Source organism: Garra rufa, chromosome 1, assembly GCF_049309525.1.
Source record: "Garra rufa chromosome 1, GarRuf1.0, whole genome shotgun sequence".
NCBI lineage: Eukaryota > Metazoa > Chordata > Actinopteri > Cypriniformes > Cyprinidae > Garra > Garra rufa.
In genome coordinates, this window is record NC_133361.1 from 44,765,421 (window position 1) to 44,903,331 (window position 137,911).

General features: G+C 36.9%; 1 protein-coding gene across 1 annotated transcript; it reads left to right on the plus strand.

Moving 5' to 3' along the window:
• The first annotated feature begins 21,607 nt into the window (after positions 1 to 21,607).
• On the plus strand, positions 21,608 to 115,850 carry xylt1 (xylosyltransferase I). Its single transcript, XM_073841296.1, has 11 exons — positions 21,608 to 21,874; positions 63,156 to 63,678; positions 73,192 to 73,364; positions 81,090 to 81,292; positions 87,283 to 87,363; positions 87,500 to 87,716; positions 88,912 to 89,088; positions 94,696 to 94,961; positions 99,659 to 99,854; positions 103,284 to 103,617; positions 109,306 to 115,850. The coding sequence occupies exons 1-11, from the start codon at positions 21,608 to 21,610 to the stop codon at positions 109,626 to 109,628; spliced, it is 2,760 nt and encodes a 919-aa protein (XP_073697397.1). The 3' UTR covers positions 109,629 to 115,850.
• The last annotated feature ends 22,061 nt before the right edge of the window (positions 115,851 to 137,911 follow it).

Consider the following 137,911-nt stretch of genomic DNA (forward strand, 5'->3'; position numbering starts at 1 on the left):
ATTAGGAAATGAGACCTGACATATTGTTGCAACAACCATCAATATAAAATTATATATATTTGTCAGTCGACTTTTGTTATGGACACTGCACAGGCAATTGACTTTTTGTCAGAGGTTTAGCACACAAACAGCTCCAGGCATTTCTTAAATCATTAATATTAATTATGTTATTTGACCTTCATCCCAACTCAGGACTTTTCAGACTCCAGGAGGGTTTCTGGAAAATTTGAGAGAGAGAAAAGGATATTATACATACCGGTTGACAATTTAAGGTCAGTAAGATTTTTTTTTCAATTTTTTTGGAAAAAAAAAAAAATCTTTTCCTCACTAAGGCTGCATTTATTCAATTAGAAATGCAATAAATTAAAATATGTATATTTAATATATTAAAATGTCAATTATTTCTTTGATCAAAGCTGGATTTTCAGCGTCATTACTCCAGTCTTTAGTGTCACATGATCCTTTGGAAATCATTCTGATATGCTGCTTTGGTGCTCAGGAAACATTTCTTATTATAATCATTGTTAAACAGTGTGATCATTTTTTCAGGATTTTTGATGAATGGAAAATTAAACAGAACAGCATTTAATGATTTATTTTATTTTTATTTTGCAGCAATGTAAAAGTCTTAACTACTGTACATTTTGTCAGCTTTTTTAAATTAGTCTTAGTTAGTTTTGATCATATTTAATCAACCTTATTCTATTTTATTTTAGTTGAGTTTTAGTTGACTCTTGAAAGCTTGTGTAGTAGAGGCGTGTACAGAAGTCTGCAATAATATTTTCTCCCCTTTTTTTGACCAAAGAATTTTTTCTTTTATAAAAGAATTTAGTCTTGTTTTTTTTTCCAATGAAATTGCATGCTGATGTAGTCATAGTTATCGTAACTTTTTGCTGTCTGATCTTCGTCTCCTTTTAGTCATGGGAAAAAAGCTCATCAAAAAAATTTCTGCATAGTTTTCGTTAACGAAATTAACTGCCACTTTTTATCAATTTGTTGCATGCTTGCTAAATAAAAGTATTCATTTCTTAAAAAAAGAAATCATACTGACTCCAAACTTTTAAAGAGTAGTGTATATTTTGAGGAATTAAAATATAAATTAGTAAATATATTTTTTACAATGTGTTAATATTAGATAAAAAATATTGAGATAAAATTTCTCCTTTATAAACACTGAAATTATTGTGATTATTTCACTCTATTCACAGTTTCACAGTTTTTTTACTTCTTATATATAGCTGCCCTCTATTAATTCCTTGCAAGGGTGCTCATCATATATATGGTTCCTTTGCATAATTTCTTTTTGAAAAGCCCTGCCCTAACTGATTTTTAAAGGAGAATGTAGGGGAATGCATACCATTTTAAAATAGAATGATTATCTCCCAAAAGTGGCGGCCCACAGTTATAACAGTTACACCCATAGGAACAAACAAGGGGACTCAAGTATAATGCCAGTGCCTCCAGGGACATGTAGAGGAAAGGTTTTATGAAGCATGGAAATAATGCTTTATAAATAGAAACCATATTTAGATACAGCTGATTTGTGAAATAAAAGAACTTTAATAGTTCCTTTCCCTAGAAATTCTTTAATCCCACAAATGACATTTAAAATCATGACCAGAGCCTAGCTGATTTGTGCCTGTGAAACACACAAACTCTAGAGAGCTTGTGGTTCGATGATGAGTTGAAAGCATTTCCACCCGATATAAAACGCTGACCGCTGATGGATGTTCTACCTACATAATCAATTAGGCCCGCATGACGCTCTCCACCTCAGCACACTTATGAACCCTTTTCCTTATTTTACACCCAATTTTGCTATCTGATAAGCCATAATATATGGCACACCACACACTGACACAACTCATAAATTGTATCTATGCGATCACAAATTATAAATTGACTTTCAGCCCTTTTTGATAACGCATTTTCCGGTGGAGTAATCAAACTCGCATTACTTGTAAACGTTCTGACAGTGTGCACTCGCTCTCCTCTATTAGGCCGGAGGACATGCCTCATCTTATTGTTTTCTTATGCAGGCTGAAGCTGTTGGGATTCTAGGAGCAGACTGTCATTGAACAGTATCTCAGTGGTGAAGCGGATTGGACAGAGCAGCTGCCCCAGGCCGGAATAAGCGTTGCCGTGAGCGAGCTCTCGCTGGGCTTCCTCTGATTTAGGATTGCTCTTTGAGGAGCTTTATTCACCTCTCTTACTGTGACATAGCTTTGGACACACTGCATAATAAGCATATTAAACAGTTCTACATGGGGCAGAAAATATGTGGCCTTTGCAAATAACCAGAGTGTCAATGAAAAATGCACTGCAGCAGATAAGACAGACCCACTGCGCGGATCCCACAGGGCCATTCTGAATCACCCAGACAGATGCTGAGGAGCCGCTTAACCCAGCTAAGTGCTTGAATATTTCTATATCTAAAGAAAGATGCTTGATACAAGTTTACATCACTGCAAAAGCAGGAATTTCTATTGCTGCTCCAAAATATTACCTGTTACCTTTTAAGCTATCCAGCTAACAAAAATATGTAAAAAAGAACATTTTGCTAATGCTAACATTATGGAAATTCATGTTATTTCTGAATGTTCTCTGAACGTTCAAAACATCCAAAGTCTGTGCACAGCAATATTAACTCACTTTTACATGTTGCTTGAACATAAATGTGTGTTGGAAGTGTATGTACACAACCACCCTATAATGATTTAATAAAAAATCCACCCAGTGGTATTTTTTTTTTAAATCTTTATAAATAATATCCCCTTTTTCAAATCAAGCCATTCTCAGATTCTTGGCTGTGTGACGTCACACAGACCAAGGCCACTCCCACGATACTTGATTGATTGCCGTCTTACCTTAGACCTGGTCTGAGTGAGCTGTGAACAGTCTGACTGCCATTGTTTTGACGCCGAAGTGGGACGTAGACAAAAATGGCTCCTAAGCGATTGAGGTGTTTTGTTGTTAGATATAATAATGATCATTGCAGTCATCATTTACTCCCGACACCTGAGCCCCTGAAGATGCAGACGATTAACATTACTTTCGTTTTTGAGGAAATGCACCCTCCCATCTACCTAAATGCATCTATGTTCGCATAAATCATTCGTGATCCAGCTTCACCTACAGAAGAAGTGAGTATAAGGTTTTTTTTTATCAATCTTTCCTAATAATGTGCTAGTTAGCAAGTTTTGTGGCTAAATGCGACAGCTTGTCACCCCACAGAAGAGAAGGGTGGGGTGAACAAACTAATTATTATTTAAAGGCATAAGTGACAAAACGGGTTGCTGTGAGAAGAGCTGATTTTGACAAGGTAAAAAGATTGTTGTTTTACACTACCATTGGGAAATTTTAACAAAGTATGTTATAGACTTTTCATTAAAAGATAAGTTCACTTCCAGAACATAAGTGTACGGATAATGTACTCACCCCCTTGTCATCCAAGATGTTCATGTCTTTCTTTCTTCAGTCATAAAGAAATTATTTTAGAGGAAAACATGTCAGGATTTTTCTTCATATAGACTTCTATGGTGCCCCAACACTGAATACTGAAGGCTGTAGGTAATGACAGTAACTCACGATTGAGCGGGTGAACCACTAATGCTAATGTGCTCTAGTTATTGTAGTGTTAGTTTAGGCCCATGCTCAGTGGCTCCAGTGTGTCATTAAGACATGATTTCAGCCCACCCAAAAAATCCTGAACACAGAATCTGGTGAGAAGTGAGAATCTGTTTAACGGCCTAACTCCACAATTCAGTACTACATAGTTCACAGTCTTTTTAACGTGTTTCCAGCAATACTTGTAGAACACTTACAGATACCTCCAAGCTATTGGTGTTAATCTGGCACCTAGTGCTAATTTCTTTAATTATATGACAAACCCTATTTAACTGGTAGCATTTCTCTAATTTTCACTCAGATTGCAAGATGGCGGGCCACTCTAAAATGACTGAAACCCTGTGACGAGAGGTTGTCCAGATGAAGGCCAAAGCGATGGCCCTTTCAGCCACTGCAAGAGAAGTTGGTCATTTCAGATCTGTGATATCTCAAATATTGCAAGTTTACAATTAAAATAATTGATTCAAGTCCTCCAAAAAGGCTGGTCGTCCACATACGACAAATGCACGAGAAGACAATAACGCAGAGACTCTCAGTGGGGAATCGGTTCAACACTGCAGCCAGAATTGCTTGCCAGTTCAGTGTTGAACAGGGTAAGGATCTGTCTTGCATGTTTAAGAAAATTTGGACTGAAAGTGCACTCTGCAGTGAACAAGCCTCTCATCTGCATAAAGAATCAAAAGGCAAAGCTCACCTTTGCTGAGGAAAATGTTGTGTGGAGAGAGGAGAACTGGTCCAAAGTTCACTTTAGTGATGAGAGCTAGTTTAATTTATTTTGGTCAGATTGGAAACATTATGTTCATCATCAAACTGAGGAAAGACTGAAGACCCAAGTGCATAAAGAAGTGAACGGTGGAGGAGAACATGCCATGGCTTGGGGGATGTTTTCTGCAGCAGGAGTTGGGCCTCTTGTACAGACCTTGGCAGAGTATAGGAAACTGTTCATTTACAAATCCTTGAAGCTAAGAACACTGATATAATGCAATGGCCGAGCCAGAGTCCTGATATGAGCCCAATTGAAAATCTCTGGAAAATCCTTGGCAATCCTTGGCTATAAAACCTACTACAAGTACCAAACTATAGAAGAGAGTGGACCAAGATCACACCAAAACAGACTGAGAAACGAGTGATATCCTGCGGCCACAGATGTGCTGAAGTCATTCAAAGCAAGGGCCTCTACGCTTCCTACAAATTTCTAACAGCTGTAACCATAATTTTAGTTGTAGCCTTCTTTCATGCTACAGTGTTTAGTGTTTGTGTGTTTTCCACAAAAATGTTTTTGTTGAAATTGTTTTATTTTGTAAAACATGTTAGCAGAATAGTGGTATACCCACAGCTAATATAATTTTGAGTCATAAAGATTTATTTAAGTATTTATTAGACTGTTCTCTAATTTTGATCTCCACTCTATATATAATGCATTATGCATAAAATGCAAATACATTTTTATCTCACATTTGCTTTTGCTCACACTGTCAGTTAGGTTTATTGTACGGTTTAGTGTAGGTGTTACATTATTTTCAAACACGATAACGAATCAACCTATTAGCGTCACTCACCAGATGTTTCATTTCTAAACGTAATGAAACATCACCAGATTCAAGCAGTTTTTTTGGGGCCACTTACCAGACATTTCACTCTGAAAGTATCACTAAACCTGCAAAAAGCTATGTGAAAAAATCTAAGGATTCCTTTCTAATAAGCCTGGGTTGTCTTATAAATTTTGTCAATAAAAATATTGAATGAAATACAAGTTTGTTTATAATACATTTTTCTTTTGTTAACCCTCTTGGAATTTTTTACTGAGCTGAAAGCTCATCGCAGTGCATTGTGGGATATATGCTTTGCTGTTTTAGTGGCCTGAAGGTGTCATAATTAAGTTGCCTTTGATTTAAAATAGTCATGAGAATGCCTTGCTATGCTGACTCTGTAGGCATCTCACTAGTTTTTGGAACAGAACTCATATACACAGGCTTTGAAGAGGAGTCCAAGAGAGCCTCACGGGGGGTCAGACGCAGAGAAGGTGAAGATCATGCACATACCTGTCACACTAGGGTTACACAAAAGTGAAGGAGGAATCTCATAGGCTGCAATACTTGCTTCCTCCAATCCAGCTCTCAAAGTGCCTGGGGCTTCCTTCGCTGTTTCTCTTTTCAGCTGAAAGAGAGAGAGAAAGACTGAGAGAGAGAGACATCCACTTTTACATTATTCAGACTAACCACATAATGGAACAGGCAATTCCCCAAACTCTCCTCTGATGTGTCAGATTTAAAGTGGAATAAAAGATTTAGCATTCTTTGTCTTCTCGTACTTTGAACTGCGGGAGATCTGTGATTCAGCTCTGAGTCGTCTGCTTGGCACTGAATAATCTCAGTTGAATAATTTGTGGTTGTTAACCTACTTGGTAACTAATAGAGTTTTCTGTACAAAAACCAAATGTTACTGTATTTAAAAACAGATTTCATAGCTTATTAAATGAGACACTCATTTCACCCCAAAAAATATATTTAATTCATTATTCATTATTTGTATTGTGATTAATTATTGCCTATCCTAGTTATTATTTTAAACATTCAAATGAAATATTCAGTTTACATTATTGTCTAAGATTATTCCGTTATTTTATACCGTTATTTTGCCTTAAAAGTTTAAGTTGAATCAACTCAAATATCTAAATTGTCACATAGTTCAACTTAACATTTCAGTTTGACTAAACTTTTTTGAGTTGACTGAATTAAAATTTTAAGCCAGGCAGGGAACAAATTATTTGAAGTTGACTCAACAAATAGTTTTTTACAGTGTGGGTAGATTACTTATTTTAGGTAATGTATTCAGGCTACTTTTTGGATTACTTTGGTATGGTATTTTTATACCATACCCTGGACCTAATCAGTCATAAGTAGCACAGGTATATTTGTAGCAACAGCCAACAATACATTGTATGGGTCAAAATGAGCTATTTTTTAATGCCAAAAATCATTAGGATATTAAATAAAGATCATGTTCCATTAAGATATTTTGTACATTTCCTACCGTAAATATATCAAAATCAAATTTTTGATTGGTGATGTGCATTGCTATTGCGCCTTTGAAGGATATTTTCTCAATATTTAGATTTTTTTGCACCCTCAGATACCAGATTTTGAAATAGTTGTATCTCGGCCAAATATTGTCCTACCTAACAAACCATACATCAATGGAAAAGCTTATTTATTCAGCTTTCAGATGATGTATTAATCTCAATTTCTCAAAATTTACCCTTATGACTGGTTTTGTGGTCCAGGGTCACATATGGTATGTTTAACAGTAAGTTTATAACAAAAACTGATTAATAAAATAAAATATTTTATTAAAATTAAATAAAATAACAAAATATAAAATGCAATAACCTTTTTAATTAGCAAGTCAATAAAAATGAATAATTAAATCATAAAAGTGTTTAGTAACCTGCATAATTATTTGTTTCATACATGGTCTAATTGCTTGAGAGGTGCCATTTTCCCTCAAATTCAAAAGCATTATTTGTCTTATTTGTCTTTCCATTGTCTTATTTTTTTTTTTTTTAGAATCATGATTTTAAATCTAAACTACAACCATGATGCCATCTTCCCGCCAGGCTGTGTGGGAGCCGCTCCTTTACAGAAGACACTAAGGGCAACTCACACAACAACTATCCCTTTTTCCTTCCTGTGAACTGCAAATGCTCCCCGAGCGACAAAGCCAAGCCATCGGAGACATTGATCTCCTTCCACAATCACCTCTGTCGAGCATGTCCTGTAAATCTGGCCGCCTAAATCCTGCGCATGCCGCAATTGACTAGTCTCGAAATGGACCCAACACACAGTCTCAACTGGCATTTACCAAGCCCATCGATCTGTGTAGCCCAAATACTCTCGCTTAGATAGGAAATGTAATGACCTCTGCCTGGGGAGAATTAGACGGCCGAGTGCAGTGAAGAGCAACAGAGCTGCGATGACGACGGGGGAAAAACAAAAGCAAACTCTTATCAGTATGTGAAGCATCGTCTTCCTGTCAGAGGTGTAATCCCACAGATGAATGTGTGCGGGGACATCCAACCGTGATTAAACTTTGTGCAACAAGCCATAACATCGCCACATAATACTCGCTCTCCGACCCGCTATCTATCCCTGGCTGCTTTGCTTAACTGGCTCAATAAATTAGCTTATGTTTGAGCCTAAGAAGCCGCTCCATATGAAACATGTTCCATATGAAATCATCTTTTTCTCTTTCGCTTTCTCTCCTGCACTGTGTGAGGTGTGAATGCTAATCAGCGAAAGCAGCTGACGCTTGTTTAATTGGTCTAACCTGCTTTGCTGAACTGTGGCAGTCCTATGAGAGTATCTTGGCTGGCGTGCTAGGTTTTTGTCCCTATCCTATTCGCCATCCATTCTGTTCCATGCTACTATTTTTATTGCTCTAACAAGGTTCCGGGCAGGACGTGCAGCAGGGCTGCAGGTGCATCGAGGGAAATGGATGGCCTCGTCACCACTAGAGCCCCCTGTGGAGCGTGAGGGGTGTTGCCCCAAGGAGCAGTGGCAGCTGTGGAAGGTCAAAGAAGCGTGAGGAGACACAGGTGGCTCACAATGGAAAGGAACTGAGTGACACATCTGACAGACCTGACCTTCACTGCCGCAAACTCAGTATGCAGTTTCTAGTTTTTCTCAATCGCTTTGGCTCAGTTCTCGAATGAGAATTTTTTTTCTTAAAAGAATTAGTTTTCTGAATAATTAGATTCTTGTTCAAAACAGATTTGAATTTCTTGCTCATTTACAGGTTTTTACAATCTCCAGGAACCATTTCTCAATACTTCTTTTTTTTACCTTTTCAAAACTCTTCACACTGCACAATAGCAGTTTATGTGGGCTAATTTGTCTAAAAAAATATATTCAATGACTACATCTGTCAAATTACATTGAGTTCTCTCACTCAGAAACAACCACCACCAAACTCTATGGACCTAAAACTGTTAAACTTAAAGGTTTTTTTAAACAATTTTTAGCACCCATTTGTGACTCTCGTAAGTCCGCAGGTATATTTGTATAGGTCAAAATGATCGATTTTTCTTTTATGCCAAAAATCATTAGGATATTAAATAAAGATCATGTTCCATGAAGATATTTTGTACATTTCCTACCATAAGTGTATCAAAACTTAATTTTTGATTAGTAATATGCATTCCTAAGACTTCAATTTGGACAACTTTAAAGGTGATTTTCTCAATATTTAGATTTTTTTGCACCCTCAGATTCCAGATTTTCAAACAGTTGCATCTCAGCCAAATATTGTCCAACCATAACAAACCATACATCCATGGAAAACCTATTTATATAATGTTTTTGTGGTCCAGGGTCACATTTTTCAATACTTAGGACACCTTTTCAAAACTCCTCACACAATGAACACAAAAACACCAGTGTGTGGGCTAAACTGTGGATCATTTTCTATTTTTTTTTTTTTGTGGCATTAAATACATTCACTGACTACCTTTTTTAAAATTAACCAAAACGTTATGTGCCTACAGTCCAAATTGCACATTTACATAGTTTTTTTTTTTTTTTCAAAACTGTTAAACTTCAAAGTTCAACACCCAACAGTACAATAGTACAATACAATACAATACAATGCAAAACTATCAAAACAGTTAGATTTAGCTGAACACCTACACAGGTGTTAGTGTTTTAATGTACGTTTAGATGTATGTTTATTCATTTAGCTTTTATTCAAAGCAACTTTCAAATGAGGAATACAGCAAGCAATTTATCATAAGGTGGGCAGAAAAGCACAAACTAAAAGGTGTTTTATAACATTAAACCCAAATAAGATTTTTAATTAATCAATGCAAAAGCAGCAACCTGATCTTATAATGAAAACGTATCTGTGGGAACTTTTTGCAAGATGCGAAATACATACTGCCATGTACGTTCGTGACATATTCAGTGTGAAATTTCCACTGAGTGGCTTTATAAGAGTGTTCGTTTTGGTATACATATGGTACGTTTTATGTGACGTTGGTTTTGTACGTGTCTCTGCAGTTCTGACTTGAAATGCCTGTTGAGTGGCACTATAACTCACCATCTGCACTACACCTAAACCTACCCAGTAGTATGAACAAAAGCGAATGTGATGTAAAAAAATGCAATTGCAAGCATGCCATTTTAGTTTGTTTTTCAATCTCTCATCTTTCAGCTCTGTCATCACGAGTCACGAGATTCGTACCCGAATACTTTGCATCCCAAGTCCAATTCTGTACCAGCTAAGCTAATGAACAAGCTTGTTATGTTTGGAAAGCGAAACATATGGAGCTGTAATTATAACTGAGTACGAAAACGATTACAAGTGCTCACCGTTTTACCACCTCTAGAGTTCATTTCTGTTGAAAACTCCAGTGATAAGTACTTATTGGTACGTATTTCGCACGTTAAAAAAAGTTCCCACAGGTACGTTTTCCTCATGAGATGGACCATGTTACATATACAGTACAACAATGAATTCTGAACAGTACACGGATGATTAATTCATTTTTTACAAAAAAAGTATATTGCCTGTTGTTAGGTTTTTTTTAGGTCATTGTTTTACAAGTGTCAACAGTGTTTGTTGGGTGATGGCCTTTTCTATTATTGTGGAAGAATGATTTGATTTGTTTGTGGTAGTTTTAGTGCATTGTGGATGTGAAAGTTACAAATGTTCCAGGCTGAAAACCAGAGGTGTAAAGAGTACCCGAAAACCATACTTGAGTAAAAGTACAGATACCTTACTGTAAAAATTACTCCGTTACAAGTTACAAGTCACCAATTCCAATAAGACTTGAGTAAAAGTCTTAAAGTATCCGATTTTAAAAGAACTTAAGTATTTTACTCGTACTGAACGTAGGCTCAAAGAACACAAAGAAATGTGTAGGCCCTATAACAAGAAACCGTTTATTTGTGAGAATTTATTTAAATCCTAATATAGAAATGAAATTGAACACCTTAATGTTTCAAAATGGCAGAACAAGTCAGTCTCAGTCAAACTCAAAAACTGTTTAAAAATTTAAAAATTAATTTAAAAGCATTTTTAGTGCATTTAAAATTAAGCATATATTCACTTATTCAGTTTAAAATATTTTATCTTAGCATTCCACAAAGTTTCCAAAAAAAGAAAAGAAAAAAGAATTCACATTACTGATAAAAGTATATAAAATATTGCCTAATGCCCCAAATTATATACACAATACTAGAACACATATTATTCCAAATAAATGTTTAAAGTTGTTTAATGTTAAAACCTTGTTTAAAACTATTTAAAGTAACTGATTATAGCAACATATAGATTCTAATTATTTGGGATATAAAAGTTTCATAGGATAAAACAATTTGCATTGATTTGTAATGATTTGCCATCCCTCCTGTTTCACATTTTTGAATGAATAGTAAAAAAAAAAATCCATTATTTCATCTGACAATTCACGATGCCTTGATGGCATAGCCTACAAATATTCACTTTTGCTGATGGAAAAGGGCATAAAGTCTCTGAAAGAAACTTTAAAAGAAAACGCTTAGCATCATTACTGTACATTATAACATTACTCACATGGGGATTTTGAATTCCGCACAGAGATTCCGTTCACGTTCATGTGGAGTAGTCTCATTTAGCACATAGGTAAATAGCATCCAGTACCTTCAGCACCCTGCAGATGGCCATATCGCCTCTTCCGCTCAAGAAATTACCCATAGCAGAAAAAGATGCCGACTTGTCGCGCACAATCACAATGTAATGAGTAACGGTAAGTGTACGTTCAAATGTAGTGGAGTAAAGAGTACATATATTACATAAAAAATGTAGTCGAGTAGAGAGTAAAAGTTGCTTATATTTTTGATACTCAGTACAAGTAAAAAGTAGCCAAAAAAATACTTAAGTACAGTAACGAAGTCCATTTACTCAAATACTTTACACCACTGCTGAAAACAGAGAAAGAAAAACTGACCCAAGTATTGAGAAATACTGTATCTCCTAGCAACAGTAAGTACAATTACGTACTTAGTTTTTGAACAATAAAATTTTAAAAGTAAGTCTCTTCTGCTCACAGAGATTGCATTTATTTGATCCAAAATACAGCAAAACAGTAAAATTTTGAAATATTTGTACTATTTAATATAACTGATTTCTATTTGAATATATTTTTATATAAGTTTTAGCATCATTACTCCAGTCACATGAAGTCATACTGACTCCAAGCTTTTAAAAGGTATATTGTTACAAAAGTTTTTTATTTCAGATAAATTCAGATATTTGGATATTTCTATTCATCTTAGAATCCTTATAACTTGTATTCAACTGTTTTAGATATTGACAATAATAATAAATGTTTCTTGAACTGCAAATCTGCATATTAGAATGATTTCCGAAGGATCATGTGATACTGAAGACTGGAGTAATGATGGAGTAACTTTGCTGTACTTTGGATCAAATAAATGCGTGCTTGGTGAGCAGAAGAGACTTCTTTTAAAAAAAACATTAAAAATTGGACTGTTCAAAACCTTTTGACTGATGTAAATCTGATAATATCTATTACACTGAATGTTTGTGACGTCTGCTATATTGACAAATTAGATGCCATAGTAATGAAATAGGACTTTATACAGCAAAATATAAACTGCAAATCTGTATCTAAAAACATTTGTCGTATAGTACAGTAAGTAATTAAGTAACAAAAATTCAATGTGTATATAACAAACATTTCCAAGGCTAATTGCTATGGTAAAAAAAACATCTAAACATTTTGGCCCATATGGTTCACATGATGACAAAAAACCTTTCATTTTGGTGCTATTTGCATGCAATAGAGTGATAGTGATGTACAATAAACCAGCTGTGATATTTGCACTTACGGTTTTAAGAGTATTAAAACAAAATTAAGCCAAAGCAATTGAGAACTGCAATACAAAAGCATTACTTGCAGGTGCTGAAAACACTGCCGCCTCATAACCCACAATGTCAGAGTGAATGCAAACAAAAACAGAATGAACTCCGGCCTAGTCGTCGCAGGAAACGTGAGCAAGAGAGGAAACAATTTGTCAGGGAAAATTAATGATGATAAATTATTCAGCGAATCGATGAATCGGGATAAAAAAAGATCCCCCGTCCATAAGCACAGGATCCGTATCAGCAGCCTGGGTACTGACAGATGCGAGCGCTGTGACAGATGAGAGCCCGGCGGTGTCTGAGGTCAAGGTCAGTGGTGGGGCCGTGATGGGAAGCACTCTATGACTTCAATCTCCCACTTTCAATGAGCAGTACCATAAATCAAGGCCTGCATGAGAGGAAGGCGCAAAAACAACAGGCTGCGATGGGCCTTTTCCTATGAGAAATTAATTTACTCTTAATTTCTGCATAATATGTCAATTTAACTGCAATCTGAGTAAATGTTGTGCTCGAGTCGGGAGTGCTTATGTGTTTCATGGTTGACTGTGATGAGCATGTCACTGTTTTTTTCCCCTGGGACTGTGCAAGGGGTCAGAGGTTCAACCTGATGATGCGTCACTCGCCTCGGCTCATCCTGATGTGGATCTGATGTATGGAATTAAAACTGCGAATGAGTCAGTCGATGCTAAACCAAAGTGGGAGGATTCTCAGATGTCATACTTGAAATGACGAAACAAAGCCCAGCAGCACTCGCTTAGAGATTCCTCTTATCTAGCCATACTTGAATCTTAGATCTTTTGCTCTTTATGTTTTTTTTCTGATAATGGTGGTGAAAATTAAATGCGATTGATTTAGAATGCAAAACTATTGATGTCCTTTTCAGGGAGGGATTCACTGATCCACGGATTTATTCACAGCGGCGCTCTTATCGGCGTGACCAATTCGAATGCTCTCCACGGTCTTGAGAGAGTGAATGAAGTGGAGGTCTGAGGATGTGCGCTAACTGTGTACATACTGCAGTCCCTCAGAACTCAGAGAATTCAGGGGGGTGCTTCGGTAACCGCTGGTGAAACTGAAACAGATGTGCTTTACAACCCAGCAGGCCAAGATGATCAGGTTTGTCACATCATGTGTTTGTCACTATCGACAAAAGCGTTCAGTTAATGTTGGGCGATATGCTTCCTAGAGGGTTTGCGCTTACGTCACGGTTTGTTCAGTTGCGCGGATACACGGCTATATTGGTGATACTTGGATGTAAACAACAGCATAGATTGCATGGCTAATGTACAACTGAATATGTTGTTCTGCTAATTTATGCTGTCTAAACCACGGAACAAACGTGTGGAAGCTCCTAAATTATAAGGATTTAGTGAGCAGGAAATGGCGCAATATTTTGACAAACTAAAGTTAATTTTTGTTAAAGATACATACGAGCAGTATTTATTAAGATAATAGCCTAATATTTCTCCTACCTGACTGGAAATGATGAGAACAAACACAAATGTCATCAAGATTCTTGCCTTGGAAATCCTGGTTCAGTTTGGCCAACCACAAACGCCTTTTGTTCCTTTTGTTTTTGCACTCTTTTCCTTGATTTGTTATAATTTTTGGCAGTCTATAGTATTCCGAATGTTGTTGTTTTATCGGTCCGACCGATTAGATGACAAGCCCAAAACACAACAACAATTGGCCATTTTCAGCAGCAATAATGAGTAAAATTTGTGAGTTCTGTTTGGTTCAATGGCATAGTTATGTTCATTGCAGCCAAAATGGCCAATGACGCATCATGAAAACAGTAGTCATATCGACCTTTGGTCAGCCTGTGAGACAGCTGATTAACAATATTATCATGCTAATTCATGTAATTACTTACTTCGTTTCGTAGCCAGACAGTGAATCAACTCCAGGGTAGGACTAAATGCAGCCTAATGTTAGTGTAATCTATTAACTACACATTATATCTTTTTAGTCAAGTAGCATTTGTCATGTCATAAATTTGTCATGACTAAATTTGTATTTAACATGATAACAATTTAATAAAAAACATTAAGTTACTTATTATAATGCTTACTTTCCTCAGTTATTCAAACAGCAGCTAAGTTACCCAAATCGAGCTAGGAACATTTACATTATCAAAGAATATCAAAACTGACTTTAGTCTAGCGTGGGTTTATGCACTAAAAACACTCCTGTTATGTGATCAGTGAAGCTGTCTATGACTGTATGATGAATAAATCTGTTCTACTTACATCGCACGTACTTCTGCACTTTGTTGTTTATGAGCAGAATTCAGTCAAGGAGCGTACACTGAACAACAAAACTCCGAAGACTCATCTGAACGACCGTCTCTGATTGACCGTTGAGTTCATAAACTCACCGAAATCGTGTTTGATTGGTTGTAACACGCAACACTGTAAAAACGCGTCGAAAGAAATATAATGGAACAAATAAGCCCTAATATTAATTACATAATAATACTAACCTGCTAATAATAATCAAAGGCATCATCTGCAAGCCATATGTGACCCTGGACCACAAAACCAGTCATAAGTAGCACAGGTATGTTTGGGTCAAAATTATAAATTTTTCTTTTATGCCAAAAATCATTAGGATATTAAGTAAAGATCATGTTCCATGAATATATTTTGTAAATATCCTACCATAAATATATCAAAACTTAATTTTTTATTAGTAATATGCATTGCTAAGAACTTTATTTGGACATTTTAAAGGCGATTTTCTCAGTAAACTCAGTAAACAAATATTGTCCTGTCCTAGCAAAGCATACATCAATGGGAAGTTTATTTTTCAGCTTTCATGTGATGTATAAATCTCAGTTTAAAAAAAAATGTACCCTTATTTTGTGGTCCAGGGTCATTTATCTCTTAATATCTTGGATAGAGTTTATCGACACAATCCTAGTGCACAAAGAAAAGGAGACAGTATTATTTTTAGATCAAGTAAATAATGCTAAATAATCAAAGATTTACGTGATATTGTTTGTTTGTGTGTTTACATTTAGGACCAGGAATAATGCATCTAAATGCTGTTTTTTTTGTTACAATATACATTTGCCCTCTTCCCAGTATGCACAATGCTATAATTAATATGGTGTATTGTTTGGCTGTTTGCTGGTTTTATTTACTATGTTTTTGATCTTGTCACATTCAGTAACTTGTTGTCTTGTCATTTCAGAATGAGTTTGATCCTCTACTCAAAATGATCAGGTAAATGTTAGTCTTGTTGTGTTTCATCTGTACCAAGTCTTGAAGCCTGTGTGGCTGTCATTTCAAAGTATTTCAGTTTTTCATCTTGTGATGAATATTCTTGTGATGTTGTCAGTTGTTTAAGACAGCAAACACTTTGCTCTGCATGCTGTGTAATGAAACACTTTTTTATAACAGTTTGAAACCATGTAAATAAAGGGAATGGGAATAAACTTCCTTTTAAATTGATTCTTAAGAAATCTTCTTACAGGCACATAATTTAAATAGATTATTGTTGCATTCATGGTAGATTGTAAGTCTCGGCAGACTGACAGTTTTACATAAGTACAGTGCCTTGCGAAAGTATTCATACCCTTTCATTGTTTTCATGTTTTGTTATGTTGCTGCCATATGTTAAACTGCTTTAAATTACTTTTTTTTTCCCACATCAACACCCCATACACCATAATGACAAAGCAAAAAACTTATTTGTAACAAATTTGCTAAAAATAAAGCACTGAAATAAGCACATTCCATAAGTATTCATACCCTTAACTCAGAACTTAAGCACCTTTACATCCTCATGATAAGTTTTGCACATCTGCATTTGGCAGTTATCTGCCATTCTTTGCCTCACCTCGTCACCTGTCAAGCATGGATGGTGGCAGACAGACATTTTCAGGTTTCTTCAGAAATTGGGTTCATGCCCAGGCTGTGGCTGGGCCACTCAAGGACATTCACATTCTATAGGCCACTCTTGCTGTGTGCTTAGGGTCATTTCCCCTTTTGGAAGGTGAACGTTCTGCGCAGTCTGAGGTTCTGAATTCTCCGGAATCGGTTTTCATTAAGGCTATCCCAATATTTTGGTGCATTATGCTTTTCTTCTACTCTGACAAGTCCCTCAGTCCCTGCGGCTGAAAAACAGCCCCACAACATGAAGTGTTTTTTCATGTGTCTTCACTGAGGGGGATTGGGTTTGGTCACACCACCATAAAGCCCAGATTGGTGGAGTGTTGCAGTGATGTTTGCCCAAGTTTCTCCCATCTGCATATATGATCATGGAGCTCAACTAGAGTGACCATCAGCTTCTTGGTCACCAGTCTAACCAAAGCCCTTCTCCATCAATTGCTCAGTTTGGCCAGGAGAGTCCTAGAACTTTTTCCATTATGGATAATGGAGGCTACATGCTTCTATGAACCTTCAATGAGGCAGATTTTTTTCTGAACACTTTCCCAGATCTGTGTCTTGACTCAATCCTGTCTCTGAGCTCTACAGGCAGTTCTTTCAACCTCAGAGCTTGTTTTTTCTCTGATATTCTTTTCAGCTGTTTTTGAAAGGTTTGTGCCTTTCCAAATCATACTCATTCGAATGAATTTGCCACAGTTTAACTCCACTCGAAGTTTAGTAACATCTACTGTACAAATAATATGAATGATCATAAGCTACATTTGAACTGTTCCAGATAAGGGTATAAATACTTATGCAATGGAATCATTTCCGTTTTTTATTTCTAATAAATTTGCAAAGTTGTTACAACTTGTCATTATGGTGTATGAAGTGTTAATTGGATATGGGGGGGGGGGGGGAGTAATTTAAAGCATAAGGCTGCAACATAACAAAACGTGAACAAATGAAGGGGTATGAATACTTTTGCAAGGCACTGTATCTTTTTATTTACTTAAAGTTCAATGAAACGAAATGCATTGCAAACTGTTGACACTTGGTTTCACATGTACCTCATTTTTGCAGACGTGAACCTTGGAGCAGAGGAGAATGGTGTTTCATGTCAAGTTTAAGGTTTTTGATGTATGTTTTGTGACAGCATTGCTGCAAAACATTTCTATTTCAAATAAATTATGTTCTTCTGAATTGTCTTCAACATCAATAATAATAATAAGAACAGTTTTTTAAGCAGTAAATCAGCATATTAGAATGATTTCTGAAAGATCATGTGACACTGAAGACTGGAGCCACTGCAAAAAATGCTTTTCTTACTTAGAATTTTTTGACTTGTTTCCAAAATATCTAAAAATTCTTAAATCAAGAAGGATTTTCTAGACAAGTAAAAATTATTTTCTTGTTTTCAGTAAAAAGAAGTCAAAATGAAGTGAGTTTTTGCTTAGAACAAGCAAAATAATCTGCCAATGGGGTAAGAAAATCTTATTTCAAACAGAAAACAAGATTATTTTTCTTACTAGTAATGATGCTAGAAATTCAGCTTTGGCATCTCAGAAGTAAATTACATTTTACAGTTACATACACCATTATTTTAGATTGTAGCTGTTTAAAAATATAAATAAATGCAAAAAACATTTAAAAGAAATCTTACTGACCCCAAACATTTAAAGCCTACTGTAATCTAAATAAGTAAAGGTTACAGTAACGGCAGATTTTAGCCATGTCAACTTGACATTTTAATTTCACCTAAGATATTTAATTAAAAAGCCATGCTAACAGATTCCATCAGTTCTAAGAGCATCTCATTTTGTACAGACTTGAACCTTGGAGCAGAGAAGATTGGTGTCGAGACCGTGAGAAGTTCTTGCAGAGGAGGCATATGGAGAGAATGTCTGCCCAAGGGCACATGTTCCCTGGCTTCTTACTCCAGTTCCCCTTCTGCTAGATCTAACGACCCATACGTGCTTATCCTGACAGTGAATGTCGACATGCGTAGCCCCTTCGTAACTGCACACCTCAGCGTCTGCTGCCCGAGGGAGTTTCTGCCGGTTCTACAGCCATTCTGTGAAGGGAATGAAGTGTGACTGCGCCCTGTGCTTTCTTTCAAATTCATCAAAGCCTTGTGATCTCCATCTCAATGAGAGAGTTGTGAATTATAGAGCAGCAGCATTGGGGTAGCTGATTCAACTTTAATGATGCCAAGAATGCCGTGAACAAACAGCGGTGCTGGTGTAGCCCTGAGATGTCTAGGCAGAATCGCATTCTCCCATATCTCTCTCTCTCTTGAACTTCTAGAGGAACGGAATAGGGACACAGAGGGTATTCCCATGGAAACCGTTTCTCCTCGTCTGTGCTGTGCTATGCGGGATGAAGGATGGTCTCAGTCTTGATTAAAAAACTGTAGGCGATGCTTCACCTGGGTCCATTGTATTGGGAAGTCATCTTGATGGCTCCCCGGGGTTATCTCTCTTTTTCTAAATCTGACAGGTTAACACTATCAATTAGCAGCCATTGATCGGGTGAACAATAATAAAGGCTGGTTGAAAGATGATGTAGCCATTCACCTTCACCCCCCAGGCTATACTCCGCTCATACAGCTGCACACACAACAATGTGAAACAACTCACCAAAAAGGGGAACTCACAGTTTTGAAACTTGCTGATGTTTCACACGGACATTTACAGTGTTTTACATATTCAGAAGTCTCACGAAGATTTATTCTTGAGCAAGCAAGGTTTTTCTTGTCACTTCCGGAAACTAAACATGGGCCATTCCACTAAAAGGGTGCTTTTTGTGTCCTTCCCTGACATGTGTATGCAAAAACAGACTTTTAGTGAATATCTGATGGCAGTAAAATATCTGTTATAATGAATATCTGATGCCAGTCTTTTATTGTGTTATATAAGCATGTTTCATAATACATCTACAAAGATCTAGTAATTTTATTTTTATATGATCTTTCTCTCTCTGTGGAAGCTTGTCCCCACTCATGTCTTTTTTTCTCCTTGCTGTATTAGTAATTGCACTTTTTATTTAACGCAAAATTGGAAATGAAAGCTAGCATTTTTATTTCCTCTCTCTGTATTTTTAAGCTTTAGTAGACAGATTTTAATTAAAACACCAAATTTACATGTATTTAATGCGTCAGCACTGTTATCATCATACCTTCCTCTCTTTAAAATACTGACCATAAAAAATGACCATTAAAAACACCATAAAAACTTAAACTGTTTCATGTTTTATCACTTTATCATACACTCTAAAAATATTCTGGGTTAAAAACAAGCCAGCGATGGGTGAAATATGGATAAACCCTTCTGGGTAGTTTTGTTTATCTTAACTATTGCTTAAAAATGACTACATTTCTTGCTTAAAATGAACCAAAAATAGGTTGTAAATTAACATGTATCAATATGTTCAATAAATGAATATTTATTAATAAGTTGAATAAATAATGATTAAATAATAAACTTTTTTTAATTGCTTACTAATAAATATTCACATTTAGATTATTGCCAATGCCTCTAGTAATTATGTGCCTGATTTTTTATTTACAACCTTAAGTAACACAGTATATTTGAAGCAATAGTCAACAATACATTATATGGGTCAAAATTGATTATGCCAAAAATCATTAGGATATTAAATTATCATGTTCCAATTGAGATATTTTGTAAATGTCCTACCATTAATGTATCAAAACTGTTTTTGATTAATTTGGACCATTTTAAAAGCAATTTTCTCACTTTATTTCATTTTTTTGCACCATTAGATTACATTGTTTTTCAATAATTATATCTCAGCCAGATACTGCCCTATCTTAACAAACCATTCATCAAAGGAAAGCTTATTTATTCAGCTTTCAGATGATATATAAAACCCAATTTCACAAAAATTACCCTTATGACTGGTTTTGTGGTCCAGGGTCACATATAGTAATTTTTAAACAATAGTTGAGTTAAATAAAACTCAGCTATTAAATTGTCTTTCTGTTTTTAATGCAACATATATACAACCTCATCTGTAGGTTACAAATTTGAGGCAAGTATTACAAAACATAAAATAATGCTTAAAAATGAAAGAAAAAAAATACTGTGCTTAAAGTCTTATTATATATATATATTATGTTTTTAGAGAGTTCCCTGTGGTTGATTGATCTGGGTGAGAAGAAAATTACAATAATAATAAATAAATATTAATAAATGTATGTATGTGACCCTGGACCACAAAACCAGTCTTAAGTAGCACAGGTATATTCGGAGCAATAGCCAAAATACATTGTATAGGTCAAAATGACCAATTTATGCCAAAAATCATTAGGATATTATGTAAAGATCGTGTTTCATTAAGATATTTTGTAAACTTCTTACTGTAAATATCAAAACTTAATTTTTGATTAGTAATATGCATTGCTAAGAACTCATTTTGCACAAATGAGAAAAAAAAAGGCAATTTTTTCAATATTTAGATTTTCAGCCTCAGATTCTAGATTTTCAAATAGTTGTATCTCTGCCAAATATTGTCCAATCCTAACAAACCATACATCAGCTTTCAGATGATGTATAAATCTCAATCTCAAAAAATGTACCCTTATGACTGGTTTTGTGGTCCAGGGTCACATATATGCGTTGGCCTCTGTCGGCCACCGTACATATATACATAAAATTTGTAATTTAAACAATATGTATAACATATAGTAGGCTTTATATAAAGAAATAAATAATAAATTATCTTTCTAATAAGCAGCTTGTAGTATCATGACCTTGCCTTGAGCACATGGCTGGTAATGAACTGCAAATTTGTTAACCTTGTTCTCGTCAACCTGTTGCTTTTTTAAAGCCACAGCTATCTCTCAACATATATAAAATGTCTTAATGAACTAAAAAAAACAATTTACTCATTGTTTGCCTAATAAAATGTTTACTAAAGTTAATAAAAATCACCTTTTCAAAATGGAAAAGACGCCCATTTCGTGGAATGACCCCCGTGTAGTTTACATGTGTCACCACGAGGGGGCGCAGACCATATTTCATCCCCACTCGCGTTCTCTCTCTCCTCCAGCGGAGCTCTTGCCAACCGCCCCCTCTCTCCCTCTCCACGCTTCTTTCGCGACGCTGAGCCACAAAGCGGACTGTCGGCGCACGGCAGTGGCACCTCGCCGCTTCAGGGTGAAGATGTTCGGCAGTCTGTGCGCCCGTAAACTGGCTCGCCGATCGCGGTCAGCGCTAATCGCCGCGCTGACAGTGCTGCTGGTTCAAACGCTCATCGTGTGGAACTTCAGCAGTCTGGACACGGGAGAAGACCGAAAAGACAACGGCAGAGAGAAGAGGGACCGAATCGGCATCAACAAAGCCTACAGCGAGTACCCGAAGAGCGGCTTCCAGAAGAGGCATCACCAGCCGCCGCTGGGGAAAGCGTCTAGTCGACATAAACAGCAACCGGTAAGGCGGAATTTCCCCGTTTATCGCGCTCCATTCATTCCTCACGGTGCCCCGCCGTCATAACGGGCCCGTTTCGCGTTCGGAAATGATGCCTGATCCCCAGACCCAGCGTTTCGGGATGTTTCTGCGTTCGTAAACGCAGCCAGGATGTTTTTGTTTGTGATGTGCTGAAATGTAGCCCTTGTTGTCATGACTATATTCCGCAGCTGGGAATGTGACAGTCGAGCGCGGCGCGTAAGATGCAGTTTTGTTGGATACTTTAGCATCTCGTGTGACGGATCGCTGTCCGTTAAAACTCCCATTAAGTTGTTGCCATTGTAATTGTGTATATCGGCGGAATAGGTGGTTTAGCTCTCACTCATTGCTTTCAGATCATGTTCATGTCATATTGTTGGTGATATGCGCTGGGAATGATCTCTTCATGTGAAGAGTGAAAGGATGTGTGATCTATAATCTGGTTTCGTCGCTATGGATATAGTGCAAATGCGTCTGTTTTCGTATTAAATATTTATTTAATTGAATAATTAATGTATTTCTTATGCTCTTGTTGAGCAATTTATAATAACAGCTTTACAAATGTTTTGCCAGGTAGCCTAAATTAAAATGCGTTTTGTGATATAAAATAACTCAAAATATAGACTGAAATAACCTGACTGGGTAATTCTACAGAAACGTCTCAAAATGGATTTCGTTTTTTAAACTTGGGTTACAGTTTATTTTGTGCATTTAAGTGTTGTATTGTTTTTACCCCTTTCTATACTTAATATGTTATTATATAATTGAGTCAATGGATATAAAATCCTTCATATGTGACCCTGGACCACAGAACCAGTCATAGGGGTCAATTTTTTTGGAAATGTACAGACATTTACACATCATCTGAATAAGCTTTCCATTGATGTATGGTTTGTTAGAATAGTACAATATTTGGCTGAGATACAACTATTTGAAAATCCGGAATCTTAGGGTGCAAAAAATCTAAATATTGAGAAAATCGCCTTAGCAATGCATATTACTAATCAAAAATTAAGTTTGGATATTTTTACGGTAGGACATTTGCAAAATATCTTCATTAAACATGATCATTACTTAATGTCCTAATGATTTTTGGCATAAAAGAAAAATCGATAATTTTGACCCATACAATGTATTTTTGGCTATTGCTACAAATATACCCCAGCGACTTATGACTGGTTTTGCGGTCCACGGTCATGTATGTCAAATAAGACTCTTTGATTTCCAAGATTTAAGCAGATTTTCCAAAAAGGAACACAAAAAGCACCAGTCCTCAGTGGCACCTTGGAAAAAAACATTAGTGGCAGTTTAAAATCAACATATTTTACTATTGATTTTGTGGATTCGTAACATCTTCAGTTCAGTTTGTAATGCTGGGCTATCTGTATGGACACGATGCTCCTGCTCTCAGGCTTTGCCTGCGGCTTTGCTGACAGACCCTCCATGCCTTGCGTTTCGGTCAGTGACCCGACTACATTAGGTAACATGAGTAAGAGTAGGGTGAGATCAGTTAAAAATAGCTCTTTATAGTTACGTTTCCACTTTTTACGAAGTATCAGCTTCTAAAAATCAGCTATTTGGGCTGTATGACAGCAAAACCACAGCATACAAAGTGTATGATTGCGTCTTTGGCTTCATGCCTAAAGCATTTTTTAAGTATTGACGTTTATGTTATTCAACATTTATGATGCACATGTCTAGGAATGCCTCCTAGGTAGACATCTCTCAGATTTGGTACATAGCCAGAGTGTATAAAACATTAAAGTGTTTCTAATTAATTCACAGAATACCTTAAACGCCTCACCTCGGTGAGAGCGGCGCACTCCCTCATCAGCCTGCCTCGTTTTTTACAATTAATTGATACTAATTATCATGTATCGTCTCATCAGCATAATTCTCTCAAACATAGGTTTGCCTAATCTAATTAGAAATCTTTCTGTCATCAATAGCTGTGTTTGAACAGCTTTTTCCTCGTTGAAGGAAAAAATCATCCTAATTGTGTTCATGTAAATCTGGATAATGTAAAAACATGGAGGCTGGAACAGATTTTCACTGCAGGCTAATACTAACATCGCCATTTGGCTTCCATGTGGTACGCTTCTTTTTGATTGCAGAGGTGTTAATTTAGCTTCCTAATCCAGGTGTAATGTAAACTACAGCGAGCCTGGAGCGACGTTCCGTCTCATTTAGTCTCTCGCTAATATCCCCGCAGACTTGTTGCTCTATCTGTGTCTAATGTGATAATTCTATTCTTCTGTGGTCGTATTTAAGCCCGCAGCCTAAAGTGCAACGTTATAATCCCTCCAGCACTAATCGAGGACCGAATTCTCAGCAGGACTTGCTTCTCAGACAGTTTTGCCTTCGAGTTGTCGCAGTTTGGCAGGAGTGTTAATGTCCAGTAAATGTGTGCCTGTCAGCAGAATGGCTCCGTGCCATCCTGCCTCGGCAGTGTGAAGTGTGTCCGTCTTTCCGTGTCGTCTGCTCCCAAATGCTCCCTGTAGAGCCATCGTCCTGCTTGAAGCCTGTCCTACACCGCTCGATTCGTTCGAATGTAGCTGGTAGCAATAATAACAGAGGGTGGCTTGACCCCTGCGCCGGTCACCTTTAGTTGATGAGGTGCTCTTGTGTACACGCTCTGCTCTTCCATATCTCTTCTGCTCTCGGATTTGTTTGGGCTGTTTATTCTGGCAAACAGGATTGGCGGAGGATTAAAACGGGCACCTGATTGTTTCAGCTGTTTATCTCAATCCTCGTCCTGAGATGGCGTGGAATCGGTGAGGTGGGAAGTCTGGAGCGAGAGTTAGAAACACGAGTGTTGCATCTGAACCCCCTGAAGGCTTTCGAACCTGACAGGAAATAGATGCCTGTTGGTGCCTTCATCCTAAAGTCACATCTCTATTGGATTTGCTCATGGCTAATTTGTTTGTCTTGCGCCAGTGCAGATGATCAGAGTCTAGTGTGTTTGTGCCTGTCTGAAAAGCAGTGTGAGACTTTGTTGTCTGTTTTTTTGGGGCTGTAGTGCTGCACTCTACCTGGCCTGTGTTGACTCAGAGAGAGCGAAATAGATGGAGGAGTGACTATTCCCTTTTTGTAGTGCACTTTGTGTAACTGCAGAGCGCTCTTTAATACCACAGTCACAACTCTGCCGGCTCAAATTGTCTGCTCTTCAGCCTTTTTGATTAAAGAGATGTGAGACACAGATGACCTCTCACCTCTCGTGGGCCACTGCGCTGCCTTCTTAAACATGGCATTAACCCAAGCCCACACGCAATCTGTGCCCGGCGGAAACTCTGCGGAATTGAAGAAAAATAGAATCTTTTGTTTCTCGCATGTTCGTGTTTTGACTCGATTAACATATTTGACAAAATCTGTTTAGAAAAGTCAGCAGCCTTCGGCTGGTCCCCACCATTTGCATGTTATTTGGTTGTTCACTTCTGGATTTCTAGTTTGGTTTCTTGTGCTTATTCCTTCCTGAAACTAAAACTGGAAGTTCCATTGCTTGTGAAAATGGGGATGTTGGCTGTGCGTAATGGGAAGTGGATTATATCTCAGATAAATGTGGGATTTTCTCTAAATGGCAAAATTGGCTCAGTAAATTTAACTGCAACTTTTTGGGGATACTTTACTGTCATGAATAAATACTTTTGTACCACCTAAGCAAAGAATTTCCAAGGCCAAATGTAAAATCCGCTATTAAAGCTTGGAGCGAAATCAAACTATAAATGCATTAAACTGTACTTTCCCAGGAAAATAACATAAATTGTTTATAAAATAACAAATGTATATATAATGTGTAATAATAATGCATTTATAATATATGTGTACTGTAAAATAATAATATATAATATATGTATAATATATAAATATATTATATAATTCAGTTTTTATATAATTTATAAGAAAAAAATATGTATATATAATATATACAATTGCTTATAAATTAATATGTAATAATAATAATTTAATTAATTATACAAATATATTATATATTGCAGTTTTATGTAGAATTTATAAGAAAAAATATATCATATATATTCTTAATATTTGATTATTATTAGTATTATTATTTATTATATTAATAATTATTATTTTATGTATGTGAATAAAATTGTTTATAAAATAACAAATGTGTGTGTGTGTGTGTGTGTGTGTGTGTGTGTGTGTGTGTAATAAACAAAATTGTTTATAAAATAACATGTGTATATATAATATGTAATAATTATAATTAATACATTACATATAATTATATAATGCAATGTTATATTTATTATATATTTTATAAGAAAAAATATCTATAACAAAAATTGTTTGTAAAATAAAATAGTTTTATACATTTTATACAAATATATTATAGAATTCAGTTTTATATAGAATTTATAAGGGGAAAAAATACACACACACAATATAAAATGTTTATATAATATAATAGTAAATAGTAATATAATTATATAATAGTAAAAATAATATTATATAATGCAATATGTGTGTATATATATATATATATTAGGGGTGGGCATAGATTAATTTTTTTAATCTAGATTAAATCTTGGAATTAATCTAGATTAATCTAGATTAAAATGGCTAATTTGAATTCTGCTGAAGGCATTCAGAATATGCGTGCTACCCAAATAATGACTAAAAGTAAGTCTTTGAGAATGGATCATAAAGCTCATAAAGCTGTTCTATGATAATTTGTTGATGAAAATAAATTATGTTCAATTAGATGTACTTGTGTTTACTAACTAACTAACAATGAAATTATTTTTTCTACCTATTAGATTGTGTTTTTTTAACGTCAACACCTACCCAGCCCATTACATGTTACGCCGTACTTTTATTTTGACAGGTTGCCGTGACGTTTCTGTGTCATACAGTATGTTATGATGCTCGTTTTCTCAAATGAAACGGTAAAAGTGACACTCACAGCAGTTTGGGAGATTAAGTTTATCTGTTCATGTGAGATTAAAAAAAAGCCAAAAATTACCGGGAGCGTCACGTGTGTTTCAGTATGAGTGTAGTAAAAGCTCGTCTCCGCCATGCATACATACAGCTAGGCAAACGGAACATTTCAGATTCATATTAAAACGGTCTTTTTGCATTTCAGGTTTCACATACACTAGTCCATATCGCGATTTGAATTAAGTGACTGACCAACATTAGATTTATGAATCCAAAAAACGACGAATTTACGTGGCATTTCGCTATAGTAGATTCGGTTTTCATGAATGGAGGACGACGCGATCCTGTCTGTGTTTTGGCGGAGGAGACTTAAACGCGTGACCATATTCGGTACACATTAGCGTTAAACTATCAAGGTGAAAGTCATCATAGCTTGCGTAGTTTAGACCCAGCTCCCAACCCAAATATGAGAATAGATTAACGGCGATATTTTTTTTATCGCACGATAAGAGTTTCGCGTTAACGCAGCACGTTAACGCCGATAACGGCCCACCACTAATATATATATATATATATATATATATATAATGTATTTTACACAATATATATTATGTTCTTATTTATATGTAAATATATACTGCAGTAAGATTAGAAGAAAATATTAAATCAGAAGAAAATATTATTACTATATATAGCATGCATGTTTATATTAATTTTATATTTTAATTTGTATTTCAAGTTTTATATAGCATTTTTTCTCTCTCTTCTTTCTGTGCTGAAAGAAAAAAATCGACATAAATTAGTCAACCTCACTAATTGAAAGATTTCTGTGGGCAGATGTAGGGTTGGCTAAAACATGCCAGTGAAAGGCTGTGATGTTGGCGATTAAGTTAATTCCACATGTGCTTGGGGCCTGTGTTAATGCAGCAATAAACGGCACTTCCTTCATTTGCTTTAACACGCTCTTATTAGCCAGATGCCGCTGCGCACCAGGTGAGCGGAACGCCACATTTGTCTTGTTACTGCATGTTCTGATTCTCCTCAGGTCAGCCGGTCCCACATGCTCAAACACCGCTCGGGTCCTGTCGCCGCAGGACGTTTCTGATGCGAGGGGAGTCGGGTTTGATGGTGTTCAATCTCATATGTCGTGCTCAGCATGTGTACTGAATGTGAATGTGCTCGTTATCTGCCGACCGGTCGCCACCTGAATTAGCGGCGGGTTCCCAGTGGGAGGGGCTCTGGGGACCGACGGTGACATAAGTGTCCACATAAACACACGCGCACACACCTGTGGGGCTCTTTCTCACTCACTGTAACATGTGGAGTCATCTTTCCTAGAAGAGCTCCAGAGAGTGCACCCATAGATGACTAGGCAGACAAAGTTTAGGAATAATAAAGCATAGTCCTCACCAGCATCTTTAATGTTGTTTTAACTTTTTCATTTTTTGCCATTTACTGAATATCAACAGCAATCATGGATAAATCCAAATGCTGTCCGTCATTTTAACAAAACAAAAGAAAGAGACAAAACACTGACATTAAGAAAATAGTAAAAATAACACTGTATAAAGTACATGATGTACAAAGTAATGATGTAGCGTAATTACTTTTGTTATCAGTAACACAATAATAAAGCAATTTTATGCATTAATAAATAGAACTGACCAGTTGCACCAGACTGATGCTTATCAGTCAAATTCTGTTAATAATGAGACGTTTTGTGACCCAATTTGACATTTTTTTAATGACATAATTTAATGCAGAGTACCATTTTATTCAAGACAATATTCAGAGGCTTCCTCATTTGCCCCTGCATATTTCCTTCGGTACAAAGTTTAGCTTGTTTTCAAACATTATTATTCACAGAAACTAGGAAAAGATTCATAGTTCATAGATTTAACTGTGAATTTTTAAATTCATAATATTACAAGTTACGCATTTACAGTTGAGCTCCAAAGTTTACATACACCTTGCAGAGTCTGCAAAATGTTAATTATTTAACCAAAATAAGAAAAGTTCACATACACTTGATTCTTAATACCTGTTTTGTTTAGTGATAGTTGTTCATGAGTCCCTTGTTTGTCCTGAACAGTTAAACTGCTCGCTGTTCTTCAGAAAAACCCTTCAGGGTTTTTTTTTGTTTTTTCAGCATTTTTGTGTATTTGAACCCTTTCCAACAATGACTGTATGATTTTGAGATTCATCTTTTCACACTGAGGACAACTGAGGGACTCAAATCCTTCATTACAGAAGGTTCAAACGCTCACTGATGCTTCAGAAGGAAAAACAATGCATTAAGAGCCAGGGGTGTAAACTTTTGAACAGAATGAAGCTGTGTACATTTTTCTTATTTTGCCTAAATTTCATTTTTTTTTATTTTCATCATAGTACTGCCATTTAGAAGCTACAGAACATGCTTACATGTTTCCCAGAAGATAAAATAAGTTAAATTTATCCTGATCTTCAAATTCAAAAAGTTTTCACCCCCTGGCTCTTAATGCATCATGTTTTATAATGTTGTTTAGAGTGTTTTGTGCATTTTTGCTAATTATTTAGACCCCCCCCCCCCCCCAAATCAAAATTCTGTCATTAATTAATCAACCTCATGCTGTTCCAAACCCGTCAGACCTTTGGAACACAAATATTAAGATATTGTTAATGAAATCCGAAGACTGACAGGGAATAAGAAAAGAAATTGTTGAATAAAGTCATTTATTGTTTTCTTTGCACACAAAACGTATTTGTGTATGGACTATTTTAACAATGTCCTTACTAGCTTTCTCGGTCTTGAGCGTGTAAGTTGTGTTGCTGTCTATACAGAGTCAAATGGCTCTCGGATTTCATCAGAAATGTCTTCATTTGTGTTCTGAAGATGAACGAAGGTCTTACAGGTTTGGAACGACATGAGGGTGAGTAATTACTGACAGAATTTTCACTTTTGGATGAACTATTGATTTAATATAACATATTTTAAATGACTTCAGATCATCTTGCATCCCTTGGAAGTTTGCTGAGGCCCTCTATTGGGCCCTGGCCCCTGGTTGAGAACCACTAAGTAGCACACCTTATGCATTAACTAGGTACTTTTTGCTTTAGATAGTTGTTGGTTTACCTGTTTTTTGGCAAAAAATAAATAAATTTCACAACTCTGTCATTCAATATGTTATATAATGATTGTTTGTTATACAACCTCTACACAGTCTATCATGTAACCATTCTAAATAAACACGTACAAATTTTCCCTGGTCTCTGGCCAGCTGTGTTCCTAGTCACGCAACTAATTTTCTTAGCAGAAACTCTGTAGTGGATACATTGTCTTTCTCTCAGTCTTTTCCTGTTATTGAGTTGTTCCATCCTCTCCTCTCCTCGCCGTGCAATGCTGACTCACACTCCGTCAGTATGCCTGAGTGCTTACAGGCCATCCCTCTGTCTCTGTTGCCTCACTCTCTGCATCTCCTCTCTCTCTCTCTCTCTCTCTCTCTCTCTCTCTCTCTCTCTCTCTCTCTCTCTCTCTCTCTCTCTCACTCTCTCTCACTCTCTCTCTCTCTCTCTCTCTCTCACTCTCTCTCACTCTCTCTCTCTCTCTCTCTCTCTCTCTCTCTCTCTCTCTCTCTCTCTCTCTCAACATTTGATCCAGGCTGGTCGTTGTTTTGCTTGATCATCAGAAGTTGCCCCAGGGTGCTCGTTTGCCCCAGCTTCAGTTGGACAGCTGCCCTGTTAGCATTTCCTCCTCTCCATTAGCTCTTAAACAGGGAGGGAAGTATATCTCAGACCTTGTAAAGATTGATGGCGGCGAATCGGGAAAGTTGAGCCAGGTTGTTTTTGCATGGCTCTCGAAGGCCAGAGGCGAAGTGGAATGTTTTTTCATAAGGCTACCTTCGTTCCACAAGAGCAGAAAAGACCAAACAGAGCACTTTCATCTCTCTCTCTGACTGTTACGTAATGAAGCGAGCCAACACCTATTGATTTGTTTCTCTGTGTTAAGCTGATGGTTATCAGAAACAATTCCATGATGTGCTCTCTTAATGAGCGGGCTCGGTCCCGTTGCCTCGCCAATGACTTCATCTAGTAAAAAGAAAGCAAGCGCTCGGGCCGGTTTTATAGTTTACACCGAGCGCCGTGATAAAGACTTTCTTTTCCTGGCGCAGCCACCGTCGTGAAAATGCTTTCAAGCGGCTGAATGTCTATTGTGTTAGGGTAGAATATTTTGCTAGCAGTGCTTTATGTCCTTTGTAAACATGTCCATAAAAAGTGAGCTAATTGTTATGTAAGCTTGACAGCACAATAGTGGCCTGTCACAGATATTGGAAAAACAGCAAATTGGTGCACCGTAATGCTACCATTAACATAACTGTGGTCGGTCGCTATTCATACTTGGCTAAGTACGCTGCTACAGTCCCTTAATTCCATCTCACCCCTGTCATTGTTGCCATCTATTTGTTATCACTCATTGTGTGGAAATGGAAGGGGCGGGGCTTAAGGATGCTTGGTGAGTAGTGGGCGGGGTGATGGAGTAACATTTGTGTAAAGTCTACATTGACTTTCTTTTTTGAAATCTGTGTGGCCATTTTTCGCTGAATTATATGCATAATATTGGGGATGTACTGATATTAAAATGATAGAATGAAGCCAATAATTCGTTTCATGCTGTGACCAAAATAATAATTCTTTAATAATTTGTCTAAATTAATTAAAAATACCCTATAATCACTCATTCGACAAATAAATTAAGGCATCACAACTTTATAATGTACAGTATAAAATATGAAACGTGATGAATTGGTAAATAACTACTGTGTAATTGTTATAAAGATTAACTTTAAAAGGATAGTTAATCCGAAAATGAAAGTTCTGTCATTAATTACTCACCCTCATGTCGTTTCAAACCTGTAAGACCTACATTTATCTTCAGAACACAAAGTACAGTGATGACACACGGGCTATTTTAACAGTGATTCACCCGTAATGTTATTAAGCTTTTTGTGCGCAAAGAGAACAAAAAGAATGACTTTATTCAACAATTTCCACATTAGTCTTCGACGCATGTTCACGAGAGTTAAGTTATTTTTGTGTTCTTTGCGTCCTGGGTCTTAAACGTGTCAGTTGATTTCCTGGCTATGCAGGGTCAGAAAGCTCTCGGAGTTCATCAAAAATGTCTTACTTTGTGTTCTGAAGATGAACAAAGGTCATACGGGTTTGAAATGAATTATGAATTAATGATGGGTGAACTATTCCAATAAGTGAGTGTTATCTGAGTACAGATATAAATGATATGGCCACACATACTATGCATATACAAAATCGACTGATACTAATAGATTAAAAAAATCAATGTGTAATATATGCTGAGAACTAATATGGTACTGCTATGTTATGTATCCCTATAACAAATACTGCTAAGTATATGTGTTACAGATCAATATTTTAATGTTAAATTGATGATTGATGAAAACGGCAGTTGAGCTGGAGTCGTCAAGGCGAGCGGTTGAAGCGTATGAAGAGAGGGGTTGTGTACTCATGTGAATGCGTTCAGTGTGAGCAGTGGAAAGCGTTGGTCAGGGTGTGTGACGGTGAGTGTCAGTGTGACTGGGTAACCATGTGTTAGTCACATGAATGAAGCTTGTGTTGCAGCTACGGCTAAAGGAAAATAAACTCTGGCGTTTACCGACTGCTTTACAACCACCATCCAGACAGGTAGTGTGCAGCCCACCACCCCACTACTTCTGTCCTTGCTTTATTAGCAGAATAAATAATTCTACATTGGTATGGCTAAAGCATTTGCAGCTGAGTGGCATACAGGGAAATATTGCAAAAACAAATATACAAATGTATTCCATTTTGATTAAGCAACATTTCATTATGACTCATTTTTAATTCATCACATTTTACCGATTTATTATAATCTACTTCTGCTCACATTTAGTTTGCACTAAAGCATTTCGCATTGAACTGTTTGAAAGGTTCTGTATGAATAGATTTTGTTTGATTTATTAATTGAAAACAATCTTTTCCCTAGATTTATCATGTAAAACTGTAATTAAACAACACTCTTAAATGTAATATGTAAAATCTCAAAATGAATATCCATTTTGTATTATGTGCATTATAATGCCATGATGCCTAAATTAACTTTTTGGTTGATTTTAAGCTTGAGTTTGTAATGGTTTATTTATTTAAACAATTTTATTGAATTATAGACCGTCTATCAGTATAACATGAAGGTAATTATTGCCTTTTTTTTTTTTTTTTTTTTTCAATTCAGGCAATTCAATTCAGCAATATATAGGTTCGCTGTGGGGATCAAATTAAAGTTTATCATTAGCATGTTGTAGATTTTTGTCATTTTCTTTCTAAGAATGATTTTTAGATTTTTAAAGTTGCACAGTAGTGCTTTAAAACACGTAGCTTTATTTTATGTGTTGACGTAATTTCAACTGAAACAGGAAGACAGGGCAGGACATATCAAGCAGTCCCACCCCCTTTTTTAAATAGCCCATAGCGTTTCATTTGTATCACAGCCTGGGCTGTAAAACTAGGTAAAGCCAAGAGCTTATGACAGCCACAATCTCATCCATATCGCTATAAAATATAGCATTCTGTGTAGATTTTAAATGGATCTGATACATTTTGTGGTCTGCGCCAACTTGTACATATGATCTGCTTCTTGCTATAGAGTTTCTGGACTGTAGCAGACTGTGTGTCCAAACCGCCACAGCGCAAAACCAGACTTAATTTGCCCCAACGGAATGCATATTTGCACTGTCTGAATTTTTCCCTATCCTCTATATAGTGCAATATGTGCCATTCACCATACAGAAAATACAAATTCTGTGAACAATTCTGTGTTGTATCTAGGGCTGTCACGATTGCTCGATTCATTTAGAGTCCTCAATTTGAAAAAATCCTTGATTGTATTTTGCCTGTGTTGAGTAACCGGCAAAATACTGGAAGTGGCAAATTCTACAAAGGAGAATCCATGAAATGCAGTATTGGACCATTTTCCAACCCTGCGTGATATATTAAACCCATTTAAAAATCATAATAAAGCATAATGCCATTGTAATTTCACAAACGCTATGATTCAATTAAATAAATAAATGCAATTCAGGTTTATTATATGCGCTTTAATTATTTACATGCATGTAGGTTATGAACATGCGTCGCATAGCGGCTCCGTTGGCAGTAAATACTGCTTCGCACAAACTAATCATTTACACGTGTGGAGCGTCTCAAACTCCATCTCTACATATTGTTGTGAGTTTGGGTTTACTATAACGATCTGGGAATGGTATTTTGTCAGATTTAAAAGGTAAAGGCCGTTGGCGCCCTCTGCAGTCATTTGTTCTAATGCTTAATGTACATTAGTTCTACTGTTTACAATACATTATGAATTTTAACAGTTTTGTTCAATGAAACCATGATTACTTGCTTTTGATACTTTATTTTATAGCCTCATCGCTATTTTATATGTATTCTAAGCCATTTCAAAGGCTATTGTTTGCTTAGGTTTGTTTTTATTAAAAATTATAATTTTCCAATTACTCTATTAGTCGTCAGAATAATCGACTGATTACTCGATTACCCAAATAATCGTTAGTGACAGCTACTTGTATCTCCTAAATGTAAATTTTGTCACTGTTTTGGAGCACACTAGCTTATAGATAATCTAATGGCTTACATATTCGTAATAAAGCCAAAAAACTTCCATTTTGATTTCATGGGAACTTTAAACACAGCAAATATCAATTTCTTCAATGTGTTTAATCAGTGGAATTAGTCATTTTTAATATCTCTCTCTGTCTCTCTTTCTGCTTCCCATCTCTTTTAAGCCACTTTCACATAGCACTGACTGAACCCAAAAAAATGCCTTAAAATTGCTGGAGTGCCTTCTGTGTGAATGCATACACATCCCGGAATTGATCCTGGGAATGATCCCAACATGTGGACCTAGTAACATTGCCGGGATCAGTCCCCGAACGAGCCCTGTTTGAACAAAAGGCAGGGCCAACACCGTAAAGGGTGTGTCGTAGAGATGCCTCACGTTATCAGGCTCGTTTACCGAATGTTTTAAAGGCAAATCAACACTTACATAAAAACATATGTGGAAATGAAGCAGAGACCAGGGAGCTCCTCACAATCTGCGCCAAAGTAGAGATCTTTCGCCAGCTTAGTGAAACAGTACGCATCACATCCTAATGTCACATGTCGAGATTCACGTGTAAACGCACGCACATTCTGGAAAGTCACTGGCAGGGCGAATGAACCAAAATCAAACGATTCCAGGACAAATCACAGGACAAATTACAATTCTGTGTATTTTTTCCGGAATCTCTATGTGAAAGAGGCTATAGTCTGTCTGTATTTTTCCCAACACTGCCACACCCCCTCAGCAGCACTCCCACATGTCCAAGTACATTCACACACATGGCATTCAAAGATATGCCATCCACACACACACACACACACACTCAACTAGAGAAGATCAGCTTTATTCAAACAGGTTGAAAGGTCTCGGTACACAAGGTCTCCGAGTTTGTTATGTCTGTCCGTCTCTCTCTCTTCCTGTCTCCTCTCTGAATAGGTCTCACGGTCTGTTTCTGTCCGCCGTGTATATTGTGTCCTCTACATTCCTTCACTGAACGTGGGCCAAACCGGCTCGTCCGTGTATCCATCGCCAGCGAGCAGCCACCATAATCCACCCGGCATCAGATAATCACGCTACTCTACAACAACCTCATTACACACGGCCTAATATCAGCCGCGGATTTTAGCAGATACAATAACAAATACTTCAAATCCGTAATCCCAAGAGTAGACAAAAAATCCCATTGGTAAGCATCTTAAACTAGTTTTCCTGTTTGTTTGTTTTTGTCTTATGCAGATAGCGAGAGGCATCCTGGGAATAAGGCCTGGTGTTGTTTTATGCTCGAGTGTGAAATTCAGAGAATTTAAATCACTCCGTGAATTTTCAAGACCTCGTTTGTGGTCGTCTTCTGTTTTGAGAGACCTCTCGTATCTCATTTTCGTTTTGTAAACTCCGTCGACGCCAAAGCTAATGATCCTCTTGTCATTTTTGTTTCTGACGGAGAATCATTCGTGGATGTCTGTGGATGAATTTAACATGGTAAACAAGGAGAATATTATATTATTGTGTTATAATCACAAATAGCACCAGCGCTCCCAAATCGCCACTTTTTTTCAGCCACAAATGCCATTTCACCCATTCCATTATACAATATGCATCCCGCAACGGAGGCCTAATTAAAGTGCGCTGGAAGGGCATAATTCTAGGCAATGCCTGCTGGGGCTTGTGAATCATGTCGGCTGCATGTGACCAAGACGCAGGCTCTTTCACAGCCCCGATCACGTGACTCTTCCGCTCTCTTTTTCAGCGGCGAGCGAGCGAATGCGAGTATATCACACGCTGGTGTGAATTCCCACCGAGCCTCTGAATGTTCTTTAGTCTGCAGGCTAGGTTATGCTAATAAACTCCCTCTGCCACCCACTGTTAGATTCCCCCGACTCATCCCGGCAGAGCAGAGGGTCCCGTTCGCACTCTTTTAGGCGAACCCCCTGTGAATCCCTCTAAACATCTGGTCTGTGGGTTTCTGATCACTGTTTGCACAGGCAGCGGGTGCAAATGCAAAGGTTGCGATTGATTTCTGACAGGGATCTGGAGACCTTCAAGCCCACTGTTGAAGATACAGTCATAGACGGACCAGAGAAGCGTCTCGAGCTTCCAGGCTCAGTCTCCAGCAGTGATTAAATGCAGGCTCTTCATGTTCAAGGAGAACTGCAATTTATGTGTATTTTCTCCTTTTTTAAAAAAAAAAATCTCTTAATCCAGCGTCTACTCAAATCCCTGGCGTAATCCTCAGCAATCCCAGAGGGTTTGAGAATACTTTGTGTGTTGCTAGTGTGTCTTTATTAACTCTTTGTCTGCCTAGACCACTAATACTATAGCTTGTTATCCCATGGTATGATTTCTGCCTAAAACAGTACGTTCAAAGACCACTCGCAGGTTGTTTGCAGATCATCTGATGCATATTTCATACAAACCTAGAAAGCAGCTTTCTCAGTTTGGCAAGATATAATCTGACTGAAGTTAGTTATGCACAATATATGCATAATATAATATTCCATGTTAGTTATTGTCTGCATTTAACAGTATTGCTCCATATTGGATTTTTAGATTTCCTTTGCTGTCTCCAATAATAAAATTTCACAGTATTGCATTTTTTTCTGTATTTATTATTAACTAAATACAGCCTTTATGAGCTTCTTTCAAAAACATTAACATCCCTAACAAATTTCAGAATGAATGTCCATTTTACATTATAAGGTTGTGATGCCTAAACTAGCTTGATTTTAACAAATTAGTATAGCAGTATAGCATTTATCGATATTGGCTACCATACGTAACTTATCCTTTGTAAGTTGGCGGTTCTTATCAAGAACATGGACCAGACCTTTTGTCATTTAGTCAAAGGTCTGGCTGCGATTCGTATAACATGTGGTTGGTAGCTTGGTAAAGCATCCGCCTCTCGGGAGACAGTCTTTTGATTTGAGTGTGATTCGGTGGACAGGTGAATCATCTGATTATGAATCACCCTCCCACACGGTCTGCGCTTCTTCGCTTTAAGCTGCAGAGAAAGAGCCGCTTAATGTCAAGTGTCTGGTGTACGGGGACGGACCAGCCACTGAAGCACGGCTCTCAGTTCGACTTTTTCACTTTGGGGTGCCCTTTTAGAAACTCCAGAGAAGAGAAATGGGGTATCCATTTAAGGCCAAATTCACAACCTGAAAAGGTTGAATAGCTGAATGAAAAGAATACTAATGAAGAGAGGGAATTGGCTTATTCTGACTTTGCTTGTGCCCTCTTCTTCTCCGTAGTTGAGAGCGAATGGATAGCGCCCCTCGAACCAAGAGGTGTCAGTTTATGGTCAATTACAATTTTATGCTGGATTTTTAGTTTTGTCCGCCTGGTAGTCTAGTAGACTACTGTGCAAAGAGTCTATATTTAGATCTGGCGCTGGTCCCTCCATCAGTGAAAATCTATAAGACCTTGTTTTTTGTTTGCAAGTTTTATCATCGATTAAATAAAAAATCTTTTGTTTAATTGCTTTGATCATATACTTATGGAAGTTCGTTTCCACCAAGAAATAAAATTGTGACTTTTTATCTCACAATTGTGAGATATAAACTCACAATTGCAAGTTATAAAGTCAGAATTGTGAGATATAAACAATTCTGAGACATGAAGTCAGAATTGCATGGTATAAACTCACAATTACGAGTTATAAAGCCAGAATTGCGAGATATAATTGCAAATCAGACTTTTTTTTTTACTCAAAATTGCAAGTTAATATCATAATTGTACATTTTTTTTCACAAAATTGTGAAATAAGTCAGAATTGTGAGATATAAACTCGCAATTCTAAGACCATATCCATCTTTTCCCCTCAAAATTGGACTTTAAACTCACAATCGCAAACAAATTTGTGTGATATAGACTCACAAATCTGACTTTTTCTCAGAATTGCGCGTTAATATTGCAATTGTGACTTTTTTTTCTCAAAATTGCGAGTTTATATCTCGCAATTCTGACTTTCTAACACACAATTGAGTCATTCAGTCAGAATTATGAGACATAAACTAGCAAATCTGAGAACATATCCATCTTTTTTCCCCTCAAAATTGGACTTTATATTTCACAATTCTAAGAAAAAAAGTCAGAATTGCGAGATAAAGTTACAATAACCTTTTTTTTATTCAGTGACAGAAATGGGCTTCAATATATAGTATTTCAGTACATTTTCATTTTTATTAATTCATTATAGAAGCAATTTTATCCAGCATGCTGTATAATTTATTTTGATTAGTAGTTTTGTTTTTGTTTTTTGGTTGTTGTTGTTGTTGTTGTTTTTTTAATATATTTCTACTTGCCTTTATTTGTGTTTCAGTTACAGTTTATGTAACTTTAGTACTTGTACTTGTGTTTTGTCCATTGTGCTTTGGAGGTTTCATGCAGTATGAGCGCTTCATACCGCACAGGCCTAGTAATAGCACAAGCACGACCAAGAACATGATGCACATGCTGATCCGCATTTACACTGATGCCTTTGAGTAAGTGCAAGAGCCTCCCAGATGATCTTGAGCTCTCTGAAAAGATCCAATTGAGACACGCCACTGAGTAATGGTGACTGAAAGGCTGCCAAAGCACTGGCTCTAAGAGTCGAGCTTTGCTTCTGTAATCCACCCTTGAGCCAATAGGAGGGGGCAAATAAATGACCGTAATTATCCTGAGAGCTGTTATTTGCATATCTTTGCGTCCTTCTTCTCTGACATTAGTTTTCAGTCACTTTGCCATTTAAGTTTCTATTTAGGTTGATTTAGTGTAAGTGTTGGTTACAGCCTCCATGACATTAAGGCAGCGGCGCTCATAAAAGGACGTCGCCGAGTGTGTAAGTCTCGCTGCTAATCTACCTCAGCCCGCTGTTATTGCTCTTCAACGCCGAGGCGACGTGGAAGGATTGTGCCAACCTGCCACTGTGCCCGCAGTCTGCTGCCTGACTGTGTCAGAACGGCCTGCGAAACATTTCAGGGCAGTTTATGGAGGTATTAAAACACTTCCCCTCCAAACCAGCATAGTTAGTGTAATTAAAGTCTATGGCTGCCTCAAAGTTCCCTAATCATTCTTTTCCCCCTGGTGTGCTTTTTCTCTCTCTCTCTCTCTCTCTCTCTCTCTCTCTCTCACTTACATTCTAATTCTGTCTCTGCCTATATCGCTCATCCTTTCTCTCTCTCTCTCACTCTGTAATGGGAAGGATTTAGTCGTCTGATGAATAGCACTGCACTGGCTAACTGATCCCATAGGGTCTGAAGGGATGCTGATTCTGGCCAAGAGAAAAGGCCACAGCCCTAGAGATCATCTGGTGATGGCGGTCACACACTCCTCCAGCTGCACCACTTCAAGAGAGAAAGAGAGGCTACTTCTCTTTTACAGGTCTTCTGTTCTGCCCTTTGGGCTTCACTGTCGTCAAGTTGCGTCAAAACCCTCCTTTTCGCCACTTTGCTGAAAGCAATTAGAGTTACTTCTGTGCAATTGAACCAATGTTATCTCACAATGCAGGGGTTTTTAGACATTTTAATGCATGTTCATATGATGATCACATGCAAGTGAGGATGTAACATGTTTTATTTTTTAAAATAGCAATTTTTCCACCCCAAGAATATTTTAAATCCATTCAAGTTCAAATTAAATAATAAAAAGTGTGTATTAAAAAGAGAGAAAATGTCAATTCTGTCATTTCTTACTCACCCTCATTTTGTTCTAAACCTGTAAAACCTTGTGTTCATCTTCGGAACACAAATTAAGATATTTTTGATGAATTCCGAGAGATTTTGATTCCTCACATGGATTATTTTATTGATGTCCTTACTACCTTTCTCGGTCTTGAACATATCAGTTGTGTCTCTGTCTATGCAAGGTCAGAAAGCTCTCAGATTTCAGCAAAAATATCTTAACTTGTGTGATTTAATGACAGAATTTTCATTTTTGGGAAAACTATCCCTCTAATTTATCCAGCTTTTTTATGGCACATAAAATAGTGCTGGACAGATAATGAACAAAATGCAGTTTGCAATTGTGTTTGTCTTTTCATTTTCTCTTGCAAAATTAATTTTAACAATAAAAAAATGAAAATGCAAATCTACATTTAATTTTGTGAATAATTTTATATATTTTAGGAAGTGAGTTTATAATGTTTTTTTTTTTACAAAATATTTTTTTTTACAAAGCAATGTTTTCTATTATTGTATTATAGACATTTTTTATTCAATTTAAGTGTGTTTAATTCATTCAAATTATTTCAAAGCATAAAAAATAGAAATGGCAAAATAAATGCATTTTATCAGTAAGAAATAAAAAAATAAGTCATATTTTTGTGAATCATTTGTGACTGTGGACCACAAAACCAGTCATAAGGGTACATTTTTTTGAAATTGAGATTTATACATCATATGAAAGGATAGAACAATATTTGTCTGAGATACAACTATTTGAATATCTGGAATCTGAGAGTGCAAAATATTAATAAATATTGAGAAAATCGCCTTTAAAGTTGTCCAAATGAAGTTCTTAGCAATGCATATTACTAATCAAAAATTAAGTTTTGATATACTTACGGTAGGAAACTTACAGAATGTCTTCATGGAACATGATCTTTACTTAATATCCTAATGATTTTTGGCATAAAAGAAAAATCTATCATTTTGACCCATACAGTGTATTTTTGGCTATTGCTGCAAATATTCCCATGCTATTTAAGACTGTTTTATCCTTTTAGTAAGTTTTTCATCTCTATATTCAACTTAATGAAATAATTCACCCAAAAATGAAAATTTTTGTCATTTACTCACCCTAATGTTATTCAAGACCTGTATAAGTTTCTTTCTTATGTTGAACATAAAGGAAGATATTTTGAAGAATGTTGCTAATCAAACATTTGAATTTCTTTCCCTATTATTGAAGTCAATGGGGACCAACAACTGTTTGGTTCTTCACATTTTTTTTAAAATATCATCAACATAAGAAAGATACTTATACAGGTTTGGAACGAGTAAATAATGACAAAATATTTATTTTTGGGTGAACTATCCCTTTAAGCTTGCTTGCTTCTGATGCAGTGGACGAGGATGTTATTACAAAATCCTATTTCTGCCACTGTTCTGTAATATAATTTCCCCAGTAGAAATGACCTGATGGTACTAAACCTATAACAGATTTTTTTAATATGCCATCCAAACATACCAAACACTGCCATGGAACATGTCCACTTTGCTGCTTTTTAGTACTTTGTTCGCAGTGACAAATCCCTCACGCCAGCAGGGAAAGTGCATTGTGGGATTGCATCTGTAGTCACACTGTCAGACTCATCCATAAACCCCACTGTTCTTTTTTTTTCTCCTTTCTCCCACAAGCACAGTGATGTACAATGCAACCACATTCAGCACATAGCCCTGACCACAGCCACATACTGTAAAGGAAATCAATACTTCATAACAGCTCCCAGGCAGGCAGGGAATCCTGCATCTGTGTCTACAACTTGTAGAGAGAGACAGAGAGACAGAGAAGTTCAGGTGTAACAGGATCAATGGTAGAAACCATCACACACACACACACACACACACACACACACACACACACACACACACACACACACACTCACTCACATATCGATAACTCTCCTGATATGATGCTGACATGACGCTGGCCTGAGTTAGGGTGGAAGTAGACTGGCAGCATGTGGAAGAGCTGTCAGAAGAGCTCAGGAAAAGCTTGATATGAGGTCCAAAGGGTTAGGCTCAGCCCCAATCTGAGAATCCATTTTCTGCTCGAATTCTTCACAGTCATTCGTCACCTCTGCATTCAGAGCTCTCTCTCTCTCCCTTTCTCTCTCGCTTACTGTGAGTAGTAAATGTGGCTTTTTTCCCCTCCTCATACCCTGGCAGTCCCTCTGTGCAGACTGTGTCATGTGAAGAGTTGTTCTAATCTCTTCTTCCAAATTTTGTGAGGCCTTTCCCTCCTTTTATGAGATTCTTTTCAAGTTTTAATAGGCACATGGGCGCATTGAGTCTTTGAAGTGGGGTTCTCCACTCCATGTCCCATCATTGTTTCAAATTAAGGGCTTAAAGATAGCGCCGTTCCCTACATCTCAGCGTTTTCGCACAGCCTTTCTTATTTTTATTATTTTTTTTGCACAGTCAAACTGAAGACCTCTGTGTAAACAGTTTTTAAGATGAGAGTGCCTGAAGAGGCGATAATTATTTTCATGTTATAGCCAATAACTGATGAATGGATATATAAATGCTATAAGTGAAGTTGCTGTAATATTCACAATTATGCATTTGACAATGGCATTTCTTGATCAAGCTGGTTGATTTAATGAAGTCTTGCTAACTGAGATGCCAGGTGGGATATTAGCGTGCGAAACAACATTTGCATATGCATGTAACTGTTCACGGTCTCAGACCAGCGGTGTTAGAGATCAGGATTAGTTGTGCTTGGTTGGATGCGCGTGGGCAAGTGGTGGGCAGGTTTGTATAGGAGCCTCCAGCTACCTTCTACATTTATACAGCTCTAGCTGGGCAGAACAGATATGTAAAGAGAGAAGTCATAACGAACAGTACTTTGGTAACAGGTTGGGCCTTTTTGCTGAAACAGAGAGTGTAAATTAGTGGGTATTGGTCTGGTGATGGTCAATTATATCATAAACTCCCATAAACACCTATTCGCAAAGTAAGCATGCTTGGATATGACTGAAAAATACATCACTGTTTAAAGTTTTTCTAGCAAGGATGTGTAAAATTAAACTAACAACATATATAAAGTTACAAAATATTTAAATTTCGTTAAAAACAATAATGTTATTCTTTTGAACTTTACATTTATCAAAGATTCCTGGACAAAAGGTAGCATGGTTTCTGCAAAAATATTAAACAGTACAACATAGATAATAATTAGAAATGTTGAAAAAATGTTTAAAAAATGTTTTATTTTAAACTGTAATAATATTACCTGTGGAAACCTTTGGAAGCCCGTTTATGCCACTGAATGAAAAATAATTGCGAATTTTTATCTCACAATTCAGACTTTTTTTTCTTGCAATTTCGAGTTTACATCTCGCAATTCTGACTTTTTTTCTCAGAAATGCGTAATATAAACTCGCAACTCTGACTTTTTTGATAAATAATGCACAATTGCTAGATGTAAAGTCAGAATTGCGGGATATAAATGTACAATCGCGAGAAATAAAGTCAGAATTGCGATATAAACTTGCAGTTCAGATTTTTTTCTCACAAGTGTGACTTTGTATCTCGCAGTTCTTCCTATTTTTTTCTCAGAACTGTGAGATATAAACTGGCAATTGCGAGTTATAAAATCCAGTTCTGAGGAGAGGGGAAAAAAACTGATATGGTCACAGAATTGTGAGTTTATATCACGCAATTCTGATTTCATTTCTCAGAATTACTCATAACTCACAATCACAATTACTCATAACTCACAATCGCAAATTATCTCACAATTCTGACTATATTTCTCAGAATTGCATGTTTATATATATATATATTTTTATTTTTTTTATTTATTTTTTTTTATTCAGTGGCGGAAACGGACTTCCATAGAATTGCGTGATACAGACCGAATTATGAGATAACTTGAGATTGCAAATTATAATGTCAGAATTGAAAGATATAAACTCACAATTCGGACTTCTTTCTCAGAAATGTATTGATATAAACTTACAATTCTGACTTTGTTTTTAGAATTGTGTGATATAAACTCCTAACTGTGAAAAAATAAAGTCAGAATTGCAAGATAAAAGCTCACAGTTCTGACCTTTTCCTCACAAATGTAAGTTTGTACCTTGCAATTCCGACTCTTTTTTTCTCAAAATTGTGAGATATAAACTCGTAATTTCAAATTATAAAGTCCAATTCTGCAGGGAAAAAAGACTGATATGATTGTGAGTTTATATCTCACAATTCTGACTTTATTGTTATAACGTCAGAATTGTATAGAACTGTTTATATCTCACAATGAGCTTGAGCTTGTATTTAGTAATTCTGAGAAAAGCGTCAGAACTGTGAGATGTAAACTCACAATTGCAAAAAAAGAAAAATCCGAATTGTAAGATAAAAAGTCGCAAGTACCTTTTTTATTTTTATTTTTTTTATTCAGTGGCTGAAATAATTTTCCATAATTACCATTTTATTGTATTTTTGATCAAATAAATACTGACTTGCAGAGCATGCAAGGCTTCTTTAACCTTTTTTTTTTTTTAAACCAGGTAGATTATTCTTACTTAAAAGAACGGCCTGCCAAGAGGTATTTGGCTTCTTGAGGGAATACTGAGAATTAAACTGCTGAGACCTGAAAGAGATAAATTAAGCAAATGCCAGACTGAGCTTGGATTAAATGCAGATCTGGGACGTCAGCTGTGGATAATATTGTTATTTGGTTCCCAATCTGAGGGCACATTAATGCATGGACAACAGCCATGGGTTAATATCAGAATTGGATATCCACTGATGGAATTGTGCCGTGATGGATGGATGTAAATGAGATCTGTTAAGGGAGATGGAGAAGAGAGGTGATTGGTACTCATTCAGAGCGTGTTTGCAGATTTATTGAGCGCCGTGGTAAAGAAGACTAACCCCAAAAAAAGGAAAATGGAAAGATGGCTTTGTTTCAGACAAACAACAGACCTCAGAACTCTCAATCGGATTGAAAAGTGTGTGAATATTCAAACAGCTTGTTTTGTTTTGCAGTTGCAGCAGAGCAGAGCGAACAGCCAAAGTACTGAGTCATGAACAGAAGGGAAGTGTTTCTAAGCGTCTGCTGGCATTGAATGCAGTTGCAGTGGTCGGCTGCCCGCGAAAGGGCACCCCGATGTTGAACAGGACGGACTGTTGCATCACTATTCTAGCCATTGATTTTCATGTATCGACATCCACTCTGTGTCAAATGATGTAGAGCGCATGCTGCCAATGTTTGTCTAAATTGGTTCCCTCCTCGCACATCCAGTCTATAATTGTCATTAAATATTTTTAGATATAGGCCTACAGTGACTTGTCACGGAGGTGCAGAGAAATTTGGATGTACCTTTTGTTCTCTTTTGCATAACTGCAACAGCTTCTAATTATAATATGGCTTCTTTTTGCTTGTTTTGTATCAACGCATGGTTTTATAAAGTAGCTCCTAATGGGGGATAATTAGGAAATGGTTTGTTTGTATGATTTGTATAGAAACATACTTTATGCAATCAACACAATGACTGCCATTGTTGTGTAATTAGATTTTACAAGGTACTGTAGTTTCCCACATGCTGGTTTCCTCCAGATTAGTGACTATTAAAGTAAAGGAATCGGACTGCTGTTATCAGCTGCCATATATTTTATTCATTTGCTAACAATGTTAATGCAGTTTGATCGCTGTGTTCAGACAAAAGTGCTCTTTCATTGTGAGTCTGTGTGCTAATGCGTTACCAAACTCCACATTTGCAAAGTTAGGGGTGTTAGCATGGCACTGGGATGTGTAGACTGGCTATTACAGTCAACTTCTGGGAGTCTGTTTGATCTTCTTATTCCACCGACAACCGCCTGGACATTTTAGTTCACTCTTGGTCAATGCCTCCCAAATAACAGGCCTGGAAAACTTTTTGTGCTGACCTTGCTGCTGTCATTATGTCCAAATCTGGGTTGTTCCATGCCTATACCTTACTATTAGCAATCAGCGAAGAGATTAGCCCAAAATACACCCCGTTCTAGTGTGCATGTGGCTGAGAGAGCCGAAGGAACCGAGCCAGGGTGGGGCCGTTTTTGGTCCGGGTTCGCGGAAGGGTATTTCTGAGCATGGTGGGTTTCAGCATATTTACACAAGCAGAATGAACGAGCAATCGTTCTTCCTACACAGACCTGCTTTTTACACGTACGCCCCGCGGTCTCGTCGCCCACACAAAGCTGTAGTTCTCCCACGCTTCCCTGACTGAAAGGGGCGGTTATGTAAAGGCATTGGGGGGCCCGAGTCCCAGACCACTTCGTATGCGAGGAGGCCACATATCGAGCAATCTGTCTCACAAGCAGCACCTTGAGCATTCATTAAGAAATCCTCAGGCAAGAGTGGCCGCATCCATTGTGGATTCTCTCTAATTGCGGCGCTGCCTCATTTATATGCCTCTTTAAACACTCTGCCTACAAAGCTTCAGCCCCCTCATTAACAACGGTTTCCTGTCGACGGAAAGGTGGTACTTTGTTTGTTTTGATGTAAGAGGTTTAACTAAAGAAGATGCGTGGAACATGTTGTTCTCTGATACAGATCAGGGGCTGGATTCATGAAAATCTTCTTAAGAAAGAAGAGAAAATATTTTCTTGAAAGACTTTTTTTAGAATTGATAATGTTCCCAAATGCAAATCTTGAAAAGTTTAGTAATATTTTCTTAAAAACATTCAAGAAGAAAATAAGAGGCTTTGGTGTTGCATAATATGTTGGCATTGCGCATGCTCCACTGAGAAGTGATGAACATGCCACTGAGGATTGTAAAGAAAAATGTCGGAGGATTTTGATATAAACCAAGAGGAGACTGGTTTTCCTTTGCTAAAGTAAGGAAACTTTGCTTCCTTTGCTCCTGTAAACAAACAATGGTTTTCACGAGACTCACAGGCGCATTCGCAATGCCGACATCTGCCTGGAGCTGCTTTCGGGTACAACTAGTTGGCGCACGCTAGATTAAAGTGAATTTTATGTTTTAAATATGGATATTTTTCTTACAAAAACGTATTGATTCGCTACAGGACTTTATTCAACCCCCAGAGCCGTGTGAGGTACTTTTTTATTATGGGTGGATGCACTTTATTGGACTTGTTTTGGACTGATGATGAGAAACACCCACCTATGCCATTCTAAAGCTTGGAAGTGCCAGGATAATTTTTTTATATAACACGGATTGGATTCATCTGAAAGAAGGAAGTCGTATACACCTAGGATCAGTGTTGCCAAGTCTGCGGTTTTCCCACAGAATTGAGCTATTTTAATACTGTTGCCATGGGTTGTTTTTCATGTCTGTGGGTTGAAGCATCCCAGTAACATAATATTTAGCCCCTTTAATACTAATTTTACCGGAGGAACCCCACCACAAAACATGTATTTTACCCCCTCAAAACGCAATTGGGCTACATTTGGGCTGGATTTGAGTAGCAATTAGGCAGGTTTTGTTGTGTAAACCTGGCAATCCTGCCTAGAATACCTGGAGGGTGAGTAAATCCTGGGCTAATTTTCATTTTTGGATGAACTATCCCTTTGGGAAAAAGGATAAGAATGTTCTTGGCAATGCAAAAGTCTCAAGAAAATAGCAATGAAGAGAAAAGTTATTCTTAAGAATGTTTTGTGAGTTTTACCTTGGAAAAGCCAAATTATCAAGATAAACTTGGTAAAATGTTGACTTTACAAAGACTTGACTGTACCTTTGTAAAAAAAAAAAAAGTTTAGGCCAGATACCTTTGTTACAATTACGTCGTTCCAAACCCATATGACTTGAGAATATATTTTGAAAAGTATTTTCTTTTGTCCAAACAGTGAAAGTTAATGAGGTTCTTCAAAATATTTTCTTTTGTGTTCTGCAGCAGAAAGAAAAGCATACAGGTTTGCAATGACGTGATTTTTGAATGAACTACCCCTTCAGTAAATTAACTTTTTTTTAACCAGGGTTGAAGGACATTTTTATTTCTCTGAATGCATTGTTTGTGTTAATTTTCTTTGAATTACAGTTCAGTAAACCTCTTTGTTCCATTCAAGTTTAACTTCCTGTGAATCATCCAATTCTATTCAAATTGCAGCTCATGAACTGAAAGCAAGCCATTTCTTCAGTGCAGGATTTTGCCCAGCGCTGCTACAGAAGAACAGAATGTGCAAGACTGACGAGATGTGGGGCTGGCAACTGGAAACCTCCTTAAACGGGCCAGCTTTCACTACTTGAGCTGCGTGACTCTGTATCCCTCAGACTTAGGAAAGCATTTTCTGAGACAGTGCCAGAAATCCCTACCATAATGGATTACTGTTGACCACTTGATACAAAAGCCGAGGCCTTAAACCTTAAAGCAGCGGGCTAAGCCTGGCTTAATGTTTGCTCATTTGCACTGGTGAGAGCTGTGGGCCTTGTGCTTCAGAGAGAAGAGGATGATGCCAATCAGGCCATGTGCCAACAGGTGCTCAGAGAGCTTGGGGCTGCGTTCAATTCAGCGGAGGCTTATGGGGAATCTCAGCGCTCCTCACAGAGAATCCAAAACTGATGATTCTGAGCTTAGTCCACCAGCTGTGAAAGGCAGCTTAGTGCACAAATCACAGACCAGATAGAGGTTCAAATGTAAATCTTCATGCTTGAGGCACTGTTGTTAATGCTCAAACAATTAGCAATCGTGCCCTCGTATTAGTTATGTTAATCTGTTAACGGTCTCTATCTTAGCTTTAAATAGAATTAATGGGTTTTTTTTTCATGAGCTAAACATTATTGTCAGTGCAACAGCATTTCTGTATCTCAAAATGAGCCTTTTATGTAGCTCTGTCTCATAATAAATTCTAAAATAAGGTTAATTTTTGTCAGTTAGTGGAGTTACTTAAGCAAGCGTAGCAAGGAAGTAGGTCAGGGTTCTTTTCAGTGACTATTCAGTATAGCAAGGTAGATTTGTGCTACATACGCGTACTAATGATCAGTCATGTTGTGGCAGGCCGTGATCAAGGACTGATGATCGCCTCTATCTTTACGTGCTGGAAAAGAAAGCTTGTACGTGCTTTCAACTTCAGAAGCTTCATAAACATTGAAGTTGTCATGCAGAGGAGTCGTTTGAACTCCCCTGATCATGTTTCGTAGCTAGTTATCAAAGACTGTTTGAGCTAGTTACGTTCCCCATCCATCATGACTGTTTGTCAGCAGTCTAAATGGGTTGATCTGAGTGCTTTTGGGTGCATAGTGGAAAGTAACTAAGTGACTTTAAATTACAGAGAGTGGAAATACGATGGAAGCTGAGCTAAGTGCTTGTTCTTAGTTATTGTGAACGTTTCATTGTGTGCATTTTTCCAAATAGCAGCGTTTTGTCCTCAATCTTTAATTTGTCCGTAATAACTCGCTCTCCCTTTGAAATGCGGGTAATTGGATAATGTTAACCAATGAGCAAATATAGAGATATAGAGGCACTATTTTAGCAAGCTTTCATTTGGTCTGGCTTCATTCTCTTATGTAGTGGCCACTTTTCATAATTCTGACAATTGCGATAAAAATGTTCAGATTTTTCCACACTGAACATCTTGTTTCACTTCACTTCATGTCTTTTAGAAACTTGTGGAGGTACAAAACCTACATGTTTGCTAGTTTTAATTGACCAGGAACCACAGAAGAAAAAAACTCTCTTCCTCTTGTGCCCATTTTTGTTTCTGTTTGTCATCTTTGCTGCCTCTTCTTGTAAACCTTTTCTTTCTGCCTCATCTGCTTTCTCTTTAAGATAAACTGTCTCCTCTAATGTAATATCCTTGTTCTGGCTTTGCTGTGGTCTCTCTGACTCATGTTGGCTATGTAGAAGAAGGTGTTGTAGCTCTGACAGTCCGCTGAGTGTCTCATGCAGACCTGCTCTTCTCCGCTTGGGGGGCTGAGCTGGGCTTATTTGTCATCTCTAGTGGAAGCGCTTTTCACTATTTTTCCCAGTAGCCCACTCAGAGCTGTGAGCAAGAATGGCTACAGGACCAGCCCCTTCATTAGACTGAATCACACAGGACGAGAACATTGCTCAGAGCAAAACTATGTAAGAGAGGGAGAAAGAGCAGGGCAAAGTGTCTAGGTATGCGAATACTGTACCGCTAGGTTATGTTTTCTTAAGTGTGGTTGCATGCATGCTTGTTGGACTGCACGTCTGGCTCGACAAAACAATTGACGACTTCCTCTGTGGTTTCTGCTGTTCGGAAGAAAGGCCAGGTTATGCGTCAAGTTCTTTCTTTCTGTCTGTCCTTGGTGTTTGTCTCATTACTAGGAACAACTCTTCTGTTTGCAGAGGTGATGAAAGCCCAGAGGCAATTTTCACTCAATCTAGCTAATATCCGAATCAATTTTAATTCAGTTCGGTTTAGCTTGGTCTCCACCTTCAGCGAGAAAGCACAAGCTGATGGAGGGAAGATATAAACACCTTGAGAGTATGGAGGAAATTTTGGTTGGTACCATTGGCCAATATCTAGTGCTTGGCTTTGCTTGGCCAATAGAATTGAGCTTTTTATTATTTCTGTAGTAAATGGCTTGAATACTGTACACAATTTGCAGGTTTTCTGAATGCATAATGACTGATGTTGGGGAAAAGTACACTCTAAAACATGCTGGGTAAAAAACAAATATTGGGACAGAACACATGCTGGGTTAGTTTGACCCAGCTTGTTGGGTTTATACATTAACCCATTTACTGGGTTGTTTTTTGTTTAGCTGTGATGTATATTTAAACACAAAAAGGATAAATGTGAGACTACAGGCATTTTCCTATTTATGCAGTAATAATTTATTAGGAATACAATGTAATACAAACCTTAATTTCATTCAGAGTTTCCTATCTATCACGTTTTCTCTCAGGACAGAACACAAAATGATAGCTGACTAATGTATCCAGTTTTAACCGGTTTGGCACAGACTACCCAACGTTGAGTTACACTGACCCAGTGCTGGGCGGGTGTGTAAGGGGGGGCGGGGCGGGGGGGGGGGGGGGGGTCATCATTTGTATGTCATATTTTCAGAAAAACAACAGAAAAACTACTACGCACCTGGGTAAAAATTGTAAAAAAATAAACCAATAAAATGACCCAACAAGCAGAACCCAGCATTTGGGTTAAAAAAATATAACCCAGCATTTTTTAAAGTACAGAACTACCCAGTACCTGGGTAAAAATGTTTAAAATAACCTATTATGCTGAACCCAGCATTTGGGTTAAAAAAAAACCCCAGCATTTTTAAGTGTATGAATTTAAATTATTTTGGCCACACCCCACTTGAAACTGAATTGCAGTTTAGAAGTAAAATGTAAGAAATGTATCAAATTGCATAAATTCTATTTAGAAATTTATCAGGAAATGGCATTCTAGAAAAAGAAGCATTGTTCCAATCTGATCCATACATTTTTTTTTTAATTAAATTTAAAGTATATTTGTTTAAGAGTTAGAGTTGATTTTTATTCTTTAAGGCCTGTACAACTTTTACAATACAATATAAAATTTAAACATTACACCTTTTTAAACTGCAGACAAGGCTTTTTCCCAAAATTTTGTCCTGACAAACCTTTTTAATGTAGTTAAAAATTACATGTAGTTACATACATTTTCCTCATAAGAGATTCGATAAGTCGATAAGAAATTAAGTTTTTTGAGGAAAACATTCCAGGATTTTTCTCCATGTAGTGGACTTCAATGGAAATCAATGGGTTGAAGGTCCAAATTGCAGTTTCAATGTAGCTTGAAAGGGCTCTACACGATCCTAGCCAAGGAATAAGAATTTGAAGGTCCACTATATGAAGAAAAATCCTGGAATGTTTTCCTCAAAAATCTTAATTTCTTTTCAACAAAAGAAAGACATAAACATCTTGAACGACATAGGGGTGAGTAAATTATCAGGAAATTTTAATTCAATCTTTTAATTCACTTTTTTGTTCCGCCTCCATTCTGCAGCCTATATTCAACCTAATTCAAATTAAATAAAAATTTTGGAATTTGATTAAATTTTTCCTATTCAGTACTGAATGGCACAGTACCCTCATAATGACCTTCTGGATCTCACAATGCAATGTGCTCGATTTTTCCTGTGACTAATATCAACCCTAATTTCCTTTCATGACTCATTATTTGAAAAGACTAGTAAGAGTACTACTGTTTAAACTGTTTATTGTGGCATAGTCTAGATTTCACTGATTTTACTTAAGGTTGGCAGTATTAAGTACATACTGTGCAGCATGTACTACGCTACTATTCCGAACAAAGCCCTAGTGTTCTTTTGTGCTTGTCCAGAGTTTGACCTTTACAAACAGGTCAGCTGTGGCTGTTTTTATTAAGATTCAGACACACACTCTGTGAATGAGGATTCGATGTGGATCGCTGGCATCGGTTCAGTTTGATTGAGTAGCTTGTAGACAGTCACAGTGATTGATGGAGCTGCTCTCTGTGGTGTAGGAAAGGTCAGAGTTGGGTTTCAGCGCCCGTTCCGCATACTATAACCAGCTCGCAGGCTCACCTCCTGTGTCTAGTCTGCCCATGTGACCGTCTCCCCACCCCCCGCTCTCTGTGACCCATTCAGCACTGACCCTGCGCAGCCGCCTAGCCTGAGAGGTCAGCAAGAGTGCAGCCTCTAGGAAGGTGACCCCTGCAACCCTGGGGCACAGGGTGAGGTAAACTTTGCCGACCTTCTGCTGGGGGAATCAAACTGTGAGGTGTTACATATGGTCAAAAATAGCATGAACACTGATTGGAAGTGACTTTTGGATTTGCGGCCTGCATTTCCTAATACAAAGGCCTTATCAGAAAAGCATGCTTATTGCATTAGCAAATTTGTTAGCAATTTTTGGTAAAACAAACTGTGAGTTGTTACATTTGGTCAGAGACTGAGATTATTCATGGAAAGTGACATTTTAGTTCCTGGCCCATTGTCTTGAGTCATAGTGACATAGTTTCTTTGCACGAACGCGTACATCCATATGAGCACCAGCTCACACATCCGTCCCCCATGCATATTTTTTTGCACAATCAAAGCTCATATCTTGTAGCTTTAGGCTGAGTCATGTAATGTTTCCTGACGTCCTTTTGCGTCAGCTTAGCAGAGGACTGAAGTATTTATGACTCTCCTAATAGTTGACTAACAGTGTTTCCATTCAGTCCCAGTGCTATTAGTCCAACAAGCTTCTGCTGAGATGCAGTTCACCCATTTGGATCCAGTCCATTCATGGCCTGCATTTTAGTACTTGCTGTGTGACTTGTGGGAGTTATGAATGTTGTTTCTTTGCATGTTGAATTTGAATGGGTTTTTTAATTATTATTATTCGCAGTAGTGGTGCATTCTAAAAGAAAAGCATCCATATTATTATTCATGCTTGAGGTTAGAGTAGTGGTTTTCAGCCTGTTTGACTCCAGGGTAGGGGTGGGCGGTACACCGGTATCATAGTCAACACCGGTGCAGTGTTGCCAGACGTACGATAATTATCGTATTTGTACCATAATTTTGACCTCTGTACGATGTACGATCAATAAAACCACAATGTACGATAATTTCAGAATTTTGTGACACCATGGTCGTTGTAATTATAGAGCTTCTATTCTCAAAGATCTAGCTGTGTGGATCCTACGTCTACCTTCATGATTGTGAGGAGACGTGAACGTGGCGTTACGCATGTATTTCATCCAATCTTACGTCTTCTCAACCAATATCATCGTGGAGAATGGCTCTCTCTCACGAGCACAAGTTAACGTTCCTGTCGCACTTAGGTCAGTTGTTTCAAAACTGAGGTTGTTAGTTTAACAATAAAGTATAGAAAATGAGTGCTGAAAAGGATAAATAGCTGTAACATCTAGATAAATATCTTTATTTTGAACGTTTGACTCAAATACGATAATTTTCTCCCAAATACGATAATTTTGAGCTTCTGGTACGATACTTGGACATTTCCAATCTGGCAACACTGCACCGGTGTGACATTGCGCCACGACATGGATTTTCTAATACCGTCAATACCGTAATAAATCAATGTTGTGCCTTGAACGGCTGCATTTACATCAATAATAGCTAATTCTAAATAATAAGCTACACCTAAGTTTAATTTGCCTGCGACCGTTTGTCAATTACGTGCGCTCATAGACAGTCGGTGCATTCACACTACACCATGCGCATGGCGTCACTCACTCTAGTTTATCCGCGGGAGGTTTCCCCATCACTCGCGCGAATAACAACACGGCGCGATCGACAATGGCGGAGATAAATACGACTGCTGCTTTGTTCCTGTTGTGCAAGTTCTAAATGCACCGGAAAGCCAAACCCCGACCGACCTGTCTAGGTTCACAGCACAGTAATGTATCACAGACATATCTCACGATTCCTTCTATCAACAAAGTGTGTAGAGAGAGTAAATATGAGATTGATTGCAGTACAGAGAGCGTCTTTGATTAAGATAGAGTTTTGTTATATCGCAAACTAAGATGAGGGACAGCTTTTAATATTTTTATGGGAGTTTGTAAATTAGATATTAATTTACTACAGCCGTTAAATAAACAAGAAGTTATTATTAGGTGACTTACATTACTGAGAATAACACTATACCCGATTTTGCTCAGTTTCATTTTCAAAATTTATTCTGGAATAAGTCACACCGCTGTGTTTAAATGAAGATGCACAGTTCTCCAATCAAACACAGCGGTGTTTCGTTTATAAGTGAACGTGCATTTTTAAACTAATCTAGTGAAATGATTCAATTTCGCATTCATAAAGAGAGTCACTTGAATGAACGTGTTCAAACGAATCAAATGAACAATACGATTCAGTAATTAATTTCATTGTCTTGCCGCCACCTGCTGGCAGATCCTTTCAGTTATTGAAATCTTAAATACTCGTGTATTCCAAATTTTATTTAAAAAAAAAAACACTAATCTCAACATGATTTTATAGATTTGATTGCACTCATGGCACCTCTGAGCCTCATTTTCATGGACAAAACTATACAAATAAAGACAGAAATCTTGCTGATGATTATTACTTGCGGAACTATTGGCACTACCTCACAGGGGGTTCAGTTCAATGAAGCAAATTGACTTGACTGGAGAAGCCATATCTCAGTGGATTCACTCCACCAACTCTTATTTGTCAGCATTGAAGGGCCTGAGTTGGACCTTTTCAATGGCCAAAAGGTAGTTGAAAGATGGCCCTGAGAGTATCGCTCTAGAACAGAGACAATATTTGTGATCTTCTGATCAAGACCAGGAACATAATACCGTGATATTATACCGGCACCGTTCAAAAGATGAAAAATACCGTGATATTAATTTTAGGTCATATCGCCCACCCCTACTCCAGGGTCCCTCTTTGTTCACAACAATAGTCAAAGGCCCCATGACTTTTTTTGTGAGTTTTTCTCTCACAATTTCTTCCCTATAAAATATTTTATGTAATTATGATTGATTAAAAGAAAAATGGCTACCATTTAAAGGGTTAGTTCACCCAAAAATGAAAATTCTGCCATTAATTATTTACCATTATGTCGTTCCAAACCTGTAAGACCTTCGTTCATTTTCAGAACACAATTAAGATATTTCTGATGAAAATTGAGAGCTTTCTGACCCTGTATAGACAGCAACACAACTGACAAGTTCAAGGCCCAGAAAGCTAGTTAGGACATCAGTAAAACAGTCCATGTGACATCAGTGGTTGAACTGTAATTTTATGAAGCAACAAGAATATGTTTTATGCGCAAAGAAAACAACGTCTTTATTCAGCAATTTTTTTACTCTTGAGTGTCAGTCTTTGACTCAGTCTGACTCAGTCTTCAACTTCATGAAATTAAGGTTGAATCACTGATGTCAAATGGGCTATTTTTATGATGTCCTTCCTACCTTTTTGGGTCTTGAATGTGTCAGTTGTGTTGCTGTATATGCAGGCTCAGAAAGTGCTCAGATTTCATCAAAAATATTTTAATTTGTGTTCAGAAGATGAACAAAGGTCTTGCGGGTTTGCAATGACATGACAGTGAGTATTTAATGACGGAATTTGCATTTTTAGGTGAATTTTTTGCTCTTTTTCCTTTTTTCAAACTTTGGATCTAAATTTGATTAATTGTCATAAAAAATATTGCTGCAATGCAAAAAAAAGCCTACTTTTATTTCTTCATTTTTACTTAATTTTTTGAGGTGAAATTATGTTCTTAGGTTTCATGACTTTGACTCCACAGGGCACGGATCGGGAGATGCAATTGGCCTGGATAAGAACAGATCAGATACATAAGTAGTATTTTATTATTCCCATGGTATCTGCGTATTACCTGCTGGACTGGGAAGGCGGAGGAAATTCTTCACGAAAATCAGGACAGATTAAGGGAGTGTTGTTTGGTTTTAGGTTTCATGTGTGCACTCTCCCTCAAACCTTATTCATTCATTTAAACCATTAAGGTGTACAGTTACATATAACTATAGTTGTCAAACAGTCTCTGACGTGAGGCTTTGAGAGAACAGGCAAAGCAGCATTCCAGTGTCGGACCGTTCTTCACCGCCGTGCCAATGACTACAAGGACGTCTTCTCTCAAATATTTAGATATATCAGCAGTCAAAACTACAGAAACGCTGCACTGGAAACTAAAACCAATTCGCTTCTATTGTAATCAATGAAGCTATGAACACTAGAAGTTTCTGTCTGCGACATACAGTACACTGTGCATTCCTGTTTGCTTTCAGATTGTTTTAATTGCGTGGCAGTGTTGACAATATAGTAGAATCTCTGCCGGCTGACACATTTTTACCGTATATACTATCATACCGCCCAGTTTTAGTGTTCGTGTGTGTGTGTGTGTGTGGCCCGTGATGTTCTTCGCCATCAGAGAGGCGGAAAAAGAGCCAGATAAAAGTGTGCTTGATAAACGAGTGTGCGACTCCCACCATTCCTGTGATGGATGATGCAAGAGAGAGGGGAGCCTCCTCCCCTTGAGAGAGAATACAGAAGGCCTGCAACTGCCAGGGTGCTCAGCGGTGCAGAGCAGGGCTCCCAGAGCACCTTGGGAAATGACAGATTTTTGCAAGCGATCGATAGTCTTCTCTCCAGCAGCCTAACTTACCTCCTGTGGTTGCTCAGGCTATTAATCCCAGGCACTGTAATTTCCTCCTGAAAGCTCCTGGTGGAGGAGGAGGAGGAGCAGACGGGAGTAGAGTCTGCTCTAAACGGTAGCCTTTAGAGGGCCAAAGCGAGGGTGACGCGACAGGGATTTGTCTTCGAAAGTTTGCCCTCACACTCTCTGCGAGTTCACAAACAAGCTTTAATAAATGCTTTGTGGACAAATTGCACCATAACGGTAAGGAAATGAGAGTTGCAGCAGTGCTTCGTCTTACTTCCTGTCCTCATCTCCTCCTTTGATTTTTTTTTTCCGTTTTTGTTTGTTTCCATTTCCTCCTATTAATGTGTCTTTTGCTCTCTTCTGTTACTTACAGTACAGCATCCTTTAAGCCTGGTGCGGTAATCGCTGTATGGAATGAGTTGTGGAAAAGTAAGAGCAGTTGACATGATAGAGGAACGTTTTTGAGAAGCCGAGGGACTCTATGCGTGGGGAAGATAGTGAGAACATGTCAAAGAGGTTGTAATGTTAAAACGACCGTTGTCAGAAGTTTTATAAAGCAGAGACATCCAAATTCTCAATATGATGTACTGACCCTTATGTAACCCTGCCTTGAAGTTAAACGAGATCTATTATGCCCCTTTTTACAATATGTAATAAGTCTCAGGTGCCCACAGAATGTGTCTGTGAAGTTTAAGCTCAACTTACCCCACAGATCATTTATTGTATCATTTTGAAAATCCCTGTTTTTAGTGGAACCAGAAACACTGTTTTTGTGCATGTCTCTTCAAATGCAAATGAGTTGCTTCTCCCTGCCCCCTTTTCCAGAATAGTACTGTGCATTTACAGCTCGTACCTCAGATACTCTACTAAAAACATCTGTTTGGTTGTTCTTATCACGTCTATCACACTGAAATCATGCGTTTTAAAGCCATTTTATTTTAAACTTCTGATATATGGTAATCTGAGCGCACACAAAGCAGCTTTCACACGGCATGTGAGTACTAAACCATGTTCTCTTTCATGTCTGATTGCGCTTAAACTGTCAAATACACACAAGTTTATGTTAAAAACACACAGGAGTTACAAAAACAGTTGGTTATGTCTGTGAAGGTAAACAGCTGGGAAAGAAACCACATGTTTGTATTAGATCTGTGTGGCAGCAGTAGGGTTGGGTATCGTTTGAATTTTATCGATTCCGATTCTATCCGATTCCCAGTTTCAGGAATCAACAGCAACAGCAACAAACACAAAAGTCAAACATTAATATATCACACATGTTTATTTTCAGTGCTTGCTTGCAACATTATTTTATTACAGGGGTTCTCAACCTTTTTTATAAAACGGTTAGTTCCATTCCTCAATTCTGATTGGTCAGCAGCTGTGTCGTATTCATGATACGGCACTGCTATGACCGCTTCACTCAACGGTTTTGTGTATCATTGAACCCCCTTAGCAACCACCCTTAGCAACGTAAACACAGCTGCAGCAGTTAGGGACTACTTTTTACAGCGGAAGGCAGTTAATGATTTTACTTTATGAAAACGTACAACTTAATATACATAAATTAATATATATTTTTGATTTTAATATTTTTATTGTGTGGTAACCGTTTTATAAAAGCAATAAGGTACTTGAGGCCGTGCTGTATCATGAATAAATCACGGCTGAAGGGGTTGCAGGCACTCCGCTTCGCGTCGTGCCTAACAACGCCCTTCAGCCGTGATTTATTCATGATACAGCACGGCCTCTCGTACCTTATTGCTTAAATATACCAGGGCCCCCCCCTTCTTTTCGGGTAAATTTTGCAAGGCCCCCATGCCTGACATTTCCCCTAAAGGTGTTTATTTTTTAACCTTTTTTATTAACCAAAACATTTGTTTTGCCTTTTTATTTTTCTCCTGCATGTTATAAAAAAAATCAAACAAACTTTAAATTAAAGCTATACTTTTGAATTTAAAAGAAAACCCTCTGCTCTAACTTTTTAACATGAATATACATACACAGATTTAAAGCACTTAAATTATTTAATTCAGAAATTCTTCACAACTTCAGAGTACTCTTTCTTAAGTGACTGAATATCTACTGTTTGTATTTATTATAAAATAAACATATAAATGGAAAATACAGTAAATACATTCTAAATCTGTTGATGCTGGTGCTCATATGTGCATAAACACCACTGACCCTTACAAGATCCACCTCTATGGGTAAGCATACATTATAAAACACTCACAGGACATTAATTTTGAAAACTATGCAAATATTTTGAAATTTCACGCAAAAATACTATGGATCAGAGCCCCGAAAGCATGAATAGTTTGTGAATCAACAGCGGACTTATGCGTGCCTAATGTACGACTCCGATTTACAAGAATGAATACATTAGGCACGTGCGAGTTCGTTACTATTACTCTGGTCATCTTTGCCTTTACATTAACGGGAGGGTTTGTTTTTATGCAGCCAAGAGATGAAGTAGATACCTGTCTTCCCGCGGGGGTATAAGTTACTTTTATGTAGGCATTTGCGGGACGAAATAACATATATTCCTTCTGGAGCGGGCGGGCGCAGGACTAAAACACCCGTCCCTTGCAGATCTCTAAGATGAAGTTTGCGTGCAGCGGTAGCTTTGTCTTTGGTTTTTTACAAAGCGTAGCCACACTTTTAAACGCTTACCGCGATCCATCTTGTAGACTCTGATGTTTACATTACCACATAAGGTCCTTGCAGATTGCACGCGCGGAAGGTCCTGGCAGATCACTAGATGAAAAAATGCACCCAGGAATCGAAACAAGGAATCGAAATTTTAATTTTAAAACAAGTATCCGATTCTTTATCTTAAGTATCCGATTCCAGAATCGGAATCGATTTTCGATTCCCTACCCTAGGCAGCAGCGTAATATACAGTAAATAAATCAATAAATCCACTGCTCTCTTGTATCTTCTGAGGCTGGAACTCTAAATAGTGTTTTGTGCTTATCAGTGCAGTCAACGACAGAATAGTTAGCATGCTTTGCTCGAACATTTGCCATGGCGTTACAACTGGTACACCATTGTTGTTTGCGAAAACAAAATGGCGCCGTAGGTGGAAACGTGCAGATTAAGGGGCGGTAATATTATAATAAAATCCCCTTACTGGGTTCTTTTTTTACGTTTTCTGAGTTGGTAGATGCACCGGAGACCTAATTATAGCACTTAAATATGGAAAAAGTCATATTGTCATATGTCACCCTTAAAACAACCAAACACACAGTTGTTCATGAGTGTGCATGTTGGTGTCTGAATATTTTGGGGTGGTTTTAGCTGAGGTGTTTTTTTATTACTGTTATACTGTTAATTTAAAATGTATGAAAATGTAGTGTTTGCAAACAGTTATGTTTGACCTTTCCTTATTTGAGTGAATAGGAGTTGTATTTGCATGGCTGAAAGTTAGCATTACCAAAATGACAGCAAACTGAACCGGATTTCAGTAAAGGATTAAGATTTAATCATTATTTTAAAAATATGAACCATAAATGAATGTTACACATTCTAATGAGCTTTATTTTACATTCAGTAACCTGTGAATACCATTGCCAAGAAACTAGCCTATATAAATGAAATTATCATGTCATTATCTTAAATTAGTGCGCTTAAAAAAAATTAATTTATTCCTTTGATGGCAAAGCTGAATTTTCAGCGTCATTACCCCAGTCTTCAGTGTCACATGATCCTCCAGAAATAATTCAAATATGCTGATTTTCTGCTCGAGAAACATTTATTATCAACAGTTGTGCTACTGCAGTGTCACTTTTGATCTATTTAATGCATGCTTGTGGAATAAAAGTATTAATTCTCTAAATAAAAAATAATTTAAAAATCATTTCACAATAATCAGCATCTTTAGTTTCGGTATGAGTCTGAGTTGGCGTTTAACTGTATGTTCAAACTGAAATAGGCGTTTGCCTTGCTAATGGAATCAACAAAAGATATAAAGAGATAAAATAGAAAAAAAAATCTGCACGTTCATTTGCAAAACACTGTAGATAGTCGTCCTGTCATGTCAGAGATCATATCCTCTCCTAAAGCTTTCACAGCTACAGAGATGTCTCCTGCAATCATATCAGCACTCAGGGCATGGCTGCAACCTTCTTCCTGTTGCACACACTGTTACCACTGGAGTATTTCATCAACCGTGACACTTGCTGGAAAATGCAAAATATCAGAAATGACCTGAGGTCATGCTCCCTGTAGTCTCAGCCTCAGTCTGATGCATACGGTACACTTAACTGGAAACACTTCAGGAATGTCAAAGTCGTCATCTGATTAGTTGAATTTGACCGGATTTCCGGGAGACGCGAGTGTCGCGTTTATTTTCGGTCCGCCGGGAAACAAAGCGCAGACTGATTTACTCGGCGTTTTGCTAAAAGGTGCTTATGCAGACGCCATTGTTGTTATACACATTTGCGACGTTCGGGAACAAATTACTGACTTACTGCTTGTTCTCCCTCTTCTTCGTTATCTTTCAATGCTGGTTATTTCAATGACTGACTTGTTGCACGCCAGTCTGTTGTTGTGGGGGCATTTCCACGCACCGAATCATGACGCTAAACGAAACGAACTGTGATTGGTTGTTTGACATGTTGATCAAACGGTCTTATGGGCGGGACTTGGCCAATGAACGCTGCCATGAATTCCAGACCTTCAGCCGTCAGTCTGAAGGTCTGGCTACGCGAGACTATGCTCCCTGTGAATTACAGTGTGGTTAAAGTCTGATAAGGTTACATACTCTTCAGAATAGTTTCACTGTTGCTCAATAATATTAATCATATCACCTGTCTGAATTTGCCTTTTTTAGCACACAAGGAACTAGATGTTTTTCTGAGTTGTGAGAAGTGATGTGGTTGGTTGCCAGGTCATTGGTATGCAGTTGCTAAGGTGTTATGAAAGGCTGCAAGCATATTGATATGCAGTTGCTAGGGTGTTCTATGTGGTTGATAGGAGATTGCTTAGTGACCCAAGTCAAGAGAACCCATCACAAGGTTTCTGATATTCTGTGACTCCTTTAATGTAAAACTATTAGACTTTTATTCACCCGTTATATTGTTCAACCAAAAAATAGTAAGAGAAATTGTATGTCACTCCCTTGTCATCCAAGATGTTCATGTCTTTCTTTATTCAGTTGTAAAGAAATTGTTTTTTGAGGAAAACATTTCAGGATTTCTCTCCCTGTAGTGGGCTTCTATGGTGCCCCTGAGTTTGAACTTCCAAAATGCAGTTTAAATGCAGCTTCAAAAGACACTAAAGGATCCCAGCCAAGGAAGAAGGCTCTTATCTAGCGATATGATCGGTTAATTTCTAAAAACAATTACAATTTATACACTTCTTAACCTCAAATGATCCTCTTGTCTAGCTCTCCGTGAACGCCGTGTATTCCGGTTACAAGACAGTTAGGGTAGGTTGAAAAACTGTCATCTCATTTTCTCCTCCAGTTTCAATATCGACCTACATTGATCGAGAAGTATCGACCCAATGTTTAGAAAGTGAATGTGCAAAGATCATTAAATGCCCTTTACAAAAAAAGAAAAAAAATTAATGTTGGAGGAGAAAATGAGATGGGAGTTTTTCGACCTACCCTAACTGTCTTGTAACCGGAATACACCAAGTTCATGTAGAGCTAGACAAGAGGAGCATTTGAGGTTAAAAAGTATATCAATTGTAATTTTCGTTTATCATTTTGCTAGATAAGACCCTTCCTCCTCAGCTGGGATTGTTTAGAGCCCTTTGAAGCTGCATTTTAGATGTTCAAACTCATGGGCACCATAGAAGTCCACTGTATGGAGAAAAATCCAGAAAAATAATTTCTTTAAGAAGACTGAAGAAAAAAAGACATGAACATCTTGGATTACAAGGGGGTGGGTAAATTGTCTGTACATTTTTGTTCTGGAAGTGAACTTCTCCTTTGATGTTGCATTGGTAGCAGCTACTGATTTCGTCTGTTTTTTTGTTCCTGTTTCAGGATGGCTACTACTCACACCGGCCCAAGGAGAAAGTCCGTGTGGACAGCAACAACGAAAACTCTGTTCCCAAAGACTTTGAGAATATAGACAACAGTAATTTCGGAGCGCGTTCGCAGACTCAGAGACACGCGCCCAGCAAGCACAAACAAGGCCTTCTGGAAAAGGCGCATGTGCAGCAAAGCCTAAGCAAGCATTCCAATGAGGTCATTCAGTATGCACAGAATAAAGGTGGCTTCAATCAGACACGCACTGACCTTCAGCGGAGGGCCAATCCCACCCTCCATCCACAGCAATCCCAGCAGCACCGGCACCACCTTCAGCAGGCCAAGCGGTCGGCCGCGCCCACCGCCGACATCAAGTACGATCAGCCGCCTAAATGCGAGATCAGCGGCAAAGAGGCGATCTCCGCCCTGTCTCGTGCCAAGACCAAGGAGTGCCGGCAGCAGATAGCAGAGGTTTACTGCCGCCACAAAGAACGCCAGCTCATGCCCGAGAAGGTCACCCGTTACTGCCCCGTAGAGGGTGAGTAGTCTCTCTTTACACTGCATACTCAATGCTAACGACCTCGTCAAATCCTCAATGCTAAACACCTTGGATTTTGTGGCTTTTAGTCCGTGTTTATTAGCTTTGAAACCTTTGCTAGTGGACAAATAATCTTCAAGTTCTCATGAAATACAAAATAACAGTTTTTGAAATGCATGTTATTTATATTTATGTAAATTTCCTACCATAGATATATCAAGCCCAAAATTTTGATTAGTAATATGCATTGCTAAGAACCTCATTTGGACAACTTTTTTTTTTTTTAGAATTTTTTTGTTTTGCACCCTCAGGTTACAGATTTTCAAATAGTTGTATCTCAGCCAAATATTGTCCTGTCCAAACCATACCAGCAAACCATACACCAATGGAAAGCTATTTATTATTCAGCTTTCAGATGATGTAAAAATGTAAAAATTGACCCTTATGACTGGTTTTGTGGTCCAGGGTCAGATTTAGTCGGCATAAAACCACAATTCTTCATAATCGACTGCAGCATGCATTCATTTTTTGAGTGCAATTTTTACATCTACAAAATCTAGGGCCCTATTAAAATCTGTTGTTTTTTTGTCAAATTCTTTTTTTTTTCTAAATTAATTTTTTCCTGATTTAATTTTTCAGGATTCCATTTTTTTCTCCGTTTTGACTTTTTCTAGAATCTGTTTTATTAATTATAAAGCATATATAATTATTGCAATCATGAAGCTTATACAATTTAACAGTTTATTAAGAGTTTAAATTTTTTTTTTTACCAGATTCTGTTTTCTCCATTAATTTTCTGGATTCCTTTTAATTCCATTAAATTTTAATAATCAAAAGCATCTCTTTAAAAAAAGCATATAATTTATTATATTTTTATTAATTATAATTTATTTTCTAGTAAATATTCCTTAAAAATAGTTTTAATAATAAATGTATTATTATACTAGTAGTACTATCATTGCATTAAGTAATATATTTCTGTCACAGTTTCTTCAAGTTAAACCCAACTTATATTTTGACGAGTTTAAAAAGACCTCTGTTTGCAAAGACCTCTAGTTTCAGTTTGTATATGATATGATGATGGTTCTTCCCAAAAGAAACAGTAAAATGCTCATTATGACACTCAGTTATAGTGATTTTTTATAAATAAGTTCATCTACTCATATATTCGGGCGACAGGGGCTGAAAACACCACGAGTGTCACACGCTTCACTATATTTGTAGTTAACAAAACTGCGTGTCTGTGCCATTCATTCACAGAACATGCAGGATTCATTTTTAAATAGTATTTTGTGGCTTAATATTCACAGACACTATCTCATATCGCATTTTGATTTAAGTGTACTGAGCTATTTTTGTTTTATTCATTCAAAATATGGCAAATTCTGTCTAAAAAAATTCTGTCGCTACTATAGTTTTCTTGTGACTTTTAGATACTGTATACACATTTAAAACTGTTTCTTTTCCTGGAAAGTGGAGCACAATTTTGATGACTTATCCCACACTACACAGATTTTTGTCCAATCAGATGCCTTCTGGAATGAGAGTGGCCCGCTCCCTGCGACTGACTAGCGACAGCAAATGGTTCTTAGCTTTGACGTAACTTAAGCCTATTTTTAAAAAAATGGACAAGCTGGGTGATATTCACTGGTCAAACTTTGTTTAAGTAGGAAGTACATCACCACAGGAGAGACCACACTTGTGAGATCTTTAACTCAATGTAATGTTGTTTTCTTTTGGGATAAGGACTGATTATAATCATCAACCTGCACTGTCTTGAAGGGAAACATTAGCTGGAGTTTATGGGAATTTAAGATAAATAATGCTTAAAATAATGATGGTTTTCCTGAATTAATTGCCATCCTGTCTTTGGAGGTTTATGGAAGTAGCACCATTAAGAGTCACAGGGCTGGTAACAGACATTCGCAGCACTTGTAATTACAATCAGAGACAGGCTGGAAATGAGATTCTGGATTTCCGCACAAGGTTAGACGGATGTAATTGCTGTACGGTGTTTTTTTTTCCCATCTCCCATAGCTGACTACAGAAAACATATTCATGCAATTATGCAGTGCTCAGTCGTCTGCACACAAATCAGGCCTGTGGATGCGTTCAAATAGAACAGTGACAGATCTTCTCGGGGCTCAGAGCCTCTGCCCGGAGAAACTTCCGGAAAGCAGAATGGCTTTTGACAGATATGACAGGGACATCACCGCAGAGACATGAGTCTGGGACATGCGGAGGTTGTAAGGGGGTGGGGTGGGGCTTGAATGCATCTATTTTCAGCAAGTACAGTAGACCGAACAAACCACAAGGATGCTGTTTGTATGTATTTATAAACTGTAATTGCATTGTGCACTAACAGACAAAGTCTTTAATGGCAAACACGTGAGTGGTTTGCCTCAGTGGTGGCAATTAGTGCAGAGGCAACAGGAATTTGAAACAAATGGCAGGTTTTTAATGAACATTGTTGGATGAATGAGTTTCAAATGTGGTCCAGGCTGTTGGTCATGAGGTCCCACAAGGAATCTGCGCATTTTTAACACCGTTGACTGGAAAGGGAAATCTGCAGAATAGATTTACAGAACTGAGAGTGCTATACTCAGTGGAGTTAAAACGAGCTATGTTTCTAACCCAAAGTTCAGATTTTTTGACTGAAAGGTAGGATGTCTATTCTGCCCTACAAAGCAAAAAGGCAGTAACTACGCTGAGTGCAGAACTGAGAAAAATGACTTTAATGTTATCCTGTCATCCAGCCTGTTATCCAATGTTAAAACCGTCCCGTGAGGATGCCGCAAAATCACACACATTTGAGATAAGATATTTTGTCACATAACAAAGGATGCCTTGAATGTCATGAAAATGACAATAACTCATTTTTGACCAAAAATGCAGTTACTGCCTTTTTGCTTTGTAGGGCAGTATTCCTACAGCTGCCATTTTGAAAGTTGCAATATACCGTTCTTTTTTTCCTACTCCCTATTCTTTTTTGTATATTTGCTCTGCTCCACTCTGCTCTGTGAGATCATTATCTCATTTATCATTATCTTATGCAATAACATTTTCTTTTTCTCTAAATACGCTACTGTTCAATAGTTTGGGGTCAGTACGTTTTTTTTTTAATGAATACTTTTTCTCAGCAATGATGCATTAAATAGATTAGAAGTGATAATAAACATTTTATAGGGCCCTATAAAATCCGTTTTATTGTTTCTAAAATTCTGTTTTTCAAATTAATTTTTTTCAGTTTTAATTTTTCTAGACTCTGTTTTAATCAAAAAGCATGTCTAGTTAATTAAAATCACTATTTTTTGAAGGTAAACAAAAATTAAATGAAGGCCCTGTGAAATCTGTATTTTTTTTCTCAAATTCAGCTTTATTTTTCTCAAATTCTGTGTTTTTGATTATTTTTCTAGATTCCATTTTAATGGATTTTCCCTAATCAACCGTAATTAATTGATTTTTCAGTTTTAATTTTTCTAGACTCTGTTTTAATCAAAAAGCATGTCTAGTTAATTAAAATCACTATTTTTTGAAGGTAAACAAAAATTAAATGAAGGCCCTGTGAAATCTGTATTTTTTTTCTCAAATTCAGCTTTATTTTTCTCAAATTCTGTGTTTTTGATTATTTTTCTAGATTCCATTTTAATGGATTTTCCCTAATCAACCGTAATTAATTGATTTTACTGTTTTAATTTTTCTAGACTCTGTTTTATTAAAAAAGCATGTCTAATTAAAATTAAAACTAATTATAAACATTTTAAGGCTCTGTGAAATCTGTTTTTTTTTCTCAAATTCAGTTTTATTTTTGATCAAATTCTGTGTTTTCGATTTATTTTTCTAGATTATATTTTAAAGGGTTTCATTCAATTTTAATAATCAAAATACCCCTAACCATCCCTAATTAATTGATTTTACTATTTTTATGCTTTAATATTTCTAGATTCAGTTTTTTCTGTTTTAATTTTTTCTAGACTCTATTTTAATCAAAAAGCATGTCTAATTAATTGAACTCCATGAAACAATTTATTAATTTAAACAAAAATTTAAATTTTAAGGCCCTATGAAATCCGTATTTTTTTCCCCTCAAATTTAGTGTTTTTGATTTATTTTTCTAGATTACATTTTAATGGTTTCATAATTTTAGTTATCAAAATCCCCCTAATCATCCATAATTAATTGATTTTATAAAAAAATGATAATATTCAGATATACTGTGTTGTGTATTTACATTTTTCTGGTTAATAAGTTCTGCTGTTTTTTTTTTTTTGGTAAATATTTCCTAAAAGATAATTTTTTTAGTGATCATTTTATAAGTAGTAGTATTACTAGTAGTATTACTTAAGTAATATATTTATGTCACAGTTTCTTCAAGTTAAACCAAACTTTTATTTTAACAGGTTGATGTGAAGTTTCTTTTTGTATATGATATGAAAATATTTGTATTATATTGTATAATATTAGTCGTTTCCATCACAGTTGTTACAGTTATTACAGTGCTGACTATTTTTGATCACAAAAAATGCAGCCTTACTAAGCATTATAGACCTACCGACCCCAAACTTTTGAACAATAGTGTATGTTTCTTTAAATTTTATAACAAAGTCTATTAAAGCTTTGTTCAACTTGCAGTGAATTCTTGCATTGTGGGCCATCGGCGTGTCATGCTCGTGATAAAGTGGTATCGGAAAGATCTTGTAGCGAGAGGCGACACAGATGCTCCAACTTTGAAAACGCTCATGGCTTCAGGCGAAATCTCACAACTCGGCTTCTGTTCCTAAATGTTAACATACTCTTATAGTATGACTAGTGTTTCACTAAGAACACGTAGGAAACACAGGGACAGATGATGGTCAGGCCTGTCCACCCCATAAAGACAGAGGACACCGAGGGGTTAAGATGGTGTAATTGCCTTTAATAAAGGACCTTCAAGCCTTTCCCGGCCTCCACCCATCCAGGGTCGGCCAGGTTCCCCCTCAGGGCCAGGAGCGGTGACTTTCCTGTCCCTGTTCAGGCTTCATCACAGGGTCTGGGAGGCCGGTGCACTTTAGGACAGTAACGACAGGCTCGGCTTTCAGATTATAGTCATTACCCCCTCATGGCCCATGTCTTCAGTCAGCATGGCCTTGCGCCAAAACATAGTGCCTTCAATGTAATTTCATATGAGCATTTAAAATTAACCTCGTGGCCTGTAATGAGTAATTCAGCCTGCCCTTCTTTAGAAGTGGCAGGCTATACCATGACATGGAGAGAGAGGCAGCCCGCCACGTATTTATTCTGTGGGCATTTTTAGAAAGCCACAAACGACCAAGGCTCAGCCCTTGTGGTCTGCGCCAAGCTATTTGTGAGCGCTGGATATATGTCTGAAGGAAGGCGGGGATGGTGTCTTGTATCAGCCATTGTGGAGATGGTATCAGTGAAACACTTATAGGCCAATAGGTGTTCATGTGGTGGATTGCTGCGGTTCTGGATTCCGGCGTTACAGCAGTGTCTCGGATGGATTGAGGTACCCTCAACTCGATTTAAGTGTTACAAAGGTTCATCTGTTTCAGCTGGACCACTGAGGGATACTCTCCATCTCATTGACTGCGTCACACAGACAGTTTTTGAGATTGATGACTGTATTTATTGATAGGAGTCTGTCCCAAATTGTCCTGTTTTTACCATAAACAAAGCCCCTTTTATATTCCCGTGGTTAGAGATGTGAATAATGACTGTAATCACATTGGCAGAAGATGGTGACCTTCAGAATGACTTGGCAGCTAAAATTAAAGTGGGTTTTTTTATAGATTAAACTGAACTCTAATATCATTGAAAGCTTTGTTTTTAGATATTTGAACTTTATTTTGGCCCTTTTTAGCCTCAATAGCCGCTTTTCCACTGTCGGGCCAGTGCGAGCCAGTGCTAAGAGCGTGCAGGGCGGAGCCATTGGCCTCGAGTCGCAAGCACCAAGGCCAAAAGTAAGCTGCGTTTCCACAATCGAGCCAGTAGCCTCGCTGCGCAAACCTAAATCCCGCCTTTTACACACCTCCTTGGATCAAACGTCACGAAACCCCTCCCCTTTCAGCGGGGAGATTGAAAGTAAGTCAGGTAGGCCACCATAGTGTGATAACGAACGAACAAAATGAAGAGCGCCGAAGCGGCTGTTTGTTTGCTCCTTTTGGTGTTTTCTTGGTGGAAGATGAGGCAGCGAAAAGATGCGAAGACGGAGGCTCAGCGGCGTTTACGCCGAAAGCTTATGTTAGCTGCAGGGCGAAAAAGAATAACACAGCGACGTGGAAGCCGGCTACAACGAATGCAGAAACGCCTTGTAATGTTGGCGATGTCTGTTCCGATGCAAGAAGTGCTCTGCAACAGTTGTTAATGCAGCAGCAATATTTGTAATATATTATATTAATAAATCACTTGAAAAGAAGCTTTGTTTTTATGACCTACACACAAATCTTTCGTCTAACTTGGTATTACATCAAACAAAATATTGCATATTATCTACACACTACTGCAAAAAATAACTACACAGTTGTACTTCTAGTATATTTTTTTTATGCTTTTATTTAGTTACAAATACAAATAAATGTTGGTGAGTTTTGTGGGGGTTTTTGGACGATGTAAATTATACATCAGATCTCATTTTTATACGATCTTATTTGCATTTGTCCAAATTTATATAAGAGTAGATACTCATCAGACATGCATTTAAATAATGTTTTCATCACATAGTTGTGTGTAACAACAGTTAATAGTGTAACTATTAAAGAATAGGACCTTATTTACACAGGACACAAAAAGTGCCCCATCAGATAACCATTTACGTAATGTGCCCATCAAAACTGCATTTCCATATCAATATCTGCCTAATATAAGTGTATTCTCTGGGCACCGCTTTGTCCATTGTGCGTTTTTATGGTTTTATACTGCGCCCGCAATTTCTTCAACTTGTCTCGAACTTGCAATGTGGTGCGCTGGATATTTAGCTTTGCGAGTTCAGCAACGATGTATTTTATCACGTCTTCGTTTCTGCAGACGCCGTCAAACTGGCGTTGTATATTGTCCTCGGCCCAAATGCTAAGAAGAACCCTGTATTAACTCAGCGAAATGCGCATCTTACCGCAGACACACTCCGCCTTTCACTTTGACCACGCCTCAAGCCCCAGCCGGCCCGCTTTGGCCCAAGGTTTTCGTGGGGCCGAAAAACCCGGGCCATTGGCCCTGAGGAAGCACCGACGAGCCACGATCAGGCCCCGGAAGTGACAGTGGAAACACGACTGGCCCTGGCACGCTTTTGGCCCGACAGTGGAAACGCGGCTATTTTAAACTGCAATCAACAGTGACCGTATCGACCAAAACCTGTGAAAATGACTATTTGTGACCCTGGACCACAAAACCAGTCATAAGGGTCAATCTTTTTTAAATTGAGGTTTATACATAACCTGAAAGCTGAATAAATATGCTTTCCATTGATGTATGGTTTGGTGGAATAGAACAATATTTGAAAATCTGGAATCTGAGGGTGCTCAAAAATCTAAATATTGAGAAAATCGTTTAAAGTTTGGAGTAAGTAAGATTTTTTTTTTCTTAAGTCTCTAATGTTCACCAAAACTAAATATTATTTTATTTTATTTTATGATATATTTTTTAAATATGAAATATACTTTTATTTTTAGTATATTCCTGTGATTGCAAAGCTGAATTTTCAGCATTATTACTCGTCTTCAGAGTCACATGATCCTTCAGAAATCATGTTAAAAACAGTTCATATTTTTCTATTCCAACTGTTATGCATCACTTTCAGGATTCTAAAAAGATCAAAAGAACAGCATTTTTTGTATATCTTTTGTAACTCATTGTAAATTTTGTAAATTATAAGTGTTTTACTGTCACTTTTTATCAATTTAATGCATCATCGTTTAAATTTCAAGCGCATATCAATGAAATGAATGAATTGCAGTTTCCAAACAGTGTATTTGTGTATGGTTAGAAAATAGTATGGCCTCATAAACATAAAAATGCCCATGGAAACCAAATATTACTCTTAAGTTTATATCTGGCAACTGACAATCTGTTTTAAGGCGAGACACGGCAGGCAAAAACATCGTTTTTTTTTTATTGGTCAATTTTGAGATTTTTGGATATTTGTCTTCAATAACATGTCTTCTTTTAGACTTGTGGTGAAAAAAAGTCCGAAATACACATTTAGGTCTTTATTTTACTGCACTTTGTCTGTTTGCGTCTGTAGATTTCTCATAAATTCAACAAAAGTTGGCGTTCTAAATCAACATGCTGCTCCACGATCTCTGTCTACCCAGTCATCACGTACACTGCTGGAAAGCTCTCTCTCTTCTGTGCAATGCTGTCGGATCCAAATATGGTTATTTCCTTTTTATCAGCAACCAATCGTGAAAGTAAAAGAGGGGATTTAACTCTAAATGCGCAATCTCATTGGCTGAAGATAATTTCTGACAACGTGATTCGTTCAGAATCGTCACATGGTATGCTTTGACGCTTCCTTGTTTGGTTTAGCTTTCCGCGGTATCTTTTGAGTGAATGAATGAAAATAACTTCGCGTCAATCATCGAAAAGAGTACAGCAGTTGTCACTTGCAAGGGGGAAAATGAAAATTAGTAATGGATTACATGGTGAAATTCCCTCGGGAAGCGCATCTGAACGTAAGCTGTCGATGGGAACCCAGGGTGGTTTAGATATAAGCCAATCTATAAATAAAGTGCACTCTACACAACAGTGGCTGCTTGTTCATGTATTTGTCGTTCTCTGTGGTTAGTTGAAGGTCTTATTTGGCAATGTTGTTTTATTCAGTTTACATTGTTATAAATAATTACTTGGCCAGTTGTTTTGCTTGTTAGCAATGTTTTCATATAAAAATGTGTGGAATTTTTACAATATAAATCTTTAAATCCCATTTTCTCAAAATGACTTTTCTCTCATACTCCAAGTCCGAAATCTCCACTTCAGTAGCACCTATATACACCAAACTTTCCAGTCTTGTACCTAGTAATATTATGAAGACTATTACAGAGGGATTTGTAAATATATTATTCCTAGCCTGATTTATATAACATTTTATTCCAAAAAACATGGCGAAAATACATTTTTTAAGGCTATTGACAGTATATTCTGATTTACAGGATAACAAAAGTGGATATCCATAAATCCCTCTGTAATTTTTTTCCCATCTAATATGTGAACACAATGAAAAAAGAATTTTGAATCTGGCTTTATCCAATTCTGAGATTTCGTTTTTTAAAATATAGGCAAATTAGCGCATATTTACTTAGATAATGCCTAATTTGCATATTTAAACATAAAATTACAAAAACATTGTAATACATTTTTTTCTCATCTTAATGTAGGTAATCAACTGAGAAAGTTTCATGGTCATATCTGCTAGTTAAAAATTTTACCCTATTCACCTGTAGTGTCTCGCCTTAAGTATAGATGTGGCTAATTTAGTCTTGAGCCACTGTGGTTAATGTGTGTGTCTGTGTGTTTGTGCAGGCAAAGTGAATATGAATGTGCAATGGGAGGACGACTCTATGGAGACTGTGCCTGCGGTACCGGTGCGGATAGCCTTCATGTTGGTGGTCCACGGACGGGCCGCACGCCAGGTTCAGCGTCTCTTCAAGGCCATATACCACACGTCTCATTTCTACTACATTCATGTGGACCAGGTATGTCTTCAGCACCCATTCAGATGAGAATGTTCTGAAATGACTGAACAGCTGTAGTTGTTAGTATATCAACAACTATATAAAATACATAAAATATAAAGTATTTGAATTCACTCATTAACTAATCTGTTGTTGGGTGAATAGTTGACCATCTCTAAGAGCAGTAGTGGGGGATGGGAAGAGAGGGGGATGCTGGATAAACAGTGGGCTCCATCCCCTCCATTCATTCAGTAAGCTGTTTCAAAAGCCTGATGGAGGATTATTAAAGAGCCATACTTCAGTGTCTTTCACACCATTTACTCTCCCAGCTTGGCAAGTGATAGAGTGTGAACATGAAAGGCTGTTTGTTCTCACACACACACACACACACACACACACACACACACACACACACACACACACACACACACACACACAGATAATGCTGCTACCCCCCTCCCTTAATTACACACATACAAAAATACACTTAATGAGCCACTTGAATTTATGGCAGGAATGCGTAGGGTGAGTACTCTGTCTTGTAATTTCAAAAGAGCAGGATAAAGAGCTGCTTTTCAATCAGTCCATCATCGTGGAGACAAGCTTTATGACTCCATAAAACGAGCGGAGGAAAAGAGAGGAGTAAAAGGTGGGGTGGTATTACGCAGAAAACACGATGAATCGAAGTCTGTCACGTGTATGTCTCTAGAAGAACATAGTGCACCACACTCGCATGCCAAGTTTGTCACAAGCAAATTACTTTTTTAGCATTTTTGTTGTGTTTCTAGTAAAATATCTAAACGTCAGACAAACAAGACATGTATACTTGAGAAATAAGAGGGATGCACAATATATCGATACCATATTGTCTGGGGGCTGATAATATTATTGTTTTTTTATTTATATGTCAATATTGGATATATTTCAGTCAATTTTGTTTTTTAACTGTAATTGCAAATCAGACAAATATACTGATTAAGAAAATGTTGCAGCTAGGGGTGTGCGATATATATCGTCTACGATAATATCGTAATTGCTGTTTAACAATACGCGATTGACATTATTGAGTATATCACAAAAACCAGCAAAAACGCACCTAAAGAGTTCACACATACACTATGAGATGTACAGTCAAACCAAAAATTATTCAGACACCGGATATAATTTTGATATTTTTTTACTAGTGGGTACTGGACACTATAGTTCATTTATGCAAGTGAGTAAACTTTTTTGCAAACGTGATATTGATTTAATAAACAGCTCCATAAACAAGAAATAAAAGTGACTTACATTTTAGACACAAGAGTTCTTTCCAATTTTCTGTATTTCAACAACAAAAATAGTTCCAAACAAAGCCACAACATGACAGTGAGTCATTCATTCAACCGATTAGTTCTAACGGCAGATTGATTCAGTAATGAAACATTGAGTACGTTTACATGGACAGCAATATTCCGATTTTAACGCGATTAAGTCAATACTCTGATTAAGAAGCAACCATGTAAACTGATATTTTTGATTAATTTAATCCGACTAAGGTCATAATCGGAGTAAACACAAATCGAATTAAGACAGGTGGAGTATTCCTATTTTAGTCGCATTATGGAAGACATGTACACACCTTAATCACGCTATTCCCCTTGTGTAGGACTTTTTGCCACATTTTGCGACAGGATACACACTAATGCTGCGTTCCATGCAGTTTTTGAGCTCCTAAATCACGTCTTCAAACCACGACTCAAGACTTTGTAGCATTCCAGGCAAGTCACGCCAAGCATTTATTATTTTTATATTAATTTGATTGCAACGTTATATTGTCCTAAACTCTATTTTTCCACCGTGTACCACTTGCATAAACACCACACCCATAGAGGCTTTATTGTTGTTTCGTGGGCTATGTCACGTCAGAACTCGGAACTGGGAGTACGTCAATCTAGTACGAGTTCACGGGTGGGAATTCACAGGTTTGAGTGCCTTTCCAGTGCACTTTAACGGGTAGAAGTTTGGAAAAACACGGGTAACGGGTTGTCTGGAACGCGGCATAATGCTCTCAGTTGGTCGCACGTGCATATGCTTTGGTTTCATTTTTATTTATTTATTTTTTGCTACAACATGGGATTAATCTGATAAATAGTTTGTCTGTTATCATAATTTATAGTTTTATGGAAAGGTAGTTAACATTCAACCCGTTCTTTTTCATTAGTATTATTTGTGATTTTAATTTTGTGAACGGGATTTCCGCTATTGGAATGTCTTAGGATGCTTTTCACTTTTACTTTTGAATTCATGATGTTGGTTTTGCTTACATATCAATTATAAGATTAAAACAAATTCTTAAAAGATGGATTTGTTATTTTTAATTAAACAGCATAACAACAATAAAATAAAATAGCTTATATAGCATTTATTAACAAAAACTAATTAGACGAGGCATGGACTCCATCATATGCTGTGTTATATGCCGACTTATTACAGAGCGCGCAAATACTGAGCAATCAAATTAATTAATAAAAAATAAATAAAAGAAAGCCTCCAAAGCGTAATGAGAGGGAAACGGCAAAGATAACAGGGTTTTCAAAATGAAAGCAAACAAAAAAAGTTAAACGAAACTGGCTTTCGGTGACTGTGCTTGCGTGTGTTTTTTTTTCCTCAAATCTGACTGGCTCTGAAACGCTCGCTGTATGGAGCAGACGCTTTAGGGCAGCACAGCATGCACTCGCACAAATGCGACCACGGCAAATTTTAGCTCACACATTCTAAACAATTTGTTGCATATGTCCAGAGCCACTTAAAGCTTTTGTAAAATTAAAACCGAAACATCCAAAAGTCAACGAAGATGAACTGATAGCGTCGCGTGTGGACCTAATGATGTGTCATTAATCGATCTATGTACTCTAACATGTAAAACGGGAACATGAAAGGAATATTCTAAAAGCAACTCATGTAAACAGCTTAATCATACTATTGTCTTAATCAGAATAAGGTCATTAATTAGATTACTGGTGTCCATGTAAACGTAGTCAGTGACTACGTTTACATGGACACCAGTAATCTAATTAATGACCTTATTCTGAATAAGACAATTAGGGCTGCAACTAACGATTATTTTAATAATCGATTAATCTGTCGATTATTTTTTTCGATTAATCGATGAATCGGATAAAAAAAGGGATTTACAACCCTTTATTCAAAAACAGAACTAAAATCTTTAGAAAGTGCACGAACATGTTGCTCCTTGAACTGTTATAATAATAATAATAATAATAATAATAATAAAATAAAAATGGACTAACACAAAAAACATACACATGTATGCTTTACATCTGCCAAATATATAGACTAAATAAACTAAAATTACTATCCGTCAAGACAGCGGCTTGCTGTGGTGTACATGCGGCATTTCCCATCAAGAAGCCTCTCAAATTAAATTCCTCAGTGCGCATTAAAAAAGTCATGTGACTTTGCACGCTGGAACGGGATAACTTGACTAACTTTCTGCTACATTCATTCTGCCATGGCGGTGTTTAGTGTCCTGCCATCAGCAGCGACCAGCTGGAAGAGTTCCGCATTCAAATGCACGCAAAACTGGCCTCAAAGCCCCAGCAAAAGTAATTACCATGAATGTGTCAAGGCAAAAATTAAGAAAATATTCGAATTACTTATTAATAAACTAGTATTTTCTGATTCAGTGTTGCAAAGATGAAATTGACGATCCTGCCATCTGCTCATTAATGCCCAATGCATCTTTATGGATTAGCTAATGAAAGAGTTTTGTTTTCGATTTTAATTATTTCGTTTTATAGTAAAATAATAATTTAAAGCTTTCTATAGATATTGTGTTTGTGAGGCAATTATCTGGGTTTCGGTTAATTATTGTGAAGCGCTCCTGTTTAAACCAAAGATATCAAGTGTATTCTGTTTGTTTTCTTTAAGAGCACATTTTGTTGATACTGTGAGTACACACAAACTAAGGTAGACCCTTTACAGTTCCGGCCCGGGTGGTAAATTACTCTTACCTTTATGAGCAAAAAAGAAATTCCACATTGCACTGGCATCTCCATGTCCTGCAAAGCGCGCTTCTCTCCGCACAAACTTTGGAATTATCTTGATTGAATGATTAAACTAATATTGTGATATGTTTTAAGTTTTTTATATCAATGGATTTAAATTTAAATCGCGATGAATTAAGCAGGCTTTTGATCTGTCTGCCGCTGTTTGCTAGTATAACTTTAAAAAACAAAAACTTGAATTTAACAAACAAAAAGTGTTCCAAATATATCTCTAAATTAACTTTATAAACTAAAGGAACGAAAATAAATGTAATCACTTTGCTATTAAAACCAGCAGCTGTGTAATGAGGAAGAGAAAGAGAAAAAAAGACAGTCGGACTGGAAATTCAGTCGGCCAAAAATTGATGAGCTGTCGGACATTTTTACAAGGAATGTTTGTTTAATAGCCTATTTAATACTCTTAGGCTACTTTCTTAATTAAATATATTATTTCTTTGATTTATTTTAGCGTTTTCAGGCTGATTGTTCGCTGACTGAAGTGTAGGCTATATATAAAAAAAACAACGTGCCACCGTCACAGCCCTATTCAAAACTGAGACGATTTCACCTCAGCAGAGCTCCTCTTTCTCCTCACGGTTGTGGTATGTTTTCGACACATTATACAGACAGACAGTGTTACAAAAACTATAGAAGTAGTTCTCTCCATCTCCACTATCCAACGACCCGTACACCAGCTGTTTTGCGATCGAGCATTGGCTGCTGTGAAAGTACGCTAGCCAAAGTAGGCTTAAATATCAAACATGTTTGATATAAATCGGGACAGCATATATATATAATGTAGAAACGGTGCTTTATGCTCAAATGTTCCAGTTTTGCGCATAAATTAAATTCGCATTTTTGGATGGAAACACAGCTTATGAGGTGCCGAACTCTGCTGGCATCAGTGCGGGAGAGAGACCGAATGTGTCCACTCCGCTCTGCGCTCAATTTTTTTTTTAAATATATATAATAACAACCAAATGTCTCTGCATCGCGCGACACAACGAATCGATTATGAAATTCGTTGCCAACGCTTTTAGTAATCGATTTTTATCGATTTTATCGATTCGTTGTTGCAGCCCTAAAGACAATAATATGATTAAGCTGTTTACATGAGTTGCTTTTAGAATATTCCTTTCATGTTGCCGTTTTACATGTTATAGTACATAGATCGATTAATGACACACATCATTAGATCAGTTCATCTTCGTTATAGACTTTTGGATGTTTCGGTTTTAATTTTACAAAAGCTTGAAGTGGCTCTGGACATATGCAACAATTTTTTTTAGAATGTGTGAGTTAAAATTTGCCGTGGTCGCATTTGTGCGAGTGCATGCTGTGCTGCTCCAAAGCGTCTGCTCCATACAGCGAGCGTTTCAGAGCCAGTCAGTTTTTAGGGGAAAAAAAAAACACACGCAAGTCGAAAGCCAGTGTAGTTTTACTTTTTTTTTTTTTTTTTTTTTTTTCATTTTGAAAACCCTGTTATCTTTGCCGTTTACCTCACATTACGCTTTAGAGGCTTTCTTTTATTTATTTTTTATTAATTGATTTGATTGCTCAGTGTTTGCGTGCCCTGTAATAAATTGTTTAGTCGGCATATAACACAGCATGTGATGGAGTCCATGCCTCGTCTTATTAGTTTTTGTTAATAAATGATATAAGCTGGTTTTATTTTATTGTTGTTATGTTTAATTAAAAATAACAAATCCATCTTTTAAAAAATTGTTTTAATCTTAAAATTGATAGGTGTAGCCTATATATGTAAGCAAAACCAAGATCATGAATTCGATAGTAAAAGTGAAAAGCATCCTAAGACATTCAAATAGCGGAAATCCCGTTCACAAAATTAAAATCACAAATAATACTAATGAAAAAGAACAGGTTGAATGTTAACTACGTTTCTATAAAACTATAAATTATGATAACAGACAAACCATTTATCAGCAATGAGCATTGATTAATCCCATGTTGTAGAAAAAAAATAATTTAAATAAAAATAAAACCAAAGCATAAGCACGTGCGATCAACTGAGAGCGTTATGCCGCGTTCCAGGCAACCCGTTACCCGTGTTTTTCCAAACTTCTACCCGGGAAAGTGCACTGGAAAGGCACTCAAACCCGTGAATTCCCACCCGTGAACTCGTACTAGATCGACGTACTCCCAGTTCTGAGTTCTGAGGTGACACAGCCCGCGAAACAACAATAAAGCCTCTTGGGTGCGGTGTTTATGCAAGTGGCACACGGTGGAAAAATAGAGTATAAGACAATATAACGTTGCAATCAAATTATTAATAATATAGCTAAAATTAATAAATGCTTGGCGTGACTTGCCTGGAACGCTACAAAGTCCTGAGTCGTGGTTTGAAGACGTGATTTACGAGCTCAAAAACCTGCCTGGAACGCAGCATTAGTGTGTATCCTGTCACAAAATGTGGCGAAAAGTCCTACACAAGGGGAATAGTGTGATTAAGGTGTGTACATGTCTTCCATAATGCGACTAAAATAGGAATACTCCACCTGTCTTAATTCGATTTGTGTTTACTCCGATTATGACTTTAGTCGGATTAAATTAATCAAAAATATCTCAGTTTACTTGGTTGCTTCTTAATCAGAGTATTGTCTTAATCGCGTTAAAATCGGAATATTGTTGTCCATGTAAACGTACTCATTGACTCACTTATGCAGTTATTTGCCACCATTTACTGACAATTTTAGGTTCATATTTAAAGTATATTTCCCTTTTTCCCCCAAATCTTTATCAGTATTCAACTTTTTTTTAATATTAAAACATAATTTATATATTTGTTAATGCAAGTTAAATGCATTCACGTCCTGCATTAAACAGTCTGTGTAAATGCATCTAAATGCCACTTCAGATGCAGATTCTGTGCCACCTTTGCATTGCAAATGCAATTTATATTAATACTGATTGATTGTTAACATTTAATTAATACCTTATTGATTGGTAACACTCCTATACACTGTAAAAAAAAACACACTTTGTTGAGTAAACTTATGTTACCCTGCTGCCAGTTCAGTCAACTCAAATAAGTTTAGTCAACTTGAAATGTTAAGTTGTACTAAGTGACAACTTAGATATTTGAGTTGACTTAACAAAAAATTGGTTTGTTAAACTTAAAAACTTGGTAAGTTACCTGGCTGCCTTAAAATTTTAAGTTGAATCAACTCAAATATCTAACAACTTAACATTTTAAGTTACTATTCGAATTTATTGATTTAATTTGACACAAAAGGTGATGAATACATTTAATTAGAAAAAAGTTAGGAAAAAAATGGCCTTATAAAAGTAAAAATGCCCATAAAAGGTAAAAATCAATTTAAACTTATTGGAAAAGTTCATTTCCGTTACTCCTGCAAACGAACCACCGCACAGAATATGAAGAATATTAAAAGCTTTGGGAGTCAGCTGTCCACAGCAGTCCTAAACCTGTCAAAGTACCAGCACAATAACATGCTCAGCAAAATATGGTATAAAAAAAATATAAAAACTCTGTGTCACCTGACTGTTTGAAAAAGCCTCATCCACTTCATTCAATCAGTTTTTTCCCACAAGGTGCCCTTAGTGGACGGTCAGACTTTGTTTATCTCATAATAACACTGGTCACGTTTGACTGACTGATCCCAGATAAAGTTCTCAGACTCCAAATTAACCAGTGCCTGTCTTTTTCCCCCCACAGCGATCCAACTACCTGCACAGGCAGATGATGGCTCTGACTCGCCAGTATCCCAACGTCCGGGTTACACCGTGGCGCATGTCCACGATATGGGGTGGTGCCAGTCTGCTCACCATGTATCTGCAGAGCATGAAGGACCTGCTGGCCATGCGAGATTGGTCCTGGGATTTCTTCATCAACCTGAGTGCTGCTGATTACCCAATCAGGTGAGTCATCATTATCTCGCATTACTCCACTTTTGACTGATTACTCTGTTGATATCATTTGCATTGCTTAGTTTGTCATTGTTTTCTCTCAGGAATGATTCACGTTTATTGGTTGCCACAGAGAACAATTGAGTTAACACCTGAATAGCATTTCGCTGTGGGCTGCTGGGAGATTAGTTCCAAGCAATGTCACAATTTAGTTTAGCAGGGGATTATGGGTAATTGAGATCACCATTGGCTGTTTGATCTGGTGTCAACAAGCTTGATGGTTCGTAGAACTGTTGAGGGATTACATTTAAGCATCTTGTGGAGATTGCACTTGTTTATTCACATTTAGCTTAATTTAATATCGACAGAGCCACAACACAATAAAAAAGCTTAAAGGAACTTAAAGATACTTTAACTTAGAGGGGCTCTGAAATTACATCAGAGCTGGAATTAATTTATCTAAAATGAAGAGATTAAATAATTTTTAATTAGTTAGTTAAATAATTTTTTTAGTTATATTTTTTAAAAATATATTTAAATATTTTTAAATATATATATATATATATATATATATATATATAGTTTATTTTTTTGTTTTTTAAAGTCCTGGATTTTTTTCCCAAACATTCTGCACATTAAAAAAAAAAAGTAATAAAATGCCTCATTATTGCAGTATCTCATCACATTACCTGTAACTCAATGTGCTATTTCTGTCTGTAAGCCGAACGGTGTCTGTCTGGAATATTTGAATTATCACCATGATAAATGCCATTAGCGTGCATAACTCTTCAGTCCATAATGAGAGCAGGATGAGAGGTTGAGTAACCCAGCAACTCCCCCGGCTACAATCAATATTACAGCCATGTCATTTTCTGCAGCCCTCAGAAATCAGGGTGTTAGAGATCGATACAGCCGTGTGATGAATTCTGGCCTGTCCCGCACAGCCGTTCAAGGTTAATCCTGCCTCTCTATCACTCCGTCACACGCCACACCTCCAGACCGGAGAGGAAAGTTAGCTATGAGCCAAAGCCCCTTTAAAGCGGAACATCAAAGAAAAATAAAATGATTCTTTTCATCTCAAGCTTGGAGTCGGGTTCAGGTGCGAGCTATAAGTAGCCTGTCAGTGTGTGTGTGTGTGTGTGTGTGTGTGTGTGTAGTGCGGTGATGTAGTTGCTATCATTTGTATTATACTGTGCAGAAACACCATTTCTCTAAAACATGAGGACAAATCGGTCCATTAAGGAGTCCGATCCGGCTCCTCCGGTCGTGGTGATGGAGAGTTATTTCTCAGTCCACTATCAACAGAAACACAGGTCAGCAGAGAGGAAGCTGTAAGGGAAATAAACTCAACAAAAGAAATGTTGAAGACAACATGAAAAAGTGTGTTTATATATGTTTATGTAAGTATGCTTATGTACTCTTAATCAAGGGTTGCTATCACAACTAATGCCTTGATCAGGCTGTCAGCCCAAATCAGATTTTTATGCAAATCCGATTGAAATCCGATCATATTTAGGTAGTCAGGTTATGAACAGAAACTACATGAATTCTGATTTGTGCAAATCTTTGTTTTGTTTGTTTGGAATCTATTTAAAACGGATTCCTGAAAATCTGTTTCAGTCTGACTGGTCAGATCAGATTTGGCGAATCGTTTTTAAGTTTTCACGCCACGTAAAACATAAACACGTCAGACGTTTTTGTGTGTTTTTGCAGATAAAAGCTTGTGTTGTTGCTGAAGTTGAAATGATGCAGGCTGATCTCTTAAACAAAAGCATGTACCATCTATTATAGGATTAGTTTTAGTAAATTTCCTGATAATTTACTCACCCCCATGTCATCCAAGATGTCTTTCTTTATTTACTTGAAAAGAAGTAGACGGGCATCGCAGAGCTAGTGCAAAACAAGCATTTGGGGTTAGAAAAGTATATACATTTTTATTGTTTTAAGAAAAAGGTAGATCGTTTCGTTAGGTAAGACCCTTATTCCTCGACTGGGATTGTGTAGAGCACTTTAAAGCTGCAATTTGGACCTTAAACCTGTTGATCCCCATTAAAGTATACTATATGGAGAAAAATCCTGAAAAGTTTTCCTCAAAAACCTTAATTTCTTTTCAACCGAAGAAAGAAAGAAACATCTTGGAGAACACTGGGGTGAGAAAATTATCAAGAAATCTTTATTCTGGAAGCGAACTAATCCATTAACAACCTTGTAGCTCACCTGCATCTGTCTGTGAAGGTTTTTAAGTTATCGTTAATTCCCCTATGGAGAAAATGAATGGGTTTTTTACTTCTGAAACATGATTGTTGCACTCCAGTGCAACAGATCTCCTCTGATTGGACAGAAGTGAGCACAGACTGATACATCAAGAAGGCAAAGCCTGTTTGGACTCCATTAGACCTAATCTCAGTTTGGCTAGACAGACTTGAAGGGTTATCTTTTTCTCTCTCTTGCCACCAATGGCCTTTGACAGAGAAAGCGAGTGCGTGACAGGAAGTGAGGTGAGAGACAGAAAGCCAAAGCATCAGACAATGTTCAACACGCCTGAATTCGGGGTGTTTGCAGACCTCACTTTAGTGACACTGCAGACTGCGCTCAGCTTCATAACTGCTGCTGCCATTACGGGCTAATTGCGTATGACAGCGCGTGTCATAGGTCCCGGAGGGAAGTCTTCAGTCTTGGCCTTCCTAAAGACCTGTGCACAGCCCTTTTACAAAATGCTTTGTCCGCATGTCGTGACTGCAGTGCCCAAGAGACGTGCGGTATCTGCGCCTGGTGACTTAGCTGCTTATTTTCCCCTCTAATTCCCTCCTGATGTCCGTCCTTCTGCATGGATGCCTGTGAAAGGGGCTGACAAAAAGCTCTTTGCTCTATAGGCGAGCCTGGACGCCAGGGGCGGAGGGCTCTGTTACACAGTGGCTTTGTCGGGAGCGCCAGGCTCTTTTCTTCCATTTATCCGCACCATCTTGCTCTTTTTCTCCGGCCCTGTTTTTAAGTCAGCGCAGCTGTATTTATGGCCTTTTCATGAAGAGAGAAAAGGATAAAACAATGAGTCTGGACTCTGTTGTTCTCCTCTTCCCATGTGGTCACATGGGCTCCATGATGCCCTCTTCTGGAACGGAGCAGCTCTACTAAACGTTTTGGAATTAAATACTAGCTTACTAAGTACAGTTGAAGTCAAAAGTTTACATACACCTTGCAGAATCTGCAAAATGTTCATTATTTTACCAAATATAAGATAATAAAAGGGATCATACAAAACACATGTTGTTTTTTGTTTAAGACTGACCTGAGTAAGATATTTCACATAAGACATTTACATATAGTCCACAAGAGAAAATAATGGTTGAATTTATAAAAATGACCCTGTTCAAAAGTTGATTCTTAATACTGTGTTTTTACCTGAATGATCTACAGCTGAACAGTTAAACTGCCTGTGTTCTTCAGAAAAATCCTTCAGGTCCCACAAATTATTTTGTTTTTCAGAATTGTTGTGTATTTGAACCCTTTCCAACAAAGACTGTATGATTTTTTTAGATCCATCTTTTCACACTGAGAGACTCATTTGCAACTGTTACAGAAGGTTCAAACACTAACTGATGCTTCAGAAAAAAAACACAATGCTTTAGAAGCCCGGGGTGAAAACTTTTGAACAGAATGAAGATGTGTACCCTTTTCTTATTTTGCCTAAATATCGATTTTTTTATATTTAATACTGCCCTTCAGAAGATACAGAAGATTCATGTTTCCCAGAAGACAAAATAAGTTAAATTTACCCTGATCTTCTAATTCAAAACGTTTTCATTAATGCATTGTGTTTCCTTCTGGAGCGTCAGTGAGCATTTGAACCTTCTTTTTTTATTTTTGTTACTGCTTCCACATTTTTCATGATTTAAAAAAGGGTTCAAAAAGATATAATTTGCTTCCAGTTCATTCATCACTATTGAGATCCAGTTGGGCACATTGCATTATGGTATACAGAACTCCTCATGGTATGCTGTGGTTGCATTCTGTGTAATTGTAGCAGGTCATCCAAGTATTCCATGCCTGGAGAAAATTTGCAACCGTGAAGAGGCCTCAAAAATTAAGCATAAACATGCCCTCTGTCTCTCGTTCTCCTGCTCCCTCCCACTCGGACTGATGCTCATTATTATTGCAGAGTTTTGACGGCACTGCAGTCAGATTTCAAATCTCGCTGCTAGCTCGGTTACAGAATACAGCGCTCTAATAGCCTGAGGTCTGAGTTTAGCCAGCGCATGGAGTGACTGGCAGCTGTACATGCGCTGAGCACTGGAGCAGGGTTTCATTTCAAATGCCACCCTGGGTTTCCCATGCTAATCTTTGGCAAACAGGAAGACACTGTGGGTGAGAGTGCATTTGTGTGTGTTGATCTTTTTACCACAGCAGTTAAGCATTTAATGTGGCTGTATAACAAACAGGATGATGTAGCGTCTTGAAACTTGAAACACGAAAGAGACGTGTGGGATCAAGTAGGTGTGTGATTGACATGTGCAGCTGTAGGCACGTAGACGACATCATGCGAGTGATGACGGGATGACAGGGCGTTTACTATGGAGCTAAAAATCACATGCAAACATCAACAAATTCACCTCAGCTGTTTATAACCGTTTGGTTGCAAACAAACATTTGGTTGCCTTCTTTTGGACGCAATTCTTCTCTTCACTTATTTTTGCAATTAATTCAGAACCAACCAATTTTTTTCCTGAAAATCCTAGGTAATGTTAGCGCATTGGACTAAAACTTATAAATTGTGCATACCAGGTATAACAATTTCCCTAAATAATGTTAATCTTTTTTTTTGTTTTTAGGGATTTTTTCCTGACCTTGTTACACTTGTGGTGTTCCTGGTCAAAAATGACCGGCCTACAAAGAATTGCTTACGAATTTGTTGTTTTGCTATATTTTTACGACATATATTGGATTCAATCTTTTTATCAGCTTGTTGTCTTTTAATTAGCACAAGTTTTGTATTTGTTTTTGGAACTGACTAATCATAGGCCTTGTGATCTGAGCTGATGCACCACATATGTGGGGTGAACATTGCCAAAATTATCCACAACTAAAAAAATCACAATCAGTTCAAACAGAAAGATTAAATCCAAGAATTTGTGATCATAAAGCATGATGAGAGACAAGACGTATTTAAAAAGCTGGTTATTTTTGACTGGGAACACCAAATTGGGTAAAGGATTTTTACCACAGCACAAGTGTTAAAGAACAGTTCACTTCCAGAAAAAAAATGTCCTGACATCCAGATGTTCATGTCATTCTTTCTTCAGTCGAAAAGAAATTAAGGTTTTTGAGAAAAATATTCCAGGATTTTTCTCCATATAGTGGGGATCAGTGGGTTGAAAGTCTAAAATGCTGTTTTAGTGTAGCTTCACAGGGCTCTACACAATCCCAGATGGCGAATAAGGTTCTTATCTAGAGAAACTATTTTCATTTCAACATTGTTGACTTTCATTGTAAGAATGTTCGCAATTACTATCTAACGGTAATTTGCATACTTTATTGTGATTCTTGTTCACAGTCAAGGCTAGTAACCAAGAAGTTGCTGGTTTGATCCTCAAAAATGTGATCCATGACTGCTGTTCCATTGAGCGAGCCATTTTTCAAATTCCACTTTCCCTGGCATTGCGATAAATAAAGATTTTATTATTCTTTTTATCTTCAGCGTGAAGTTTTTTTCCTCTGTGTCAGAAGCCTGCAGTGAAAAAAACAAATGTGAGAGAGCAGTGTGTATGGGGAAAAATTACTACAGACGTTCAGGCAATGCATTGCGACAGGCGGTGAAACAGGGCAGCTGGTATTAGGGGCTGAATCTGGCTCTGTATGTGAGCTTGGACTCACCCAGAATCCCTCATGCTCTGCGCTCATTTACACTGTGGCTCATTAGCCTGATTAGCAAGCTCTCTGTTACTCTTTATCTCTTTCACTTGTTTTTCTGTTTTCCCTTCCAACATTTTTTTTCAATGTCTCCTCAGGACCAATGATCAGCTGGTGGCCTTCCTGTCCAAATACAGAGATATGAATTTCATCAAGTCCCACGGGAGAGATAACGCTCGGTGAGTGCTGACGTGTGATCACGCTGATGGCTTATGGTGCCCAAGACACTCAATCGCGTGCCAGTTGCACAGAAGGGTGCCTTTTATAACCGATAAAAATAAATTTGTAATTTGCATTGTTGATAATCGCCAACAGATTCATCAGAAAACAAGGCTTGGACCGGCTTTTCTTCGAGTGTGACACCCATATGTGGCGGCTTGGAGACAGGAAGATTCCAGAAGGCATATCCGTGGATGGAGGCTCTGACTGGTTTCTGCTAAACCGAATCTTCGTGGAGTACGTCATCAACTCTCAAGATGACCTTGTGACCAACATGAAGCGTTTCTACGCGTACACACTCTTACCTGCGGAGGTGAGACACTAAAATAAGAAAAAGAAGTGAAAATGTGTTGTTTTCCAGCAAATAATATCTAAACATTCTTAAAGGGATAGTTCACCCGAAAATGAAATTCTGTCATTAATTACTCACCCTTAGATTGTTTCAAATTCGTAAGATATTCATTCATCTGCAGAACACAAATTGAGATATTTTTGCTGAAATCCAAGAGCTTTCTGACCCTCCATAGTCAGCAACGCAACTACCACGTTCAAGGCCCAGAAATGTAGTAAAAACATTGAAATGTGACATCAGTGGTTCAACCGTGATGTTATGAAGCCACAAGAATATTTTTGTGTGCAAAGAAAACAAAAAAAGCTCTTTAGGGCTCTTTTTGGGCATTAAATGTTTTAGTAGTGTTGCTGTCTAAGGCAAGGTTAGAAAACTCTCGCATTTCATCAAAAATGTCTTAATTTGTGTTCGCAAGATGAACAAATGTCTTATAGGTTTGGAACAACATAAGAGGTGAAAATAAAAGAGTGAAAATAAGTTTATGAGTAAGGTTTAAATCAAGGGAAAAAATGGGATGTATATTATTTATATTATTATATATTAATATTATATATATTAATATTATTATTATTTTTCATTGTTTATTAAATATATCTTGTTTTAATTATATATGCTTACCTACAAAAATATGATCAAGAAAATGACTTTGCATTGCACAATAGTCCAAGGATTCTGCTGCATTAATTCACTAGATTGGCATTTCATTAATATTTCTTACTTATGCATGAGTTTGAAGTTTACGATGATAAATTGAGTAAATTTCCAAAAAGCGGGATGAATTTGCATAGTTTTATTTGCTCATTTGCATTGTGTATTTGCTCATTTGAAATGACTGTGTCAATGTGTTAGTTTTAATGAAGGGCTTTTTGCTGTGCCACGGCAAAATTGGATTCTTCGCTCTGTCTAGGTCTAGTTATTCACCGCTGAGATATTGGATATTGTGGCTTGAGAAGGCAATTGGCCCTTTTTTACTGATGTAGACATTTAACACACTAGACCTCCTGACAGGGCCATTCTGTTAGACATCCATCTTCATTTTATCAGATGTCATTATTCTGTTTCAACCTCTTAGTCATCTATTTTCTCCTCTTTCTCTTCACCTCTCACCGTCCCTTCCTATTTATCATCCTCCTCCCCGATCCTCTCTCTCTCTTCGCAGTCGTTCTTCCACACAGTTCTGGAGAACAGCCCGCACTGCGAGAGCATGGTGGACAACAACCTCCGCATCACTAACTGGAATCGAAAGCTGGGCTGCAAGTGTCAATACAAGCACATCGTGGACTGGTGCGGCTGCTCGCCCAATGACTTCAAGCCCTCCGATCTGCCCCGTTTCCAGGTGAGCGTCTCGTACCCTTCCTCTCTGTCTGTCTGACTGTATCAGAGCAGCTGGTGCTAACAGGAACAGTTCAATGAACCCGATCATTAGTTAAACACTTTTAAAGCCTTTTCCGTGACAGCGCTGACCTCACGCCTGAAGGAGACCCGTGCCACGTCCTGTTTAGTCTGAATAAGCACAATAGGCCTTTAATTTACCTTAAACAAACACCTAATAGTGTGAGACAAGCTCTCCAGTCAGTAGCGATTTCAATCGTGATTAGAAATCCAATGAGACTCAACTAAAGGAAAGCCTTGCTAACTCGTGCCTGCACAGGGGATCTGTAATTAACTCCGGCCGGCAGAAAAGGACGATGAGCGATCAATTGCGAGGCGGTCTCTCATCAAAAGGATTCTGGTCGTGAATTTAGTATAGTGGAATGAGGCTGTGGAGCTTGACCGCAGCAGCCAATTCCCTTCTCCCCCCCAACCTTTGGTTTGGAAGTCTCTCATTAGCCTCCAGTACAGAGTCAATCCTAACGTGGTCATGCCCGACCCCGGTGACTCACTCTCTCTACTGTAAACGGAGCTACAGGCCCAGTCGAAATGAGTTTTAAAGTTGTCATTCCAAGCCCCGTGATTTTCACATCACTGGCTGTGCTTTATTTTTTCCATTCTGCTGCAACAGAACTGCAAGTTTGCATTTTCACTCTCGGCCTATTTTTCCTCCATGTCGTGTTGCTCGCGGTGTGGTTTCACATTAAACCATGCAGCGGTCTGTTCGGCAGGCTGTTTCCTCATAAACTCCCTACTGTGCGCTTATGTGCCAAACCATGACATCATCACCGTTGTGCCACATCAGGCAGCTTTTGCCACTTGCTCGCTTTTTTCAAAACCAACCAGCTGATGAAGCCACGTGATTTTTATTTTTCCACCCATTTAACCAGAATTCTGGATCTTAATGTTCATATATTCAAAGTAAAGTACATTTTTTAAGTTATTTTAGCCCTGTTTTATTTATAAAACAGTTTTTTTTTTGTTCTGACTGAGGGCTGAAAACCCAGCACCATCATCGGCGTATTTCGAGCATCGCTAAATGTTTACAGCCACAACTGCTCTACATAATGGAGTCCTTTCACAGAGCCTGCGGTTAACTCATTCAGGCCTGTGCTGGGGGAAGGGTCTGCGAGTGTTTAGTGGGTCATTATCACTGAAGGCATGCCCATAGTGAGTTTTGAGTAATTATTCTGTGACAATACCTCCTTTCTCACAGACAGCTCTGGAGAAAACGGACAATGGGAGAGGAAGGGAGGCTTGAAATGTGTAATGGCAGTTCAGTTTTTATCCAAGCATTTCTCACCCCTCACCCTATAGAGGTATCCCACACCGTATCAAAGAGCTTCCTCGACATGCCTCTCCAAATCACTTTATTATATTTGTTATGCTTTCTCTCTTTCTCAGATGTTTTTTTGCATTCTATAACTGTTTAAAAAATTGCTGAATTTTGTAAAGGGATAGTTCAGCCAAAAATTTTAATTCTGCATAACCAGTCAGTGTTAGTCTGATTCACAATGGTAATCTTGTAATGTTTTTTTTAATTTGAGTGGTTTGGGTCAATCGTCTTTGTAGCCTGTCCTTACAGTATATGGTATAACTTGATATTTTGAGAATAGAGTCTTAAACGGTGCATGATGGTAACGAAACGCATGTAAGTGACTGAAATTATATTATATTCCAGATTTAAATGTACATCTTATTACAGATGTGTTGGATTATGCTGTACTTATACTTATACTTAAATAAAAATATTTAAAAGAACAAGTTCTATGGAGAATTAAATAGCTTTTTTGAGGTAAAACGAACAATTTATTTTGATGATATTCGAATGGTGTGACAATTAGAGATTAGACTACAGAAATTGAAATCTACAAAACGCTAATACACATTAAATACACATAGTAACGCAATGTTGATGTTATCATTAACAATTTAAGAACAAATAATTTGCAAGGTGTGACGTGACCTAAACTTTGTGATTATTATATTTAATCACCATTGGCAGCACAATTTATTGTATTGCTTTTTTTTTTAGTTGGTCAGAACAAAACTGGCAGACATTTCTTGAGCAGACATTACTTACTACTTCAGATGACATTTTCTAGTGAAACTTCTTATTTTGGACATATTTCCAAGATGTGGTAAACGTAATTCAGAAGTACAATAAGAAAAACACTGGCGCATTGTAGGGATGTATGATAAATCATGATAAATCGCAATGATATTGCAATCGCGTTTAGGCAAAAGCTGCAGTAAGTCAGTGGAGCACTGTTCTGTGATCAGTAGTAAATCTCCGTCCGAAGCCCAGAAGGCGCTCTCGTGACTCCAAATACGCCCCGCAAAAGAAACTCCAAATACGCCCCGCAAAAGAAATCCAGGAAATCCCTATAGCCTTAGCTGAATAAACAGAAGATTCAACGTGACTAATAAACACACGACTACAACAATATATATTTATCTGAGTTCTTAGCATTATTTATTAGAATTTTCATTATAATAAAGTATATAATAATGCAATTCTAATTGACATAGCCTTTATCACTGCCTAGAATGCTGTGAAATATGTTGTGTGCCTTATTCTGTGTCACATCATCTCACAGAAGGATTTATTTCAAACACTCGACTGGCGTTATGAAGTAATTTTGGAGTAAAAGCTTAATAAATGTGGTATTTTCATGTGCTTTCAGAAGGAGCAGCATTTTCTACACAGAGCCATAATTCACTGAGAAGCTACAAAAACAGCTTTCATTACAGCAGAACGATTTCATTATATCGTAGATTATATCGATTATATCGTCTGCGATTATGAATGCAGTTTTGCGTAGCTTGTCAGTGAACTAAGGCTCTGTGTAGTAGTGTTGTCACGACGCTGGAATTTCTAACTTCGATACGATACCTTGAAAAATATCGATATTCGATACCATTTTCGATACCACAGAGAAAAAAACTGCCACAATATTAAAGGGGTAAATTTCTTTTTTAATTTAAAGATAAATGTAACAAGATAACATGACAATGAGGACTGTGCATATGTTCACTGCTACAGCTCTGTTCAGCTTCTTAGCTTCATTTGAGTTTGTTTCATACTTTATTTGCTGTTCAAATACAAATACAGATGGTAGTGTAGGTTGTGAGTGTTTTGTTTTTGTTGTTTAACAAACTTTTTTTTTTTTTTTTTAGACCACACTTTTAAAATGAACTGAACATATCTAATCTTAGAACTTAAGTTAATGGTAAAAGATATTTGTTAACATTAGTTAACATGAATAAACAATGAAAAATACTTCCAAAACATTTATTAATCTTAGTTCAAAGTTAATTTAAACTAACATTTACTGTACTAATACATAGTTTTTATTGGACCAGAGCTAACATGATCAGTTGCAATTTTATTACGTACCGTTATCAAAAATTAAAATATACTGTAACAAATGCGTTGCTCATCGTTCATAAATGCTGGTTAATACATTAACATTATTTGACGAACAGATTTTAATGCCAGTTGCTCACTGGATCGAAATTAAGACAAATTGCATTATTTAACTAATATTTGTTTTTTAAATAAAGTTAAATAAGCACAAGTTAATTTACATTTGACCACAGTTGATGTATTTACTTGTCTAATATTCCTTAATCAGATTATATTAACGGATTACTGTGAAAAAACGAGACAACACTCATATCAGCTAGGCAGTCTTATTTAATGATTCAGTAATGTTAAAATGAGAACAGTTACCAACCTCTCGAAATTCTTTATATAGAACCAGGTGTCTGTCTTTCAGGTGCTTTGCGAAATTAGTAGTGTTAGCGTCTTTTGTTAGCACTGCTTTGTAGCAACTCTTTACGTTTATTGGCTTGCTTGTGTACTTCGGCTTTCCGTGTTCATTTGCTTTATATCCAAAATATTTCCAGATAGCACTGCTGCTGTGTTCTTTATCAGCCAAAGCCGGTGTCGCCGCACTCGCCATTCTATTCGCTTTACTTATGCTATTTAATCAGAGCGAATGAGACGAGACCGGCACTGCGGTCACGTGTGGTGTTTGTCAGCGCGCCTTTGGAGAGAAGTGAAAGTGACAGCTCGGCTAGTATCGATACTTTGGGAAATTAGTATTGGTACCGTTCAGATATTTCAGTATCAATATTTATCGAAATATCGATATTTTTGACAACACTACTGTGTAGTAAATGCCGCTCCATCTGAAAGCATGCATGTGATACAGATTTACTACTGATTACAGAACCGGCTTTACTGACAAGATGCGCATGACAATTGCATGCGATTTATCATGTAGCCCTAGTGCGTTGACTGAGAGCCCACACATAAACTCTTACATTAGATTAATTCATGCTAAAGAGCCATGCTGATTCGCAACCAACATCCCTGTTGAAAATGCTGGTCCTTTGCTGGTTAATGCTGGTCCTGTGCTGGTTTATGCTGGTCCTTAGCTGGTCCAGCATAAACCAGCAAAGGACCAGCATAAACCAGCTAAAACCAGTATCCCAGCACCAAAACATACCTAACCAGCATATGCTGTTTTTTTCAACAGGGATAAAGAAGATAATTCCACAAATTACTGCAGTTGCTGGTTTCAAACAGAGATGGCGAAAAAGAGGCAAAACTTACGGACTGCAGCTTTAACAGTCGGAATGATTTGTTTATGAATCAGCCTTTTGAATCAGATCTTTCCAATGATTCATTTGATCTAGTTTACAGTAGACCTTAGTCAGGTTCAGTGCTATACTGAATTGGCACACACTGTATAAAAATTCTAGATCACATAATTTTCACAACTTACAACTTTAACCATTATTTTATGGAGTTTTTTCCCCTCTCTCTCGGAAAGATGTTTTGTCAGCTGAACAATCGGCATGTTGTTAAATAGCAGTACAATCCATTGAAGAGTTTTCATACTTAGTTATGATTCTACTCAGACTAAGATCTATTACTGATTTATATAATTTGTTTACAAATCATACTGATTCAGTTCTTCTGAACTTTTTCTTGAGTGTTGCATGGAATAAAGAAAGTCATATGTGGTTGGAAAGCCATGAGGATGAGTAAATGACAGAATTTTAATTTTGAGGAATTTTCATTCCTTTAATGACTCGTGTTTTGATTTTTTCCATCTTCTAGGACATTCTCCTAAAAGATGTCTTTCAGGGTTCTGATGTTGCCTGAAAACTATTTCAGGCATGAAGATTTTTGATATTTTTGGTTCTTCACAGATGTTGTTACACATGTTAGTCTGCGGGGAGGCGAGGTGGATGTGAATGAAAAGCAGCACCACAATTTCATACCAGACATATGCCACTTTGATTTTTATGTTTTGCCGTCAATTATCTCTGGAGAATTTCCGTTTGTGATTCTTTTAGCGTTTTCCCCCTTCTAGCACATCATACTGGATGGTGTGCCACGCTTTTCAGTTCGGTTTTCAGTGGCTTCGCTCTGTCACTATCTCTCTTTCCCTTCCTGCTTCTCACAGTCTCAGCAGGCTGTCTTGTCTATCAGCGACTCTTTGTCTTCACACTCACACTCTCTGTGTCTTTCTCTCTCTGTCTTTGTCTCCATCAGCAAACCACCAGGCCCACATTCTTCGCACGGAAGTTTGAAGCCAGTGTAAATCAAGAGATAGTGAATCAGCTGGATACCTTCCTGTTCGGGAGTTTGCCCCAGGGCACTCCGGGTCTCAAGGCCTACTGGGAGAATGTTTTTGATGAAGCGGATGGTATTCACAGCCTGTCCGACGCGCATCTCACTCACTATCATGCCTTTGCCCGATTGGGTCTGGCACGGACTGCCAGCTCGCTACAGGGTGACACCAGTGACAACAGCTGCAGGTCAGTACTTAGTATATCGTATTTTCAATTGAAGTGCAAAATGAGTTGTCAGGATTTGCTTTTAGGTTTGCATTTAGATGCTCTAAATCTATCGTTTTGACTTTTTGATGTTTGGGGTTTGCCATTGACTTTTGTTGTATGGAAAAGAGCAGCTTGCACCTTTCTGGAAATCAGCGAGCTTGTGTCAGGACACTGGAAATCGTGAGATGACGTAAACTGGTTGATGGTAATTGAATGATTATGGTTTAATGCTCTGAAATCAATAATTCATTGCACATTATAGTCCACACAAACAGTTTTTTAATTCTCTTTGCAAAAGTTTTTAATGTAGTTTTACTTATTTTACTTCAGTATGTTTATTCATAGTTTTCAATTTGACAAGTGACTGATGAATTTGCACCAAAATTAACAAAGAATCTGATTGGATTCACAGGTTTTTACATTGTCAAGAAAAAAATCTGTGAAATGCTGTAGGAAAGTCAATTTTCAATAATTTTTAAAAGTGATTTTAAAATGATCATTTAATCAATAATGTTAATACTGCTATGAAGAGCTGGACGATTAAGCTTTAAATAATCACAATTTCGATTCAAACGCCCAAGCGATCTAAATTCTAAATGAGAACGATTCGTCTGTGTCTATTACACAGTGGAAAAAGTCATATTGGAACATTAAAATCTGCATGCGTGCTGCCGCTGACATAGAGAGCAGTTACCATGTTTTGGTAAGCAACAGCTTCACAAATAGCCTTTTCAATGGCACAGTAATATTTCTACCTTACTTTCATTTGTTTTATCACAGAAATACTGGAATAAAAGTTTGCATATAAACATTGATGTCTATGGTATTGATAAAAAAAGAGCAAATAGCCTTTTGAAAATGAACAGCCACTTCAAATAACTTGTGTCGATTACATTGTTTCATGGCAACAAGTGACTTGAATGTGTTTATCATTGAATCATTCAAGAGATTAATTCTTGAAGTCATTATTTATTCAAACCAATTTTTCATTATTTTAATTCATATTTTCATTTTAATATTTACTATTTGAATATATTTTAAAATGTAGTTTATTACTGTGATTTTTAAGCTGAATTTTTAGCATCATTACTCCAGTCGTATGATCCTTCAGAAATCGTTCTAATATTCTAAATTGCTGTGCACAAAACATTTATTATTATTGTAATGTTGAAAATTTGTTTTCAGGTTTCTGTGATGAATAGAAAGTAGAACAGCATTTCTCTGAAATAGAAATCTTTTGTAACATTATAAATGTCTTTATCATCATCACTTTTGATCAATTTAAAGCATCCTTGCTAAATAGAAGTATTAATTTCTATAATTTCTTTCCCAAAAAATACTGACTTCAAGCTTTTGAATGCTAGTGTATAATGTTACAAAAGCTTTTTATTTCATATAAATGCTGATCTTTGAATGGCTTCATCAAAGAATCCTGAAAAAAATGTACTCTTTAACTGTTTTAAATATTGATAATGATGATGATGATAATAATAATAAAAAAGGTTTCTTGAACAGCTAATCAGAATGATTTCTGAATCATGTGACAATGAAGACTGGAGTAATGACACTGAAAATGTTGCTTTCATCACAGGAATAAATTCTATTTTAAAATATATTCAAATAGAAAACAGTTATTTTAAATAGTGAAAATATTTCAAAATTGTACTGTTTTTGCTGTACATTAGATCAAATAAATGCAGGCTTGTGAGCAGAAAAGACTTCTTTAAAACATTACAAATCTTACTGTTCAAAAACTTTTGACTGGTAGTGTATTTAAATAAACACCATTTGTATTTCATTGTGTTTTAACACATTTTATCTATAAATTTAGTTTAATTTAATGCTATTTTTATTCAACAATAATTAGTTGATTTTATTACTGTTGCCATTAGTCCCATTAGTATTTCTCCATTAAAACCTCCATAAAAATGTTTCAGTTGAGTTATGATTCTGCGCCTCTAGATCATCTTTTCTGATTGGCATCCCACCAATCACTGCTCTAAATAAATTATGTAATTTAAAACATAATTTCATAATTTTCAAGTGAATCATTCCTCTAACATTTGGGTGTGTCCATGTTTTTGTTAGTGTTGGTTTTTCGGAGTAATTATGTCTTGTTTATAACATTCTGGCTGTTCTAAAAGCTAAAGAAGTGCACACTTATTTGTGCAGTCTGCCGAGGAAAGCGCAGCTTTGTTTGATCTCACTTGCAGCAGATCTGAAGTTCCTCAGCTGTCCAAACATCTGTCATTACTGAGATAGAGAAGAGAGAGAGAGAGCCGCACGGACAGAGCCGAGAAAGGATAAGGGACAGAGAGTTTGTCTGGCTGCTGTGTTTATGTGTTTATCAGTGCAGTAATGCCTGGCGTCGCTGTTGTTTCTGTGCGAGGAGAGCGCCGGTGCATTCAGACAAGTGAGCCACAGTTTTTGGACCCTGCAGAGGGACCCGTCAACACAAGGAGGCGGTTGTTGCCGGCCGGTGGGGGTTGGGTGGTGCAGCTCGGGGTCCGCGAGTGAGGCAGCGCTCTGTTTTTCGCAGCCCTCTGTGACATCAGCGGTGAGAGGCTGAGGTGGGCCGCTTGAATAGCTGCTCTGTTAGTCCCTGCGTGCTGCCCACCTCCTGCGGTGACAGAGGACGGGGGAGGAGGCGGGGGGGACGGCCGCACCGGTGTAAATATTTGCTGTTCTGCTTGTCAGGCAAGCGGTGCTGGGATGGAGCACCTCCAGCCTGTGCTGGAATACTGATGAGAGCGCGGCGACGGAGCTCAGGGTGGAGATCGCCGTGAGAGCAGCCATCCGCTCTGCATGGCCGCCTGCGTCTCTATCAGCTCCTGCTGCTCCTTCTTCTGTCTGTCTGTCTCAGTGTCTCACACCCCAGCGCTTCACTCACCTCTCTACAACCCCACGTCTAGAGAAAATAAACTTCACTCAGAATACAAAATTATTGGTTTGGTTGCTAAGAAGGGGGGGGGGGTTTGCAGTGAAGAGCTTGTTAACAAAGCTAGAAGAAACTTTGAAATATCAAAGACTGCTACTAGTCGAATAACTGATCTTTAGGAAGTCCTACACTACCAGTCAAAAGTTTTTGAACAGTAAGATTTTAAAGTCTCTTCTGCTCACCAAGCCTGCATTTATTTGATCCAAAATACAGCAAAAGCAGTAATATTGTAAAATAGTTTTACTATTTAAAATAAATGCTTTCTGTTTGAGTATATTTTAAATTTTTTAGCATCATTACTCCAGTCTTCAGTGTCACATGATCCTTCAGAAATCATTTTAATATTCTAACATTTATTATTATTATTATCAATATTTAAAACAGTTGAGTAAATTTTTTCAAGGTTATTTGATGAATAGAAAGATCCAAAAATCAACATTTATCTGAAATAAAAAGCTTTTGTAACATTATACACTATACTGTTCAAAACTTGGAGTCAGTTTAATTTTTTTTTTTTTTTTTGATGAAATTATAGAAATTACTATTTTGTTACTTTTATTTAGCAAGGATGCTTTAAATTGATCAAAAGTGATCATAAAGACATTTATAATGTTACAAAAGATTTCTGTTTCAGATAATTGCTGTTCTTCTGAACTTTTTGTTCATCAAAGAATGTTTTCAACATCATAATAATAATAATAATAAATGTTTTTTGAGCAGTAAATCAGAATATTAGAATGATTTCTGAAGGATCATGTGACTGGAGTGATGATGCTAAATATTCAGCTTTAAAATCACAGGAATAAATTACATTTTAAAATGTTATTTTAAATAGTAAAAATATTTTCAAATTTGAGTGTTTTTGCTGTGCTTTAGATCAAATAAATGCAGGCTTGCATCTTACTGTCCCAAAACTTTTCTCTCTCTCTCTCTCTCTGTGTGTGTGTGTGTGTGTGTGTGTGTGTGTGTGTGTGTGTGTCTGTGTCTGTGTCTGTGTCTGTGTCTGTGTCTGTGTCTGTGTCTGTGTCTGTGTCTGTGTCTGTGTCTGTGTGTGTCTGTGTGTGTCTGTGTGTGTCTGTGTGTGTCTGTGTGTGTCTGTGTGTGTCTGTGTGTCCCTGGTATTCATGACCTTGTGGGGACATTTCTCAGGTCCCCATGAGGAAACAGGCTTATAAATCATGCACAATGAGTTTTTTTTGAGGAAATAAAAGTGTGCACAATCTCCTGTGAGGGCTAGGTTTAGGTGTAGGGTAGGTTTAGGGCGATAGAAAGTACGGTTTGTACAGTATAAAAACCATTACGCCTATGGAATGTCCTCATAAAACATGTAAACCCAACATAATTCATGCATTAAAACTATTTTTATAATGCATTATATATCAAAGCTTTAGGTGTTATCTAAATCTCCTTACTCTAACCTTTGATCTGTCTAATGCGTTCTTAAGAAAATGTGCAATTATAAAAAATAAAAAAAAACTAATGAAAAATAGTGTATATATGAAAAAAAAACCTTGCCTAATCTGTCTGGGAATATCTAATGTTGTACATTCTTCATGTTAAGTCACCAAAACGAATATATGCGAAAAATAATGTAAAATTATTTATATCATGACCATTAAGAAATACTGTTTGTAAAAATTCCTCAATGAAGGCACCATTGGCAGATGTGGCATTTTGGACCCTAACTGCAAAGGTTGTGAATTATTAAATGACAGTCAAATAACTTATCTGCCTGCAGGTATTTTGCCATGGGACATCCTGTGTCTGTCCACATCTACTTCCTGTCTGATGAGTTCCAGGGATACCTGGTCAGGCATCATGCCACCAACCTGGCAACCAGCAAACTGGAAACCCTGGAGACCTGGGTCATGCCTAAACAGTTCTTCAAGTTCACCAATCCACCCAATACCTTCAACAGACTGCAGTATGCAGAGGTTAGTAAACTCATGGTATTACAATACACTCACACTCAATGGAAAGAAAGCGTTTTATATATTCTAATAGTTAAGGGATGATGTGTAGCACATTTATATCTTTTCTGTTGGTCATTTTTATTCATGAACAGAAACTGTCAGCATGCAGTGTTTCATAAATAAAAGTTTTAGGACAGCGCTTATTTTGTTCTGTCTCACTGCAGTAAAAATGTCTTGGCAGTCTATAGGTGCAGGATCGCCCCCGCAGTACCCTCAGAATGTATGCATTGCTAAGAAAATTGACCTCCGAATATTATTGGCAATCTTACACCGCTGCACATTGTGCTTGACATACTCCGTTAAACAACCAATAATTCAGACGTTCTTCATTGATTTAGCTGTCAGCCAGCGCCATACCTGTCATCTTGCCCTTTGGCGTAATCAGTGATTTGTCTGCCACGAGTATGGGGATAAAATAATGACTTCACGCTGAACTGCCCTCAGTTTATCTGTTGGAAGCCAAGGGTACATGTTCGCTTTCAGACACAAGAGTTAGATGCGGATAGATGACTTTAAACTGGATATGAACATCTCTAGCTACAATTCAAAATAATAGTTAACAGTCACTCTACAATATTTTTTTAGAGAAAATAAAAACATTCTATGCTTATTATATTTTATTAATAATGTGAGTAATAATAAGAAATAATCTTTGTTTTATTTTGTTATGCATGCAATTCCTCAAATATATATTTTTAATTTAAAACGAGTATTGGCTGATGAAAATGTATCTTTGTCTTGACAGAAATACATTACATTTTAAAATATATCAAAACATTCTGAAAATCTATATTATTTCAAAATATTGCAGTATTTTTAATCAAGTAAATTCAGGCTTTATGAGAAAAAGAGGCATTTTTCAAAAGCATTTAAAAGAGCTTTTGAAATGTAGTGTATATCATTTATTGTATATACATGTATGGCTATTAAATGTTCTAAAAGGGATAGTTCACCCAAAAATGAAAATTACTCCATGATTTACTTACTCTCAAGGCATCCTAGATGTATATGACTTTCTTCATTCAGACGAATACAATCTAAGTTATAATAAAAATGTATTGGCGCTTCCAAGCTTTAAAATGCCAGTGAATGGGTGTTGACATTTTGAAGTCTGATAAAGTGCATCCATCCATCATAAAAAGTACTCCACACAGCTCCATAGGGTTAATAAAGGCCTTCTAAAGCAAACCTATGCATTTTTGTAAAAAAAATAAATAAATAAAATTAGTATTTAAAACTTTATAAACCTTAATCTCTAGCAATCCCATTCAGGAGAGAGTGGCATATCAGCGGATAACGTAGGATGTAGGTGTAAAAGTAAAAAACACCAGTCATAAATTAGAAAGTACAAAACAAGGATTTGTAAATAAAAATGTCAGAGGATTTTGATATAAGCCAGGAGGAGACTGGTTTTCCTTTAATGTAAACAAAACTTGTTTCTTGTGAAACTAGCATGTTCTCACTGGAAATTATGCTACGCCTAAGACCTACATGTACGGAGTACTTTTTATGATGGATGAATGCACTTTATTGGACTTCAGTTGGACTATTGAAAAACAACAGCCATTTACGACCATTATAAAGCTTGGGAGAGCCCGAACATTTTTGATTTTGACAACCCTGATTGTATTCATCTGAAAGAAGAAAGCCATATGTGACCCTGGACCACAAAACCAGTCATAAGGGTACATTTTTTGAAGCTTTCCATTGATGTATGGTTTGATAGGGCAATATTTGACCGAGATACAACTATTTGAAAATCTGGAATCTGAGGGTGCAAAAAAAATCTAAATATTGATTTTAAAGTTGTCCAAATGAAGTTCTTAGCAATGCATAATACTAATCAAAAAGGGTCACATATATACCTAGGATGCCCTGAGGGTGAGTAAATCATGGGGTAATTTTTTTTGGGGGGGTGAACTATCCCTTTAATTCATCTGTGTGGAAAAAGTTACTTTTGGAGCCTGCCTGGACGTCATTTCCCAGAATCAATCCTTAGGGGGACACCTGTAGACAAGACAGCAGAGCTGTAAAGTGCTTAAACCAAGTCCAGCTGGGTCTCAGGCATCTTCCCCAACAGAATGATCAAATTGATTTGCCGTGTTTTACTGAGGTGCGTGCGCTGCTGAGGGGGGATATGGGACAGGTCAACCGTAATGAGACTCCCGCTGTCGGTCACGTCCTCTGTATAAAATTCTCTTGTTTCTATGAGTGGCCAGTGGGAGCTAGCGTTAGACGCCTCCAAGCCACCAGCCCCCCCATCCCACAAGTCAAATTACCTCACAGTGGGAGAAACATTACACTGGGCACTGCTGATCGTTGGATGCAATTATGCTCATCTCAGCTGGTACTGGCTGTCCCAATTGGTGCCATCTGTTTACTTACGATGGGATCTTGTGCAATTTATTTGGCTGTATGTGCCTCTCTTTGGGAGCCACCGGTATGTACAGAGCTTAGGCATCCTGGTACTCTGCTTTCTTAGGGGACTGAATGTCAAGGATACAAAAAGTTTGTACAGCTTCCATAGCAGTGAGGGGCTGTGCAGTGTCTGGAGGCGGTGAACTGACACATCTCGCCTCAGAGCCCCCAAGACTGTGTTATCTTCCTGCCTCACTTGCCTTCATTCTTCTTCACTTTTACTGTTTTTGCCTCTGCAACTTTGCTCTAGATCAGTGATTCCCAACCAGGGGTATATCTACCCCAAGGGGTACTGTGGTAGGTTCCAGGAGGTACTTGAAAAGACTTTGCTTAAACATATAGAAAACATGTTGATAAGAGTGTTAAATGTATACAATATACATAATAAATTATAAAATCAATATTAATATTAGTCACACTTTATTTTAAGGTCCGGTTCTTACTATTAACTAACTATTAAATACAACTTTTGCCTCAATAAACTCCTAATTCCTGCTGATTAATAGGTAGTAAGGTAGTTGTTACGTTTAGGTATTGGGTAGGATTAAAGGATTTCCTGATCATTTACTCACCCCCATGTCATCCAAGATGTTCATGCCTTTCTTTCTTCAGTCGAAAAGAAATTAAGGTTTTTGAGGAAAACATTCCAGGATTTTTCTCCATATAGTGGACTTCAATGGGGATCAACACCTCGAAGGTCCAAAGTGCAGTTTTAATGCAGCTTCAAAGTGCTCTACACGATCCCAGCCGAGGAATAAGGGTCTTATCTAGTGAAACAAATCAATTATTTAAAAGTGACTTTAATACAATCAATTTTGATGTTAAATGCTATCCAGAGAAAATGGGAACATTGGTTTGTCAAAAAAATGATACATGAGCCTCATTCACTGAGGTTACATTAGAGTAAAAGATTAGGTGAAACTGCTCTTGACATTCTTTTTCTGCTCTTTGTCATTTTCTCTCAAACATCAGATTGGAACAGACTGGGATGCTAAGGAAAGGATATTCCGGAATTTTGGGAATCTGATGGGACCCATGGATGAGCCTGTGGGAATGCAGAAATGGGGGAAAGGGTCAAATGTGACCGTGACTGTGGTGTGGATTGACCCCACCAATGTCATCGCCGCCACCTACGACATCTTGATCGACGCCAGTGCTGAATTCACTCACTACAGGCCTCCGCTGAACCTGCCCCTGCGGCCCGGCATGTGGACCGTACGTGTGCTGCATCACTGGAGCCCTGTCGCAGAGACTCGCTTTCTCATCACTCCCCTCACCCACCACAAACACCTGCCTATACGCCAAGGTGAGAGTTACAATGTAGCCTGAAGATGACAGGATTCATGAACAAATTGTTTTTTTGAACTGGTTCTTTTTGATGATGCAGTGGAATTGATTCCAAAATGTGTTTTCGTGTGAAATGTGAGTTGGGAGACATGATATAATTTATGTAGCCTAATTAAAAAGATAATGATAATGACATTTTTTTATCTACCTTATTCTTAAACACGGAAGTAAGCATATGGGTGAGACTTGCGGTTCATTAGGCGCAATAGGGAAATAATGAGAAGAATAACAACAAACCAGTGTGTTCATAATTAAGATAATACATTAAAATAATATGGTAAGACACACCAATTTGCAATATTAGGTGGCAAAACAAGCTGTTTTGTACAGCTAAAAATAGCTGGATATGGATGAGACCGGAAGCCAGACCCGTAAAATTTACAAATGGCTGTACCCGCTCTAACAGGAAGAGAAAGGCGGATAAAAAAAATAGACAAAAATACACTGCATGATGACTCAAAAGATTCCATCAATCATTTATTGAACTGTTTGAATAAAACAGTTCCCTAAAATTAAATAAACTTTTCAACACTGCTCTTTACAGCAGTGTTCTTATTTTCATTAATTTAACTTAAATTAGCTATTTGTGACCCTGGACCACAAAAAGCAGTCATAAGGGTCAATTTTTTTAAAATTGAGATTTATTCTTATATCTGAAAGCTAAATAAATAAGCTTTCCGTTGATGTATGGTTTGTTAGGATAGGACAATATTTGGATACAACTATTTGAAAATCTGAAATCTGAGGGTGCAAAAAAAATCTAAATATTGAGAAAATCACCTTTAAAGTTATACAAATGATGTTCTTAGCAATGCATATTACTAATCAAAAATTAGGTTTTGATATATTTATGGTAGGAAATTTCCAAAATATCTTCATGGAACATGATCTTTACTTAATATCTAATTATTTTTGGCATAAAAGAAAAATCTATAATTTTGACCCTTACTATTGCTACAAATATGCCTACTTAAGACTGGTTTTGTGGTCCAGGGTCAAATTTAATATTATACTTGTTTTATTTAATTTAATATAATTTAATTTAATATTAACTATTAAACTATTTAATTTAATATTATGTATTAACATTTTTGTATTAACATTTTTGTCAAATCAAATATGCAACTGAAAAAAAAATTCGATGAAAAACAATAAAAAATGTATAAACTGTTAAGTTTCTAAATTAGAAAGGTACCCTTGGCAAATAAGTTTAAGTTGATTATTGATTATTGATTGTTGTTGATTATTATTATTATTATTAATATTAAAATAAAAATTAAATGAAATCTAATCAGAAAACAATATATGTGACAGAAGCACATAACAAAATGAAAATGAAAATATAAAAATCCAACACAATATATAATAATTCTATAATACTATATAAAACACTGGATTAAAGGTATATATTTTTCAAAAACAATGGATCACAACATGCTCAGGACCAACAAAACTTATAGCTAATGTGGAAGTTAAAATACGTTCTCCAGTCCAAGTTAACAAACATTAGCTTAAAAAGAATAGTTCACTCAAAAATGAAACTTCAGTCATTAATTACTCACCCTCATGAAGTTCATCTTCAGACTCAAATAGATATTTTTGATGAAATCTGAGAGCTTTCTGACCCTGTATAGACAGCAACCTAACTGACACATTCAAAGCCCAGAAAGGTAGTAAGGACATAATTCAAATTGTTCTTGACATCAGTGTTTTAACCGTAATGATATGAAGCTATGAGAATACTTTTTGTGCGCAAAGGGAAAAATAATAACGACTTTATTCAACAATTCCGTCTCTTCCGTGTCATTCATCAGTAATTAATGACCGAATTTTCATTTTTTAGTGAACTATCCCTTCGAATTTCACAGGGCATATATAAGCAATATTATTTTTTTTTTCAACTTTTACACTTGAAGAAAATATGAAAAAACAGTCTAAACTGGCCATCGTGGCATAGAATATCACTGGAGAAAATGCTCTGCGTTTGAAGCTTTGATTTATGCGCTCTTGTGAGCTCGTATATTTAAAGCAGAATGAGAAATGCTCCTTCCTCACAATCTAATGACTAATCCTCTTGCATTTTGGGTGCTTTTTTTGAAGACCACAGTCTGACACTATGGTACGCTGTATATTAAACTGCCTCAACCTTTCAGGTCATTCCACCCCCCCGCTTTCAAAGGCACTTTCTGCCTTCACGTCTAGCGCTGTGCCTGGGCCGCTCGCTTGCCTATATATAGCCCCGGCTCACAGTCACGAATGAGTAATACACCACGCCAGGTCACCTTTCATTGGAATAAACTCAAAAAGATGACTGTGCACCGGCCGCGATTGGTATCTCCGGCCCATTAGGGACATTTCGAAATAAGTGTTGTGTGCGGTCATCAGCGAATCTGTCCTCAAAACGCTCCTAATGAGGGAGAGCTTGTGATTGCGGTTCGGCGTGGGAATGGGCGGGTGATAAACACACGTGATTTACCAGACTGTCGTATGATTAATGTCTACGGCAGGCACAGAGTCCTTTTGCTCGCCGTGCCTCTGCACCCACAGCTAATAAAAGTTTATGGAGTGTGTTTATGCGGCCCAGGTCGGGCAACGCGCTGTAAGCAACGACGCCAGCCTATCCATGCACTTCCTGTGAGCGTGAAATGGCATGTTCTGGAAGAGAGGTGGGCGAACCTAGAGAGAGAAAGGTCAGGAAGAGACACAGAGGGTGATCTGTGAAGGGCGGCGGGAGAGAGAGAAGTGTGAGGAGCCTGAGGAATTCACAGCTTTACCTCCAGGGCTGACGTGTCCATCCTCACAGCTAAATGAGCTGTTTTTAGCCTCTGATGTTAGATGAAGTGATGCAGGCTAGTGGTCTAGTTGATATGTAGATGTGTTTAATAATTAAAAGTATGAATATTTTATGCCATTTTGATAGAGGTTTTATAAAAGCCCAGCTGTATCATGCCCTCAAAGAGACTAAAAATATATATATATATAACTACTCAGCATCTTGTGCCTGGAGACTCAACATCTTTTTTCATCATCTTTCTTAGATGTCTTCTGTAACATTTTAAATGTTTTTACTGTCACTTTTGATCAGTTAAATGTGTTGAAATATTTAAAAGAAGAAACTTAATAAACATAACTTAAGCACATTTACAAAACTACTAAAACGTAAAGGTATACTTCACCCAAAAAGGAAAATTCTGTCATTAATTACTAACCCTCTCGTCGTTCCCAAACCTGTAAGGCATTCGTTCATCTTCAGAACACAAATTAAGATATTTTTGATTAAATCTGAGAGCTTTCTGATCCTGCATAGACAGCAATGCAACTGACATGTTCAAGGCCCAGAAAGGTAATAAGGACATTGTTAAAATAGTCCATGTGACATCAGTGGTTCAACCATAATGTTATGAAGCTACGAGAATACTTTTTGTCCGCAAATAAAACAAAAATAACAACTATATTCTGCTATTTCCTCACATTCACGAGAGCAACATGACCAATGCGTGTGCATTCCTCTGCTTCTAAACAAGCATTAAAATAAAGTCAATAAATTTTTTTTTTTTTCTTTGCACACAAAAAGTATTCTTGTATATTCATAACATTATGGTTGAACCACTAATGTCACTAGGAGTGTGTAATACAGTATTTACACAAAATGATATCTCAATATTTTCTGGATATTCTGCTGAGTGTGTTATTGTGCTGGTATATCTTAAGGATTACCATGGACAGCTAACTCCTGATTTTTTTTCATATTCATTTTCATATTATTTATATTCTCTGTGGTCAGTTCACAGCAGAAATAGAAATGAATCTTTTCCAATAAGTTTAAATAGATTTTTACCTTTTATGGGCAATTTTACCATTACAAAGCCATTTTTTTCTAAAAGTGTGCATCATCTTTTGAGTCAAATTCCTACATTTGGGCTGTTACCAAGCAAATGAAATCATTATGAATGCAAAAGAGAAGCTGGATCTGAAGTGGCATTTAGATGTATTTACACACTGTTTAATGCAGCTAAGAGGGACATGGAAGGCTTTAACCCGCAGTTACAAATACACGTTTTGATAATGTCGAATACTGATATTTGAAATTATTTTAAAATAAAAATATATACTTTAATTGTAAAATTAAAACCGCCAATAGGTGGCAGCAATACACTGTTAATAAGTAAGTCATTGCGATTGAACCGAATCGGTTAAATGGTTGATTCATTCAGGAACGAAACACCATCATGTTATTCAGAGATGCAATACAATGCTGTGGCTGTTTGGAATTATTTTTGTTAGTGAAATAGAGCAAAAACAGGAAATATGGTGCCTAAAATGTACGTTTCTTAATATTAGCTTCTTGTTTACTGAACTGTTGTATAAAATCAATATCACATTTGTAACCATGCTTTGTGTGATATTGATAAACTATATGAAAATGATATAAATACATATATTTTCTGCCCCAATATCTTTAATTATGTTTATGATTATTCATAATGCATTTTAATAGACTGAATCATGCAGTGAAAGAACGCACTCTAACTGCGCATGCGCATTAGTTTAACCAGACTTCATCACATAGTCGCGTATGCATGCACTGTAGGTATGTTTTCTTTGTTTTTTGTTGTTAAAACAACAATTACAATATTATCACAGACAATATATATCGCACACTCCAAGATGTCACATGGACTATTTTAATAATGTCTTTACTATCTTTCTGGGCCTTGAACGTGTCAGTTGTGTTGCTGTCTATGCAGGGTCAGAAAGCTGTCAGATTTCATCAAAAACACCTTAATTTGTGTTCTGAAAATGAACAGGTTTTGTCTTACAGGTTTTGAAATATAAAATATCTAAAAATTATATAAAATATAAAATATCTAAAAATTCTTAAATCAAGAAGGATTTTCTAGACAAGTAAAAATTTTCTTGTTTTCAGTAAAAAATGAAAAAGTCAAAATGAAGTGAGTTTTTGCTTAGAACAAGCAAAATAATCTGCCAATGGGGTAAGAAAAAAATTCTTATTTCAAACAGAAAACAAGATAATTTTTCTTACCCCATTGGCAGATTATTTTGCTTGTTTCAAGCAAAAACGCGCTTAATTTCGACTTGTTTTTACTGAAAACAATAAAATAATTTTTACTTGTCTAGAAAATCCTTCTTGATTTAAGAATTTTTAGATATTTTGTCTGGAAACAAGACAAAACATCTAAGTAAGAAAAGCATTTTTTGCAGTTTATGACATGAGGGTGAGAAATTAATAACAGAATTTTTATTTTTAGCCCTTTAACACTAAATTTGAAAACTGAAAATATTGAATTAAAAGCTAATTCAGAATACTTTAATAGTATATAAATCATTCTAAAACAACATTGGTTATAATATAATAATAACCTCCTATCCACCAGCTCAACACAAATCCCCTCAACAACAAACAACATTGTTTTATAACTCCCATAGCGGGAGAAACTGCAAAAAGTCCTTGAGTCATCTCCTTTTTCCCCAAAAAAATTAAATCAGGGAGGCTGTTCTTTATTTTTCATGTGTAAAAATGTAAAATGTTCCAGCGAATTCAGTCATAATCCTGGTTTTGCTTCGCTTGCATTAAATCCTTGTGCGTCCTCATGGAAAAAACTCTTTTTCTTCTTCTCTCTCACAGAGGATGCTTTAAAAACGCACAACGGGCCGGCCAAGAACAGCTACATGGAGCAGAGTTTCCATGGCCTGAACCCCATCCTCAACATCCCGGTCCACCTGGGTCAGGTAGAAGCGGCCGAACACAACGCGGAGCTTACGGGGTCCGAACTGGAGCGCTGGGTGGACAGTCTAGTGGGCGAGGTGTGGTCAGCTGTGGACGTGTGTTCAATGGGTCCCAGTGGCTGTCCGGTCATGCAGACTTGCAGGGAAACGGTGTGGAGCTCTCTCAGCCCAGACCCAAAGTCCCAGCTGGGCCCACCCAAAACCAACGGACGAATCAGGTAGCAGCATTCACTGCCCTGAGGACTCGCCTTTTTCATTTCTTAGGTCATTTTGTTTTTATTTATTATATTCCAGCATCGCTCATGTGAATATGAGCACAACGGCCCTCTCTCAAACGCAAGACACAGGGCCACGAAAGTGTACGCTGGGAAGTTTTTGATGATTTTTTTTAAACATGTGCCCTATCAAACTCTGAGTGCTCTTGTGATGTGAGTGCTGTCAGGCTTCCCTATATTTTATTTATTTTGATTACTGTGATTGAATCTTTGTCAACTGGAAGCAGCAGGCGATGCCTGCTGGGATTGGGATATTAAGCACAGAATGGACCTTAACACTGGTTGTAAGACCAAAAGGGATGTTAGTATAGTAAGCCTCTATATTTAAAAACAAACACACTTGCACCTAATATAAATGATAGGAGTGTTTTTCAACCTATACCTTATTAAAACCAATGTTTCAGATCGTATATAACTGTCCATAGCACAGCATAGTGTGCTTCGTTAGTTTTCAGAAAAATACTTCCATTTTTATAAGGCTTTCAGGCTGGATCAAACGCAGTCAAATAGGCTTTTAAAGCCTTCAAACTCCCCTAATAAAGTCTCCTATTTAGTTTTAATAAGTTATTGGTTGAAAAACATCTGTTTTTAATCAAAACCGACCTTTTGACAAGTAAAAGAGATCCAGTGTCATGCAAGAGGCCAACCTCCACAGAATTCTGTTACCTTTGGAGGCAAAAAGGTAGCAGTTAGTAATGCCTGTTCAAATATGTGTCGCATTATCCTCTTTTGTATATTAATAATGACCTTTTTAATAATACTTTTGTGGTAATGGTAGCTACAAATAATAAAAAGTACAAATAATTGGAGGTTGCATGTATGTCATGCTAGCAGGCTGATCAATTATCAGTATGCTAAGCTGGCCAGAGAAATATGTAAAGCTAGCAGGCCAGAGAGCTTGCAGGCTAACGGAAAACAGATTGGGAAATGTTTTATTTGAGCATTTTAGCATGGTATATAGTACTTTTCAAAACTTTGAGGTTTATTTCTAAAAGACATCTCTTATTCTTACCAAGTGCATTTTTTATCAAAAATATAGTGAAAACAGTAATATTATGAAATACAGCAACTTAAAAATAATTTTTTTTGTCATTTATTCCTGTGATGTCAAAGTTGAATTTTCAATCATCACATGATCCTTCAGAAATCATTATTTAGAGCTCAAGATACAATTATTTTATTACTATTATCAGTGTTGAAAACAGCTGTGCTGCTTAAATATTTTTGTGGAAAACTTCATGGATTTTTTTGAGGATTCTTTGATTACAGAGTTTGAAATATAAATAATTTATAACATTCTAACACCGTGTCTACACCATACGCGACAAAGTGACAGTTGCAAATCATTTGTGACCCTGGACCACAAAACCAGTCATAAGGTTAAATTTTACAAAACTGAGATGTATACATCATATGAAAGCTCAATAAATAAGCTTTCTATTGATGTGTGGTTTGTTAGGACCATAGGACCATATTTGGCCGAGATACATCTATTTGAAAATCTGAAATCTGAGGGTGCAAAAAAATCAAAATACTGAGAAAATCACCTTTAAAGTTGTCCAAATTAAGTTTTTAACAATGCATATTACTAATCAAAAATTACATTTTGATATATTTACAGTAGGAATTTTACAAAAAATCTTCATGGAACATCATCTTTACTGAATTTCCTAATGATTTTTGGCATAAAAGAAAAATCAATAATTTTGACCCATACAATGTATTTTTGGCTATTGCTACAAATATACCCCAGCGACTTAAGACTGGTTTTGTGGTCCAGGGTCACATTTAAACTTTGTGTGAGCACGTGATAAATAGAACGCGGCAGCAGATTACTGTCGGGGATTTGCCGCCCCGCGCCGTATCCAGTGTAGACAGCATAATAGGTTCTATTGTATTTTGTTGCGTCGCATCGCGCCACTCGCGTCCGGTGTAGACACGGTGTAAAAGTATTTACTCTCTTTTATAATCAATTTAATGCATCCTAGATGAATAAAAGTATTATTGTCTTAAAAAATCTTACTGACCCCAAACAAGTAAAGACATAACTAAATTGTTTAGCTAGCAATTTTGTTTCTGTTTTTTGCTCATATTTCTAATCAGGCATCAAATAGACCGATTTAGAGTAGACGTTACAGTTTAAAATTACGTCACTTGCAGCTGCACACGCATAGTGGTGGCAGAAAAACACTGGTAACAAGTGGAGGGAAATGGGTAAAACCCATGGAATAAGCCAAAAAAAATATTGTTGTCCCTTTGGATCTCAGAGTTAGATTGCAAATCTTTTTCTAGAATACTATCAAAAACGTCAGATAAACGCAGATGTTTAAATGGACAGACTAATGGATGAAACCTGCTATGATTACTCTACTTTTAAAACACATTTGATTTAAACTATAGGTCTACATAGGAGAAAAGAGAGATTGAGAAAGTTGATTTTTCTAATCATAATTTTTCTAATCCGCTACTTGAAATCTGCCATTTTCTGCCACCAGACAAAAAATATCATCACTGTTTGCAAATATCAAATTGGCTATAGAGTACTCAAAGTTGTTTTAGTCTGTTAGTTTGCTTTAGGGTCCAAGAGGGATAGGATTCTGTGGAGAGGTCAAAACTTGCATGATATTAAACCACAGTTCTTTAAGTGAGAGTCTCGAGTAGCTCTGAAGTTAGAGACTGTCTGAAGTGTCGTTCCATCTGTATGCTGTTCCCCTTCAGGCTGTCCAAACTTGAAATGGAAGGTGCCAGCTGTGCTGGCACAGCACGAAAAAAGCTCTTTGCCTTTTTATTGTTTTATAATTTTTTCCTTTCCCCTGAGCAGAGGTACTGGGTAGCTAAGTTGGGTTGTAAGTTGGCTATTTATTCATGTGTTTATATAAATGAAATAGATATTTTTTAGTCAATGACTAATGTCTATATGCTGTTTTTGCAGCTCATTCAATACCTTTTGTAAACAAGCTGCCTTTATTTACAAAGGCTATCATCCCAACCATATTACAACTATAAACACAAGATGCGGTACTAGTACGGGCGTTAGACAAGACCTTTCTGCCCCTCCACCTGAGGTCCATCTGTTCATTTCATAAACGTTGAGCTCATCGGGAAACTAACTGGATGAATGATCTTAAATGACCTCAAGAACTGAGACTCCAGTCATGCTGCTTGTCATTTTCTTTATTCTAGTGTTTTTATATACGAGCCAGTGTTTGGTACTTACGCCATATATTGCTCAAAGGAGCAAAAACGGACATCGGCTGGACTGGTTGGTAGCATCCGTGCAATTTCACCTCGTTTCCTAAAGTTCTTGGGCTCAGCCGCTTTTTTTCTGCACGTACGCCGTTTGGACGTCACATTTTCCAGATTGGGCCTGTCGGGATTACTCACATCCATAATAATGATAGGGTGGCCTCTCAGATCTGACTGAGATGTATTTTTAGTGAAGAAGATTGCAAGCTTGCTGGACTCTACAGTTTGCATTGGACCAACATTTGCTCCATTTTTACAAAGCTTTTATGTTTCTACATTGCAAGTGTATGACTCCATATTTAAACTGGGCTAGTGTGGCTTGTTGCACTCTCTCATTTGAGGAGCTTGTCTCCTCTGGGACTCTGTGACCCTGGCCTAGACATCACTTTGTATGCAATCTGATTGTGATCTGGTCCTCGGAGATGTGGCGTCCCGGCCGGGGTGCGCAAACAGTGAAATGTCATTGCTGTCATGTGATCCAAAGGAGGATGCGACCTTAAATTTTCAATAAAGCACTCTTGTCATTCATATGTTCCCAGCGGGGTGCGAAACGGGAATGCATTGTTATTTAAATTTTTTAATAGAGCGTCTAATGCTTGTCTAAGTGGTGTTACATCCGTACTGTACGTGTGAAAGTGCAAATTATTTGATATTCGTAAAAGAGAAATTATATGAAATTACCTACTCACATACATCTTAAATTTTTTACATTGACTTCTGACTTACGATCTTGGCTGTAAGTGAGGATTCAGCCACTGGATAGTATTAATTACTGTTTTACACTTAAAGGTGAAGTGTGTCATGTTCAATTAATCTCTTATCACAATTTTTTGTGCAAATTTCTTCCAATGAGTGCAAACACTGTTTTTTTTGTTTTTGTTTTGTTTCTAAAACTGCTATGATTGTTTGAGCAGTCCGGCTCAACCAATGGCATGAGTTTGGGGTGGGGCTACTTGTTTATGAATGGTGAGAGTTGGGGCGTGGCCTAATGGTCTGTTCACACCAAAAGCGAATTATTACACACAATGTTAAAGCAAAAACTTGAATAGATGCAAATTTGCGACACAATATTTTCCTCAATCGTGTCTTTCGTGCAAGTTCAGAAAATGTGACCCTGGACCACAAAACCAGTCTTAAGTAGCAAGTGTATATTTGTAGCAAAAGCCAATTAGTATGGGTCAAAATGATTTTTTTCGCTTATGCCAAAAATCATATGGATATTAAGTAAAGATCATGTTCCATGAAGATATTTTGTAAATTTTCTACTGTAAATATATCAAAATTCAATTTTTGATTATTTGCATGGCTAAGAACTTAATTTGGACAACTTGAAAAGTGATTTTCCTCAAAATTTAGATTTTTTGCTCCCTCAGATTGTTGCTGTATCTCAACCAAATATTGTCCTAACAAACTATACATCAATGGAAAGCTTATTTATTCAGCTTCCAGATGATGTATAAATCTCAATTTCAAAAAACTGACCCTTATGACTGGTTTTGTGGCCCAGGGTCACAAATCTGCGAAAATCATCCCGAAAATGTTCACTTCGCGTTTGGTGTGCACACACTTTAAGACAATACGTTCAACTCTGATTTGCCGCTTGTAGTCAGGGAATGAGTTAAAAAAAAAAGCTGTAAGTCAGACACTTTCTTCTTCCTATAGTGTTGCTTGTTCTGTTTGTGTACTTTATTACAGATGAAGTGGATTAGATGCAGTATTTGTCAAATACACAGACATTTTCATGTAGAAACAAACACTTTTCATTCAGTAATGCTTAATACAGAGCCTGTGAACAAGAAAAAAAGTTCAACATAAGCTTGCACTATTAAAAAGTAAAGTGGTGTCTATATTTTTTCATGGCACAATATAACATTAAAATACCATGAAAGAGTTTATACTGTTACAAAAACATTTATGAGAAACTGAAGGTGTCATGTTTTGTTCTCACTAGTGAATCAAATGAGAGCTCAAGTATTTCTGGAGAAGCTGCGCAGACTGTGAAGACTTGTTTTTTGTTCTTGTAGTACTTTGAAGGCATAATTATGTCAAAGTACGCATGACGTCAAACACATCTAATAACATTTGCAGTTTCGTTTGTTGCTACACAAATTACACACTTCACCTTTAAAGAAAGAGTTCAGACAAAACTGAAAATTCTGTCATGATTTACTTGATTTTTTTTTGTTAATTTTGTCAATGCAGTTAAAGTCAGTGGCCAACACTGGCCACCTTTGACTTTCATTGTATGGGCAAACAAAGTCTAATTTTGTATTTTTTAAGATCTCTGCAGTGGGTGAATCTAACCTCACAAATACAGCAACATACCTCTTTCTTTCACATGACTTTCACAGAAGTATCTAATCTAGCGTTCACATTAAAATGATATTTATTAGCACATCACTCGGACATCTCTTCTGTACTATAGCTATTTTGGTAGGAATGACAATGTAAAGTATTTTGTATTGGACTGACGTTCATAAAGTATTGTAAATAACCTTGTTTTTAAACACAAGTGGGTCAGGTTTTGGTGTGTCGAGTGGCACTGTTATAGGACGTCTACATTTTCACGTGAAGGGTTTGTGAAGGGCTGTACAAGTCTGAGTGTGTGGTTCGGGCTCTTAATGAACATTTTTGCCTTTCAGAGAACCTGATGCCAGATTGCCGTTCTCTGTGCTGGAATGTTTTGTTGAGCAACTGTTGCACAATTTATTTAAACTCTTCAGTCGGAGGGGACCTCTGTGCCTTAGCTGTTGTTCCCAACCTTTGTGTCTGTAAGCATCGAACATGTCGTCTCTGTATCTTTCATTTTCTCACGAAACCAAAAACTGCTGTTGTAAATGCCTTCTGTATCAATGTTCTTTTGGTTTTGCTGTTCTTTTCTTCATACTGAATTTTTGAATAAAAAAACACCTTTGTCATCTCATTTCTCCTCATCAGACATTGCTTCAGTATCTCTCCAGTAACAAGGCAGGAGAAGCACTTCTGCAAGGTGTTTCTACTTCTAAAGACAGTCACATTTGCAGTAGATAAGGCAGCGGACATGTGGAGCGCTGCTCTTGAACGCTGTTACAAGACACGAGGGTGGAGATGAGAATCTGGGTCCCTAAAGCTGTGTGTGGTCCCCTGAGGCTGATTTCAGGACTCCCCGCATCCCTCTATCCAGGATCAAAGAGCCACTTTTAGCTCATCGATCTTGTGCTGCTTCCACCGACTTACTGAATAGGAAAAGGCAGTCTAATTAGCGGCTACATGGCACACATGTGTCTCACCTGCAGCGTGGAAACACAGCTGTCCCCGTATTAGTCTGTCTGTCACTGCTTTGACAGTGTGTGCTGATGTAATCCTGCAGGGCTAAATAGATACTGATATGGGTAGTTAATTGTTCCCACCCTCACCCTACATGCAGCCTGGCTCTGGTGCTTTAAGATGCACGTACCTGTATGCTTTCTTAAGAAATCTGTTTGTTTTTAAACCTAGACAGTGAGATAATCCAGTGATGTATGACTATATTACTCACAAATGCAACACTGAGAGAGCGTAGACTATGCAGCACATAGAGGATGATGTACAACTAGCTAAAATAATCCCAGAATAACCCCTAACTGGGTTATCAGGACCTTAGGATGAGGTGGAAAGGTATCATCCTGACAGGGTTTATTTTAAAATAATGGACTGGGCAACATAACAACATAAAATTGGGATCAGTAAAATTAGAAGTAATGGTTTTTAAAAAAAGACTCTTATGCTCATTAATGCTATATGCATGTATTTAATCAAAAATACAGGAAAAAACAATTACAATATAAAATAATGGTTTGTATATCAATATACTTTAAAATATGAATTTTCATCAGCTATTACTCTAGTCTTAAGCGTCACATGATCCTTCAGAAATCATTCTAATATGTTGATTTATTATTAGAATTATCAAAGTTGGGTCTTTTTTTAGGATTTTAAAAGAACAGCATGTATTTAAAATATAAATAAAAAAAGAAATATTTACTGACCCCAAACTTTTGAACAGAAGTGTATATTGCTAAAACCTAAGCTGTTCTTCTTTTAACCTTTTATTATTTAAGAATCCTGAAAAAATTCACAGGTTCCAACTAAATATTAAACAGCACAACTGTTTTCAACATTGATAATAAATTAGCAAAATAATACAATGATTTCTGAAGAATTACCTGACACTGAAGACTGGAGTAATGATGCTGAAAATGTAGCTTTGTATCCATTTGTAAAAATTTCATTTACATAGAAAACTGTTATTTTAAATTGAAATAATATTTCACAATATTACAGTGTTTTCTGTATTTTTGATCAAATAAATGGCATAAGACACGAAAAAACCATTACAAATCTTACGGATCCCAAACTTCTGAGCAGCAATGTATATTTATATTTTAGATTTACTTTGTAATAATATATAATACAACACACATGTATATACTTCACTTCCTGTCATTACTGATCTGTCTTTTTACAACAAGGGCAAAAATGTGAAAAAATAAATCTTGAAAGAAAATTTTTTGAATTATCAGTTAAGATGTTGTGATAAAATTTGATTCAATGTATATTCAAACTAGTAAATCAGTATAAAATTTTTGCCTTTTAAAAAGAAAAAATTAATTCAAATTACAACAAATCTCATAAATCACACTTGAAATATTGTTAAAATTGTAATGTTACTTATTTACCTCTAAAAAATATATATATTTACAAGGAAAATGTAAGCGTAATCTTAATAGGTCAATATAACCCTTCTAATTAAATCATATATCACTGTGTTTCAAGAGAACAAATATTCCAAAACATTATGAAAACACAATATGAGAATTAATTGCACAATTACTAGAAATGTGTAACTTGGATATTATACAATTTGCATACATACGTAATTTGTGAAAAAAGACATTTTTGGAATTTTTGAATTAATTCTGTAGAATAGTCCATATTCAGTATATTTGCAATAATTGAATGTTTTTTAAGAAATCAGTACTTTTAATTTAGCAATGACACGTTCAATTGACAAAGTGACAGTAAAGACTATTAAGATCATGTTAAAAATGATTTCTATTTCATAGAAATGCTGTTCTTTTAAATTTTCTATTAATCAAAGAATCTAATTTTCACAACCATTTTCAACACTAATAATAAGAGATCCTTCTTGAGCAACAAATCAGCATATTAGTATGATTTCTGAAGGATCACTTGAAACTTCAGCTCTGCATCACAGGAATGAATTACATTTTTTAAATATATTAAAACAAGTTATTTGAAATTGTAAATTTAAAATAAGATTATCTTCCACTTCTCATTGTGCCTCTTACAGCTTGCTGGAGACTTGAAAGTAACACTGGTATAATTGCCATAACAATGGTGAAATACACACTTCAGCAGTGATTAGATGAAAAATCCAGCTTTGCACTAAGGGTGTAACGGTACACAAAAGTCATGGTTTGCAATGTACCTCTGTTTCAGGCTCATGGTTTGATACAAATTGATTGCAACAGGAAATAAAATTTTTCATTAATTTTGAACAGACAGTAGTGCTACATACATGTAGCATGAGCAGCTGTTTTATTATTCTTTGGAATCAGATTGTATAATTTCATAATTTAAAGCAAAAACAGAATGATCTGGCTTTATTTGTGAAATTATGCTACATAAGACATCTGAACAAAACAAAAGCAACAGGCTAAATGAGAGTGCAAATTCACTCTCTGACAGCAGGTGGCACTTTTGGAACAGTAGAGATATGTGACCCTGGACCACAAAACCAGTCATAAGGTTAAATTTGACAAAACTGAGATATATACATCATATGAAAGCTCAATAAATAAGCTTTCTATTGATGTATGGTTTGTTAGGACCATATGACCATATTTGGCAGAGATACATCTATTTGAAAATCTGGAATCTGAGGGTGCAAAAAAAATCAAAATGCTGAGAAAATCACCTTTAAAGTTCTTCAAGTTAAGTTCTTAGCAATACATTTTGATATATTTACAGTAGGAATTTTACAAAAAATCTTCATGGAACATGATCTTTACTTAATTTCCTAATGATTTTTGGCATAAAAGAAAAATCAATAATTTTGACCCATACTATGTATTTTTGGCTATTGCTACAAATATACCCCAGCGACTTAAGACTGGTTTTGTGGTCCAGGGTCACATATAGATTTTCATTTGTTACTGCTGTAAACAAAGCAGCTGTGCTTATAAACACTACTTTCAGATGCATTATATAGAGGTAAGAGGAAAAGAAAATACCATCTTGACACTTCAGAAAACAGTAAATTCACAGAGATACATTCATTTTTACAACAGTTCTTTTTGGTCCTCAAATCTGATTGGCTAATAGGAGTGGAATATTAGAGCAATATCAGAACTCAAACAGCCAGTTTGTAATCGTATCACTCTGCTTGCGCTACTTCCTACAGCGAGTGTCATGGCAGACACCCAAATCCAGTATCATTTTATAAAAAGTACTTTTTTATGTCATGCAATGTAGTTTTAAGAGGTTTTCAGGCAAGAATGGACTTAGTTCAAATATACAATTTTTGAATAAATATAACGTCTATTCAAAAATTTGCTTCTACGTTTTCAGACATGTGGGCTCCAGATGGTCAGCAGGCGTTCAGCACTCGTGAATCCACCCGAGAGCAACCTCAACATGGCAACTTAATGGCTGCTTTTGTTGTTGTTGTTTATTAAATATTCTTATTCAATGAATTACATTTTATATGACCAATATTTTATATCAATAATAGTGTTTAAAAAAACAGTGTGTGTTTGTGATGATGATTTTAGTTACATTGTTCCGACATTAGATGGCGACAAGAGACTGTTTTGGGGTGAGTCGGCAGTAAAGACGGGACTTTGGTAAAGACTTTTAAACTGAAAAGCTATAAGGCTTTAAGCAGAAGTTATTTTTACCTTCAACAACAGCTTGATACGAGACAAGACCGATCTGAATGCTGTATCAGATGCAGGTACATTAATCATACTCGCTTAGTCCATCTCTCTCTCATAATATTCTAATACAGTGAGCTTTTACTGCAGTTATACAATAAGCTTTCAATGAAGCAACTCAACATTTCTTCGCTACTAGCTCTAAAGTGACGTTTTGGAATTAGTAACAGAGGCTTTGGGCTCAGCTGTTCAACTGTCAAACTATGATTTGAATTTGTGGTGGAAAGAAGTAGTTCACACAAAGGAGGACTTTTAAAGACACCATTGTCATTTGGTTTATTTACACACTTGTGTCGTCGAACTGTTGTATAAAAGCAATATCACACTCGTAGACTTGAGATATGGCTGTATATTGGCACGGCTGTGATTTGGCTACTTGTGTGATATTGCTCATATAAACCCCCACATATTTAGATCTTTGTATATTTCCAACATAGCGAACAGTAAGCTTGATCTGCCTAGTACAGTATTTTCTGCTCTTTACAAACTTAATAAGAATTCCACACAAATTGCATTTGGGGAAATGAATGCAATGCAGTTTGTGTGCAGTCCTGGAATAGAGTTCGGCCAAAATAAAACTAACAACCGGTTTCCAATTTATAGCTGGTCGGCCGGTGCATCTCTAAACACAAAAATTTCCTGTACTGCTGACTTAAAACAAACAGCCGTTTCTTCGAGTTCTTGTTGCCATCTAGTTTGCCGTTCTTGTTTTGGATTGGTGGTTAAAACGTCTGTTTATCTGCTCTTTCCTGTCGTGACAGTTAGCACTGCCTTATGCACATCCGCCTATGACTGACTGTATACATACACTCGTTTTACACAGATGTATAGTCATACTTAATCAATCTGCTTGATAGTTACATCTCCTCAATTTCTTATATGTTCAAAAGTTCAAGGCTAAAGTGAACTCACTGAATTGACTTTTCTCAGAAAGCATTCGAGCATCTGTACTACTTCCTAGAATCAGAGATGATGCTATTCTCTCTTGTACACATTGGAGGCAGAGGACACGGGCACTTAGCACAACAGATTGTCACAAGCCCCCTTTCTGAGCTCTTCTCTCTGCGCTGATGTGTGCTAAGCTGGATGTGTCTCTAGACAGTGTGCCGCCGTGGTCCCAAACCTCCATTAGGTCTTGGTCATCTGAGTGCAGCACCAACACAGCACACTAATGCACGGCCTCTCAGAGGTCTGCTCCAGCAGAGAGCCCATTGCTTTCAGCCTGCCGTGTAAAAACCTCAAACAAGGAAGCACACACCACTTTACACTGCACACCTCCCTGTGTGCAGGGACCGCTTGCTAAATTTACTTGACCTGATACACAAAGCGCGTGGCTTGTTTTTAGGTGCATCTGGAGCAGCTCTGTTTGTGAAGCCGGGAAGGGTCTTAATAATCTCCTGCAGTAATAGTAGTGTTTCAAATCTGGGAGAAGATGTTTTAATAAAGGCGACGTTATTACATAGACATGCCGGAGCTTTGAAGTCCTGACATCTCTGATCACCTAGCAGTCTGCTGACTTTGAAGTGAAGTTCAGAGGCTCTACAACAGCAAAATCCACAATCAAGGTACAGGGGCTGCTTCTAAATGAGAGACTGTTAAGGGAAACAGGCTTTAGTTTTAATCTCTTTTCAGAACAAGTTTGGGCGCGTTTGGTGTCTGTACCCAATGGAGGTCGAAAAGTTGTTGCAGCTCTGCAGTAACTTAGTGAAATAAACAATTGAAATGAACACTTGCTGTCTAGGGGAAGTAGCTTAGCAGGGGTTTCTGCCTGTAGCCTAAAATATGTCCCAACATAATGTAAAATCATGCGGGAGTCCTAACAAGGTGCACACATGCCCAGAGGGAGGTCGCTCACCCGTGCCGGCTGATATCGCTCATTTCGTCCTTGTGGCATTTTAACCACAAAGTGCAGTTGGGCTCGTCAACTCTGAATTAGTTTTGAAATTTTAGTGGTAGGTAAATCAGATTAACAAAGACGGTCATATTCACTTAAACCATGTTTTTACCAAATAGAGTTTTAAAATCATAAAACAAAAATACAATAAAGCACAATTAAAATAATACAGATACAAATTCAATATTTCCAGATAATAATTGAATAATTTGCATGACAAGAATATACAGTTGAAATCAAAAGTTTGAATACACCTTGCAGAATCTGCAAATGGTTAATTATTCCAAAATAAGAGTATATGCAAATTGCTATTATAAAAATTTAAGCAGCAACTTTTTGGCCACGACTGTAGTTATAATGTTGGAGAAAACTGATTCAGAAGGTCATATGTATATAAAACAGGGGTTTTCAAGCTATGTATTAATTGATTGATTGATTGCTTTTAAGAAAATTTGCTTTCCAGGCTGTCAAACAAGTGTGAAACTATTTTGGAATGACATTTTTTGTGAAAAGTACATTAAAATAATTCTCTTCGGGTTTATGCATCTAACATTGCTCCAACACTGGGCTGAAAATATATACACTTTATACAAATTCAAGATTTTCCATATGATATTTTAATAATTTGCTTTGCCTCTAGCAAATTATGAATATAAAATTGTAATAAAATAATTGACTTTATCACACTATTTTTCACACTTTTTGCATAAAAATACTTAACAGCCTTATATTTTAGGAACTACTAAAAAGGCCCGTCTTTCGCACAAAAAAGTTTGAAAATCTCTGATATGTGACCAAATATAAGCCATTTAGGATCAATCCAAAAGAGAAATGAACAAAACTGAGGCACTTAATTTTTCTTAGTCAAAAGGTTAGTTAACTGTTCATGTGACTTAACCTACAGTAGCATTACAACCAAGTGCACAAACCCTGAGAGAGCTGGATGAGAAATCAGGCTAACTTCATTCAGGGGCCAACAGGAAGTCAGGGCAACCCCATAATCCCCTTCACCAAGCCAACACTTAAGCAAAGCACAATGAGACTCTTTGCACCTCAACCAAAATTTCCAAGTGCAATGCTAGCGCATCCACCCCGATGAAGTCGGAGTACTCCATGTTCAGTGTCTCCGCGCTCCTTTTCAGGGTTTGGATGAAAGTCACAGCTCTAGGATGCGATACCGCAATCCCTAACAATATCATCACAGAGCCAACAGACAGTGGATCTCAGCTCCGGCGGCGCGCTCCGTGGAAGTGTGCGAATAGAGAGATAAAAGACAGAGAGGAGATAGAGGCCGAACAAACTCCCTGCAGAGCCTTAGAACAACAGTGTCTTCGTGACAAACAATACAAATAAGGTTGACCAGCCATGCACGAACTCAAATCCCCCAGCAGAACGCCTGTCAGAGCGGAGCGTTCGCTTGGCACACAAACAAAGCCCGAGATGAGGGGGGTGGGGGCGGCGGAGAGCCCTGCTTATTTAACAATTTATCAACAGAGCAAATGTGGCATCGCACGGCAGCATCAATTAGAGTGATATCAGGGCGCACACTGGCGCGCTGGCATATTAAACAAGGTATTAAGTACAGTGCCTCGCTCCGCCAGCACTGAGAAGCAACATCGAGAACGCCTCCGTTTATCACATGCCACCTAAAGACAAGCGTTAGGGTGGCAAACGATGTCGCTATATATTCTAGAAAAACAGCTTGTTCTGCAAGTCGCGGCATTTTGTCAAACAATGGCACTAGTTTGAAAATGACGTAGTGGTACTTTTTGGGTGCCTGATTGCTGAAGCCGAACTGCTACTTTTAAAATGAAAGTGCGGAAATTCTCGTTACTGCAGGAAAACAGGAAAAGCTCTGCTGTTTCTCACTCGAGGCCTCGCAGCACCTCCCTATGGAGTCGCAAAGCCTGCAGCCAGATGTCTCGGTGTGGCATAATGGCTGTATAATGCATTTCCCACATATACATTTTGAATGTAAATCCTTGCAAAGTGTTCCAGTTTATGATGTGAGATGTAAATGTGTTGTGTCATCAGGGCCTGTGATGGAAGGGGGACAATAATATCCTCTAACCCAGGAGGGCCTGCAAAACTACGGCATCTCTAATGAAATTTGAACGAAAAAATACGATTTGCAAAATTGTAATAGTGGGGCTATCAAGGTTAATGTGCACTTTAAGTATGTTTAATGTAATGATTGATTTTTAATTGGCGTGTCTATCTAAGGGCCAGGTTTATTAATAGTTTGCGCCAGTGCAAACATTTTTTTTTTTTTTTTTTTTTTGCGTTACAATTGCACTGTCAGGATTTACTAAAGAGCGCAGTCAAGAATTAGCATTGAAAAGGAGTGAGCGCAGTTATTTTTGCACCTGACCTTATTTAATATGTATGGAAGCCCGTTTCCACCACTGATTAAAAAATAAAAAAGGTAATTGCGACTTTTTATCTCACAATTTCGACTTTTTCTCGCAATTGCAAGTTTACATCTCATTGTTCGTTTTTTCCTCAGAATTTCATCATATAAATTCGCAATTTTGGCTTTTTCTGAAGAGTTATAAAGTCAGAATTGCTAGATATAAAGTCAGAATTGTGGGATATAAACTCACAATTGCAAGAAATAAAGTCAGAATTGCTCACAATCCAGATTTTTTCTCTTGCAATTGCGACTTTGTATCTCGCAATTCTGACCTTTTTTCTTGCAATTGCAAGCAATTTTTCAATTCTGACTTTTTTTCTCAGAAGTGTGAGATATATAGAAGTTCCGAGACTGATATGAGTTTATATCTCACAATTCTGAGAAAAAAAAGTCAGAAGTTTGAGTTTGTATAATGCAGTTCTGAGGAAAAAAAGTCAGAATTGTGAGATATGTCGCAATAATAATTATATAATATATATATTTTTTTATTTTTTATTCAGTGACGGAAACAGGCTTCCATAAATATGCATTTGTAGGTGTTTCCCTTTCAGATGCAAAATGTATGGGTGAAGAGTAGTTCAACGAATCACACAACGCGATTTACTAAAGTTTGCGCTCGTGAAGTTACTGGTATTTGCGCCATTATTTAACGCCCAAAAAAAGCATGGCTTAAAGCAGGCAGTAATCATTACATTGTGCTTATCATTACATTGTCTATTTATGGGTTAGGGTTAGGGTGAAAAGTCAGCTTTACCTAGCCTGGCAAGCCAGACCCACATAAATGTAGGGTCTGGGCACTCTCCATAGACAGGGCTCAACCGGAGGGGTGGGATAAACGGTTGTCTTTCAAACTCCTCTCCACGCAATAGGATAGCGCTACAACCAATCAGAGACTTAGTCTGTCAGGTGACGTAGTCAGAGCGACGGAGATTTTTAACGAAAATCAGTGCACTGTGCAGTCTGTCAGCCAAATAATAGACATAGATGGGCACTAAACCTTTAAAAGTAAACAAAAACATGCACAGACAAATCCAAATTACACCCTGCTCTGATGTAGTATACGCAAACACCGGAAGGGGAAATCGGTGAAAAAGTCCAGGATGATTTTGCGTAAGCAAACGTAATCTGTTAGCTTTAAATGGGTTTGAACAACCAGGATAAGCGCAAGTAATTACCATTTTGAATAGCCGCTATATCCACAATCTCTGTGCACTGTGTGAACAATGAGTGTCGTATGCACGCCACAGATCGCTTCCGGTGTTTGCGTATTCTACACCACAGCGCGTTCACATGTAACGAGCTCCTGCTCAGGACAGATGGACGTGGCTGTGTATCCAAAGTAAAAAATTATATAAATACTGTTCAGTTTTCCACGCGTAATTCACAGAACCAGGAATTCATGTCTGACGGAACTTATGGTCGCAGGTCAGGCGTCATCATGTTAACCGACTCGTGATTGGCCCGGTACATCTTGGATTTTTCGGAATTTTAAGTGAATTGAGAGTAACTAGAGTGACCTTGGAAGCAAATGTAATTTGCTGCCGCTAGGGGCGCGTCTAGATTCTAGGCTAAGCTTTACCATCACCGGAATATATGCAATTTTAAAATATATTTAAATAGAAAACATGTAATGTTGTACTGTATTTGATCAAATAAATGCATCATAAGACACTTAAAATATTACATAATACATAATATAATATACATAATATATTTAAATTAGTGCTGTCAAACGATTAATTGCGATTAATCGCATCCAAAATAAAAGTTGTTTACATAAGATATGTGTGTGTGCTGTGTATATTTAATATGTATATATAAATACACACATATGCATGGATGTATTTAAGAAAAATATGTTATGTTTATATATTAAATATATTTATATATAATATTAATTATTGAATAAAAATGTATTTCAAAATAAATATAGAAAATATTCTCAAAATATATACTGTATGTGTGTATTTATATATACATAATAAATATACACAGTACACACACATATATTATGCAAACAACAACTTTTATTTTTGGATGCGATTAATCGCGATTAATCGTTTGACAGCACTAATTTAAATATAATATACACAGTCAAAAGTTTTTGAACAGTATTTTAAATGTTTTTTTAAACAAGATCCAAAGTACAGCAAAAACAGTATTTTTTTATTTTATTTATTTTACAATTTAAAATAACTTTTCTATTTGAATATATTTTAAAATGTAATTTATTCTAAAGCTGATCTTTCAATTCATCAAAGAATCTTGAAAGACTCAACTGTTTTAAATATTGATAATAACAACAACAACAGCAAATCAGCATATTAGAATGATTTTTGAAGGATCATGTGACCAGCCAGTGGTGCCCTTTTATAACAAACACAAGCCCAAATGTGAGCAGTACCTCAGCCTCCAGCAGCCTGCACTGTAACGACACTAGAGTTGTACTGACCTGCTGCAGTGCTCATCTGGTAAGCACAGATCCATCAGCTGGCTCAGTATGAATCGTTCATAAGTTACAGCCCTTAATTCAGCCGCTGAAGGATTTACTGGACAACAGCTGATTTATTGATTCATGCTGATGCAAGTTGTGTCTGCAGCTTGAAAGACATCATAGTCCACAGTTTATTATGTTGCAAGCTGCAGCTGATTGACAGAAAATGCCCTTGAAGTTGCGCACACTGTCACGATTATTTCAAACCCTGCCTTTGAACTCATAAAGCCGCTGTATATGGTCTCTCACTCTCACAGCGTTGAGTCGAGTCTCTTTTAAATGGCAGGAGATGAATGAGGGGTGGGATTGGTCCCTTGCTCCTTCCATTATGTTGCTGGATTTATTAGCTTTTATCTACGTGCTTGTAATTAACCCTCCTTGTAGCGGTGTGCAGCCCCAGTACTATATAACTAGTACTGGCAAATGTTCCAATTCCTCTCAGTCAACCCTGTGTGCCCGCAGTCATTATTCAGAGGGACTCAGAGAATTAGTCTGGTGTCCCTGGGGCTCGTACAGAACCTGGATCCACTCCATCATCAGCCTCTGAGACTGAGGGGACGTCGTGACCACGTACAGACATCTGCCGGCTTCTGAGCGACTCCAAACAGCATGGAGATGCAGCCAAGGACATCCACAGCCACAGTTACTGAGGCGCTAAAATCAATATTGATAGAAGTCTTACTGATAGCCTGTGGAGCCTGTTTCCTGATCACCTAGACAGGGAGCACAGTGACACAAGACTATTCAGTATTTAGTTTTTGTTTTTTGTTTTTCAAATAGACTCAATTGGAAAAGTACCCAAACCCAAGAAAACGTGTTCTAGGTCCATGTGGGTAGACATGAGTAATACCAGTAAATTGCCATAAAATTACAACTTTACCAGTAAATACAACAATTCCAGTCTTTTAACTGGTAAAGCACCATTCACACATCAGTTCCAAAATACCAGGAAATTCTGTGACATCTCTAACATGAAATAACCTGTTGTGTTTGTAAACATGGAGGGGTATTACGTGGTTAGTGTTTTTGTTGATGTTTTCATTTTTGTTTCATGAGTTCACATTCATGCAGCTACTTTTGTCCCGGAGACATCGTGTTAGACCATTTCAAACTGAACTACACAGTACGGAATAAATGCATCATCTGCATCAGAATGTTATTATTGGCCCAGAGGAAACGTTTTATGTCAGTGCGTTCTGAACTTGTACGTGTTCATACCAGTAATTTACTGGCAATGTTAGAACTTCTTTGCAATGCTACAACACTGCCAGAACAAATTTACCAGTATTTTTGAAAACGTCCTGTTCACTTACGATGTCTTAAAGGGATAGTTCACCCAAAAATGAAAATTCTGTTATTAATTACTCACCCTCTTGTCATTCCAAACCCATTAAGACCTTCGCTCATCTTCAGAACACAAATTAAAATATTTTTGATGAAATCTGAGAGCTAATTCTGCATAGACAGCCCAGAAAGGTAGTAAGGACATTGTTCAAATAGTCCACGTGACATCAGCGGTTCAATTGTAATTTTATGAAGCTACGATAATACTTTTTGTGCGCAAAAAAAAACTTCTTTACCTCTGCGTCACCCTAGCACCATATTGGAGAGTACCACGATGCATGCACACTCTTTCATCTGCACGTAAGCAAAGCATGGCACACCTGTGTTTTACATCAACAGCACCACACGCATGTTTTGTTTACATTCAGAGGATGTGTGAAAGGGGCTATGGTGATCTGATTACATTAGTATAGTTAAATCTAGTCTTGCATAACCAGACCTTCAGACTGACGGCCAAGGCTTTGAATGGCCAAGGTGAACCATGATTGGTTGCTTTACCTGTCAGTCATATTCCTTTTGGGCGGCCAAGAGGCAATATAACTGACAGGTAAAGCAACCAATCACGTGTTGTTTTGTGCCGCATCTCATATTTTAAAGATTCTATGCCGCAAACTTTACATTTTTTCACATACTTCGTTTAAATCCATAATTGAGTTTATGCTGATGAGTGCTCGTCGTCACAGTAGTAAACACAACGTCTTTCTTCTTTCTTGAGGGGGTTTAGTGATACAGCTTTTTTGTTTTCAGTTGGAACGTTACAGAACATGACATAAACGTCTCCCGAAAATCCTGTATAATCGAACTAATCCGATGACGACTTTGAAACTCCTGAAGTGTTTCCAGTCATACAGTAAGGGAAAAATTATTTGATCCCCTGCTGATTTGATCCGATCAACTTTTCACCAAGCTGCTTGGCGATCACTGCAAAAAATGCTTTTCTTACTTAGATTTTTTGTCTTGCTTCCAGCCAAAATATCTAAAAATTCTTAAATCAAGAAGGATTTTCTAGACAAGTAAAACTTATTTTCTTGTTTTCAGTAAAAACAAGTCAAAATTAAGTGTGTTTTTGCTTGAAACAAGCAAAATAATCTGCCAACGGGGTAAGAAAAATAATCTTGTTTTCTGTTTGAAATAAGATTTTTTTTCTTACCCCATTGGCAGATTATTTTGCTTGTTCTAAGCAAAAACTCACTTCATTTTGACTTGTTTTTACTGAAAACAAGAACATAAGTTTTACTTGTCTAGAAAATCCTTCTTGATTTAAGAATTTTTAGATATTTTGGCTGGAAACAAGTCAAAAAATTCTAATTAAGAAAAGCATTTTTTGCAGTGTTCGAGCCTTGTGTAGGTCTACAATCTTATCCCTGACATCCTTGGACAGCTCTTTAGTCTTGTCCATGGTGGAGAGTTTGGAATCTGATTGATTGATTGGTTCTGTGGACAGGTGTCTTTTATCCATCAGGTAACAAGCTGAGATTAGGAGCACTCCCTTTAAGATAGTGCTTTTATTTGTTCGTTTTTTTCAAAAATGCCACAAGAGGCCTTTATTCACCCCTGGAGCCATGTGAGCCACTTTTTATTATGGATGGATGCACTTTATTGGACTTGTTTTGACCTGTTGAAGAAAAACACCCACCCATTGCTATTATAAAGCTTGGGGGTGCCAAAACAATTTTTGATATAACTCCGATTGCATTTGACTGAAAGACGGAAGTCATATACACCTAGGAGGCCTTGAGGATGAGTAAATAATGGGCTAATTTTTATTTAACAATATTTGCAAGATAAAAAACAACAGCGTATATGCGGCGTTAAAATCCAGCCATTGCATATTAAATCAATTGTCTCTGCAATTAAAACATTGCTGTATTACACATGAAAAGCAGGTAGCACAGGAGGGTGGCACTTGTTGTGGCACCTCACTGAAGGGCAGGTATGACAGTCTTTTCAATGAATCAGGTATTAATCATTAAAAGAAAGGACAAGGCGTCAATTCACAGGGCCCCAGGGAGCGATTCCAGGCCTTTTCTTTGAAATCCATGAGTTCACCTTTATTCTATAAGCGGGCATATGCATATTGAACAGTCTGCAATCTTGGCGGCCCATCAGAAAATTTAATAGGCTCCTCCGAGAAAAGACAGTCACCTTGACAGTTGCTATTATTCAAATGTAAACAATAATGAGAAAAAGATAGCTCGGGACACCGTCCCCCATTCCTAAACTTGTCCTTGATGGTTAATAATGTTACAGTTCAGGCAGCTGAATATACAGCGCTTTTCAATTGCTGTGCAATAGATCCTCGGCGTAGCCAGTTTTCCGACCGCACGGCCTGCGCTACACGGTTATGTGACACTCCACTCCTCCAAAGCAGACAGCAGGATCAAGCAGCGCAGGCTAACCACAGATCCCATTGACTCAGCAGTCTAACACACACACAAAAACACATCGACTGCCTTAATAAGAACAAGGGCAGTCTATCTCGTGCGGCACACACAGTGAGTTTGGAAGGGAGCATGTTGGGACATGGCTGGTGTGGTTAGACAGGGACGTCAGCGGGCCCGGATCCAGCAGAAATAGCAGCGAACTGAGGCTTCCTTCACCCTGGACCTCCATCATCACTTGGCAGATGGAGAAGCATTAAAGCCATAATCAATACACAACACAGACTGCAGCAGCTGAGCCCATGCCTGGAATCTATCACGGCCTTTGCTTGCCTATAGTCCCGTAGTGCCAGACACCAGGAGCCCTGAGACATTTAGGATCAGCTTCCATCTGTCTCTGCTTGTAGACATTACGTGTCAGAAGGCAAAACTGATCCAGGAATAGCACTTCTCCAAAATTAATCATTCTGAATATGCTTAAAGGGGTTTTATATTTATGTCCCACTGGCTCTTAGCTCTGTTTTACACCACATGCATAAGCAAAGCAGTAGCACAGTGCAACAGCAAACTAAAACACAACTACAGTTTATACAGAAAATACAATTATTCAATTAAAAATGATTCACTATATTTTTATTTGAGTAATTAAATAATTGAATGTTTATTTAGTTATTTATTTTAATTATATTATATTATTTAATTATGTAATTGTTTGCTGTAATAATTATTTTAACATTATTATTTTTTGTAATTATGCATTTTGTGTTTAGTGCTTATTTCTTATATTTTACAATTATTTTATATTTATTTTAAAACATTTCTTTTGTTAAATTGTTAATTTATTTTAATAATTACCTAATTATTTGTAATAATTGTTTTTATTCATATTTTTCTTGTATTTATTATCCTTTAATTATTTATTTGAATAATTAAATAATTTAATGTTTATAGCAATATTTATTTTAATTAAATAATTTATTTATGTAATTGTTTGCTGTAATAATTATTTTAAAAATCTAATATTTCAATAATTGTTATTTTTAATATCTTTTTGTAATTATGCATTTTGTGTTTAATGCTTATTCTTAAACTTTGTTTTTTGTTTTTTATTTATTTTAATACTTTTCTATTTGTTTATAAAAAATAGTTTTTATATTTGTCTTGTAGTAATTATTTCATTTAGTAATAACCTTACTATTTAATTTTGTTTTAATAATTCATATTTTTATGCTTTAATTTAATGTTTAGTAAATTATTTAATGATGTTGAATTATTATGATAATGACTGGGCTTCATCTCATGTTTATCATTTTAATATAATTATTATTTTTAATATTTAACATTTTAATAATAATGTTTAATATGTTTTATTAATTACATATTGTGTGTTTTATGCTTAATTATATATTATATTTATACAATTTTTGCTTTATTTTTTATTTTAAAACAATAATTTGCTTTTTAATTGTTCATTTATTTTCATACTTATTTTTCATTTTCATATTTATTTGCATAATTATTTGCAATAATTGTTTTATTAATATTGTCTTGTAATAACTATTTTATTTAATAGTTATTTCTTTATTTTATTTAGTAATGATCTTCCTAATTAATTCATACTTTAATTTAATATTTTTATGCTTTAATTTAATGTTTGTTTAATTGTTTATTAATTAATTATTATATTATATCATATTATATATTATTAATTTAAATAATTATTATTTTTAATATCTAATAATTTTATATATAGATATATAGAGATATATTTGAGATATATATGCTTATTTATTCTTAAAAAAATTTAATTATTTTATTTTAAAAAATATTTGTTTGAATAATTATTTTTTATATAAATTGTTTTGTTTTAATACTTGTTTTTAATTATTTTTATAATAATTTCTAGAACCTTAAAATAATTATATTACTATTTAATCATTAACTTAATGCTTATTTAATTATCTATTTTAATAGTAATTTGATTATAATGTTTAATTAAATTTATTTTATTTTTTGTTGTCTAATGCTAATTTAATCTTTTTTTTTTTGACTATTTATGTAACAGTTCATCTAAGGAAAAAAAAAAAAAACACCTTTCCTTTAGATGATCTAACTGTGACCATATTATTTTGGTATTATGTTAAAATAACTATATAGAGAGAGCTGTGCTACAAAATAGTTCTTACGGCCAGTTATTTCAGACTTGTGTCTATAAGGAAAATGCTTGCCTAGCACAGCCAGGATCCACTGTAACACCTGCCCCACAGAGTACAGATTTGCACATGCATGCATGCGCGCACACCCAGCACATCACTGCCGCAATCTGCTACAAGTCACCTGTTATGGCAGCATAATTACTTGCTGCTGTGCCAGGGCCTCATATGAGGCTCCCCTCAGTGTCGTTATGAGACAGGTGGCTGAGATAACCATGACTCCTCTGTCACTCTGACTGCCTCAATCTCAGACCTGCATTAAATGCGGTAACAGCAGTCCAGGGAAGCCATCACATCAGCATAACACAACAGGAAAAGAAGCCCCGCTGAATGGGATCTTACTGCTGGGGTCAAAGGAGCTCTACTTTAAGAATTTCCTTCCATGATTTAGGCCAAACCACTCAAATATTGACCAGGAGGGCGGCAGCATAATGGATAACTTATTGCTAACCCCAGTATGACCTGCAAAAAAAATGATTAGTATGGCTGTTATAGTTCTTTAGAACATATATGGGTAATATTTCTTTTGATTGATGGGACAATAGCGATAAGAAATGGTTACTGATTCTTCTTGCAAAATGACAACTTGAAAACAGTTAAAGGATTAGTTCACTTCCAGAACAAAAATGTAAAAGAGCAATGTAGGACAACGCAGAACTAATCCTTTTAAGCCAGGACCAGATACATAAATATAAATATCATTCCCAACTTTCAGATTGGTATGATTTTTTTTAAATTTACACTTTTATTCAGTCAGGATGCATTAAATTGATTAAAAGTGATAGCAAAGACATTTATTATGGTACAAAAGATTTCTATTTCAAACAAATTATGTTTTTTGATGTTCTCTCTCTATTCACCAAAGAATTCTAAAAAATAATACATGTATCACAGTTTCCACAAAAAAGCAGCACAACTGTTTTCAATATTGATAATAGGAAGAAATCAACATATTAGAATGATTTCTGAAGGATCATGTGACACTGAAGACTGTAGTAATGATGCTGAAAACTCATCTTTGACATCACAGGAATAAACTGAACAGTTAAACTGCCTGCTGTTCTTTAGAAAATTCCTTTAGGTCCCACAAATTATTTGGTTTTTCAACACTTTTGTGTATTTGAACCCTTTCTAGCAATGACTGTATGGTTTTGCAAAATAAGAAAAATATACACATCCTCATTTCGTTCAAAAGTTTTCACCCCCAGGCTCTTAATGCATCGTTTTTCCTTCTGGAGCATCAGTGAGTGTTTGAACCTTCTGTAATAGTTGCATATGAGTCCCTCAGTTGTCCTCAGTGTGAAAAGATGAATCTCAAAATCATACAGTCATTGTTCAAATACACAAAAATGCTGAAAAAAAACAGAATTTGTGGGACCTGAAGGATTTTTCTGAAGAACAGCAGGCAGTTTAACTGTCCAGACAGTTATGGCACTCATAAACAACTATAACAAAAAAAAGCAACAGCTGTGGATCATTCAGGTAACAACACAGTATTAAGAATCAAGCGTGTGTAAACTTTTGAATCATTTTACAAATTCAACTATTATTTTCTCTTGTGGACTACATATAAACATCTTTTATGTGAAATATCTTTTTCAGGTCAGTACTAAATAAACATGCAGTTTGTATGATCCCTCCTATTTTGGTGAAAAAAATAATAATTTTGCAAATTCTGCAAGGTGTATGAAAACTTTTGACTTCAACTGTATATACCTTAATTCAATTTGCTAAGCCTTTGAAATGTAGAATGGAAATTATATTTAATTAAATTATCCAGCAATCCTAAACGTAATGGCTGCCCTCCTGCTACAATGTGATCATATAGGATCCCCTCCAAGGCTTTAGTGTACCCACCCAGCTGTTTGAATAGTGCGCCCCATTGTTTACTTATGGATTGTTTTTCATCAGGTTAAATGAAATTCAATATGGAAGTCAAATATGTGAGGATGCTCATCCAAGCATAAAAGCACTTCTACATGTTTGTTGAGAGAGGCCTATATTTGCCTCAAATACACACACACACACACACACACACACACCAACACACGCACACGCTTTAAAATCATTGGCTACAGCTGCAAACTCAGGCTGCAGAATAGATACAAATGGGCTGGAAGGGAGCGTGCCTGGGCACTGCACGTCTGGCTATGCCTTTAGCAGCTGCTCTTATACCTCCTCATGTGAAACAGTTCCACGACAATAGTCTTGCTTTCCCAACTCAAGCTAATGATAAACACGCTGGCATCTGGGAGGTTTGATAGCAATTCCCAGCAGTGTCATCTGCAGAGATGTAGAGATGCCAGGGGCGGCACTAAGGGAGAGAGCAGCACAGAGATAACAGAACCAGCTGCTGAAACACAGATCCTACCCTGGGCTCATCTCTCTCCCAGGAAAGCCAGATCTGCGCAGACATGCAGGCTTACGGACTCAGCGTGCTGCAGAGGGATGTTAACAGAATGGTGCCCGGTCAATACAACATGCGGTGAAGTCACTATGACCTCGGGAAAGGCAATGCATCTTTGGGTAGAGTGCTAAAAGTACAGAAGATTTTAAAAAGCCACCCACAATTGATCTACAGAGACATTATTGAATGTTATTGTGCATATTTATCAGAATGCAGTAAACATCACTATTACTTTTGCTGAACAAACTCTTATTCCAAAGTATTAAACTTTACAGCATAACTTATCCAACAAATTTGTTCTATAGACAATAAAATTCAACTTTTGGGGGTGGTTGAGTAAAACTATAAAGAATAAAGTGAATGTCTGTAATATATGTAATGATGCAGCATCTGTACAGACAGTGATGATATTGGAATGGTGAAATAAATAAAATTATTACTTTTTTGCATAAAGCAAAAAATATATAATTAACAGTATCAGTGTTGTTTTTGACAACCATCTTAGATTTAGTCTTAGTCTTAGTCTTTTGGACTAAAATGGTTAATAGTTTTAGTCCAATTTTAGTCGACGAAAAGTCAAGAAGGTTTTAGTCTAGTTTTAGTCGACGAAAAGTCAAAAAGGTTTTAGTCTAGTTTTAGTCAAAAAAACGGGAAAAAGTAGTCTTTTAAGAAATTAATGTAGGTCAGTAAGTATTTTGCTGTTGGGTAGTGTCACTTATAAGTTCTGAAAATAGCAGATCTATAGTTCAACACAATGTGAGCTTCCGGATCGACTATTTTCACCAATAATTACAATAATGAAGGAATGTTTTAAAACATAAAAGACAAACAAGGATGGAATGCTAAAACGGTTTGCCATAGTAGTATGGCAAAGAGTATTTAATGCTAAAACGGCTTGCCATAGCGGCAGATATTTTTCGGTTTTAATTGGCATGCACAATAAGCGGAAATGTCATGCATTTTAAACGTCTGACGGACCACCCACTAACATTTTCGTCTATTCTCGTCTCGTCAACGAAAACTCACACACGTCTCGTCATGTTTTAGTCATCAACGAGCCATTTTTATCTCGTCATCGTCTCGTTATCGTCATGGAAAAAAGTGGCGTCAACGAAATGATTTCGTCATCGTCATCGTTGACGAAAACAACACTGAACAGTATACCCAAATAACGACATGAAAAAGTTTATTTTATATCACTTATGCACAGGGTGAATTTAGATTGACTGGGACATATTTTGCCATTGAAATTAATAGGAAAAAATGAGTTTGATTGACAGGAGAGCTAGCTAATCATAAAATTGAAACTGGCATTTTGTCCGACAAACAAACCAGACAGGAGAGTAGATTAACGTCTGTGGACTTGAATTTGAAAAATGGTGTGTATTGATGTCTTTCCTCGGTTGAAACAAAGTATCTTCTGATGTTCATTCATGTTTATATAATGTTATAACTAGTAAAATAGAAGAGTTGATCGGTTTGCGTGCCGCTTGAACTTGAGGCGCAATGATCAATGATCTGTCACGACACATTAAAGAGCCACAAAACGGTATTTATTGTTTGAATTTCTTACAAAATGACAAAATTTTATACCAAAACTTGTGTGTCGGCATGATGTCAGTTTCCTCTTTGGGCCGTGATGTATTTTTCGCTGCGTGAGAACATAATGTGTGGCGTGAGAGCGCTATGACTTGTTGGATGCAGAGCTGTTGGTCAGTAACTAAAGGAGGCGGAACAGTTGCCAGGTTTTCATAACAAAACCCACTCAATTGCTACTTAAAACTTGCAAATTGCAGGGGGGTCTCTCAGTAAAAATCGTGTTCCAGGGGGTAAAATACAATTTTTAGCAGGGTTTCCCTGAAAATATTCACATTCCACGGGCTAAATATCAAGTTTTTGGGGTTGCTTCAACCCGCAGACATGAAAAACAATATGCAGCAAAAGTGTTAAAGTAGCCCAGTTCCATGGGAAAACCATGGACTTGGCAACACAGGGCGCAGGGCTTTGTGATGGGTCAATTAACCATGGTATCACACTTTGTTTTTGTTATATATATTATATATATTATATTATCTATACAAATAAATGTTTCTGTCATATTTTAACTAACACACCCATTCCAGAACCACAACTAGTCTTTGAGCCATTCTATAGAACTGGTCCAAAGTCAGAGTTAAAAACATCTTTAAAAAAAATGTCTTTTGCCAAAAAATTGTATGCATGCAAATTGTATAATATCCAAGGTACACATTTCTAATAAGTGTGCAGTTAATTCTCTTACTGTATTCTATCATAACATCTGTTTATATATTTTATATTTTATTTTTGACAAAACATCCCATGTTTCAGTGTGACTGCACATTTTCGGTAGTGACAGTAATGCTTTGATAGCGACCACATCACATTACAGAAATTTAACTTGCATACTAAACACTACTAAACATACTAATATACAAAAAATTTAGCATAAGTGTACTAAAATTTTGTTAATTTTCCCCAAATGTGAGGATTATGTGTTCCCTTCTGTTACTACCAAAACAATGATGACATGTTTTGGTCGTGACTGTTTCAGTAGAAAAAAAATTCTATGGGATAACACCCTAAACTCCACCAAATGTTTTTGGTCATAACTGTTTCGGTAGTGACAGTTTAGATACTTTTGAACCTAGCTCAAAGATGCTAATCAGCACATGATTAGCTAGCACAGTTCTGAACAGTGGTACATATAAAGACTAAATGTTATGCAATAACCCCCCCAAAAAAGAGCGATTAACTGCAGAAAAAAGGTGTTTGGTAGTGACGTTCCTTTAAGTTACACACAGATTTTCTGACTTTTAAACACATTTACCTCAAATTGAAAG

Bases quoted from the DNA above. Each gene is read 5' to 3' on its own strand.
- xylt1 (XM_073841296.1), top strand. From the start codon at position 21,608: ATGTTCGGCAGTCTGTGCGCCCGTAAACTGGCTCGCCGATCGCGGTCA. The intron at 87,364-87,499 runs GTGAGTGCTGAC...AATCGCCAACAG, and splicing joins CACGGGAGAGATAACGCTCG to ATTCATCAGAAAACAAGGCT. The intron at 87,717-88,911 runs GTGAGACACTAA...CTCTCTTCGCAG, and splicing joins ACACACTCTTACCTGCGGAG to TCGTTCTTCCACACAGTTCT.